The 144179-nt window shown below is 42.7% G+C and overlaps 1 protein-coding gene across 2 annotated transcripts; it reads left to right on the top strand.

Moving 5' to 3' along the window:
• The first annotated feature begins 40968 nt into the window (after window positions 1–40968).
• Window positions 40969–113597, top strand: fam83hb (family with sequence similarity 83 member Hb). 2 transcript variants are annotated; one of them, XM_083783461.1, is made up of 16 exons: window positions 40969–41325; window positions 61793–61974; window positions 64634–65008; window positions 76835–76999; window positions 77998–78122; window positions 80037–80416; window positions 82867–83104; window positions 90489–90971; window positions 101270–101537; window positions 101800–102228; window positions 104856–104977; window positions 105439–106238; window positions 106619–106875; window positions 108849–109088; window positions 109922–110173; window positions 111681–113597. In XM_083783461.1, the coding sequence occupies exons 2-16, from the start codon at window positions 61852–61854 to the stop codon at window positions 111699–111701; spliced, it is 4278 nt and encodes a 1425-aa protein (XP_083639587.1). In that variant the 5' UTR covers window positions 40969–41325; window positions 61793–61851; the 3' UTR covers window positions 111702–113597. The 2 variants fall into 2 exon arrangements, with proteins under 2 accessions (XP_083639587.1, XP_083639586.1); XM_083783460.1 differs by having other exon boundaries at window positions 80037–80397; window positions 82845–83104.
• Window positions 113598–144179: the final 30582 nt, after the last annotated feature.

A 144179-nucleotide genomic window follows, 5' to 3' on the forward strand; every position in this document is an offset into this window, starting at 1 on the left:
AAATGAAGGCAGGTGTAGAGTAGAGTGTAGACTAGTGAACTGAACATGTTCCAAATGGATTTCATTTTCCATCCTGAATGGCAGTAATACAATGAGAACTGAGAAGATCTCCACAAAGGTTTACTCATCAAAACTGATTATAAAACTGTAACCATCAAAGCATGCACTCAACATATAATGGTTATGTGACCATGGCATGTGCATAATATAAAATCTTATAAGTTGTATCTGATATTGATTAATATGGGGGGTGGGTTCAATGAATTGATTATTAATCGGCAGAGCTGTCGACTATTGTCAACATATTCCCCAATTTCCACTGAGATTATGGGGTGAATGAATGTGGCCAGACCCATCTTCTCTTTCTGTCATAGTGACATTGTCCTGCATCAGATCATGTCCAAAGAAGATTTTTTGAGTGGTGCAACCACTCCCTTACGGAGCTATGTGTGTGGCTGGCTGGGTCTGAGCACTATGTGTGTGTGTGTGGCTGGCTGGCTGGCTGGGTCTGAGCATACATAGACAGATAGATAGATAGATTATAGCAGTGACTGACTGAGACATCGAGCGTGCGTGCGCAACTGGTTTTGGCCCCCATCAAGTGACCTTTTGACCAATGCGGCCCTCGCCCCAAGTTGAGTTCGACACCCCTGCCTTAAATGGACACTTGACCCCTTTTGCAACCAGATCTTATTTAATGATGTTTGGGAGACAAGAAATACTTTACTGGGGTTTTTATATTGGTAATGTGTTTTTTTGTGTGTAATCATTTTAGGGGTGGGTTGCAGTTTGAGTTGTGTTTTGAACTTTAGGCCTAATTGCTTTTTACCCCCATATAACATGCAGCAGTCTCCAGTAGGAATCCCAATGGAGAGGTAGCGTAGCAATTATAGTATATTATTAACCAGCAGTTGTATGCACCACATTTCACAATTAAAGATTAGTCTGTTTCCCACTGCCTTTGATTATTTCTCTTTACACACGCGATTCTACTCCGAGTCTCTCTCGTGTGACTGAACTTCTCACCCTATCTCAATCTAAGGGAGATGCCAGCCACCCGTCGAAGAAAACTCATTTCGGCTGCTTGTATTCACGACCTTATTCTTTCGGTCATGACCCACACTTTAGACTTAATATATTAGTGCCCCTCACTTCACACAGGTGTGATTTTTTTAATACCATATGATGGGACCCTGGCTGAAATTCACCAGCAAGACCTAAGCCTAAACCCAAAACAAAATATAAGCTGGTCACCAGCTAAAACCAGCATAAACTGGTGACCAGCAAAACAATCAAAATACCAGCTAAGACCAGCATAAACTGGTGACCAGCATAAGCTGGTGACCAGCAAAACCATCAAAATACCAGCTAAAACCAGCATAAACTGGTGACCAGCTACCAGTTTAAACCAGCATGGACCAGCAAAACCTAGCTGGTCAGTCACCAGCTAAGACCAGCAAGATGGCGTCCAAAACACACTCTAAAGCTGGTCACCAGCTAAGACCAGCAAAAGGTGGTCACCAGCTAAGACCAGCAAGAAAGTTGCTGGTCCAGCTTATGCTGGTCATGTCTAAAATATATATTTTTGCCAAAAATATGTTTTTGACTGTCATTTACTTTTATAGATATGGTAAACCCTGTTTCTAAATAGGCTTTAGGCCTACACGTCAGCATGTTTAATAGTGTGTCTGCATGCGTGTCTTATGGGGCATGGCGTCCCCCCACTTCTAAAAGTACCACCACAACAATGCAGCAAATCAACCACGAAGGGACTCGAACCCTCAATCTTCTGATTCGAAGTCAGACGCCTTATCCATTAGGCCACGTGGTCGTCTGTAACAAACGATGTATTCCTTCATTCAGAATGTTAGTGGGATGAAAGGGCCGGCCCCCTCGGAGTCTTCGTTCTCTCCCCTCATCCAGAGCCATCTAATAGAAGAGTTACGATATTGAAGGGGCAGAAGCCGCGCTGTTCATGCAGCCTGAACTGGGACAAACTGTTTGAACAAGTTTGAAATACATTGTTTTCAACGAGGGCGGCGCAAATAAGAGCAATTTTAGGAGTGTATGCCAACTGTTTTAAAGTATTGCACAGTAACAACTACAATCTCTTTAATGTTTATGTTGTACGATTACTACAAAACAATCTGAAATAAAGGGAATGTAAGATAATTAAAGCTGGGCTGTTGCCTGAGTCCAATGAATTTCTGCCTACTTCCGGTTCAGGACTTGTCCCTATTTGTTGTCCCCAATCTCAATAGAAGTCTATGTAGAAGAGCCGCCATTGGACTGAAGCCCCATGGAGTGAACGGAGTTGTCGTAACTCTGTCTCCGCTCGCCCCCACTCTCCCTCCTCATTATGCGAGGATAGCCCCGCCCCCCTTCCCTTCAGCCCAGAACTGTCACGGTCGCCATTGTTGGCTAATGGCTGGCTGCTAGCCGGAGGAGCCGTGCTGAGAAGAACACTACTATCTATACCGGAATTAATTTACATGCACTTTGATAAAATAATCACGGTGTCAATATGCCCGGCCCCGAGTCCCCGACGACATCCCGATTTTTATGTATTTACGACATTGTGGGGACTGGATTTATACATTTGCCTCACTGCCTTGTTGTCACAACACACCAGTGTGAACGCGACGCCAGTGCATGGACAGCAGCAGGTAGGGTTTATGGCTTTATGCAGCCCTTTATTGACCAAGAAAAGCAACAAAACGCCTCTAAAAACATGTAACATTGCGTGTTTAAATTGCCTGATTTTTGTATTTGTATTTGTAATTATCTTTGACCAGGGACTGATGCCAATGGGATTAGCGCTTTAGCATGGCCAGTTTGGCCACAACAACACAGAGTAGACCTCACAACAGTCAATTCAAGTCGAATATAATGTCCCATGGATCATAATCACTGATCACTTATACTCATTTAGAACCCCAAAATGACTCGATATTATTTTAAATATATTTAGCTTGGTTTATTATGTAGCAGATTGAGGGCTGTTTAGCTCCGTTTCTGTAAACGTTATTATCAGCATCATCACTACAGTTGTTAGTGTAATGCTTAATTGGGTTTTGATTGATTGATTGAAATATTTATTAACAGTTTGTAGAATTTACAGTACATTTTAAGCACAAACTCAATACAAAGACTGTCAACTGTGAGTGGACGACCCAATTAAGCATTACACTTGTTTACAACAGGGTCCACATTGTTCAATTCATCAAAACATTTAAAGACATACAGACATTTAGAGACATACAAATAGACATTTCTATGTAGCTAAAGTACAGAACAGGAATTCATCATATGGGAAGCAAAAAAGGGAAAAGATACAATATACAGTGAGGGAAAATGGGGGGGGTGGGGGGGATTCAGGTTTTACAGAGGCCAGTTTCGAATTGCAGCCATCCGTAGGTGCCCTTTGAGAGCGGTTTTGAAGGAGTCAAGGGATTCACATGTCTTAATGACTGTTGGTAGGGCGTTCCACATTTTGGTGGCATAGGAGCGAAAATAATTTAGTCCCTTGTTTGTGCCGAATCTGGGTTGTACATGGTTTGTTGCACTCCCTCTGGTGTTGTGGGTGTGGACTTCGTTTACATTAAGGAAGTATTTAGACAGGTACATGGGTATCTTGGTGGTGTATCGAATCTTGTGGACCAGACCCATTGCAAGATGCTGTACTCTGTCGTCGACCCTAAGCCATCCCAGCCTGTCAAAGTGGGCAGGGGTGAGGTGGGTTCGGGGGGTGAGGCCAAGTAGGAGCCTGACCAGTTTGTTTTGGGAGGTCTGGAGCCTTGTTTTAAGGGCCTTTGAGGTGCTGTGGTACCAAGAGGTGGATGCATAGTCAAAGAAACCTTGTACGAGGGCTCCTGTTAAGGTCTTCAAGGTGTTTTTGCTGACCAGTGAGGAGATCCTGTAAAGGAATCTTGTTCTTTGATTGACTTTTTTGATTACGTTGGTGGCCATTTTATCACCGGAAAGATTGGCCTCCAGGATGGAACCTAGGTAGGTAATTTCATCTTTTCGTGTGATAATATTGTCACCCACTCTAACCAAGAAGCCATCTGCCTTGCTGAGTTTACTATTTGATCCGAAGAGGATGGATTCAGTTTTTCCCAGGTGTAAGGATAGTTTGTTATCAGCGAGCCAGGTGCAGATTCTACCGAGTTCAGAGCTGAGGGTCTTTTCAACCTGCAGTTTGTTCCTGTCCGAGACCAGCAGTGCTGAGTCATCTGCGAACAGGAACAAGTTGCAGTCACAAGCTGAAGTCATGCCGTTAACATAAATTAGGAACAGTAAAGGCCCAGTAAAGGCCCTAGTATGCTTCCTAGGGTCGTCCACTCACAGTTAACAGTCTTTGTGTTTGTGTTTAAAATGTACTGTAATACTGCAAACTGTTAATAAATATTTAAATCAATCAAAAATATCAAAACATACCTGCCGCCTTACCATGCGGGAGACTGGGGTTCGAATCCCGGGTGGTACATTAAGACATTTCCAAAACTAGATGATCTACAATAGGGTTGGGTGACGATACGAATACATCGTCAATCGCGAATATACAAATCCAATCGCCGAATATTTTTATTAGGCGATTTTTCAGGACGATTTAGCCCAATTAACCTGTAAAGTGAATGTGAATCAATTTGGGCCAGCAAGCGGCCGGGTGGAAATCCTCGCCTCCCGTTATAACGGTATGCTCCCACAGTCCCCGCACTCAGCAGTCAGAAGCATCGGGGAACGGCACTTACGGCAGCCGCCTGCCAGAGTAAAGGCTGGGAGCCGAGGGAGGCTGTAGCCTACATGTTGTTTTAGCTCCGGAGTCCAGACCCATGCAGTTTAATAATATACAGTCACAACAGAATGCACACTGCTGTCTCGTGTCTCATCACAATCCCAATGCTCCACCCGTGAAGTCGGGCGGAAAAAATAAAAAACAGGCTGCTAGTGTTAGTATAGGCTTATAGCTTAGCGTGTAGCTACTGATTCAACACACTGAACTTCATCTCCGCCTGTAATCCAAGTTATTTTTTTATTGACAACGTGAACAAACCCCGACACCAGCGCTGCAAAAATAGACAGATCTACAAGCTCTCAACGTGTAGCGAACGGTGCTGCAGAAACAGGCAGGACGCTGCGCCTTGAGAGCCTGTGGATCAGCAGCAGCATGTGGGCGCCCCTCTGAGCCTCAGACGCCGGTGCGGGGAGGCAAGACTTCTCCACTGTATAGGCTCGGGGATCATTCGTTAGCTTAGCGCTTAGCTTAGCGTGTAGCCCCTACTGGTGCAACCCACTGATTGAACTTCATCTCCGCCTGTAATCTAAGTTATTTTTATTGACAACGTGAACAAACCCCGACACCAGCGCTGCAAAAATAGACAGATCTACAAGCTCTCAACGTGTAGCGAACGGTGCTGCAGAAACAGGCAGGACGCTGCGCCTTGAGAGCCTGTGGATCAGCAGCAGCATGTGGGCGCCCCTCTGAGCCTCAGACACCGGTGCGGGGAGGCAAGACTTCTCCACTGTATAGGCTCGGGGATCATTCGTTAGCTTAGCGTGTAGCCCCTACTGGTGCAACCCACTGATTGAACTTCATCTCCGCCTGTAATCTAAGTTATTTTTATTGACAACGTGAACAAACCCCGACACCAGCGCTGCAAAAATAGACAGATCTACAAGCTCTCAACGTGTAGCGAACGGTGCTGCAGAAACAGGCAGGACGCTGCGCCTTGAGAGCCTGTGGATCAGCAGCAGCATGTGGGCGCCCCTCTGAGCCTCAGACACCGGTGCGGGGAGGCAAGACTTCTCCACTGTATAGGCTCGGGGATCATTCGTTAGCTTAGCGCTTAGCTTAGCGTGTAGCCCCTACTGGTGCAACCCACTGATTGAACTTCATCTCCGCCTGTAATCTAAGTTATTTTTATTGACAACGTGAACAAACCCCGACACCAGCGCTGCAAAAATAGACAGATCTACAAGCTCTCAACGCGTAGCGAACGGCACTGCAAACAGGCAGGACGCGATGCCTTGAGAGCCTGTGGAACAGCCCGGCCGCAGCCCGGCTCCGCTGCTCCGCTCCGAGCCTCCGATGGACCGGTGCGGGGAGGCAAGGGAGCAAGTTACCCTGGCTGCGCAGCAGAAACAGACTGATCTACAAGTTCTCAATGCCTAGCGAACGGAGCGGCAAAAACAGGCAGGACGCGGCGCCTTGAGAGCTTGTAGATCTGGCTTTTTTGCGACCTGCAGTGAGCTGTTCTCACTTTACTTGTATGACACGAATACATCGTCAATCGCCGATTTTTGGTCAGACGATTGGCGATTGAAAAAAATTGGCATATCGCCCAACCTTAATCTACAATCTGCACTGTATTATGACATAATTCTCATATCCCCTAAAGCACTGGTTCCCAAACACTGCGTTTGTTATGTTATTGATTATTGTTTACTAAATTAGTTTTTATTATTTCAAAACATTTTCTAAAAAAAACATTCCCAAAAATTGCTAAACCTTTCATGAATTAAACCAAAATGCAATGATTTTGTGCAATAACTTCATGAAGAAATAAAAGTCAAATCTTAGCATTACAGACCTCATTCAGGCTTGCTCTTTATGTGTTTGTTATTAGTATTAGTATTATTATTATTGTCCACTCATTGTTTGTATGTCCGTGACAAAAATGTCCACCACAAGCCAACATGTTGATGACCCCTGGTCCCAGGAGAATGTCTAATTTATATTTTGGGTCACAAGCTAAAACTTCTGGGAACCACTGTCCTACTAAGGTCTCAGAGGCACTTGCCCGGCGTGCCAAGTACAGGTCATGTCCTACTTGCCTGAAAAGTTTCACATTTTTGGGGGTGGGGGGGAGGGGGAAGGTGACAGTGAGTGAAGTGACCATTTAAGGACTTTTGAGTACATAAAAAAAAAAAAGAAGGAAGAGACCAAAACCATTACTGCATCAAAAGAAATCAACAAACTACTGTAAAAACTACTGACATTGGTCAAATTGTTACATTTTGGGCTAAATTGGGCTATTGAAAACAGCAGATCTACAAGCTAACAACCCCTCACATTTGCGAGGCGTTGTGAGCTTGTAGATCTGCTGTTTTCTCTATACAAATGATTATTTTGGGGGGTCCCAGCCTGAAAAGGTTGAGAACCACTGCACTAGGCTGTACAATAAAAACAAATGTAGGCCCTATAGGCTATCTCAATTTCTATTGCCGAATGCCTTCACACAGTAGCTAGCTATGAATGACTATGGGTTCACACTTGATTTTTTGGCAACAGTGAAAACAGCACGTCATAGGTAAACCATGCTCTTATTTTTATTTCACAGACCAGAAGGCAGAGCGCTCTGGCCACGTTCAGGTGTTTTATATTTTGTGTTGTGTTCATAGATGGTTGCGTCGCCTCTCTAAAGAGTGGCTAGCTGCGTGTCCCTACGTTCCTGCCTCTGATCTGTTCTGTCGCAGCTAGCCAGGTCCGGTGCTGGAGGCGGTATAATGGGATGTCAATAAGGAAGAGAGAATTTCAGAGCTGCCAAAACGGTCAAACAAAATTTGCTGAGGTTTCCGTTGTCTCCTATAGCAGATATATGCTTCTTTTGAAACATTTCACCCCCATCAAAAAAGCGCAGCACGGCCGTTTCCGAAGGTATGTACGTCTGTATAACATTTAGCCTGGGACAGATGGGAATGGACCCTATGTAAAGTGTAGTGTAAACAAACGTTACGTAGGGTTCCGAGGGGGGCTACCTGACAGCAGACTCCACCTGCCCCAAAGTTTTATGTATCTGCCAGGGGCAGGTGGGCACCCCTTAAGGCTCATACATAGTCTGGATTTTCGGTGGTGGGGTGACCACCGAACTACAACATGACGTCACGAGCCGCGGTGAAGAGCAAACCACTGCCACCGCTCCAGCCCTTCTCTCTGTTTTTACTCACCACCGCTCAACGTTATTTCAGCTCCGGTGGTCAGCTCACCACCGGAGCGGGGGTCACCTTACCACCGAAAATCCAGACTATGAATAGGCCTTTAGTGTCAACAACCTGAGGAACCCAGAGGACTAGGTAATAATTAACATCTCAGATAAAGTAATAGCTGTTTTTTGTTTTCTGAAACACTCAATCACTCATTTGATTTCTGGGGGTCAACATTTCTGCACAAACACAGCTGATATAATTTTTATATGAGCATTTACAACTCAATTTGACATTAATATAACATTACCCTCAGTTAAGTATTGAATTAAAGCTGCAATTAATATACAGGCCATTCAGAAAAAGTTAAATCCAACCAACTATGTTGAAAGAAACAGCGGAGATAGTTTTTAAATGAGATGGACATGTATATGATAGAAAACATTAAAAGTGGGTTTCATGTGGGGTAATCTAAACAGTAAACACAGCATCTTAACACTAGTGAAATAGTGAATTTCACATTTAAAGCAGCTATAAGCAATAATATGTCAAAAATGTAATTACTTTTCTTTTGTTTTTTGCAAGCAATGGGTAAAACGCTCCCAAAATATAATAGTCTCTGTGACACATCTAGGGGTCGCAATCTGCATTCAAAGGTCATTTCAACCGGGGGGTTTTCGACCAATGGACAAAGCTTCTAGGGAAATCTTTGAATGCAGATTGTGGCCCTTAGATGTGTCACAGAGACTAAATGTTTTTGGGAGTGTTTAACTCATTGCTGGCTGTCTGGAAAAAAAAATCATTAAAATGTTGACATAATTATTATTGCTTATACTTAGCAGCTTTAATGTAAACATACCACAGGACTAAGGTGAGGCAGTCAGCAGGTCACAGTGCTGTAGGGCAGGGGTCCTCAACTAGAAATGCTGATGGTCCACAAATCATTTTTGAATAAAACCATGGTCCAGTCTCATGCGCACGCAAATAAAATTGCGGGTCGCGGGCCACGTGGGCCCCATGGGGTGGGGCTGCCCCCCTCGCCCCCCTCCCCTAGAAACAACTATGCCTGTTTAGTACAGTCAAACCAAGCTATACAAACCAGGTCCCATCCCAACCAACAGTGGGGTGGCAGAGTATGAAAATATATTTTTTCACTTTGACAAATATTCATTATTCACACCTCCAAAAATCAAATTTTGTTCATTCAACTGAATGTGTGAATGTGTCACTGCTAGTGAGCCAGTCAGCGCAACATTGTCATCATGACATGCCGGCCCATAATACACACATTCAGAGTGTTAATTGCGTTTCTCGGCATTGATCAAATACAACTGAGAATTCAACTCGCGGTTGCGGTGACATTCTTTCTTCTCTTTATTATTTTTTCTTAATGTTTTTTGTGGCTTTCGCCTTTATTTGATATGTTTTATGGAGGGACAGACAGTAGGCTGACAGGAAATGGGGAGAGAGATGGGGGGTCACTCCCGCTGAGCCACGGCCCAGGCCTTTTCTCTTTATTCTATCATTTCTCCAGGGTCCGCAGAGAGGTGTGCCGCGGTCCGGTCGTGGACCGCGGCACACCTGCAGAAGCTTGGATACCTACTTGGATAGCTACTACCAGTGCTTTTTTTTACTTGCATGTGAATTCAGAAATATAAGATAGACGATTTACAATATGCTCAATATGGCACAACTCTCACATCCTAATAATTAACCCTATAACTGTAACCCAATTTAGCTATTTGGAAATAGCAGATCTACAAGCTCCCACTATTGTGATCTGCTATTTTCAAATAGCTGATGTACAGTATATAGGGTTTAAAGTGACTAGCAATATTTTATGCTATATTAAAAAAAACTGTTGCTATTGGATCCAGGACGTCAGGGTATAACTGGTATAACTAGCTCTCAATGATGACGTACTAACGATGTGGATTAAAGGACCCAATGCCAGAGTGTAATTGGTTTTCGATAGTGACGTAATGACGATATGTTTTAGTGTCGGGAGGATTAAAGGTAATGATTCTATGTATACATGTATGTAATCTGGCACCACTGCCGTATCAGGCACAAGTAGTCATTACGTCATTTGCTGGGACGGTGCATACGCATCGAATATGCTGGGACGGTGCATACGCATCAAAAGTGGCGCAAAGTAACCACAGTATACCGCTAATCAACTTACAAATTACATATACTGTACATATACACAGAGGCATTTAGTATTAATATTACTATAGTCCAACATTAAGTCAATTTAAAGCAATTGACAATTTAAAATACATAATTAAATAATTATACTGTATACGTGATAACATATTTTATTTGTTTATATACCTTTTTTTTAATCGGATATCGATGATTTATTTTTCTTTGAGAAACAAAAAAGGGATCCAGAATAATTCTAAATCGATAAAACTGTATTTCTTGTATAGATAGAAACGTGTACCATACTTCATAATACTACTTTTTTACATGCATAAAGTAGGTAGGTAGCAAATGGCTAAACCTAATAATTCAACATTTCAAACGTTCCTTCACAGAGAAGCTGAGATTTGACAGTTTGTAGCGGTCGACAGTACTTGCGCGCTCTGCTTGCAACAAGCAAGTAGGCACTCGACAGAGTGCAGTTCTAGTTGTATAGTGTGATTAAAGGGTCAATCAGTAAACAATGAAGGAAAGCTGTGTTTGGCGCTTAATCAAGGCAGGCTATTCTTATCATATTTTATACCTTTTCACCCACAGCGCCTGGAGCATCCTAGTGTCGCCAACGTCTCATCTTCTGTCTGAATGCCCCAGTGCCACTTGGTCACAAGCCGGGATCTAATCAGCCTTGGTCGGGTCGCCTGCCCTGGAGGACGGTGTCTGTTGCGAGACGCAGAAACATCCAATGATCCCAGATTTTACAACATTGACAGTCCAGGTTTGTGCATCAGTAGATGTTTTATTGTATCATGCAAGTAGAGCCATATGAAATCCGTTTTATTATTTTCCCAATTCCGTTTTATTTTTTCCCAAATTCCGTTTTTTCCGTTTTAATATTTCTGAATTCGTTTTTTTTGCTTTTTATGCAATTTCTTTACCGGGAAAAAAAAAAATTGTGATCGACCGATATGGTTTTTGGCCGATATTTCCGATTACCGATTAGTGGAGAATCAAAAAGCCCGATATAACCAATATTCATTTAAGTAAAACTTTTTTTTTTACAGTAACATAAATTCTAACACAATAATTCCTTTAAATGCATTGGAGAACATTTATTGCTTATAAAAAGTTAGTGCAAGAAGAACCAACATCGTTTTCAGTAACAACCCCCCCCCCCCCCTATCAAATGCAGCTTTAATTTAATTGAAGTGCAAACATGTACTGTAGCAGAATATGGAACATAGTGCTGTATGAGGTGCAGGCACAGGCTTAAAACATTATTTTTTTTAATCAGGGAAAAATAATCAGTTTATTTATCCAAATTGGTGATCTACAAGCCCACAGCACATTGCAGCATGACATGTTGAGAGCTTGTAGATCTGCTGCCCAAACTCCACAAAGCCATGTGACCTTGTTGTTTTTACTCCACCACTGAAATTTGCCACATCATTTTATAGCAATACAAACAATAGCCTTGTATGTCTCAAAACACTGGCCTACAGTTCAATTATTGTCAACTAAATAAATATGAATTAGAAATTAAGACAAATACTGACAATGCTACTGATTGGTTCATTCTTCATTGGCTTGCAGTTAGTTATTACAGCCAAAATGCAATAATAACAATAGGCTGGTCAGGATGGGGGGAAAAAAGTTGTCCTTTAGAAAACATTCAGAGTTGACTCGCATGCATGCACGCACCCACGCGCGCAGCCGCGCACACACACACACACACACACACACACACACACACACACACACACACACACACTGCTGTAAGTTTGCAGCGTTAGCATAGGAGCTAGCGTTGGCTAACGTAGCCTTGTAGGTCTACCACTTACACCTTCTGTCCCTCTCAGTGTGGATTTAATTTTTGTTAATGCAAGATGAAAACAGCAATGCTTCATGGTTACAAGGTTAGTATTACTCCTAGACCTGGTCCTCTCCTCCTCTCTCTCTTTACATGCAGTCTTTACTCCGTGTGTGTGGAACTGGGAGGGAGCCGAGGAGCAGGCAGAGAGAGAGCGCTGTGCTCTACTCTACTCCTCCTCGGTGTTACAGAGACACGCAGCTAAGCTATACATCTCCTTACAACCGTACTCTACCGGATTTTCAATGAGAGTAGAGTGGTTGTTGTACTTTTTTGCGCATTTATGACAAAATATAATAAACGGCCGTCTTCACTTGATTTCTGAACAAACCTGACCACTGAATCATGTTCTATTTTCTCCCGAAAACTGAATTTTAGCCCAGATTAGGGCCAATTCCGCAATATTCCGCGTTTTCTTCCAATTCCGTTTTTATTGGTCATTTCCGCGATTCCGTCCGCGATTCCGTTAACACGGATTCCATATGGCTCTACATGCAAGTAAGGACAAGGTATAGAGCACGGCAAAAAAAATCACTGGTAGCAGGTACTTTCAGGTTTCTGAAACGGGGTTCAAGTCCCTGCAGTGACGGCTTAATGTTGTACATGTGTCCTGCTTGTGTGTTTACATGGAATGTTATCATAATTCATAATAATACCTGAATGCACACATTTTTTTAACAGATTATTCTTTCACAGTACGCTTTGCACAATCCCAGGCGCGAACCATGGTCCTTTTGACCATGTCAGATTTATTTCCACAGTAGGCTTTGCACAATTCCAGACACGAACTCTGGACCTCTTGGTGATGTCAAATTAAATGGTATGCACTAGGGCTGACGCAAAATCGACGTTCGTTCGATAAGCACAGGGATCGATCTTGAAATAACAACTCGACTATTCTATTAAAATTGTGTTAACAACAAGGAAGTCAACTGAAAAAGTGAAGCTGCAGTCCCAGGAAAAATAAATCTAAAGTGTGGTTGCATTTTAAAATACCGTATTTGAATAAAGAGTTGTACACGAGAGTGAAATTAACCGCTGAGAACATTCCTAATTAAGAGAGTGTAGGCACAGCTCAATGGACATTAAATATAGGCTACCATGTTAAAAACATTACTTACACCCAAATGAAAATATAAACTTCACAGATTATAGATCACTTGGAATTATAACAATCGGTTGAGGATTGCCTGAGTATAGTTTTAGTGAAATCTCAACGACCATGTGGTCGGTGGGCAGGCGGTGTTTTACCTATACTTGTGAGGACCTGCTTGGATTCACATGGTGCGCACTGACACTGACAATTCCAAGATCTGCAATCTCATGCGCTGTGGACGCAACACTTGGAGCTTATACACGGAATGACAATAAACATTTCACAGAATAGCTATACCACTTTGAAATGAAACAATCGCTGTGCATAGGCCGAGTATAATGGCACAAATGAAACTAGATTTATTTCGGCGATGCGGATAACTGGTGTTGCCTGTTGTGAGGTGGTGAGGCCACGGTGAGTGGCGCGCAGAAATTAGGAGATCTCTAAACTCAACACGCTGTGTATATATAATAATATAAATGAGGCTGACTAAGGCCCGTGCAAGACTTTTATTATCGTTCACGACGTACCCTGTCAGACTATCCGATTAAAATTGCATAAATCCGTGACGTTTATTTCTAATAAAAAATGATTTTGCCATTAATTAAAATATCACTTATTTTTTTGTTTTGTTGTGATAATCCTCCCTACTATAGAGTGTGCTGGCCATATAAGGAGTTCCTCCCTGTCCCCAGTTAACCCCTGGGGGTCAAAAAACCTTAGGTTTCGTTTTTGACTCTCTATCCTGATTGGACGAAAGGCTGGGTCCCACAGCCAAAAACGAAACCTACGTTTTTTTTTTGTGAAATCACTGAATATACCTTTAATGATCGTTTTGTCTGTGCGCCGATGGGCGCTGGTGATGCTCCGCTTGTTTCAGCATGTAGGCCTACAGCATTTTGGTCAGCTTCTGTTGTTTTAAATGTGCCATATAAATAAAGTTTGATTTGATTTGATAGGCCCACTATTGGAGCAGGTGCTGGCAAATAACTAATTACTGTAATGCCAGTCAAGTTGCGCAAATGTCAGATCAATTAGCAGAGCGGAGCTGCTCTCACTCTGCACTGTCTGCAGCACAATGATGATCAGATCTCTTCTTAAAGTTTACTTATTATGTTTTACTTTCAACCATAAACCATTATGATTGACAAACCTTGAATTGAAATTCTTCATCGACCAACAGCGCATGCAGCATGACCATGAGGTAACTTAAAGATGGAGTGCCACCATTTTTTTCCACCCTAAAACATGATCATCAGGTATTATTACAATATAAGGGGAAAGAACTTTTTCCAAAAAGTGTACAGTATTTGTTAAAATCATGCTTTTATGTGGACACGCCCACCAGTTCATTAAGTATGCCTGGTCTGCCTGGTGGGTGGTGATGGGTGGTGATCCACCTGAACTGAAGCCGCACCCACAGCTGTAGTTGTATGATAAAGGGGGAGGGGGTAGGGGAGGGGCTGATAGTGTGGTGTCACTATATTACTGTTTACTTCATTGGCCCGTTTGACTGTCAAGGGTTCAGCCTCCAGGAAGAAACCCTAAATACAAAGTTAATACACCTGCACATAAAAACAACTCCAGGGTGTCTAATGAAGTAGTGTCACCTCATAGACACATGAAAAACTGGAAAAATACACTATGTGGGATTTCTCCATCGGCATCTCGGGGTACGCACTGCGCAAGCTTTTCCGACACACCAAAGGTCCAAAGCGCGGGGACATGCAAAGCGATGCGAAAATGCGATGGTCAGACATGCGCTGCTCCCGTGCTTGCGGTATATGGTTAGGTTAGGGATTGAGGTTTTGCATCGCTTTTTCCCATGAAAGTGCCTGTATACGCACACTCAGTCATTGTTAGGCACCTTCGTCTAGGGTGAAGGTAAACAACACAATGTGAGAGGAGACAGGGTTGAAAAAGAACTTTAGTTTATTGTTGTAGCTCTTTTCTTTGTCCACAGAGATACTAACTTTATGATCTATCAAATCAACCGTGGTTGATATTATTTCTGACATGTGTCAGCTGGCTTGAAGAGTTCATTCATGTTACCATTCGTTTACAATTGACAGAGAAGTTTGGATTATATCTTTATTTATTTGATTGAGAGGTAATTCCTGTTTCAGGCGCTGTTTAATAATATAGTTAAATAACATACCAATCCAATATGCGCTCCTTTCGCTATCGCTGTTTTATTTTAAGCCTAATTAATTGTGCGTCACTACTACTCGCCTCGTGCCTCGCACCCACAGGCTGCATGACTCTCTGAGTGAATCAATAAAATAAGGTGTGATGAAAGAAGGTTAGCCAATGGAATACAACCACCCTAACGACTACTATCTGTATCGAGTAGACCTCTAGGCGCATATTTATTCTACGTCCGAGCATAGACATGGTAACGCCCCTCCTGCCTCTGATTGGCCTACCGACACTGCCCGTCTTGCCCCCCACAGTGTCACCAGACTGTCCTCCGAGACGCAAGGTTACTCCTAGGTGGGAAATAGTACAAGAGCACGACAGTAACATTTTATTTTTGTAGAAGAGGCAAACTAATATCGTTTATGCCGTTTGCTTTGATTGAATGATTGATTGAACACATATTTTATGATTGAAATTAAAGTGTTATTGTTGAATATCGTGTATTAATCTAATTATAGTAAACTAATACTATTATACTAAAAAAAGATAAAGATCAAGATAAAAAATACTTTTTTACAGTACAATAATGTTTCAAGTTTACACTGTACACATGTAAAATAAACGGCATAATCAATATATTAGTTTGCCTCTTCTACAAAACATGAAAGTTACTGTCGTGCGTGCCAAGCTGTCATTCTCTTGTATTATATCGTACTTGTATTATTTATTTATTTCCCAAAACGGGGTAACCTCATGGCTATCCAGCATATAGCTATGCTATCAGGGCCGGCTGCAGGATGAAATGAGGGGTCAATTGAGATTTTTGAAGGGACAAAAAAGTTCTATTGTGTTGTTAAATCAAACAGGCAGTGCCTTGAGTTGTAGGACTCAGGTGGTCCTATGCAAGATTAGAATGATAGCGCTGCCCCGTGAGGCGGGATCCAGATTTCTATTTTATTTTTTTGCGATGAAAATGCTTCAATCTGGTGCACTTTGAGATTAAAATGACGAGGCTACACTTTACTGTGCTATTATTGCCAGTACAAAACAAAACATTGGATAGGGCAGGGGTTTCACACTCACTCCAGAGGGCCACAATGCATATAGTCAAACATAGCTGATCTACAAGCTAAAGACGTGTCGCAGTGCTATCCACCTCGGAGGAAAGTCTGGTAAAGTCTGACAGTATCGGTAGGCCAATCAGAGGCAGACGGGTTACCATGTCTATGCTCGGACGTAGATGCGCGACCTCTAGATCTACTGTACATGTGAACAGAAAAACTGCTACTTTTAGACACATTTTAGATTTGAGGCTTTTTTCTTTTGTATACTATTTAAATGACTGCAAAAGATTGGTGCTATGCTTTATACATACCCTGCAGTATATAACAATGCAATGTGACATAGCTCTGTTTACTCAACACTTTCCCCATTTTCAGCTGTTGGGGGAATGGGGAAAGTGCTTTGGCAATGTAAATGCATGTTTCCTCATGCCAATAAAACTCCATTGAATTGAATTGAATCATTCAACTAAACTTGAATAAGCTGTCATTACATTCATATTTTTAGTGAGGCCACCTCTTCAACCCATTCATTCCATCATCAAGGGTTGATCGGGTGTCAGTTTGTATCCTGGTATTGTTGACTATAGATCTCAGTTTGTATCCAGGTATTGTTCAGTGTGTGAGACTGACCGACCGGCGATTCAAACTCAGACAAGACAGAAGACTTTAGCCCTCATTTATCAATTGAGTGTAAAATCTGCCCCAAATTCGAGTGTAGGTTTCGTAGTACACCCACGTCGCCACAGCATTTATAAAGTGATCGCAAACAGCTGATCCTTCCTTAATTTCGTTCCAACGTTAATAAATGTGACGGCTGAAATCTATCTGGCACGCCCTATGAAATCAAGCCTCGTCCTTGTTTTTGCGACATGCACAACTGCAATACGACCAAACAACACATCGTAACCATAGTTACACAATAAAAAAAGCTAATAAAAAAGTTTCCCCTTGCTGCCCGCCTCACCCCCCCTCTCATATACACACACACACAGGCGCACGCACCCACACGCAACTTGCAAGCCCAACTGGTGTGTTATTGTATCTTAAATATATAAAGAACTTACACCTGCATTAATTAATGTCTTTCTCCTCTTGCCTCGCTTGCCTTTCTGGTTAGTAAACCACAGCATGCAAGCCACCTTTGTTTTAAATGGTCCCCCAAACCGTCCACACTTCACACCTAACAGCCGGGGATGCAGAGGAGGAGGCACGCCGCCGGCACCCACAGCATCCCGAGCGGGAAACGAGCCCAGGACCTTCTATCTGTGAGGCGACAGCACTACCAACTGTGCCACTGTGCCCCCACAATTAGCCTTATTACGGTATTACTGTATGATTATGACATGCTGGTGAAAGTTTGTGAAGAAAGGATAACACCGGCCCAGTAATGACTTTCTAATGTGCAGAGAGACACTCAGCGAAATCTATATTATTACCGTATATTTTATTGTTTAGTGTTGATTATCCGTTGATTATGATTGTGTGTTGTTAGTTGCAGTTTCACAGCTGAGACCAGGCGTGCCAGCTGCAGATATAAGGCTGTCTGCAGGGAGTTAAGGTCGGCAGACGTCACAGCTGCCAGCTTCAGTGGTCTTCTGTGTTTTATAGCTGTGGGAGAGAAGATAAGTTCTATAGCACTAACACGCTAGGAGGAGAGATCTAATGAATAGTTTTCTTTTAGCCAAACTATGAACTGACCGTCAGGCAAGAGCATCTCACTTTATCTCTGTGTGGCGGTGGATGAGGGGTAGAGTGGCCAGATGGCAACCGCAAGGTTGCCAGTTCGAACCCTGTGGGCTCCTCCCGAGTTAGTGTCGAAGTGTCTTTGAGCAAGACACTGAAGCCCTAATTGATCCCGATGTGCAGGTTGGTGCCTTGCATGGTTTCCGCTGCCATCGGTTTGTGAATGTAATGCACAAGGTATGTAAATATATAAATGCACCATTTACCATTTTACAGCACTGAAAATACATATTTCTATACCATTTCATATTGCATCTGAGTCAGGGTTTATCTGATCTTTTGAGAGTTTCAATTCTGCTAGACCTATAAGCATCTTGTGGTGGACATTTTTGTCCAAATTCCATTTTTGCCACAGACACAAAATGAGTGGATAATAGAAACAGGTCTGTAACTAACTGAGTGTTCAAATGGAACCAAATGGACACTATTACGAGTCCATTTGGTTCCATTTGAACACTCAGAGTTAAAGCAAATAAAACATTTGAGAACCACTCGTACTAGTTGGACTCCTATTATGCCATATAGTGTCGTAGTAAATAATGTCATACATGAAAACCTGGAGACGTCATTCAGTAATTGGGTCTTAAGATCAAAATAAGAACTTAAGTGTGAACCATTATGTGCTCTGCATTCCCTGATGAAGGCTTAACCGCCGAAACGTTGGATTGTGAAAGTGTTTGTTCAGTAACTGGACTCTGGAGTCTCCATGTCTCTCAAGCAACTGGAACTTGGATTCCACTTTTATCCAATCAGGATAGAGAACACAGTCAGGGTACAGATTAAACAAGTGGAATTGTAAGTGACGACACAAAGAAATGAGCAGACTAAATTGGATCAACACTAATGATATAAGCTCATAAATAGCCACTCTCTCCTGATTGGCTGAAATGTTGTCACCTATACAGTACCTGAAAATGTATTATCTGTTTATTAAGAACTGGAGAGACAGGGAGACCTCTGTTACTGAACAAACACTCTAGCAATGATTACTGTCACAATATACATGTAGTGATTTAACCTTTTAACAAAACACGTTTGTATTAACCAACAAATATCACTTTTAAAGGAGCATTCAGTGATTTGGACGATTTGGGGGAAAAAATGGACCGCCCCGGAAACAAGATGTGCATATGCACGCTCTACAGTGAGGGACACGCGGCAGGCCAACAGCACACACACCAAGGCCCGCCCCTGCTTGATCATGATTGGCGGAAGGCCCCTCTCTATCCTGATTGGATGAAGGCTGAAGGCCTAGCCAAAAACAAAACCTACGTTCTTTTTTTTTACTCTCTTATTCTCTTACTCATACTTATGCTGAGTATACTCAGTGAGTATATTAGTATAGTCGTCCCTAGTAACATTCCAACGTTCAGATATTTTGGGGGAATTTTCAGAATTTACTTTAGAGGGCCTAAAATACTTTGCTTTGAGAATCCACTCAACTATAGTGGGTTAAACCATGCAGGCCAACAGTGATTTAGGTATTCATCTCTGGACAGATCAGCTTGAGTTATATACAAATAAGGAGGATAAATAATGTATTCCTATTTTAGGGAAGGAACACAAATAGTAGCTGTAATTAGAGGCTACTGCAGCATCACTGTCTTGGGCAAGACTTCATTTTCAGGGCAGGGCGATTTCAGCACAATATTTATGCAGTCTTCGAGTTCAACGCAATACTTGTGCAATTTCCGCTTATAGTAAAGGACCTAGCTAAGATATGTATGCACTTAATTTAGGAGAGAATATTGCAACTATTCTTGGCTAATACTGTATGACCGCCGCAAAGAACTTGGGAACTGTAAACAATTCTCTATACGGGTCGAAATATGACCACACCCTTTTAAAAATGACCGCTAATTAGAACATGGCTCTATCTTCTAAAGTTCTAATCTAAACCGTTGGAGCTACAGATATTCTGAGGTGCTCAAAATGTTCAGAATGTACTCCCACCCCTAACCCTCTCACCCCCAATTCCAACCCTAACCTCAATCCTAGCTTTCCTCCCCAGCCACCTCAGAGCATGCACTCGGATCAGAGGCCTCTCTCTGGCACAGGGACAGGCAGGGACGGACCTGGACGGGGCCCACACACCTCTCCTCTATGTCTTCCCTCCTCCAACTCTTCTTCTCCTACCATCCAGGCCATCGGCTCCTCTACCATTACAACACTACTCCCATTCATAACCACATTTTCACATAATCACATACACTCCAACCACTACACCACAAGTTTACACCACAACAATCCTACCCCCCATTACAAACACATCAGGTAATTTCCGCAAGGAATAGGAACCTGGGAGACCTCATTCCAAATTTTCCACTTTACCTCCCAAGCCCCCACAGCCAAATACACTCCATTTCAAACCCCACAAATTCATCAACAACCCCCATAATCACACTTCCTCCCCCATCACGGACCCCCTGTCTCTGACCACCCCCAATATAGTCTACATCATCACCTGCACACAATGTCATAAACACTACATAGGACAAACCGGACACACACTCACGCCTCAAACAACACTTATATCACATCAAACGAGCAGACATACACACAACTCTGTACACACACTTTCAATCCCATCCTATCGCTAACCTCATCATTTCAGGTCTGGAATGTGGAGTCCGATGGACCGGTGGACAGCGGAAACTCATGGAGCATAGATGGATTTAAAAATTGCAAACTGTAACACCCACTGGTCTAAATGAAAGAAGTAGATTTTTATCCCTTTTCTGTTCATTTATCTGTCAAATAAATAAATGGTATCCAGGCCTTGCTGTCAACTTTTACTCTTTTATGGTTTTAGGTTGTTTTATTAATGTCCATTTTTATATTCATTTTACCATTGGGTTTTAGAGGATGGTTTCGGACCATGGTTTAGGTATGCGGTCTAGTCTAACTTGGACTCAGGGGGGTGAACGCCTCTGCCTTGCATAGTCCCCAGTGAATAGGCAGTTTGCCCTTCACTGGTAACCCTATTTTGGAATTATTTTTAAAATAATATATGAAGGTATTGTGGGCTGGGATTTTTACAAAAAAGCCCCCCTTTTAAATACATACACACATACATACATACCTACATACATACATTTCAGAAGTTGAAGCAGTTTTTAAGGACCCACTTTTAGGCCAGTGCAACAGAGCAAGCTTTTGCCTTTTTTTAAACCCTACCCATTTTAACCAAATACATACATACTATACATACTATACATACATGGACATTTCTATCTATTCTAAGAACTACCATGTACCACCATACAGTGGTATCTACTATGGCATTAGTTGTAAAAACCTTTTAATTTCAAAGAACCCCATATACATCCTCACTCATACTTGTTATACTTCCAGAATCCAGACCTGTAAGCCGGGTCCATAATGGAACCCCATCAAGGACCCTGAGGGTACCCACTACCCAGACAGACTACCCACTAGTGTCCACTAGTAACATAACATCTCATTCCAGTGATTTGAAATGGAACTGTTTTATCATCTCATTGGAAGTGACACGCACTCCTGCCACCTGTTGAGCCACAGCCCCCTCTAGTGGCCCATCTGTGAGTGACAAACTAATCCTCTGAATTCTGCCTATAACTAGAATCTATATAGGCAGAACTCAAAGGATTAGTTTGTCACTGTTTATCTTAGCCTCGGAGACCGCAGGCGTTTGGTTTTTACTGAATCTAGTTATATAACAGTATGAAGTGAAGAAAGTCTGTCTGGCTGAAGAGAGTTCTGGTTAATGAACTGTAAGGCCTCATTCACACCTAAAAGACACCGGTCTTGTCTGTGTCTTGTGTCTTGTCGGCCTTGGGGCGACCATTAAACACGGACAAGACACAAGACAAGACAGCTGTCTTAAATATTCGTATAAAATGACATCCTCTAGTTTTGGAACAGTGGAACTAGTTCTGTTTCATCCACTCATTTTAGTTGACAGTCACACGATTACTTACTAACTGCAATGCCTGCCTGAGTCCTGACTGTCACTACTGTCACCTGTTGAACCAAACAGCCCCCTCTAGTAGTCCATGTGTGACTAACTAACAGTTTGAAATTCAAGCCAAAGCCCAAAGGTTTACCAACAGGCACACAAACACAACGAGTCTCATTCAATTATTATATTTGCTTCATATTTGTCAGTTTTACACTGGTATCCAGGCTGTTCCAATGTGTGACACATGACCTGAGACACAGTATAAAAGGTTAACATTCACTGTCACTTCAAATGGTAAATGGTGCATTTATAATACTTTTATCCAAGGCGCTTAACAATTTTTGTGCATTACATTCACCCATTCACACACGCGTTCATACACCAATGGTGGAGGAAACCTTCAAGGCACCAAGCAAGCTGCAGATCGGGAGCAATTAGGGGTTCAGAGTTTTGCTCAAGAACACTTCGACACTAAGGTCACATTCTCACCTAATACTTCGGTAGACTCAATGCGTATGGTCAGAGAATTTGGGATTCTTGCATATTTAATTTGCTGCGGTTTGCCTTCACACTGTCATCCGCAGCAATTGGAAACGCAGCAGGGGGGAGTCGGGGGACCGTTATCAATGTGTTCCATTCATAAACTAGCCTACACAGTGAAATCTATGGTGATAAAATTATACTCATAACGTGCATGTGTCGTGCCGTCTGGGACTGGACCCCCCCCTCTCTCTCTCGCTCTCTCACTATACGCACGCAGCCACACACTGTTCTTTTGGGCATGGATGCACAGCACTGAGCGCACTGATATAACAGACAGCAGCGCAAAATGTTTACACGTTTATTGAGATGAAAGTTCCTACTCCCCACTAGTCCCCACACAGTGACAGCACTCCATGTTTATGGCACGCACAGACAGACAGACAGAATATTCTGTAGGCTATAATACTATTACACTGACTGCACTGAAGTGTTTATGTGTTTTCTTAAGCAATTGATTAATGTACTCGTCCTCATTTCGATCAGGGCTTCAGTCTCCTCATTCGACCACGTCTATCCACGGTAACGGGACATCTTTGCGCTGCGTAAAATATGCCTTCTCCGTCTCCAACTGTGTTCAGCTCCTCACCCGCCACATTGTTTGCTTCATTTCCTTTATTTACTGCGGATTGCATTCACACCTGCACCAAATCATAATCAAGTGCGTTTGGAAGCGAAGCGAAACCCCCGTTTTTGTATAATGCGGTTCTTTGATACGCATTACGATTCGAATGAGCCTTAACACCTGCCAAACGAAGTGCACTTTCTGAAAATGCGCAGCAGGATTCGTTTTAATCGCAGCAAAGTTCTCTGGTATGAATGTGACCTAACTCTGGGAGAGCCAACAGGGATCAAACCGTGGAACCGGAAAGCCGATCTACTGAGCCACTGTCGCCACAGTCAGAAACATATTTTTTGTGTTTCCGGTGCGCTGCTCAGCGGCTGCACTGCGACCCAGCGTGCCGTGTATGCCTTAATGTTTAATGTTTGTCCGTGTGCCTACGTAATGTCAGTCGTTATGTATGCAAAGATGTGGAAGATAAGGGCTTTAGAAATCGCTCTGCTGATTCTGTGGATTATACACTCCTGTGGAAGATGCCTGTCAGTCGAACTTCAGACTCAACATTTCGACAACACAAACAACTGGCGTGGGGCGTCGCCCCGACTCGCCTGTGTGTACAGCCGAGATGTGCTGCTGTCACTACGGCCGGAGCCTCGCACAACGAACAACAACAACCACGTCTGTTTGTCAGTGTTGAACAACATCCCCGAGGAGCTGATCCGACACAGAAGGAAAAGGAAACGAGGAAGAAAGGGCGGTATACGGAATCGACTACGGAGGAGATTCAAGCGCCCCCCGCTCCCCTCTATCGTTCTGGCCAACGTGCGTTCCTTACACCACAAAATCGGCACGATACGGACATATGCAAGGTACTGTAACGATTTTCGTGAGGCATCACTGTTTTGTTTCACTGAAAGCTGGTTAAAGCCATCCAAACCAGACTCACTGTATGAAGTCCCCGGATTCACGCTGGTGCGCCTAGACAGAGGTGGAGGAGGAGGATACGGCGGTGTATGCGTGTACATTAATGATCTCTGGTGTCGATCCTACTCAATCAAAGTGAGGATATGCGACGATCCCAATGTAGAGATCCTGGGCATGACGTTAAGACCTTTCTACCTACCCCGCGAATTTGGATGCGTTCTGCTGTTTGTTGTTTATGTGCCCCCAAAAGGGCCAGGAAGAGCTGCACAAGCAGCAAAGACCATTGCTGACTGTGTGCATGAGCTCCAACTGCAGTACCCGGACGCACCAGCAGTCGTGCTTGGAGACTTAAACCAGTGTTATCTGGACACTGTGCTGCCGGGATTTGAACAATATGTCAAGGATGCGACAAGGAAAAATAACATTTTGGACAAGTGCTATGTAAACATTCCGAATGCATATGTAGCCAAGATTAGGCCACCGATAGAGACCTCTGACCACAATGTTTTGTGCATGACCCCAGTCTATAAGTCCAAATTAAAAAGAGGGAAGCCAGAGAAGAAGGTAGTTATGGACAGATGACAACAAGGAACAACTTGCAGCATGCCTGGACTGGACTGATTGGGACACGTTCAGAGATGGTTCATTAGATGAAATTACCACAGTTACAAATGATTACATTAATTTTTGTGTACAGCTGGTTGTTCCTACAAAGGAGATAAAAATCTATCCAAACAACAAATCATATGTGACAAAAGATATTAAAAATGTAATAAATGAAAGGAAAACAGCTTTCATAAACAAAGATTTTGGCGCACTTAAAGTGGCAGATAAAAAGTTAAAAACGAAAATGAGGCAGGCAAAATTGGCACATAGACAGCGTCTGGAGGATGCGTTTAATGCCAACGATCACAAAAAGGCATGGGATACAATGAAATCTATGACAGGAATGTCAACCCCAACAAAACCTATTGTGACCGAAAATGAACTTGTCTTTTCCAATGACCTAAACACCTTTTTCGCCAGATTTGAATCATTGGACAATTCCGCAAAGTGTACTGAAATACTCAAGGCTGTAACACCTGCCCCCTCAGACAGAATTACCATCTCTGAAGAGGATGTAAGAAAAGTGTTTCAGTGTACTAACACAAGGAAAGCTAATGGGCCAGATGAATGCAGTGCTTTTCTCCTCAAACACTTTGCATCTGAGCTGGCTCCAGTGTGGCAACCAATATTCCAATCCTCTGTAGACACACACACAATTCCCCTGTCTTGGAAAACCTCACACATAAAACCACTACCCAAAATCCAATGTCCAAAAGAACATAAGGATTACAGACCCATAGCTCTCACTTCAGTGATTATGAAATCACTTGAAAGAATACTGTTACAACATCTTGTCAGTATAACTAAAGACAAATTCGACCCCAGTCAGTTTGCCTACAAAAAGGGTTGCGGTACAGAGGATGCGGTTGTCACACTGGTCCACTTAATTACAAAACACCTAGATAAGTCAAATAAGAATCATGCGAGAGTGCTATTCTTAGACTTTTCTTCAGCTTTCAACACAATACAGTCTGATATACTAGTGTCAAAAATGGTACAGTTGGAACTGAATCCATACTTAATTCACTGGTATGCTTCTTTTCTTACTAACAGAGTACAGAGGGTGAAAGTGAACACAACCCTCTCATCAGCATTAACTACTAATGTTGGTGCTCCACAGGGTTGTGTGAGCTCAGCTGTACTTTTCACCCTATATACTGACAGCTGTCGTATTGAGGAATGCCTGTCTGAATGTCGCACTGACACACCAGACCAATACATTCTAAAATACTCAGATGATACAGTTTTGATTTCTCTCCTAGATAGTTCCAGTGATCCTGGACTGCACCAACACAGAGTAAATAAGGTGGTTGAATGGAGTGATAACAACGCTCTCATCATTAACACAAAAAAGACTGAAGAGATTGTTTTTGGTGCACCACCAGAGATACACAGATCCCCCATTACTATTCATGGTGAACCGATCAACCAGGTATGTTCGTACAAATACCTAGGAGTAGTAATAGACCATCTATTGTCATGGAAAGATCAGATTGATTCAGTGTGTAAGAAAACAAAGCAAAGAATCTACTTCCTTCGCCGTCTAAGATCCTTCGGTGCTAGTAGACGGATTCTTCTTTTGTTTTTCACTTCTGTTATTATGAGTGTTCTTCAGTACTGTAGTACCACCTGGTACGGATGTTTGTCTGCAGCCCTAAAGTCACAACTGCTGCAACAACTGAACATTTGTTCAAAGATTGTTGGACAACAACTTCAGAAACTTTATACATCCACGTATGATAACAGCATCCTAAGGTTAGCAAGGAATATCACCTCTAATACTAAGCATGTGATGTATGGAGAATATAGGTTGCTACCTTCAGGAAGGAGATATGGTGTACCAGCATACAATAAGGTCAGACTAAAGAGGTCCTTTGTCCACCAGTCGACCTTGAGGCTTAATCAGGAGATGTAGTAGCCACAGGATAATCTAAGCGGTGGATATTGCTCATGTCTTTATGTATGTAAATTGTCTTGTTCTTTGTTGTTTGTATATGTGTTCTGCATACATGGCTGCTGTGTCGCAAGACAAATTTCAGTGTGAACTGACAATAAAGTATTATATCATATCATATCATATAGGCCACTTTTCCAACAGGGTTGAACCCGGTTCAGTTATTCTTTTCCTGCCTAATATTAAACCAGTTCAGAAACCTAAAAGTTGGTTCGGAACTGTAACCAAAAACATGGCCGCCTGTTTCGTGAAAGCACCAATACGAATTTCTCCAAGAATGTAGAAAGTAACGGACAATTTGTAGAACCAAACATTATTTAGGTGGAAAAGGGGCCTTATGTTGCGTTCACACGGGAAGACGCAACGAAGCAGTCTACCACTCATTGTCAATGGAAGCCAGTGACATGAAGATGCAAAGATACAGTCTACCATGCATTGTCAATGGAAGCCAGCGACATGACGATGCAAAGATACACTCTACCATTCATTGTCAATGGAAGCACAGTGACATGAAAATACAAAGATACAGTCTACCATTCATTGTCAATGGAAGCCAGTGACATGAAGATGCAAAGATACAGTCTATTATTCATTGTCTTTGCGTCTGCCCGTGTGAAGTCTGTGAATGCACTATTAAGGTGCATACAGACTTGGACATATACAAAGTCAATGCAAAGACGAGAAGTTGCACGAGCGCCGTGAACGGGCGCGGCGCGACCTGGCGCTGCACAAACAGGACGAACCGAGGCGAATGTTTAAGACAGCTGTCTTGTCTTGTGTCTTGTCCGTGTTTAATGGTCGCCCCAAGGCCGACAAGACACAAGACACAGACAAGACCGGTGTCTTTTAGGTGTGAATGAGGCCTTACAGTTCATTAACCAGAACTCTCTTCAGCCAGACAGACTTTCTTCACTTCAATCCCAGCTGCCCCAGAGGCTTGTTTTGGTAGAGCAGCTACAACGTGCTCATACATGCATGCACAGTGACATATGCACACAGTATAGGCCTATACGCTGCACATGCATGCTCGCACACACACACACACACACACACACACACACACACACACACACACACACACACACACACACACACACACACACACACACACACACACACACACACACACACACACACAGAGATACCTGTCCAGGCAGTCTAGCAGCTCCTGGACAGTTTTATGGTTTAGAAACAGTCGGTAATTCCCAGTAAACTAATGGTTCTCAAGCTTTACTACATTTACTTTGAGTACTGTATATTCTTATATATTAGTAGCCTATACTGAGATTCGCCAGACTAATACATTGGACTCGTTCAAGTCTGCACTGAAGAGACATTTTGTTCACTCAGGCTTTATTATTATTATTATTATTATTATTATTATTATTATTATTATTATTATTATTATTATTATTATTATTATTATTATTATTATTATTATTATTATTATATAGCCTACAGACCACGGCCATCTTACCATATAAGTTAATGCCCATGACAGCCCATTCTTCAGAAGAAATCCACTGTAGACATGTTATGAGTTACTTTCTGTCCTTAGATAACACTCAACTGCCCTGAGTACCTACTGCACATAATGCAGGAGGCAGCAGGAAGTTGCTTTACTGAAAACGAGTGCTTCCAAACTCTGATTTGCAAGATGGCCGCGGTCTGCAAAAATGTCAATTGTTGTGCCTTGGACACAACGTGTTTGTAAACCACTGCTGTGGACAGCGACTGTAAACTATAGTCTGTGTATTTACGTTTGAAGTTAAACTCATTCTTTTAAGATAATTCTGCATCTACCATTAGAGCAGAACATGGGAGTGAGAGGGAGCACGGCATCAATATGCACCTGTGTTCGCTAAATTAATGAGAAACAAACACCAAATGTAAAATTACTTTAAGCTTTTCGGAAAGCTATTGTAGAAAAGTACAGTATAGGACCGCACGCACACACACACACACACACACACACACACACACACACACACACACACACACACACACACACACACACACATTTTAAATGTTTATTTATGTCCATTGTCCACATAATGGGAAGTACAGGAATACCTTGTTACTGTACAAAGGACATAAACACTGCCAGTGCAGTTTGACAGTGGGAGAGCAGCCAGTTACAATGTGCATGGACGGCAAAGCATCGTTACATACAGTACAGCTGACATGTCGGACACAGGGCAGACATTATGGATAAAGGAAACAACGCCTCCTCCAAATTGAGCGGCTTCCAATAATGGCTGAAACTGAGCAATAATAACCTCGCTAACTGCTTGGCTCTCCTTTTGGAAAGGCCGGCCATTTGTAAGCCCCTCACAACCAACTTATGCACATGCCCTAGGCTGCCAAAGATAAAAACTAAAAGTTTACATCTGTAGCCTAGCTGTGAGATGGTCTGCAGTCTGCACTAGCTGCTGATACTTCAGTGTGTACACACACACACACACACACACACACACACACACACACACACACACACACACACACACACACACACACACACACACACACACACACACACACATTTCAATTTCTTTATTTGAGTCCACATTTATAAAATACATTATCAAGGGCACAAATATTTTCAGTTGCTTCTTGATATCCCACGCACTCGAAACATCACGTGTCTCAGTGCTTGAGTCCAAACAAGCCCTAAATGTACAGAATAGGCCTATATTTTGTTGTACTTTATTGAGTCAATCACATGTACAATTCCTTGTAACAAATACATTTCTTTTCACATTTGTTTCTCACATGTTTCATGTCACTGTTGTTAGCCGACTTTGACCCTTTTTTGTAATAATGTACAGAATATAGGCAACACATGAACTTAGTCACAGCCAACATTGGTCACTTCACACACACTTTTTAATATTCATAATTTATTGTTGAAATTGTGTTGCTTCTATTCTTGGCCAGGTATCAACTTTTTCTCTATTCTGTACCATCTCATTTTGAGTCATCAGAATCCCGTTTCAAACGGTACACCGCTAGAATCCTCAGTGTACAAATAGGCTATAGCAAAAACGGGTCCGGTTGGTTGTATAAGTTTGAGAGTTAAATGAACACAGAGGATTTAAGAGTGTCCTCTCACCTTAGTTGGTTTAAGTTGTTTAGAAGTCACATACCGTATAATTATATGGTGTGTGTGTGTGTGTGTGTGTGTGTGTGTGTGTGTGTGTGTGTGTGTGTGTGGGTGATTCATTATAATTGTATTAATTCATTCATTATAATTATATGGTGTGTGTGTATGTGATTCATTCCACAGATCTAAACACTGCTGAGAACTTACACACAATTTATGTTGTACACACTTCGCTAGCATACACACACACACACACACACACACACACACACACACACACACGCACGCATACACATTACTATACTGTGAGGACATCAACATTTGAATTTATCATTTTTACAGTTTCTTTCAATTTGAACCATAAACCTAAAAGCAGAACAGTTTTATGCTCACTGCAGGACATCGCTGCCAGACCATTGTGAACTTGTATATATGTTCTTGGTTGCACAAAGTCTAACTCTAACCCTAAATCTAATGTCGAAATGCTTTCTAAAACACTATCCCAAACAGATTCTTGTAAGCCCAACTCTAAAAACTACAACAGCCAGTGTTCTTGTGAGGACTCTAAAAACTACAACAACCATCGTTCTTGTGAGGACTCTAAAAACTACAACAACCATCATTCTTGTGCGAACTCTATAAACTACAACAACCAGTGTTCTTGTGAGGACTCTAAAAACTACAACAACCAGTGTTCTTGTGAGGACTCTAAAAACTACAACAGCCAGTGTTCTTGTGAGAACTCTATAAACTACAACAACCAGTGTTCTTGTGAGGACCAAGGGAAAAATGATCCTTGTATCGTCTATTTCTCACTAATTCTAATATACTGTTCTTATGTTCTCTGATTGGCCCTCGCAAGTATAGGTATGCAAGACACACACATGCACGCACGCACGCACGCACGCACGCACGCACGCACGCACGCACGCGCACACACACACACACGGGAACTGCCCATAGATCCGAAGTCCCGTTAGTCCGAAAATGCACTGCTCCCGTGCTTGCGGTTAGGTTTAGGTTTGCTCCCGTGCTTGCGGTTAGGTTTAGGTTAGGGTTAGAGATAGGGATAGTAATTTCAGAACAATGAACCTTCTGACTAATGACACGGCACCCACACACACACACCCACACGGCAGTGTAAAGATGACCCCGAGGCCTCCGGCTCCACACAGTCACCTTATACTCAGGTGTGACATTACACTGTGAGAGAGGCATGCTGGGAACGCCACAGAAATGCCTCTTTACAGTGCATTGGGAGAAGTAGTGGCACACACACACACATGCATACGTATGTAAAGAACTTTAGTTCTTTATTTGAATCTGCGAATTACAATACATTTTTACAGGGAAACAAATATAACGTGGGGTTGACAGTTCATGGACACCTAAGGCATCGTAGGCTACACACATAAAGAACAACTGTTCTGTGCTCTGCCTGTGTTTCATGGCCGCCCCAATGCTTTTCCAATGGAAGTCACGTGGTTTGACCAAACACTTGTGTTTGATTGGGTGGAGGGGGCAATCAAAACACATGAAACACAGGCAGAGCACAGAACATTTGTTCTTTATGTGTGTATGAAGCCGAAGGATACACCACATGGCACCTTCTCCTCCACACAGACACACTGCCAGTAATTGGCAAGTTGTTTGTCTTTGCTCTTTGTCATCACCTGATGAAAAGGCCGATCACGGCCCAAACGTCGTGTCCTGACTTAAATGGTGTTTTAACAAAAACAACAAACACTGTTGGAGCAAAGACTGTTTCTGTTTGCTCTTTGTCATGCCAACTATAGTTAGGCCACTCGTGGTCAGTTTGTCTACATGGCCCAGGCTTCCGAATATCAGTATGGCGAATCTACATCGATACCCAAGGTTTGTTATAATTCCAACTGGCACTTAGAATGTTAATCTTGGAAGGCCTGGTCCATGTGCTCCGTTCACCTGTCTGCTCCTCCTCAACGACCAACACTCTTCTGTTAACGGCCTGCCATAAAAGTGTGCCTTTTTTAATTCTCTCTGAGAATTCTCACCATGACACAAATTCCTTTCCATCCTGTTAACCCCATATGTAACTCTATATATATGTGTTAAGCACTTCAAAGTAAAAGCTCTATACACTTGAGTCACACTGTAAACATCCCATTAAGCCACAATAAAACCTCTCCGTATTATTGTGAAAGTGTTGCTAACTGAGCCGACTCCCGGTCCACTCAGCCACTCTACGTTTTGCTATAAACACACAGAGGATATATGTGCGGTGTGATCCGCTCCCTGCTCCGGGATTTGCCTGCCACCACCTGGACTGACTGGCTGAGACGTGTTTGCTTATATCTGTCTGCCAGGTGACTCAGAGAGAGAGAGAGAGAGAGAGAGGGAGGGAGAGGGAGAGAGAGAGGGAAGGTGAGAATGGAGGGGTGGAGGTTGGGTGTGGTCAGAAGCTCTAAGCACATTCCGCGTAGAGGCCGCACCCTCCATATCAGCCTCTGTACCTGTGTGTGTGTGTGTGTGTGTGTGCGTGCGTGGCTGCGTGTAGCATTGAGGTCCACAATATACACCATTGATAATAACTCTAAAGGGGAGGTGGGGACAGAGCTACACTTCCTGTCACAATGTGACAAAATATTCCGCCGTAGTCTGAAAACCCACCTTTTCACTTACCCTACCCCCTTAGATAGCATTTCTGTAGACTTAGATAGCATTTGATACAGATTTATAGCATGTTATGTAGACAGCACTATAATTGCATTTTATGTAGCCATAGCACGTCATAGTATGTATAGCATAGTATAGTATGTATAGTTTATATGTATAGTTTCATAGATATTCCACTGTTACGTTCTTAGCTTACGCATGTTTCATGATAAATGCTTTTTATGTGACTTTATGTGATGTATGATACTTTTTTGTTCTTGCTTAATGTCGCTCTGGATTAAGAGCGTCTGCTAAATGCCTGAAAGACAGAATTATAAGAGCATAGTTATTCCCTAGAATTGAAGGAAGAATGTAAATACCATTAATAACTCATTACTTCAATACAAATCTAGGAGAGCAGTCTGAAATGCACATTTTCTTGGCAGCACAATACGTGGAGTTGTCGTGGACTGAGTTGACAGCCGGTGGACAGAAGAGCCAGGTATATCTGTCTGAACGGGACAGACAGTGGACAGAAGAGATTCAGATTCAGATTCCTGTATTTGCCATTGTGTAAAACACATTTGTTTTGACATTTGCGTGTGTGCAGCAATTCCTTATTCCTTTTTTCACATAATAACAAATAAATACGAACAACACAATTGCAGCGACGTGCAAGTAAATATAAAGTCCAGAGTTATGGATCATAGTGCAAACACTGTCCGGTGTCATAGTGCCGCTGACACTCCCTAGGGGGCGGGGGTGGGAGGGAAACCAGAGTAATTTAGCTCAGGGGTTCTCAACCCGTGGGTAGCGACCCCTCTGGGGGTCGCCACATTATTTTGGGGGGTCCCAAATTATATTAAAAAAAACAACTGAATGGCTGGAAAATGGAAATGAAGAGTATATATAGTACACATACCTTCCCTGATGATTATCTGGTTTCAGTATTTATTTATGGTGTATAGAGCATCGAAGTCCTGACGTAACTCGCTCATCCCGACGATTCCCCTGGTTCACGGAAGTAATTTCTCTATGGAGAATAACATGGGGTGATCTTAATATCGTCTACAATAAGCGTTGTGGTCCAAAAATAAACAAGCTGTCTCGGTGTTATTGTCAGGGAGGTGTCTTTGTATCGTTTGCAACAGTCAGTCACTCATATCTAGCGAAAATCTAACTAATTCAGCAGCAGTAACATTAACGTTTTCTCTCAGTCAGTTGATTCTTCATATCCATATGAGTGAAGCGACCGGGGTGACATGTTTATTTTTCAAACACAGTTGTTATATGAGGCGATCTAAAATCGCTTCAATGGGGATTTCAATGCAACTAAACATATACATGAACCTGGGGACTGACGCCCTCTACTGAAAGTGACGTCAGACTTCGGTGCTCTATTGTCTCTATTATTAAGGTTATTATTAAGGTTATTGTAACAGTCAATTTATATTGGGGTCGGGAGGGGGTCCCGAGACACTGCCAAAGCATCTCCGGGGGTCACCGGCCAAAAACGTTGAGAACCCCTGATTTAGCTGAGGGGAAAAAGCTCAGTCTGTGGCGGACTTTTGAAGCCTTCAGCAGCCGCAACCTTCTCCCAGAGGGGAGCAGGGTGATGAGGCCGTGGCCAGGGTGGGAGGGGTCGGCCATGATCTCTCTCTGTATATCTCGTATCCCAGGTATCCCAGGTATATCTGGCTGAATGGGACAGACATGAGTGGACAGTAGAGCCAGGTATATCTGGTATCCCAGGTGAGACAGCCAGTGGGACAGCCAGTGGACAGTAGACCCAGGTATAGGTATCCAGGTGAGACAGCCAGTGGACAGTAGAGCCAGGTATAGGTATCCAGGTGAGACAGCCAGTGGACAGTAGAGCCAGGTATATCTGGTATCCCAGGTGGGACAGCCAGTGGACAGTAGAGCCAGGTATACTGTATCTGGTATCCCAGGTGAGACAGCCAGTGGACAGTAGAGCCAGGTATATCTGGCTGAACAAAGTCACTAAACTGCTGCATGTCACTGTTATCATGTCTCGAGTTGACATTCTGCACAATGAGTACTTTTACTTTTGGTACTTTAAGTACAGTTTCACTAGTTGGAAGAAACACACCATTGTGGAAGGTTTAAAGGTTTTATTGGATGAAAGAATGAAGTGATGAGGAGGAGAGTGATGATGAGGAGGAGAGCGGGGCGTGGGTTCCGGGGGGTTCGCCGACCCTGAAGTCTTTGGGGAAGGGGTCGTGTGGCGGTCAGCCCGCAGCACACGTGGGGGCGTGATCGCGTGGCGGTCAGCCCGCGGTACGCTTGGAGGCGTGATCCCCAAAAGGACTACGGGGGCGACTACTAGGCCAGGGAGTTGTGGGCCTGCTTGATGTCGTGGAGGGAGGAGCGGATGTAGGTCAGGTATGCTTGGGAAGACCATCTACCTAGCAAGCGGACGGTGTGGTCCTGGAGGCCTCGGCTGGCGGGTGAGGAGGCGGCGCCGATGCGGAAGGAGTGGCCGGAAAAGTTTTCCGCAGGGTAGCCTGAGATGGTGAGGATTTGGCGGAGGTGGAGGAGGAACCAGCCGCGGGTGGCGACGGTTCCGTGTTCGTCGATGAAGAGGGGGTCCGGGGGGAGAGCGTGCTGGGATTGTCTGAGGCGGACGTGGTTGGCCAGGGATTCGAAAGGACTGGTGGGAGAGTTGAGGCGGAAGAAGTAAATGGGGATTGGGCGATGCTGGGAGGTCTTGCTTCGTTTCAGTGTGAAGACCAGTGTGTCGTGGTCGTGGGAAGTTATGTCGGAGAGGCAGGGGTGGATTGCGGGGTCGAAGTTCCGGTTGGCGGCTGTGAACTCCGAGCAGCGGAGGAAGCCGTAGAAAGCGAGGAGGAACATGGATTCGAGGGTGGAGTTGAGGGTTTGGTTGGCGTAGCCGGATCTGATGGTATGGATGCAGGAGGCCAGGATCTCTATGGTGAGGGGGAGGCGCCGAGGAGGGAGCCGTGGTTCACCGCGCTGTAAGCCTTTGAGTTGGAGAAGGATTTGGGGGTGCTGAGTGAAGGGATGGGGTGAACCGGTTAGGAGTTTGGTGAAGAAACTGATCCCGCAGATGTAGACTCGGATTGTGGAGGAACGGGTGAAGAGGGCAGAGGCGCTGTGGCTGATGTAGGCGGAGAGGGAGAGGAGATGGAGGGAAGGGAAGGGTAGGTTGTGGCGGAGATGGAAGGACTGGAAGTTGATCCAAGCTGTCCGGTAGGATGAGAGGGTGGAGTCTGCTATGCTCAGCAGGACGGATTGCTGGGACTGGAGGATGAGGTGGTGGAGAGGATGCTCTAGGGGAAGGTGATGTCGGAAAATGGAGGTACTGGGACCGGAAGGGGATCGGAGTGTGGTCCTATAAGGCTCAGGTAGATTGTCGTGGAGGGCGGAGGATGGCGTGAGGGTATGGTGAAGGTGTGTTTCTCCGCCTCCTGAACATCAGTTGTTCCAACTCCATTTGATGCCAATACTTTTGTATACTTTTACTCAAGTACATTTTGTATTCCGGACTATTTGTAACGGAGTAGTTCTACAGTGCAGTATTCATACTTTTACTTAAGTAAAAACCGCTGATGTCAGAACAGGCCAGCTCCATATATAGAGATCTAATCTAATCTGGATTTGGGCCCTGTATACCGGGCTACCGAGGCTTTTTTTGTGCTGGTTCTGGACAACGGTGTGTCTGACCGACTCAAGGCACTGCACTCCCTGTGGTGGTGTGGAACGCGCGTGCCGAATTTGAAGTGGGTGGGGTGAACGGTTTCTGAGTTGCGTGGATAGGCGTACGTACGTGTATGTGTACGTGCATACACACACAGTCACACGCACGTATACAGAGACTTGGTGCATTTATAGATAGATATTATATATCTATCTATCAATATTATATTTGTTTTTCATTATTGTTTCAGTATGTTTGTTATTCACTTGTTGTCTCTGTATATATATGCAACATTAGAATTAGTTTTGTTATATGTATACGTGCTTTGGCAATGTGAGACATTATTATTTCATCATGCCAATAAAGCATTTTGAACTATACCAGACATGGTCTATATGAAAATAGCATGCGATCACATTAGCTTATCAACACAAAAGGTGGGTGGGGTCATTCACACAGCTGCATGCAAATCTCCCTTACACGCTGAGTTGTATAGATTTGCATGAATCGTGATGAACCTTCAAATAACCCAGCAGGGAGACCAAATACCGTGCTGTATTTACCTTAAAAATGAGTGAGTAGCCCTTTACATTTTAAATGACAGTCACTGTACCAAAAAATAGAAAGATACCTTAAAAAATGATTTGGAGGCAGATGAAATAAAGTTCTGAGAAATGTTTAGGTTTTAACCATTATTTAGTATAGGTATAAAGTCAATTTACATAGAGAATGTGCTACATGGTTCAGATGATAGTATTTACATTCATAATAATTTAGAGTTCAAATGGTTCCAAAATGGATCCGAACTGAACTGAACTGAACCCCCTCTTCACAGTAGCCTATTGTTCCAGGCTAAACCACGTCAGATTTGTTGATATAAAGTTAATTGGCTGGAGATGATTCATGTCCGCAATGTCAGATGACAAGACCAGGGTCGGCGGTCTCTCATTAGTCCAAACGCATTGATGATGAGGATGGCGTAGCGACGTAGAGTTCATCTTCCTTGGTTCAGTCATTGATGGCCATAAACCGTGAAAGCACGGCTGGCGTTGCTACAGTATGGCAACCTGTTGATAACTTCTTTCCCTGCACTAAGTTACTAGGCCACGGTCAAACTAGACTGATAACACGACAGCTGCATGTTGCATTAAAAAACAGCGCCTACAGTATCCTAACCTAATGACTGAGAAGATACAGTATGGAGACTGAACAAGATATTAAATGGGACAGATGAAAACATATTTTGGCCATAAACATGGATGACATGACATTAATGATGAGAACAACAAGGTGACAATATGAATGACCTATCTGGAACACGGTCGGGGCTAAAGTTCTGTCTGTGCTGACCAACAGAATATGATGGAGTAGCCAACTTGACATGACATGTAAACAACATATCAGAATTATCTAACAGCGTGCGTGCGAGAGAGATACTTGAATAAATTGCTCCTATATTTGTCTCACAGGTTTCATACCAAGTCAATGTAAATCATTGAAATACTGCTGTGAACGGTTTCAAAACCTTAATTGAATATACAGTATAGGCCTAACTATTTCTGACAATGCTTATAGTTTAGACCAGTCTTCCCTCTCAGTTGTAAACGTAACACCGCTATCTGATTAGTTATTCCAATGATTGAATTGTACATACATTGTTTTGTTTTGATCGTTTTGTTCCACTGTTGCTTTGGAGAGTATAAACGTACGATTCCTCGTGCCATTAAAGCTCAATTGAAATGGAAATAGTATTGAATTGAGAGTGTGTTTGTTTGCCTTCCTTTGAGTCACACACATGGGTGGTGGATTGACATAGGCTATACTCTACAGTACATAGAAATTGAAGAGGCGCGCCCTTAAGTGTGTGTGTGTGTTCATATACAAGTATGTGCGTGTGTGTGTGTGTGCGTGTGTGTGTGTGTGTGTGTGTGTGTGTGTGTGTGTGTGTGTGTGTGTGTGTGTGTGTGTGTGTGTGTGCGTGTGTGCGTGCACGCATGCATGCATGTTTCAACACAATGGACAGCTGACATAATGACAGTATATGTAATGAAAAACATGGTATACATAATTCTCCATACATTGTTCTCACATACCGGGTGTCAATCATGCATGCTTCCAACACACACTGGCCCGGCACTGGCATCAGTGTTTTACACCATGTTTTACACCACGCTAAACCGGTTTGTGTGTGTGTGTGTGTGTGTGTGTGTGTGTGTGTGTGTGTGTGTGTGTGTGTGTGTGTGTGTGCGTGCGTGCGTGCGTGCGTGCGTGCGTGCGTGCATGCGTGAGAGAGAGAGAGAGAGAGAGATTATGATCTGTACTTGCGGATGGTCTTCTAGTAAAAAGCTACTCAAATTAAACCGTGCACCAGGAATTGCTCTGAATAATTTTTAACCATGTTTACCAAACTTCTCCAACAAAACTATATATTATTTAAACCCCCCAAAAGAGAGCACAATTCCGACAACCCTGCAAGACCTATGGTTGTACACATTTTTAATTAATTGCTTAATTTAAAAGAAAATCTGTTCTTTTTTCATCTAAACATCATCATTGATTTTCATTGTTTAGTCCTGCACTGCCATTGGTCATGATATTTGCATATAAATACCCCCCCGAGAAGCAGAAATTCACGCAACTTCAAAATCTCTCGAGATTGTTTTCATGATTTTTATCCTATGACCTTTAACCCTAAATAAATAAAATGCCTCTAATCTATATATTATTTGTGATCATTAGAATGTCTAAAACATGTTTTATGTATTATTGTGAACGATATCCCCCCCAAATGTATTAATTTAGTATTATTATTTTAATAATTATTATAAATGTGCATAACATTTTCATAAAACATCTTCTTTCCCTCTATACTCTCCTCTACAAAATCCTAGTAGTACAGTTGTAGTAAGGTTGAAATCTCTTTTTTGCAGGTAGAAATATAACCGGGTCTTGCTGGGCTAAACCAGCAGCCCCACCACAAACTATGTAAACAAAGAACCACAGAATATCTGCTTCTCACCGTGGATAGACTACATCATAACTGTACCATGTTTGAAGTGACTGACTCAGCACGAAGCCAATGAGCATGCTACTCTCCACATGTGGGTGATTCATTGATTCCCTGCTTCAAGAGGGAACACATGCTATGGAGAGAGAGAGAGAGAGAGAGAGAGAGAGAGAGAGAGAGAGAGAGAGAGAGAGAGAGAGAGAGAGAGGGCTCCAAGAAGAGGCCCTTGTTCTTCTATGGAGGAAAAGTGACGGCATGGCAGCCTGGCTGGACCTGATGAAACACACGGCTATACACACAGTGCTATTTCATTGAGCACTGAATACACTCCCCACAATATCACGTTTCAAACGGTCATACGCTTTAACCCTCGCGTGACGTCGCATCACTGTTTTGGGTATACATGTCGTTTTAGGTGAACATTTTTCACAGATATATATATATTCAAAGACATAGTCATAGCAGATCTACAAGCGCTGCCTGTGATCTTATAAATCCCACCCCCTTTTCCCCTTATTCTGTGTATTATTATTTGTTCTCCATTTTTACCTTCTTATAGGCTATGATGATTTCCTGTTTTTCTTTATATACAGTAGTGTCACGTTATCAGTCTGTTGTATACTTTTATTATGTAGTCTTGTCCTAGTGTTTCCTGTTTTCCCTAGTTACTGTTCTGCCTGTCTTGTCTCACCTCCCTGTGATTACTAGTTTTCTCCACCTGTGTCCTGTTAGTCTCCCAGCCAATCCCAGTGTTGATTGTTGTTCTGTTGCACCTGTGTCTAGTCTTTATATAAACCTCCCTGTGTTCAGTGTTCCCTTGTCAGATTATAAATCATTGTTACTGTGTTTGTCCTGCTACACTTTACTGTGAGTTTATGTTAATAAATATATTGGACTGCATCAGTTTGCCTGCTTGGTTCTGCTTCTGGGTCCTCACCTGACACACCGTGACAAGTAGAAGTGTTTATTTGGACGTCTCTAAATGTTCTGGATGAATTGCAAAAGGTGGATCCTATTGTAAGTTCTTATTGCATTTACTATAAAAGCCTGCATCTCTGTGTGTTTGTCACGCCTCCATTTATGGTCAGGCCATGTGACATCACGCTTCCATATATGGTCATGCCTCGTGACACGTCACGCCACCACATGTGTCTGTCTCCATATATGAAGATCATGACACTGACCTCATCAAACCCTGGATAGCCATACATGCAGAAGACCAGGCCATCAATTAACTCTACATCTGGCCTCAAAACTCAAACCCTTAGATCTCCATATATGGAGCTGACCTGTTCTGACATTCCATATGTTGATCCATCCCCATCCGTCCTTCCTCTTCAATGTCTCCCTTTTGACTGATACCTGTTCATTTAAACTATAGACGGGCCCGCCCCAAAGTTATTAGTGCAGCCGGTGAAAACTAGAGTTCTCAACAGGCCCGGAAATTAAGGCCCGGCCCTACCTGGGCCCTCATCGTATGTCGATATGACCTCATCAAACCTGTACACCCTGTACACTCAAAACAGACTCCATATATGGCCAGTACAGAATTCAATTCATTCCATATGTTGATCTGACCCCCCATTCCAAAGCGCCAGCGCTCGCCCAGCAGTCTGCCGTCACCCATGGCGGATGCGTGCACACGACCTCAGGGCATGTTACTGGTAATAGTAGGCTAGTATAGGCATGTGGTACTTTAAGTACATTTTGAAACCAATACTTTTGAACTTTTACTCAAAAAAATGTTGATTACCTGTAACAGAGTATTTATTGCAGCAGATACTTATTAAGTAAAAACCTTGAGTTCTATCTCCAGTTTCCAACAGGTAGTCAGCGGCAGCCGCTTAGCATTATTATGACGACAGCCCTAGACGTCAAGTTCATTCAGTTTGACTTCTAACGGGTACAAATTATAATAAACTATTATCTTTTGAACCAAGCCACTCTCATGAATCTTCCAATGGCTGAGCAACAGGCAGGAGGAGGAGTTATAGAGCCAGACATGGAAAAAACGAAACTTCTTCCTCCTCCTCCAGTTCTCACACAACCAACCGGTACAACAGACGGATTGAGCCCGCGCTGCGAGCCGCACAGCACAGGCCCAGAGTGTGCGTCGCCTCGGTACATAGGACCGGAGGATCGGGGCTATATCTGGGGGCTGGAGTGGAAGTCCCGTCCCCCCTTACCGTCCCCCGTCCCTCCTCCTCCTCCTCCTCCATCCACCCACCACCACCACCAGGAATGTGACACACCGACAGCAGCGACCCATCCGCGGCCGAACATCAGCACACATTACCGGGGGAGAGAGAGAAAGAGAGACGGGATCCTCCCCTCTCCGTGGTCCATCGATACCTAACAGGACAGGACGGGACAAGTTGCTGCACAGTTGAAAGGTACTTAAAGGTAGAAAGTAGGAACATTATAGGTACAAACTAGTCTGTGGATTTATTGGAGAATATATTGTGCAGTCGACACACTTACCATGGTTTAAATACGAAATCATATTCGTTCTGTTCTGCGTGCTGTTCTTTTTCTACCTTAGTTGTTAGAACGGCATAAGAAAGTGACATTCCGTTGAGTTGACTCTCTGCTGACTAGATAGATATAGACTGTCTATAATATAACCTATACCTGCACTGGCGCTTTATGCTGGATTAACGTGTTATAAAACACAACAATGGCTTCACAGCTTCAGACTATATCCTGACAACAACTTGTTTTACTGGACGGAATTGCTGCAAAGACTTTATTATGATGATTGGCAGCAATGGCAGCTAGGGCTGATTGTTATACTCTGTAACTGTATTGTATAGGAGACATTTGGCAGCCACAGGTCAAACACAAAGACACTAAATATAGGAGCCTAATAGATTATTATTATTATTATTATTATTATTATTATTATTATTATTATTATTATCCATTTATACAATGTGTGGCCCGTGGGGGCCGTGGGGCTATTTGTATAACAGCTGCAAGCATTGAGTATACTCAATTGTCAATTGTATAGTAAGCCTATATTGATATTGGTCAATATATAATTTAAAAAAACAATTGATTGATTGATTGCCACCCTTTTGTTTACTTTTTGATCCATTTTGAACTTTTAAGTCCTAACAGTTTAAATAGTGATTGATTGATTGATTGAATACTTTATCAACAGTTAGATCCGTACAATAATGTAAACATGACGTAAGGTGTTTTCACGCTAACATCATGTCGTGATCTATTTATTAGCTTTTCATGTAAATGTCTAAAGAAAGACGCATTCATAATAACGCATTGCAAAAAGTACAAATGTCAGTACAAAACATCATCAGTCATTGTTGTGTAACAGTATATTTACACCAGTATGTTGGACTGTACGCTGGTTGAACTCCACGCTGTGACTTTAGAGCAAGGCATTTCCCTACAGTACAGTCCTCTGTAGACTTTGATCTGTTGGGCGTGTTCGTCATAATAACAACGATAACACCTACACTATGTACACACTACACACACACACACACACACACACACACGCACACGCACACGCACACGCACACGCACACACACACACACACACTCTCTCACACACACACACACACACACACACATACACAGCAAAGACGTGTAAAGTGAGTTAGTTTCATGAACATAGAGTCTCTGCACAGGCAGGAATAGTTCAGCATGTGATTGTTCTAACCTTGTTAGACTGAGAATAAAAGGATGCAATGTTTGTTAGGAGGGGGATTTCTATTACCGCGCATGTGTGCGTGTGTGTGTGCGCGCATGTGTGTGTGTGTGTGTGTGTGTGTGTGTGTGTGTGTGTGTGTGTGTGTGTGTGTGTGAGAGAGAGAGAGGGAGGAGAATGACAATGAATGAATGAGTTAATCTATTATGACAACAGTTTCGTGAGGGAACTTGAACGTGAAAACGAGAGCATCATCTTCAGTTGTTTTTGTTTTTTTAAATCACCATAAACAATCCGTCAGTTCTGAAAACAGGTTGGACCGTGTGTGTGCACACTATAGTCTACACACATTCCCCACATACAGTGATTAGCAGTCAGACAGAATGGTAAATAGTACATTTATATAGCACTTTTATCCAAAGCACTTTACATAGATTGTGCATTACATTCACCCATTCATTCACACACCGATGGCGGGGGAAACCATGCAAGGCACCAACCTGCACACCGGGAGCAATTAGGGGTTCAGAGTCTTGCTCAAGGACACTTCGACACTAACTCTGGGGGAGCCCACAGGGATCGAACCGGGAACCTTGCGGTTGCCACCCGACTGTTCTACCGGCCACTCTACCCCTGAGCAAGGGGGTGGGTAAGGGGTGGCGCAAGATATACCACATAGTCTTTTGAATACAATTAAATAAAAATCATATTTAGTCATCCGGAAATGTAGTCATCCGGAAAGTTAGTCTAGTTTTAGTTGACTAAATCTACAGTTGATTTTGTTTGATACAGTTTAATTTGGCGGGCCTCGTCGTAATGGCAGATACCTTGCATGGACAATGGCCGATCTACAAGCTGCGATTTTGTGAGCTTTTAGCTTTGTGAGCTTGTAGATCTGCTAATTTCAGAGCACATGAACCAAACATAAAATGACTTGTCTCTTTAGTTCTACTGGATCTCATTCTCTTCTCCACTAGTCCCTCCCTGACATTTTATTTGTTGGCGAAATTGTCAACATAAATATTTTTGTCATAGCTCGGTTTTCATGTCGTTTTGTCTGTGTGGTATAGTACACTAACATACGTGTACACTATACGGGGAAGGGGGTAAAATCCTGGTTACCGAACTGGTTGCCAGCTCGAACCCGGGCTCCACCAGAGTTAGTGTCGAAGTGTCCTTGAGCAAGACACCGAACCCCTAATTGCTCCTGATGTGCAGGTTGGTGCCTTGCATGGTTTCTGGCGCCATCGGTGTATGAATGTGTGTGTGTGAATGGGTGAATGTAATGCACTATAAAGTGCCTTGGATAAAGGCGCTATATGAATGCACCATTTACCATTTACATAGCCACAAAAAGAGAAGTAACACATGTAAATGAGCAATTTCACGATTATTTATTAGTGTAAGAAACAACCTTGTTTGAGACAAAAATGCATCACACGATGCTGCGTGGAAGCAGGCGACTTCCTGGACCTTACACACAAATAAAAGGCTGAAACTGGCCTGGAAAGACGGAAAATTCCTCCAAGTACAGATCTAGGGTCATGATTTACCAATTCACTGACTTATTTTGAAAAGCCAAACCGGATCCCGCATCGGCAGTGAGGGAATTTAGTAAATTCACACATTTTTTTTGGTTATATGTCTATTTTTGGCATTATTGATCGTACAGAGGGTAAAATTATCGTACAAAATAGGATAATTATCGTACTACATCTGGCACCAGTGCAACGCACTAGTGAGCTGTGATCTAACATATATAAATGACAGATAGGTGGCGCTGCTCTCACCTCACCGTCCTGTGAGGAAGTGACAGTTGGAGGTCCTGAACATGATCTGCTAGCTAGGCTATGGCCATGCAGCCGTTTACCCTCCCAAACCTGTTTCCTATAGGTGGCACCCCCCCCCCAACCACACACACCTACCCTGTCTGCATGCACAACACATCAACAACTGTAACCTTGAAGCGGACAGTTATGCCAGATCACTCAGTGATAAGTGTATGTTCAGTGAGGTGTGTGTAGGTGTGTGTGTGTGCGCGCACACATGTGTGTGTGTGTGAGAGAGAGAGAGACAGAGACAGAGAGAGAGAAAGAGAGAGAGAGAAAGTAGGCTATGTTCTTATACGAGGTATGTGTTGAAACCCTGAATCAGCTGAGTTGCTGTGTTTCCTCCCTTTCACACGTGTTGAGACAGATCATCATCGCAGGTTGATCTCTCTCTCTCTCTCTCTCTCTCTCTCTCTCTCTCTCTCTCTCTCTCTCTCGTCCGCACAGGCATCCAGAGAATGAGCTACTTTACACGCTCTCCGAGCGTGTAAAGAACCTGTCTGAATAATGTCCAGGTCATTACATGTGGATCTTTGAGTGCTTTGTGTGATTCTGAAGGTGTGTTGGATGATGACGTCCGTACGTCCGGGCCAGTGTGGCTGCCAGCATGCGTGCGTGCGTGCGGAGGACGTTCAAATATATTCACGTCAAGCACCCCCCTCCATTCTGAACGGGAACCCCTTTTGGTGTTTTAAGCACTATGTTATACTTTAGCTATTGGAAAATAGCAGATCTATAAGCTCATAGCGCGGCACCGAGTGCCACGCTACGAGCTTGTAGATCTGCTATTTTTTTTTTATCGTAAAAATGTGGCGCAAATCTTTGAATATAAGAGCGAATGTTTTTAACTCAAATATTTGCTTCTGAGGGGGTCCCTGGAACAACATATTTTCAGATGGGGGTCGGCGGCCAAATACAGATAATTCTGGGGGTCCTTGACATGAAATAGTTTGAGCACATGAGGTTTTTCAGAAAACTGTGAAGAGAGGAGAGTCCGCACACAGGTTTGCTCCAAGGTGTTTGCTTTTTATTCAATACACCATAAATAAGGCACAACGTTTCGGCCGTGAACGGCCTTCATCAGGTGACTCTCCTCTCTTCACTGTACTTACCTTAGTCCAGCACCAAACAGGAACTGGATGTGCGCTAGCCACCTACCTTTTTATACTAGTTTTTCAGAAAACTGTCACAATTTAGAAGACATTTGTAGAATCGTCCTCAGGTCGAAATGGGTCAATGCCTCCAAGTACAGATCTGGGGTCATGATTTACCAATTCACTGACTTATTTTGAAAAGCCGAACCGGATCCCGATTCGGCAGTGAGGTGATTTAGTAAATTCACACAGTTTTTTTGTGATATGGTGAAATGATCATATATTTCGTCCATTTTTGGCCCTGGAACATATTTCCAGATGGGGGTCCGCAGCCAAATAGGCTACAGATAATTTTGGGGGTCCTTGACATGAAATAGTTTGAGAACCACGGACATAGAAAACATAGGTATTTCAGAAAACTGTCAGGATTTAGAAGACATTTTTTTTAAAAGGCCTAAATGGGTTAAAGGCGGACTGCAAGTCCAATTGCTCGCCTGATTGGCTCAGACTGCAGATTGGCTAGAAGTGCTCACCTGTCCAAGCTGTGGTGGAGATCTTTCACGCTCAGAGCTACATGTGTACTTGTTGGGGGTCACAGGGTCACGGGGTCGATTGGCTGAGCAAAGTATAGGCCTATAGACATTACATATTGAGCATAATAGTTATATATGGATAGATAGTAATGGAACTTTTAAAGGCAGGAGGCAGCGGTGGCCGAACGGTTTGCGGAGTGGTCTTGATATCGGAAGGTTGCTAGTTCGTATCCCCGGACCGGCATGTTAAAAATTACCACCGCCGAAGTGCCCTTGGACAAGGCATTGAACCTCTACCATGAAATGTTCTATGAGCAGGGCCTGGCTGTAAACAAGTTCTTGAGCTTAGTCCAGTTACCCTGGGTAAACATGGTACCTTTCCTTTTCTTCCTGTGAGCAAAAAAAAAAACGCAACAAAATATCCCGACCGGGCGTCCGATCTCGCGAGGAAGAAAGAGATGTTTATCATCACAAAGAGAGAGAGAGAGAAAGAGAGAGAGAGAGAAACGAGATCTTCTATCATCACACGCCGCGCGGCGGCGGTAAAACACACCGCGGGGTTGCTATAACGACAAAACAAAGCAGCGTCCTGTGTCTGTTGTGTGTGCGTCTATATCCACCCTGCTGTAGGTTGGAAAGGAGACTGTCACTGCTTGTTGCTTCATCCTAGCATGATTCGACACACACACACACACACACACACACACACACACACACACACACACACACACACACACACACACACACACACACACACACACACACACACACACACACACACACACACACACACACACACACACACACACACACACACACACACTTTTAGATTTCTCCAGTTTAATCCTGAGTTTAAGTTTTGTTGTATTCAAGATCTGATTTTAGGCATGTTTAAGCCAACAGGAAAATCTGTGTTGAGGTTCTTAATCCACTGTTTTTCATTCAAACTTCTTTGTCCTACTGTCCAGTTGGGATTGTGTTGAAGTCCATCGCCTTTTAGAGCTCCAATGCCGTGAGCCATGAAATGTTGAACAAATCTTGTGGTTGTCTTTTTTGCATTGTTAATATTGTATCTGTGTTGTCCCAGCCTTGTAGCTATTGTTTTACCCGTTTCTCTGACATATTGTAAACCACATTTTTCACATGTGATTAAATAAATGCAGTTGCTGGTTCTGTCTGTTATTTGTTGTTTAATCTCCAACACGCATTTTGTAGTTCTATTTTTTACTAATTGTTTGGGTTTGAAGTATTCTGGTCCCTGGCGTGCTGGTGTGTTGATTCCTTTTAGCTTGCTGTGTACTAGATAGTCTTTAAGGTTTTTGTGTTTTCTGTAGGCCGATATAATTTTATAATCTTTTAGAAGATCAGGTCCCCCAGGCCTTATCTAGGGCACCATTTCCCTGGGGTGGGGGGGGGGGGTAATGGTCACAGGAAGGGTGTGAGCGAGTTAGGGGCGTGTAACGAACAATACGATATACATTTTAACAGCGAACATACGATGCGTATCACAATGGTTGACGATGCCGTACATCTGGACGATATTGGTTCATTCATGGCGATACGATTAATGACTCAATGCTTTGAAATCGATACGGTAACTATTTAAGCAAATACATGAAATAATAAATATGTGTGAGAGACGTGTGGTTAGTGGAGGTTTTACAAGGGAAACCTTTATTATGATGGATATAAATAAGTAAACACAGTGGTTCTCTGGCAAACACATTGCACAGACATTGTATTTGAACACATAAAGACACGACACACCGCAGCTTGACATGAACACAGAGAATACACACATTTATCAATAGGCCAAGTGTAGTGATATGGAAGTGTATAGTGATATGGAATGGATCAAAACCCTCTTTTTATTTCTGAGGGGCGGCGCCAGCCCCTCCTATTCAGTATTTAAGTCCGACGTCATTTTGTAGTGCTACGTTACGTCCGGGTCCAAGTGGCACCAGCTCCCGTCCGCATCCCATTGTAAATAGAATATCTAAACGCGTGAATCTTTTTAAATTGACGTTATTTTTCAGAAAGGAAGCCATAGAGGGTTAAAATGGGTCTTAATGCTTCCAACTCGAGTAGAATTATTAATGTTTTGTACAAGTGTCCATGACAACAAAAATATATGATGTGGAGACAATAAAGACTATTATTATCATTATTATTGAAGGTGGCAACAGTCCATTTGCTCGGTAAAATATTTCGGGGGATATTTACAATGTGTGCAGGCTTGAGTATGTTGAATCTAGTTTGCATTAATGAGGATTTAGTTGACACAATCAAATAAAATGGCGATAGTATTCCATGTGGGGCAGACGGCCTGTCACAGCCAGATTTTGGAGAGCAGCGCAGCTTTGTTGTTGCGAGGAAAGCGGTAAAATGAGACTTTCGTGGTTGTTTTCGTCTCAGATTTAGTCCGACGGAGCGTCACAGTATAACTCCATGGGGACTCCAAAAGCGACACAAAAGTAGGACCCGGAAGTATCTCAGGAGGGGGCGCTCACGTCACAGCTAAAATACTGAATACACAGGTTTAATGTTTGTCTTTAGTTCAATGTTTGTTTAATAAATGCCATTGACAATGAAGGGAAAACGTACGTCATCAACACAAACATGCCATTGACGATAAAGGGAATTTATTGTTTGTGTCGGCACCGTTTGTTTTACATCACCTTGTCACGATCACCTGTTCAACATGAGTTATTATCATCTTACAAGATGATAAGAGTGCCCCTCACTTAACACGTGATTCTTTCCTTCTTGAAAATTGCTAAATACCACGCAAAAGTACTTAGCATTGATACAATTGATTATTCGCATTGGGGGTGCATTACTTAGTTTAGACTAGTCATTGGTTAGACATGGGTTAAGGTTAGGTTTAGGTGTGCTGCCCCGTGGGAGGTTAGGGTTAAGGTGAGGGTTTGAGATAGGTTGTAGTTGTAGGACTAATGACTGGTCTAACCAAATGACTAGTCTAAACCAAAAACTGTCTAAACTAAGTACTGCACCCCTATTTTTCAATAGCTAAAGTGTAACATAATTAAAACACCAAAAGGGGTTCCCGCCCAGTATGGGTTAATGACTATTTCTATGCATTTGATGTATTACCATGTGTTGTTCTTGCTATACTGTATAAGTATATAGACTGTGAACTCACCTATATGCTTTCTCTGGCATAGGCAGCTCCTGGACATGAAACTAATTAATTAGAGCGACAGAGAGAGAGAGAGGAGTGTGTGTGTGTGTGTGTGTGTGTGTGTGTGTGTGTGTGTGTGTGTGTGTGTGTGTGTGTGTGTGTGTGTGTGTGTGTGTGTGTGTGTGTGTGTGTGTGTGTGTGTGTGTGTGTGTGTGTGTGTGTGTGTGTGTGTGTGTGTGTGTGTGTGCGTCAATTTAACAAAGGTGCAGATGATCAGAAATCAGCAGAGAGTGAGTGACGTTTGCGCTACTGTATGCCGAGTGGACTAGTCGGTCCCAGACTTTATTTTTCTCCCTGCAAATGAAAACGTCTGGGTTTCCGAGGCTACTGTATAAATCACTCTGGATTAAGAGCGTCTGATAAATGCCAACAACATTGTAAATTGAGTAAAGGCATAATGCTAATGCTGTGCTGCCACCGATCCTGTGATTTGAGGCCGGTGTGTGAACTTCCCGCTGTATAACTTCCAATACGGAATACACCATTGTTCAGTTCACTCTGCTTAACCCATTCAGGACGTTTTCATTTGAAACATTATGTTATACTTTAGCTATTGAAAAATAGCAGATCTACAAGCTCGTAGCGGGCCACCGAGTGCCGCGCTACGAGCTTGTAGGCCTAAATGGTCAGACCTGGGAGAGATGGCCACCGAAAAGGAAATCCTTTTGGCCGAAACCGAATATAGGAAACAGTTGGCCGAAAACCGAACACAGAATAGTCAAATATGATTAATATTATATATCTTTTTTGTTTTTTTGGTTTGTTTGTTTGTTTTGTCAATTTCTGTACCATTGCTGTCATGGCTGTAACTTAAAGCTACCTGATTATGGTAAAATACATAACAATACAAAACTTAACTTAAATAATAATCACTATTATGGTTCCATAAAACATTTATTCAGCACTTTTGAATGCATTCATTAATTGCATACATGAATTCCAGACTGACTGCTGAAACATTGTATTGTAACAATATCTGTGATATTTGGAAATATTTCCAGGCCGCAGAAGACTGTGACATGTTGGCGGTGAGCCAGCCGTTTACAGTATATCAACCTACTGTACAACATGGTTTAATATGTTGAAACCGTGCTTGTAGCCGCATTTTGCTCACGTCATCACAACAAAACATTATGTTACGTAGGTGTGACAGACAGTGGGTCGTGGACAGACAGTGGCCTTGTGGTTAGAGTGTCCGCCCCGAAACTGCGAGGTCGGGGGTTAGATCCCCTGCCAGGTCATACCAAAGACCCAATGTCTCCCCGCATCAAAGGGTTGGATCGGGGGTCAAATCAACTAATCAAATGATTCCTGAGCGCAGCACGGTTGCAGCTCACCGCTCCTTGGCTGCGGCTCACCGCTCCAAGAGATTGGTCAAATGCGGAGACCAAATTTCACTGCGGTAACGTGTGTGACAAATCGTATGACTTTGACTTTGATGGGTTCCCAAAGTGGGGTCCGGGTACTTGAGGGAGCTCTAGGGGGTACCTAGCTCAATTAGAGATAGTTGGGAACCAAATGGACCCTAACGGTTCCATTTGTACACACTCAGAGTTAAATTAACAGTGGTTTTACAATATAAATTGGGGTCCCAGCGATAGAAATGCCATTAAATCGGGGGTCTGTAGCATAATGCGTGTGAATGTCCACATGTCCATGAAATTAATATATATTATATATTTCGGAATCACTGCTAGAGCCGTAAAAATCCTCCCTTATCGGGGTCACTGTTTTCAAACGGGGGTCCGTGGCCTAATACATTTTTATTTGGGGGTCCTTGACACGAAAAAGTTTGGGGACCAGTGCCACTGACGTAGGTGTTTTGACTATTCAGTGATATTTTTTCGGCCTATTCGGGGTCAAAACAGAAAAGGCCGAAAATGCAGCCTATATTTTCTGAGGATGAATATTCCGTGCATCACTACCTTCTTTCTTGTATTTTTACACACACACAGTCTGTCTGTGGTAAATGGTGGATTTATATAGCGCCTTAATCCAAGGCTCTTTACATAGATTGTGCATTACATTCACCCATTCACACACACACACACACACACACACACACACACACACACACACACAACAGACGAAACCAGGCAAGGCACCAAACTGCACATCAGGAGCATTTTAGGGGTTCAGAGTTTTGCTCAAGGACACTTCAACACTAACTCTGGGGGAGCCCGGGTTCGAACTGGTGACCTTGCTGTTACCATCCAGCCACTCTACCCCTGACCCTCCGTCGCTATGGTGGAAAGACACACAGACCTTCTGTGGTAGAAAGACTGTGTGGATTTTAACCCATTCTGGGCGGGAAGGCAACTCCTTTTGGTGTTTTAAGCATTAAGCTATTGAAAAATCGCACTTCGATCTTCTAGATCTGCTATTTTTGAAAAATATCTTTGCTTCTGTTCCCTGGAACAAAATATTTTCAGATGGGGGTCGGCAGCCAATTACATACAGTATAATGTCCTTGACATGAAAAAGTTTGAGAACCACTGACATATAGAAACATGAGGTTTTTCAGAAAACTGTCAGGATTTAGAAGGCATTTGTAGAATCGTCCTCTCACCCCAGATGAGAGCTCACCCTGCAGCCGGTACGCACCGTCCTCCTGCTATACGTCGGAGAGATTCTCTCGCTGGGCTGAGCTGAGCTGAGCTGAAGGCTGTCCTTGCTTTGGTTGATTTGGTCTCAGATAATTGGAGAAGTATGCAGAGGGAATGTCGGAGATCTAACGAGCACGAAATTCCATCGTGTTATACAGACTTGGCGACATGATGAACTGTTTCCGTGCGTACAAGGAGCATGTGTTCCCAACGTGGCTGCCTATACACTGCCGCTGCAGAGTCTGCTGCTGCTGAGACTCTAAGAGAGTTTAGAATAGAAATGGAGGGGAGGCATACTTTGGTTAGACATAGCATTGGTTAGACATAGTATTGGTCTGACTGGATTGGTGAGGGGTGCGTTGAAACGACCGGATTAAGGTTGGTGAGGGACGCGTTAAGGGTTGGGAGAGGGTTAAGGTTATAGGTTTAGGTGTGCTGCCCCGTGGGATCTTATAGGGCTAGGGTGAGGGTTTGAGATATCGGACCAATGGTGCAGTATGTCTAACCAAAACCACACAGGCCCATACGTGGGACCCTGTTTCCACTTGTAAATGAAATAAACATGAAGGATTGTTTTACGCTCAATTCGTGGCTTGGCCGTGCTGCCGCGTGTCTTTTCACAGAAAATAGCAAGATCCAAACAAGCAGCCAAATATACGTCAGTCAGTGGTTCGTTAGTTACGTCGGGGGGGGATTCCCTGAAACCTTCGTGGAACTTTCCTTTCGCGGACAGAAACGGCAGCAGCAGCAGCGTGCCACAAGTCATAAAGTCTCTGAAGAACTGAGTCAGGGTTGAGGAAACAGGATGTCAGCCATATTACAGTGAATGCAGTGCCTGGTCCGAGGCCCTAGGCTGCTGGTGACTCACCACCACCACCACGGCCAGGCTGTGGCCACTGGTAGGCTGATTGCAGGGTGGGGTTGGGACACGACTGCTGCTTGGACCCTTTGCTATCGTTACCCAGGGTGCCCCCGGGGGCGTGCGTGCGTGTGTGTGTGTGTGTGTGTGTGTGTCTGTGTGTGTGACTGTTCTGCTGCGCAAGTGGAACACGTCATACTCGATCCTTGAGCTGCTACGGTATTATACGACCTTACCTTACACACACCCATTCAGCGCACGCACGCACGCACGCACGCACGCACGCACGCACGCACGCACGCACGCACACACACACACACACACACACACACACACACTGGGTCAGACAAACATGGACACTACACACACACACCCTGGCTGCTACTGGCTGGCTGGTACACTGTGTTACCCAACAAGCACATTAATGCTGGAAAGAAAAAAAAAACTTCACTCACATTCCCAGCTTTTATATGAGTCCCAAAATAGCTGCAAGATTCCCCCAAAGTCCTCTCTCTTGTTTTCTTAACATTTGTGACCAGATATGTCTCAGGGGATATGCCATTGGATTTTCTTCATATGATATGAAAGCAGGGAATCATAGCTTCAAATTGACATAGTGGTTGTTCAGTTTGACCCACCGGTTTTGGAGATATGGCTTATAGAGTAATCAATGTCTTGCAGAAAATAGCGAGTTGAGAAAACAGGCTTGAAAGGTTCACTTACATTGCACCTAGCTACATGTTTAAGCATTTATGTTGATTTCAGCTCTGACATTTGTTTCAGACATGCTGTAGCATGTGAAGAGGAGGAGGGGGGGTCCCTGGAACACCATATTTTCAGAGGGGGGTCGGCGGCCTATTACATATAGTTTTTGGGGACGGGGTCCTTGACGTGAAATAGTTTGAAAACTTTTTTTTTTCAGAAAACTGCCAGGATTTAGAAGACATTCGATTAGTAGAATCGTCCTCAGGTCGGGTTAATGACAAAGAGTGCTTTACTGAGCAGACCTACATTAATGACAAAGAGATGTGTGCCACACATCTAGGACTGAATGGACGAAGGTCACATGGTGTCATCTTACATGTTAACGTTTTTTGCTGTTTAGTCTCTGTCATTCATGCATGATCTTCAATCTGCCGGGCCTTGCTGTGTTGATTATTATGATTTAGTTTTAGTCGCAGTCCTTTGAACACGTTTTCAATTAGTTTTATTCATATGTATTGGTCATCTGAAAAATGTTTTAGTGTTAATCTAGTTTTAGATGTTTTAAAATGTATTTTTGGTGGACCTTGATGGTAATGTATGGCTGACTTGGTTGCATGCTGAAAATAGCAGATCGACAAGCTCACAACGTGTCGCGGTGAGACATGTTGTGAGCTTGTCGATCTGCTATTTTCAGCAATGCAACCAAACATAAAATTACTTGTCTTTTAGTTCTACTGGATATCTTCTCCCTAACATTTTAGTGTGTAGTTTGTATTGACACAATTGTCAATGGATTTAGTCTTCGTTTTAGTCATCATATCTTAGTTTTTATTTCGTTTTCCTCAGTGAAAAAAGGTAGTCGACGAACAGTTTTACTCGAGGAAATCAACACTGTTGCCTCGTTGTTGTGTGTCCACTCCTCACATTGTTAGTATGGAGATCATCCCAAATTCTGTTTCTTTGTTCGTGTTTACGGAGCACAGAGACTGTCACCATCACATAGCAGTGTTGTTTTCGTCGACTACTATGACGAAAAATGTTCGTCGACTGTCTTTTTTCACTGACAAAAACTAAATAAAAACTAAGCCATGATGACTAAAACTATGACTAAATATACTGTTAAGTAAGTCATTTTACACTCTGTTGCATGCTGAAAATAGCAGATCTACAAGCTCACAAATCTCACGCGCAGACGCACGCGATCTTTAGCAGCATTAGGGCTCAGATTGAAGTCAAGGAGCTTAATAAAACTTGAATCCGAGATCGCGGGTCGTATAGTCCCGAGTAGAACTGGAAATGGAGCACGCAGCGATAATGATAAAGGGAGAGAATGTGGTTTAACATGTACATCATTTACACCCATAACTGTAAACGGAATTATATCTCCACAACATAACTGCACACAACCGACATGCCTGTAGCTCTGTCTGCCTGTAATGCTGTTTATGGCTTTAAAGTCAATTTAGGTTGTCATGTAAACACGGTTGGCAAGTACAGCTGTGACAGCTGATTGGCAGCCAGTCTGATGTACGGTACAGTTACAGTACAGTTACAGTATGGTATGCTACGGTACAGTATGGTACAGTACAGCACAGATCGAAGGTGACATAGATTTCACCTGCAACTCCAACCTCAGTGCGTTTACTCAATGAGCGTCTGTCTGTCTGTCTGTCTGTCTGTCTCGGTGGTGGAAAGTAACTAAGTGCATTAACTCGAGTACTGGTACTTAAGTACAACCTTGAAGTATTTGTACTCTACTTGAGTATTTGCAGTAGCCAAAGCTTTTACTTTCACTCCACTACGTTTATTTAAAAACTTTAGTTACTTTCAAAGTGACTGGTAAATAATGTCTGTTTTGTAATAATAATCAAAGTTTAACTTTGTAGACTTTGATTAGTATTACAAAACAGACATTATCCAAATGAAAATAGCCGGTGAGCTTGTAGATCTGGCTATTTTCACAAGATTTTTGTATGTATTTTGAAAATGTATGAAATACGTACTTTCTACCTTTAGATAATTCTGAACTTTTACTTGTAACAGAGTAATTCTACATTGCAGGATCGAGTACCCTCTCTCTCTCTCTCTCTCTCTCTCTCTTTCTCTCTCTCTCTCTCTCCTGTGACTTGACGTGAACCTCCTGTTCCCATATTCTTCTCTCTCTCTCATGCAGCCTTCATATACATATTACTCTAAAAAAAACAAAAACAGATAGGATTTCACTTGACACCGAAATGCAAAAATGCTATTTTAATCTCCCCGGCTTAAGTGTCATTAAGCAGGGCGTGTGAGCCCTGTAGCGGGAGTGCCGAGTCAGAAATAAACTCCTAGCACGTGTGTGTGACACAAATGTATTAGTATTAATATTAATAACATTAATAATTCTCTAAACTACCCCCCCCCCCTGGCCAGCCGGGACGCCTGTCGCCTGATGGAGGGGAAAGGAACTGGTTGGAATAACGTGTTCCTTCCGCGCTACGTCCAACTAGGGAAACACTCCCCCCTGTCAGGTGAAAAGAAGCGGCTTGGACTCCTCATGCAGTGAAGGAAGCATGAGGTCAGTCCGTTGCTCTATAATGACACTACAGAGGAAGTGTAGCACCATTAGATATTTGACACTGGGTGAAGAAAGGGGTTACAAAATTGTGGAATAAAAATGTAGGGAAAAAAAATAACATTGATAATAATAAAACAAAATGTATGGAACTAATTTGCAATAATATAAAGTTCCTGATGTCTGGATCTGAATTATGTTGTGGTCTAATTTAGTTTGCTTGTTGGTGCTCCAATGTCTAAGGCATTTTCTTTTAGCTATTATTATTTCTTATTTAACCCATTTAGACCTGAGGACGATTCTACAAATGCCAGTTTATTTATTATTATTTGTTTAATAATTTTTATCCCACAATTTTGTAACCCATTTTTCACCCGTGTCAATGATCTAATGTGATCCTGGGCTCTACACACCCTCTGCCAACCTAGTCCCCATTATGTGGGGTACATGGGGAGAGCAACGGACTTGAACTCATGCTTCCTAGCATTACGTTATGCTTTAGCTATTGAAAAATAGCAGATCTACAAGCTCATAGCTAATTTTTTTAATGTTGAGGTCAGGCCTAAATGGGGTAAGACACCTAAAGGGGTTCCCGCCCAGTTCATGCGTTAATCACATTGAACTGTTAAACATCATGTGTCAGTGCTTTGTTCCTCTCAGTGCACGTATACGTGCACACATCCGCTGAGGTATAGCAGCAGCAGGTACGTGGCATATTGTCCCTGTGAAGGTGTGTTAAACCTCAAAGCTATAATCATTACACTTACTGCAACAATGGAGGCTTTATGTGAGGCTGATTATTATGGACGACGAGCCTGTGACCGTCTTATCTCATGTGTCTGTCCCCGAGAGATTTATGAATCCCACCACAGCTGTAGGATACACCCGTGACCCGTCCGATTGGCTATACCGGGCAAGCAGGCGTGGTTTTACTGAAGGTTAGGGTTAGGTTTAGGTATAGTTTACTGATGTTAAATTGCACGCATACTGTCCTACACACTGTGTGTGTGCGCACACAGAGACAGTGTAGGATAAGGGTCTGTAACAGAATGGAACACAAATGGAACCAAATGGAGTTAAATTGATTTTACAAGTGTGTGGGTAATGTGTAAATGTTGGTGTCCTTCCTTGCCATGACAAGATTCCCTACCATGCATTTGTAAGGCTATACTTTCATGTTATAGTGCTGTTTTTATTTATTAAAAAAATGTAATGGTGCGACTACATTTTGCACCAGTGCTACAGAGTAAAAAAAAGTAAATTTTGAGCCATGATTTACATGATCACTTTGGGACCACATTATTGTTTACTGTATTCCTGTGACTTTAAACAAAACTGTTTTCAAATGGGAAAAGAATCGTTTCAAGCAAGCAGTACAAAGTAAAGAAATAAGTGGCCATGACCTGAGGGCAAGTAGAAAATGACCTGTGCCCGACGGGCAAGTGCCTCTGAGACCTTAGTGTCAACCCCTGAATTCATACAGAGAAGGAGAAGTCGGCACACAGTCTTTGCTCCAGCAGTGTTTTTGTTTTATTTAATTCAGGACACGACGTTTCGGCCGTGAGCGGCCTTTGCCAGGTGATCTTTTGTCCAGCACCGGCGAGGAACTGGATGTGCGCAAGCCACCTGCTTTTTAAAATAGTTACAATTTAGTCATTTAGCAGAGGATCTTAATCCAGAGCGACTTACATAAAGCAAGAACACATGAACAAATCAAACAAACAGATCAAATACATAGAACTATCAAGTCATTAAGGATCATAAGCAAGCTAAGAAACTAATATCCTAACATCCGTCTAACAATGGAACGAATATCTATATCCATCCATCCATCTTCAACCGCTTATCCGTAGTCGGGTCTCGGGGGCAACAGCTCCACCAAAGTGATCCAGACTTCCCTCTCCAGAGCAACATTATATATAATGAAACTATACATATATACACTACGCTATGTCTACATAAAATGCTATCTTAAGTTGCATGAGTTGAGCCTTTGCATACGCCTGTAAGGCCGTCGAGGCTAGGGCAAGTGCTACGGGCCAAGATGGAGTCTGAAGAGGTGAGGTTTCAGACTACGGCGGAAGATTGGGAGTGAGTCTGCAGTTCTGATTGCAGTGGGAATTTCATTCCACACTTCTGGGAGCCAGAAGGGAGAAGAGTTTGAGGGACGTGTGAGCGTTGAGCTGTGTTTTTTAGTGACTATATTGTTCTGCCAGCTATTTTTTCTGTAAATAGAACAATTGGGATGTTCTCATTTGCGATATGGAGCAAGGTATTAACAGTTAAAATAACCCAGTGCAGCTGGGGTTTAACATTGAGCACTTCCGCATTTGGGGTTAGGGACATTTCTTTCGATTTGGACACCTTTATTTCATACAGAAGGATGGTCTTCCTGCTTTCTTTGTGGCACCTCCAACGGTGCCATGGCGGACTACTAATGTCAGGGGCGCCCTCTTCCCTGAGCCAAGCCTACAGTATAAGCTTGACCGCATACCAGAGAGAGAAATATTTGGTGTCCAAATCAAAAATAAATATGTTCTTCCGGGTGCTTCAAAACGCCAATGAGCAACTTCCATCGAAATGAATAGCAGGGGGGGGGGGGGGTGTATTATGATAATAACACCACTGGGACTGTGCTGACCAGTGCGGACGGGACATGGTTTTCAGAGCAATTATCGCTGAAAACCTAAAAAATAGGAGAAAGAAAAGCATTCCGGACGGTACCTGCTCTCCTGTGTCTATACTGTCTACTCCTCCTGCTGAAACCACCAGCTTGTTGTTCTGTTGTTCATCAATGTGTTGCTTTACTTGCTTATGACCGTTGGAGAAAAGTGCCCCCTCCGTTCTGAGGCTCTGAACCTCGACCGCCATCAGCGCAATGAGCACACCTGCAGCAAATCTTTCTTAATTGAGCGCGGTGCTGGTGCAGGCGTGCACAAGTGCGCAAATCTACAAGCTGTACAACACGTCGCCTGCGCCTGCGTTGTGAGCTTGTAGATCTGCTATTTTTGGTGTGCGATACCGCGGGCGCAACGAAGTTCAAGTAGTCTAGTGTAGTTGAAGTAGTAGAAGTGTCTGCTATTGTGTATTGTCTGTCTGTGTTTTTAAAACGTTTTAAAACTGCTCATTTTACTTTGATGACCAGTAACTTGGGGCTACAGTGCAGACTGGTATTCCCTAGTGTTTAAAATGAGATATTCTGCCCTTCAAAATTCCCATTTAAATGTAAATTTAGCAATGCAAGATGTTTAACAATAATTTAAAGGTATATTCAGTGATTTCACTTAATTCAAATATCACTTATTTTTTTGTTTTGTTGTGATAATCCTCCCTACTATAGAGTGTGCTGGCCATACAAGGAGTTCCTCCCTGTCCCCAGTTAACCCCTGGGGGTCAAAAAACCTTAGGTTTCGTTTTTGACTCTCTATCCTGATTGGACGAAAGGCTGGGTCCCACAGCCAAAAACGAAACCTACGGTTTTTTTAGTGAAATCACTGAATATACCTTTAACTCTTGAGAGTGTCACGGTCCGTGACATGTGTTATGTTTTTCTAGTGTTCCTTGTTCCTAGTTTGTGTGTTTTAGTGTGTACTTATGACTACTTATTTTGTAGTCTTGTTCCTGTGTTTCCTGTCTGCCTTGTTTGATGTCACCTGCCTTGTCTCACCTCCCTGTATTAGTGTAACCCTAGTCACCTGTGTTCTGTTTGGCTGTTAGCCTATCCTAGTGTTGTCAGTTGTGTTCACCTGTGTCCTGTTTTCCCCTGCCTTTATATACTCCCCATGTCTTTCAGTTCCTTTGTCAGATTGTTATTGTAAGTCTTGGTGTGTTCTGTTCCTTCGTGGTTGAATACATCTGTTATATTTGAGATCCTCTGCCTCTGCCTTGCTGTCTGCTCTTGGGTCCTACCCGCCTTGCCCTGCACACGTGACAGAGAGCCTTCAAGAGAATTCAGTAAAGTACGGCAGCCCTTTCTGTCACACGTTGACCGCCTTGTACACTCGTACCCCCGACTGAACCTGACTAGCCTGCCGACAATGAGTTGATTTGTATACTGATTGTATTGGAGGTTTTTTTTCCTCCCGCTCTCTCTTATTGCGTGCGCGCGTGCGTGTGTGCCTGCGTGCGTTTTTTGTGCTTCTTGTATTTGTTGCTCTGTTGTGGTCTCTCTCGGTTTAGATAGTGAAAAATCACTATCTAAACATCACACCTGTGTGAAATGAGGGGCGCTCTTGTCATTGTACATCAATGTATGTTAGCGGACATCTAGCCTGACCCAGAGCGAGACATTTCTCGTCTAGAGGGGCGGGTCGCGCCTCAGAAATGCGCGCACCCTGATTGGATCTCATCGATCTGTCCGTCACCCCCGGCCCCTCCTCTCCCCCCTAGTGCAGCGCTACGTCACATCATTTAGAGCGACGCCCACCCGGAAGGGTTGACTCCCACTTTTAGACTTGTTCAGCCCACGGCTTTTTCCAGGCTTTCATCTTTCGCGCAGACAAAATGAAAGCCTGGCTATCGAGGCTAGCGGACATCTGACATTGCTAAGGTACATGAGCTGGTCCCTTATTGGCCAAGCTCCCCCACCAACATGTGATTGGTTAGCCGCTTTTGCTCGTTTACATAATCATGTGATAATGATTATCTCATAATTCATACATCGTCATGCATTGTCTCATACTGGCCAATCAGAATGCCTGTTGCCTGTGATTGGTTGGCTGATTTGCTCGTTTACATGTGACGTAAGTTTTCCCTTCAATGTCAATGGCATTTCATGTTTTGATGTTTAATTTATGCCATATTTACCAGAATCCTGACGTCATTTCTCCGTTCATTGTCAATGGCAAATATTGAGACGGGCGGGGACAATATTTAGCGGACATTTGACCTGAATTCCCCTTTCATTATCAATGGCAAATCTTGAGACGTGTGGGGACAGAAGCTGTTTATAGGAGGGGCTAGCTGCCCTTAAAAATGTAATAAACAGAATGTTTAACAGTTAAAGATCTATAAGGGTCCAGTTGGCTGGGGACCACCTGGATCCCCCTCAAGGTTGAGTTTAACCCATGTTGGGGCGGGAACCCCTTTTGGTGTTTTAAGCATTATGTTACACTTTACTGCTATTGAAAAATAGCAGATCTACAACTCCAGTGCCGCGCTACGAGCTTGTAGGTCTGCTATTTTTTTTTTATCGTGAAAATGTGGCGCAAATCTTTGAATATATATTCTTTGAGAGCTAACGTTTTTAAGCTTCTGGGGGGGGGGGGGGGGGGGGGGTCAGCGGCCAATTACATATAATTCTGGAGGTTGACATGAAAAAGGTTGAGCACCACTGTCATAGAAACATAAAGGTTTTTCAGAAAACTGGAAGGACCATATGCTTTTGGTAAAGAATTACTTTATTGAATAAACAAATGACAACGTTTCGATCTTGATAGATCTTCGTCGTCAGGTCAGTATTCCAGTTTTTCCAGAAAACTGTCCTCAGGTCTAAATGGGTTAGTTAACCCATCCTGGACGGGAGGGAACCCCTTTTGGTGTTTTAACTAAGCATTATGTTATACTTTAGCTATTGAAAAATAGCAGATCTACAAGCTCGTAGCGCGCCACCCAATTTCCGGGGTCCTCGACGTGAAATATTGAGCACCACTGACATAGAAACATGAGGAATTTCAGAAAACTGTCATGATTTAGAAGATTCTTTTTTAAATGTGGATGTCAGGCCTAAATGGTGTTAAACCATGAGGATAGCTGCAGGGTCCATGTGCTTATTAAAAGGTTTCTGTCCCTTTTTGTTCCATATAGGTTGAAGACCACCCACCCCCCCCCCCCTCCTCCTCCTTCCCACCCCCACCCCTCCAGCCATGGCCCACCGCTCCCAGAGCTCGTCGGTGGGAGAGAACACTCTGTGTCCGAACTACATTCCTCCGCACTACAAGGAGGAATACCGTCTGGCCATCGACGCTCTGGTGGAACACGACTTACAGGTAGACGGACACGTCACTCACCACCACCACCACCACTGGCTGTTAAGCCCTAACCACACCAAAGGGTCACCATGTGACTCCTTGGGGTCCAAACGGTTGCAAGGAGTCAGCGCTAAAACCGCCTCGACACTTTGGTGTGGTTTGGGGCCGTTGCATTCCACGCCTTGAATCACTATAGGGTCACCGTGGGTCAACGTGCAACGAGACATATCACACCGCAGGGACAGCGCTAAAACCGCCTTGACCCTTTGGTGTGGTTAGGGCACAGTTAGCACAGTATATAAAAACAATGCAAAAGGGAAAATACGTAGAACAATTTTAATAAAACGGAAAGTGCAAGGGTCGACTTCTAAATTTAGATTTGAAAGCAATATACATTTTTATTTACGGATAACATGATGGCATAGTATAAAGAAAAAGGTCTAGCACGGGATTGAAAAGACACTTGATTATCTATAACATCATTATCAAGACAGTATTGTAAAGAATCGTTGCCATATCGGCTTCTATGTTATGTAAAAAAAAAAATCATAACTACAGTAACATTGAAAAGGTAATTATTACAATAATAATAATTTAAGTGATCTGACACACACATAAATTAAGAAAAGACAGTTGCTGACCAGTAACGTTTTTGTCGTATAGTGTAGTATCTGTATTGGAAGGAAAACTGACTATGACTGGTACAAGGGGAGTATGAAGATGTCTAGTGTTTGTCGACTAAAACTATGAAAAAAATATTCATCAACGTCACGGACGGAAGCCAAATAAGAACACTAAGCTATGATGACTAAAAACTATGACTAAACAATTACTAGACAATATACTGAAATGTTTTCAAAAAAACCAAACTAAAATGTCAGGAAGGGACTATAGTCACTAGTGGACAAGAGATCCATTAGTAGAACTAAAAGACACGTCATTTAATGTTTGGTAGCATGTTGAAAATAGCCGATCTACAAGCTCACAACGCGTCACAGTGAGACGCGTTGCACTGCACTGCACTGTGTAGATCGGCTATTTTCAGCATGCAACCAAAACTGTCAAATCTGCCATCAAGGCAACTTCATTTTTTTACTAAAACTGGGCTGGCTGTGTGCAGAAGAACTAACGAAATGATGTGTGGATGTCGGTCGGTCACAGTTATGGTCCAGCTTTCGGCCTACATTGACTTCCATTATAAAATTAAAGTTTCCAAAAGCAGAATATGTAGAAATCTCATGCTTTAATCCATTTAGACATAAAACATATCAGTATTCTGAAAAACCTCTGTTTCTATGTCAGTGGTTCTCAAACATTTTCATGTCAAGGACCCCCAAAAATATATGTAATTGGCCGCCGACCCCCATCTGAAAATATGTTGTTCCAGGGACCTACCCAGAAGCAAAGATTTGAGTTAAAAACGTTCGCTCTGAAAGAATATATATATTCCAAAGTTGCGCCACATTTTCACGATGTTTCAAAAATAGCAGATCTACAAGCTCGTAGTGCGGCACTCGGTGCTGCGCTACAAGCTTGTAGACCTGCTATGTCTGTCTGTCTGTCTGTCTCCCAACCTGTGGGCCAAATAATTGTTCCCAAACATTTTTTGCTCAAGAGCCAAAAGAGACATTGTATGGGACACAAATGAGACACAAACTAGAGAAAACAGCCGATCTACGAGGTCACAGTGCTCAAAGTATTTTCCCCTCTATTTAATGTATTTTGGGGTAGTGGGTATTGCCTGGTAGATGTATCACGATACGATATATCGAGTACAAATAATGACCATTCCAAATAATGACCATTATGGCTGGGTATTGCCAACAACCCTCACAATAATATAGAGTCCTAGACCACCGATTGCCCATGTTTTGACAAATATATTGTCAGAATTGTTTTACGTTTTCCAAACCCAATTTGAAAAATGAGTGTATCAAATTCAAACCGAACTGTCAGACAGAAAGTGCATGTGATGTTTGTGTGTTTTAAAGCCGCGTCACACACAACATATCCTGCCATATCGATATGGTATACGATACAATTATCACATCAGCGAGGGAATACCCTACGATTATAATTTATTGCCATTATGGGTTCATTGAACCTTGAACACGTATTTTGGGCAGCGTTGTTTTCGTCGAACAATACTATGACGAAAAATGTTCGTCGACTACCTTTTGTTCACTGACAACAACTACGTGAAACTAAATAAAAACTAAGCCATGGTGACTAAAACTATGACTAAATATACTGTTGATTTTGTCAACAAATTAAAAAAACTAGACTAAAATGTTAGGAAGGGGCTAGTGGACAAGAGATCCAGTATTCATTGGATAAGTCATTTTACACTTGGTTGCGTGCTAAGCAGATTACAAAGCACGACGCGTTGTGAGCTTGTATACATGGGCCATTTTCAGCGAGTGTAAAATCAGCCATTACAACTAAATCAACCGTAGATTTAGTCGACTAAAATCCTATGATATTTAGTCGACTAAAAACTAGACTAACACTAAAAACACTCCGTAAAAATGTGACTTAAAAAAAAGTAAATGAAAACTATGATGACTAAAAAAATAAAGATTTGCTGCCTAAAAACAAAACACTGATTTTGGGTTGTCCCCCCCTACTATGAGTTAGTCTAATTAACATATTTTGGGTCCCCCCCCCCCCCCCCCAGGGCTACTATGAGTTCCTCCAGAGCGCCGACCAGGTGGAGTTCCTGTGCCGTCCGGAGATCGAGCACATCAAGGCCACGCTGCAGACCCCCCACCAGTCCTCCTCCGTCGGGGTGGCGGGGGGGGTCCCAGAGCTGACCTACCCCCACCACCAACACCACCAGGAGGTCAGGGGGACGGGGGACGACGACGGCTCCTCGGACACCTACTGGCCCATGCACTCGGACATCGCCGCCCCGGGCCTGGACCTGGGCTGGCCGCTGCAGCAGCACAGCTTCATCGGCCCCACGGAGGTCACCACGCTGGTCAACCCCTCGGACCCCGACATGCCCAGCGTCAAGATGACCGCCCGGCGCCTCATCAAGGAGGCGCAGCACGTGAGTTCATATATAGTCCATTAAGTTAGTCGCTTAGTTGCAGTGGTTTCCTCAAAGGTGTGTGTGTGTGGGGGTGGGGGACCCATTGGTTCCATTTGTACACACTCAGAGTTACATTTATTTGACAAGGACAATGCTCATTAATCAAGTCAGTTTTCAGTCAGTCAGTTTTCAGTTTCACATCCATGTGAATGGGCCAGAGTTAGCCTGAAGCTAATTTACATCTGTAGTCCCTTAGCAGGCTCTTAAAAATGGTGATAAAACTATCCATACAAAAAACACATATAGAATACAATAAAGACTGGGTCCGTTTCCCAAAAATATGAACCCCATAGGCAAATCGTGTTAATATATTACATACATGTTTTCTAGGAGTATTAAGGTCTGCTGAATCCAAATCTGCTGTATGTATAACTCAAAAATGGCCGCCCGCTGAGCCCTCAAAATGGACCATTTAAAGATGGCGGCCACCACTGTGATGAAACATAATAAAAGTATATATGTTTGACTAAATAAGGTAGAAAATAGACTGAAATGTAATTTCTTATGTTTTCATATATGGGGAATACATTGACATATTCATATTTAAGATCAATTGTGAAGGAACTACTTTTATATCATTTATATTGTGAAAATTGGCCTCTTTTTTATTATTTGTTATGATGAATAATTGCTTCAAGCCTTAATTTGTGTTTATTTTTTTTAAGATTTATTTATTGATAATGCAGATATTTACAACAATGAATTACAGAATCATGTTTTTTTTTTTTTTTTTTAAACAAGACAAGACAAACTCAAAAAAGAAAAGACAAAAACCAGTAAAAACACCCCCCCCCCCCCCCCAACCCCAGAAAGGAAAACTACACAGCTCTCATTACTCTGTATAGTACACAACACCTCTTGACCGCAACAACTCGGATAAATACATGAAAATAACAATATAAATAAAAACTAAAACTAAATCAACCCAGAGGAGATATTGAAGGTAGAACCTCAAAGAACCTGCCCCATTGGCCCAGGCCGTAGCGTAACGGTCTGGGCACCGGACTGGTGATCCAGTCGCGGTGTGCCGCGGGTTCGACTCCCGAACCCGACACGGCCTTTACCGCATGTCATCCCCCCATCTCTCTCCCGTTTCCTGTCAGCCTACTATCTGTCCCTTAAAAAAATCAATAAAAGGCGTAAGCCGCAAAAAATATCTTAAAAGAACCTGCCCCATATCTTTTCAAAAGTAGCAGGCCTTCTTCTTACATTGTACAGTATCTTTTCAGGGGTACAGTATGATGAAAGCTCATTCAGCCAGTGTCTCTGTGAAGGTGATTTTTCAGATTTCCAATTAACCAAGATGATTTTCTTCGCAGCTGTACTGGCGAGTAACACAAAGTATGCTTTGTTGAAATTTGTGTTGATCAATGTAACGTCACCCAGTAACCAAATTCTTGGATCATGTGGTATTTCAACCTCTATGATATCAGAGACAGTAGACAAGATGAACTTCCAATAATCAATTAAAAGTGGGCAGTTCCATAACTATGTAATAGGCAGCCTTCTGTTATCTTACATCTTTGGCACATAGGGGAAATGCTTCTATCAATCTTGTGTAACCTGAGCGGAGTAAAGTAAGTTCTGTGAAAAATGTTAAATTGCATCTGTCTGTTTGGTAGAAACCAGAACCCTCTGAGCTCTTTCTAAAATTATCTCCCAATCCACATAATCATAGGTGCATCCCAAGTCTGTCTCCCATTTATGTTTAATGTTCAATGTATTGTAAATTGGTAAATTATTGTTTAGAATACCATATATGGAGGAAGTTAATCCTTTAGTTGAGGTGATAAGAGTACAAAACATGTGATCCTCCAGGGGGGATTTTTCCGGAATATTCAGGAAATCTATAGATTTTGCTTAAATCCAATGTCTAATTTGAAGATATTTAAAGTTTAATTTGTGTTTCTGACTTGTATTTGCATGCAGCAGACAAATGGACTTAGTCCCGGTCATCCTCAGTGTTCTGGCAGGTGTTGCCAAGTTTCTTGCATGCACGCTTCAATGCACTCCATGGGGTGTATTAAGCAGGTCAAATAATATTACATATAATATTACAGTTTTAAGAGGTGGAGGCGTTGGCAATGTCATCTTACAATTATGGGCATGGTAAGAAGCGCTTTCGGCACCCCGTGGCGTGCGCAAAACGGCCTGGAATTAGTCATGGGAGTGTTTAAGGAGTGTTTAAGACGTACCCAATCAACATGTCTGTACTATTCGCTTTACCAGTCAGCTGATGTCACATACGGAATGCGCCCTTTGCTGTGGAGTGGTATTACATTTCTGCAGGCTGGCACCATAGACATGACATGACTTTGTCACATTTGGGTTAATTATTCCTATTGCACTGCATGCTGTCACCTTTATGCCTCAAAAGAACAGATCCAAGGGGCACGGTGGCACAGTTGGTAGTGCTGTCGCCTCACAGCTAGAAGGTCCTGGGTTCGATTCCCGCTCGGGGCGCTGTGGGTGCTGGCGGCGTGTTTCCTCCTCCGCGTCATCAGTGCCCATACCCGAGGCGGTGTTGGCGAAAGGGCCTTTCTGTGTGGAGTTTGCATGTTCTCCCGTGTCCCCTAGGGTAGGTACCCTCACAAAAACATGCAGTAATCCTGGTCTCTAAACTGCCAGCCGGGGCACCTGATGGAGGGGAATGGAACTGGTTGGAATAACGTGTTCCTTCCACACGCTACGTCTAACCAGGGAAACTCCCCCCTGTCAGGTGTAAAGGAGCAACTTGGACACTCAGGCATGAAGGAAGCAGGAGTTCAAGTCCGTTGCTCTCCCCAGGTTGGCTAAACTACAACTACAACTTTACAGAGAAATAAGCCCAAAGTTGCTTTTAATAAACAGAGAACACTCCAGCAGCGCCCAGAGCCGCTCAAGTGTAAAATCAAACAGTGCTTTTTGCATTTAAGAGTGTTTTTAGGTCAAGGGGCTTATTAGCAAATTGTGCAAAGCGAAAATAATTAACATATGGAGTTATGGACACTCCCCCGATGCTAAAATATGCAGGAACGTCGTATGCCATATGTGTGTTCCACACGGCTTCCATAATACGAAAGGGCGCAGAGCGAGGCCAAATTCTGTATTACCGCATGGGTTTAGTAATATTATTTGACCTGCTTAATAGACCTGCATGTGTCCTTTCCTGCAGCCACAGCGTCGACTGAGACGCCCCTTTGTGCAACTGCATGACGTGATCTCCCTGCATGCTTTTGGCATTGGTGGCAGGGAAAGCAGCCGTGGCACCAACTGACCATTCAGGACTCAAAGATCTTAAAGATCTATAAGGGTCCATTTGGTTACTCTCTATTATTTAGCTGGGGACCACCTGGAACCCCCTCAAGGACCACTGGTGGTCCCTGGACCACTGGTTGAAAACTATCGCTATAGTGTATCCTGATTCCTGAAGTACTGGAATAGGCTGAGACCAAGGGGTCGATTTAGGACTTCTATTTTACTTACTTCTATATTACTAATCTAATTACAGTATTATGATCTGGGGGCGTGTAGTATGTCATATTGCAATTTTGGGCATGTTAAGAAGCGCTTTTGACACCCCGCGGAGTGCGCAAAACGGCCTTGAATTAGTCATGGGTGTGTTTAAGGCGTGTTTGAGACGTACCCAATCAACATGTCCGTACTATTCTCTTTACCAGTCAGCTGATGTCACATACGGAATGCGCACTTTGGGGATCGTGGTATGACATTTCTTCAGGCTGGCACCATAGAAGACATGACATGCCTTTGTCACATTTGGGTTAATTATTCCTATTGCACTGCATGCTGTCACCTTTATGCCTCAAAAGAACAGACCCACCTTTCAGATCGGAATGGAATTGCGAGTAGATAGCAGCATATTGGCAAATTGACAATCCATGCGTAATTAATTAATTCGATAACGATAGAACCATGTACCATACAGCGAATGAAAGCAAGATTCCTAAGGAATATGGAGATTTTTACATTTAATAAAACGGTTGAGAAATGAGAGAACCATGAGTGTTTATAGGCTAATATCAACGTTTTTTTATGAAAGACCAAACGGGCTGTGAACTTGAAGAGCTCAATCACCATCCCGACACGGAAGAAATATAGCCTAGTGCATGCATGTATATGCACTGTTGCACTTGCACACAGTAGCCTACACACGCTCTTTATTTGTTTCTATTGAAAAACACCAGTAAAATAACGTTTATTATATTTTATTTCATTTAAGTCACGACGAAGGAATGAGTTGAATGCGTGCTGCGTAATGCTGTGGCCCCGATGGTATGGTCTTCGCTGAGTTCGCTCGTAGCATTTTATTGAAGAAGACTTGAATCGGGTGTGATACAGCATACGAAAGCACATTTCCCACGGATTATGGAGATGTTTTTATTTATTTTTAAGGTTGAGAAATGAAAGAATTATGGCCGTTTCTAATCTCAACATTTTTTTTAAAAAGACGCAAAACTGCCATGTCTCATAGAAACAAGTAAATAGGTCTATAAATATAAGCGCATATAACAGGGGTCTGTAACCTATTTTAAATGAAGTGCCATGTTTTTATTTTCTAAATAGTGAGTCTGCCATATCCAGATTAATTTGAATGACACCACATTAAAATAAAAAAACATATTTTGATTGTCCACAAATATAAAGTTCTTCCTTCTTTTTAAATATGTTCTTGCACATTGTTATAATGATCATTATATATCCCCCTGCAGTCAGAGTTCATAGTTTTAATGAATGAATGTGATGCATTGTGAGCTGGTATAGATCTGCTATTTTCAAAAGTAATCTTTTTATTTAATTTTTGGATTAGCTGTCCTTAGTTGGGCAAATGCATTCATCTGGGGATCCTTGACATGGGAATGTGCTGTGTGAGGATCACTGGTTTAAACAACATTAGGAGAAAAGCCCAAATAACCACTTTAGAAACAAGAAAAACAACCACACAGAAGCAACTTCACAGAAAAATAAGCCGCTTATATTAAACAGACATGGCAACACTATACCAGCTTCCCAGAGCCGCTCAAGTGTCAAATCAAACAGTGCTTTTTGCGTTTATGAGGTGGTCAGACCCACGTCTAATCGTTATGCGCTGAGTGTCTTTAGGTCAAGGGGCTTAATAGCAAATTGCGCAAAGCGAAAATAATTAACATATGGACACTCCCACAATGCTAAAATATTCAGGACCGCGGTAAGCCATAATGTGTGTGTGCGTTCAACACGGGTCAGTGCGTTCAACACGGGCCGATATGCCTTTCATAATACGAATGTGCGCAGAGCGAGGCCAATTTATGTATTTCCATTGGTAAAACGCACCTTCAAAATCTACCCACAAGTCTCACACAGGAAGATGTTGAGTTAATTGTTTTTTAATGCAGCATCAAAAAATGTGTCTGACAGAGTGGTAACCAATTCAGTCCCCCCCACCCCACCCACTTTGTTCTTATGCAAAGCAGGAGGGATGCCTGAAATAAATGTGGCCTTTTGGCAGTTGAGTAACTGGTAGAACATGGTCAATACCCGAAGGTCGTGAATGTATCTTAAATCTTATAAAGTTAATTGAAGCTAATATATTAGCATGTGTTTGCCACTAGCTATGAGTTCGGTTGTGTCATATCCCTAATATGTATGGCATGGTGTAGTACAGTTGAGTATGCTGAGCTGTGTATCGGACGGTTATTCTCTTGAAACCACATGGTTTCATGGAAATCATCCACCCACATTTCTTATCTCTTTACACAACTAACAGTAATAAAACAGGGGAGTGATCTGCCACTCAGTCACACATCATTATGATATCAGATTATTATATCTAATTGTGAAAGTACAACAGAGGTTAAGGTTGTGTGTGTGTGTGTGTGTGTGTGTGTGTGTGTGTGTGTGTGTGTGTGTGTGTGTGTGTGTGTGTGTGTGTGTGTGTGTGTGTGTGTGTGTGTGTGTGTGTGTGTGTGTGTGTGTGTGTGTGTGTGTGTGTGTGTGTGTGTGCTATGTAATATATTTCAGTATAGTGGTGGCCGCCTTCTTTAAATTGTCCATTGTGAGGGCTTAGCATCCATTTTTGAGTTATACATACAGCTTTGGATCCAGCAGCCCTTAACAGTTTGACTGCGGAAAACGATTTATCAGACTTTTAATCAACCCCCCTTCACTGCCGAGATTGTTGTATTACCTTTAGAGCATACGCTGAATTATTTGGGCTTTTAATCCGCGAAAATCGAGCGAAAAAAGCTACCCCCGTTTGTTATGAACGGCTGGACCACCCGCCATCTTGGTACACCCGGAAGACGCAGCACAGGACCCTCCTCCATGAGGCGTTGAACCCCATTCGTTTACATTGGCCTCAATTTCCCAGAAGCCCTAGCAGCCCACAGCATGTGACGATTTCCGTTTCCTCATCAAAACAGATGCATCTACACTCTTTCTCTGCGGCGAAGACGGATTTTCTTTTTAATTATTACATTGCGGCGGATTAAACACATAAAACAAAAGTCGCGTATCTCCGATATGGCAGCGACATTAACCTGGAGTAATCCATTCAAAGCACGGAAACTGTTAATACCCCTAGAATAAAGAGTATGTAATACATTAACACGATTTGCCTTCAGCACTTTAAATAAGCACATTTTCTGAAATCAAGCCTACACAAAAACATTGTACAGGGGACAGAACGACATGACACCGTACAGATTTGATTTGTTTTTAGCCACCTTCTTAAGGTTGATTTTGAAGGTCAGATATTTGGAGGTCTCTCTTACTTCTGTAGGGAGACTGTTCCAGTGATGGGAGGCTCTAACAGAGAAGACTGTTTTACCAAACACACTACACATTGGGTTCTCAGAGATAGAAATGGCCTTAAATGGGGGGTCCGTAGCCTAATTCATGTCAAACTGGGGGCCCTTGGAATTAAACTGGTTGAGAATCACTGCTAGAGCCGTACAAAATATTCTCTCATGGGGGTCCCTGGAATATCTCTTCAAATGTGGGGTCTGCGGCCTAATTAGTGTCAATGTGGGGGTCCTTGACATGATTAGTGCTGCTGCAACATTCTTTTTTCTCAAATGTGAATATTTTCCTCGACAATAAGTAGCCCTTCGCTAAACCACGCCCCAAAAGCCATTGTCTAATGCCAATCCAAATAGTTATAGCAATCGTTGCGTGGCTGTGTTGTTGAAACACATACACATCTTAAAGGGACACTTCACGCCTTTTGCAACCGGATCATATTTTAATGATGTTTGGGAGACAAGAAACACTTTCCTGGGGTAATTTATGTGGGTAATTTATTTTACGGTAGATAGTATTAAATTTAGTATTTCCAAGTGTTCATGATGTCATGGACACTGGGCTCACTTCCTTCCTGGACTAAAATTCCCATAATGCTTTGGTGCACACTACTCCTCCACCATTCGTGCTCAAGTTTTAGAAACGAGATCACGTATAGGGTCTGAATCTAGATCGCAATATTTCTCGATTAATTGTGCCACACCGAGTGTTGATGTTGTCGACCAAAAACTAGGACGAATTATTTTTTCGTCGACTTCCCTTTTTTTCACTGATAGAAAATTAGGTAAAGACAAAAGGAAAACTAAGCTATGATGACTAAAACTAAGACAAAATCTATTGACAAAGGATTTTTTTTTGTTTGGTTGCGCTCGGGTGTTGCGCTCTGAAAATAGTAGATCTACAAGCTCATGCTTCATTTCTTAATAATAATAATATATATGCAACGCTTATAGATTATTTGTTTAATCCATTTAGGCCTGACGTGAAAATTTAAATAATGTCTTCTAAATCCTATGTTTCTATGTCAGTGGTGCTTAACCTTTTTCATGTCAAGGACCCCTAGAATTATCTGTAATTGGCCGCCGACCCCCATCTGAAAATATGTTGTTCCAGGGACCCCCCCAGAAGCGAAGATTTGAGTTAAAAAACGCTCTGAACGAATTAATATTCAAAGATTTGCGCCACATTTTCAAGATTTTTCAAAAAAGTGCCGCGCTACGAGCTTGTAGATCTGCTATTTTTCAATAGCTAAAGTATAACGTAATGCTTAAAACACCAAAAGGGGTTCCCGCCCCATACTGTGACCGTTGCTGCCCTAAGTGAGTGTGAGAGGGAAGGGCGGGAGGAAGGGAGGGGGAGGAGGGATATTTTAAAACCTGCATGTCAGGTTCTCTGTGGTTCTCACCCGTAGCAGAGGAGCAGACGTGAGAGAATGGCGTTTCAAAAGACTGACAAATGTCACGTTTTATTGCCGTCTGAATATTAGTCACGTCAGGGAAAAACTAATTGGACGACACCAAGTCAATATTATGGTTTCTTCTACGTACAGTAAGTAGCCTATTAAAGGAGCTGTAAGTCTTTTTTTATTTATTTATTAAAACAAGAAAGTGGGGACGCTGTGGGCGTGTTCTCTCCCATATTATATTACCCGAGGTGGGGTTGGCGAAAGGGAGTTTGCACGTGTCCCCTAGGGTAGGTACCCTCACATGTTCTCCCGTGCCCCCTAGGGTAGGTACCCTCACATGTTCTCCCCGTGTCCCCTAGGGTAGGTACCCTCACATGTTCTCCCCGTGCCCCCTAGGGTAGGTACCTTCACATGTTCTCCCCGTGCCCCCTAGGGTAGGTACCCTCACATGTTCTCCCCGTGTCCCCTAGGGTAGGTACCCTCACATGTTCTCCCCGTGTCCCCTAGGGTAGTTACCCTCACATGTTCTCCCCGTGCCCCCTAGGGTAGGTACCCTCACATGTTCTCCCCGTGTCCCCTAGGGTAGGTACCCTCACATGTTCTCCCCGTGCCCCCTAGGGTAGGTACCCTCACATGTTCTCCCCGTGCCCCCTAGGGTAGGTACCCTCACATGTTCTCCCCGTGTCCCCGAGGGTAGGTACCCTCACATGCAGGTCTCCCCGTGTCCCCTAGGGTAGGTACCCTCACAAAAACACATGCAGTAAATCTGGTCTCTAAACTGCCTCCCCCGGGCCAGGGGGGCGCCTGAAGGAAGGGGAAAAGGAACTGGTCGGAATAACGTGTTCCTTCCACGGACTATACGTCCAACCGGGGAAACACTCCCCCCTGCCAGGTGAAAAGAAGCGTGCTTGGACTTCTCATGTATAGAAGGAAGCATGAGGCCAGTCTGTTGCTCTCCCCAGGTTGGCAGGTTAGATTAGAGGAACCACCGAGATGGAAGAGAGACGTGTGATTTCTCTCTCTCTCTGCCCGCCAGCGTTAATGACTCTGTTGTGTTTTAACTTGTACAAGGACGCCTGAGAGAGATAGAGAGATAGAGAGAGAGAGAGAGAGAGAGAGAGAGAGAGAGAGAGAGAGAGAGAGAGAGAGACAGAGACAGAGACCCAGACAGAGCAGTAAATAATTGACTATACAGTTAGTGGCAATACAATGAACACTTATTCACAGCCAGTACAGCTGCTGCTGTGTGGATTGCTGTTTAGTTTACACTATGTACATGCAGTAAATAGATTGTCCGACATGCACCAGAGCTTGTGAACGTCCTTCCGGCCGGTGGAGCTAAAAGGTCTGACCCATTCATACTGTATTAGGCTATACCACCCACAAATCACATAGAATCACAGAATCACCCATTACAGAACCAGATACCACAGTATCATGGTACCACCCAGTGTTGTTTTTGATTTGGCTCATTTTGATTTTAGTTTTAGTCATAGTCTCTGACTACATCATGAGATTTTAGTCGACTAAAATGTGTTTTGGCGGGCCTTGATGCCGTCGTAATGACTGCAACGCGGTTGTGAGCTTGTAGATCTGCTTTTCAGCATGCAACCATGTGTTAAATGACTTATACTGGATCTCTTGTCCACTAGTCCCTTCTTAACATTTAGTCTAGTTTTCATGTGTTATTTTGTTGAAATTGGCTTTGGGCTTATCGAGCCTGTTATCAGCGGCCCATGACGTCGTGAGGCGATCAAGAAGTAAATGTAATCACCCACAAACATGTCGGTCTAAAAGTGTGTTGATACCAGCGCTGTCCGGTGAAACAAAAATTTTCAAGTACGGTACACGTATTAACCAGTCAACAGTTTCTTTAATAATATCGTATTGGTAAAAAAGCAGCGGAAGAAAGCTCCGGGGGGTTTCAGCCCCTTTCCCTGCCTGCCCCCCTTCTACCTGTACCTTCAAGCCCGTTCTTGTCCCCTCCTCTTCATGGACATTATGGGACGTCATGAGCCGTCCCTTGAGGGGGAAGTATACTGTCACAGTCACAGACTTTGCCTGTCTAGCTCTTGTTTTTCTATGTTATGTTCTACTTGTTTTGATTCTATGTTCTGTTTATCTAGCTGTTGCATGTCTATGTTCTTGTTCTAGTTGTTTTGGTTCTATGTTCTTGTCTTCCCCATGTGTTTCTCATGTGTAATCAGCCCTCCTGTGTATATTAGTCTTGTTCCCCAGTCAGTCCTTGTCGGTTCATTGTTTAGTGTCACTCTGTATTTGTGATTTCTGTTCTGTTCACCTGTTTAAATAAAATACCCAACCATGGGTTTTGATCACTACTCCTGCCTGGCTGTCCTGCATTTGGGTCCTCACCACCACCACCACCAGATCGTGACACCTACTGTACCAATATTGTAATGTTTTACAAATGTTAAATCAATAAGTTCTTCATGATTATTGTAAATATATACAATGAATTGAATAGTTAATATAAATACAAGGTAATGCATGCAGAAGACATTATAATGCTCAACATATTTGTATTTCTTTGTTTGTTGTTGCTGCTGCTGCATAATTGTAGCCTACTTGTATGTAGCCTTTTTCAAGCATCACTTTATTAATAGGCGACTATGTGTTATACATAGGGGGGGGGGGGGGGGGTTGAAAAATGAAGTGCCCCCTTTTGAAAAAGGTATGCCCCCCTGCTGATTTGTGCCTGGAGACGGCACTGCTGTGGTGATGCGGTGGTGGTCTCAAAGTGGGGTTCGGGGACCCCCCCAGGGGTCCTTGAGGGAGTTCCAATTGGGGTCCACTCCGCCGCACTCCCCAGCCAAATGATAGTTTGGAACCAAATGGACCCTTATGGGTCTGTAACTCTGAGAGTGTATAGATGCAATACATTTGTACACTCTCAGAGTTAAATTAACATTGATTTTGCAATACAAATTGGCGGTCTCAGAGATAGAAATGCCATTAAATGGGGGTCCGTATAGACTAATGCATGTCAAACTGGGGGTCCTTGACATTTAAATGGTTCGAGAATCACTGCTAGAGCCGTAAAACTCTTCACATGGGGGTCCCTGGCATATCTCTTCAAATGGGGGTCCGCGGGGCTAATAAGTGTCAATTTGACATAAAAAAGTTTTGAAACCACTGGTTTACATGACACACATGTTTACATCATGTGTGTCAGGGTTGTTTTCGTCGACTATAAAACTAAGACGAAACATGATCGTCGACTACCTTTTTTCACTGACGAAGACTAAATGGAAACTAAATAAAAACTAAGCTATGATGACTAAAACTAAGACTAAATATACAGACAATTTCGTCAACAAATAAAAAGTAGACTAAAATGTTAGAAAGGGACTAGTGGACAATAGATCCAGTATAAGTCATTTTACACGCGTTTGTGAGCTTGTAGATCTGCTATTTTCAGCAAGTGAAAAAAACAGTCGTTACGACGGCATTAAGGCCTGCCAAAATACAGCTAAATCAACTGTAGATTTAGTCGATTAAAATCTTATGACATTTTGTCGACTAAAGTAAAAATGTGTTGCCAAAAACAACACTGATGTGTGTGTGTGTGTGTGTGTCCTCAGGTCATCGCCATAGTGATGGACATGTTTACGGACGTGGACATCTTCTCGGACCTCCTGGACGCCGCGGCGCGCCACGTGCCCGTCTACGTTCTATTGGACGAGCAGAACGCCCATCATTTCATCGCCATGGCAGCCAACTGCAGGGTCAACCTGGACTTGGTTCATGTGAGATGTAGCTTCTTTTTTTTCCCTTTCAGTTTTTTCTTATAATATTCAATCCCTTTATAATAACTGATACACAGCGCCGTCTCCTAAACATTACTAGTATTTTGTGTAATGTATTCACCAAATAGTCATCAAGGATCATGAGCAAGCTAAGCACCTAACATCTGTCTAACAGTAGAATATCTGTACAATGAAAATATGAGTATATTTAGATTGATTGATTGATTGATTGATTGTTTCTTGATTTTCCTGTCCTGCACACAATGTGTCCAACGCTCACATTTCACAATTGCATTTACAGCATGTTTACATTACATAATGCATTACATTACAACCCAGAGTTGTACAGAGTAGGCTACTACAAATCAAATCTGCCACAACAAAAGTCCCTTTTCGTAGTAATTTAAATCTAGGAAATCCCCCACAGATAATAAACGTCTTATTAACCAAAATATCCCTTATGTCGCCATATTTAGAGCAATAAAACAATACACTATAGAGTGATATGTCTACATGTCTTTGCATGCGCCTGTAAGGTCGTCGGGGCTAGGGCAAGTGCTACGGGCTAAGGTGGAGTCTGAAGAGGTGAGGTTTTCAGACTACCGCAGAAGATTGGGAGTGAGTCTGCGGTTCTGACTGCAATGGGAAGGTTCATTCCATATAGTTTTTTTTAGTTTTCATTTAGTTTCCATTTAGTTTTCGTCAGTGGAAAAAGGTAGTCGACGAACATTTTTCGTCATAGTTTTTAGTTGACGAAAGGCCAACATCAGAGTTTTGTTATTATATACTCTGTGCAGGCAGCAACCGGGAGCCAATGCTGAATATTGTTTAAGTTTCTGTATGCGACGTGTGTTTTTTACAGATGATGAGTGTTTAAGTTCCCGCGTGCAACGTGTGTTTTTTACAGATGATGAGTGTTTAAGTTCCCGCGTGCGACGTGTGTTTTTTACAGATGATGAGTGTTTAAGTTCCCGCGTGCGACGTGTGTTTTTTTACAGATGATGCGCGTCAGGACGGTGGCAGGAATCACGTACTTCTGTCGGACGGGGAAGTCGTTCAAGGGACAGGTGAAAGACCGCTTCCTGCTGAGTGACTGCCGAGCCGTGCTGAGTGGAAACTACAGGTGAGGAAACTACTGACTGGCTGACTGGCTGGCTGACTGACTGACTGGCTGACTGGCTGACTGGCTGACTGACTGGCTGACTGACTGGCTGACTGACTGACTGGCTGACTGACTGACTGACTGACTGACTGACTGTAGCGCCGTGCTGACTTGGAAACTACAGGTGAGGAAACTACAGACTGACTGACTGTGGCTCAGGAGGTAGAGCAGGTCGTCCAATGATCCGTGCGTCGGCGGTTCAAATCCCGGCTCCTCCTCCTGTCCACATGTCGAAGTCTCCTTGGGCAAGAAGACACTGAACCCTACATATTGCCTCCAATGAGTCGGTTAGTGTGAGCTCGCCACCATCGGTGGGTGAATGTGGGAAGTGAGGACGCTGGCGTCGACAGTTCGCCGCTTCGCCTGCCAATGTATGAATGATTGAAGACCATTGTAAAGCGCTTTGAGCACTTGTAAAAGCGCTATACAAATGCAATTAATTAAAAATGCAATTCATTTGGTGGAAACTATACAGGTGAGAAACCCACCGCCAGAGTCCTGCAGCACATGCCTTGCCGTCAAACCGTGATCTAAATGCAAACCAGGTCCACCCCTACTTTTTTCCTAGAGGGTTGGTTACTTGTGAGCTTGTAAATCGGCTATTTTCGCCAAAGAGATTTGGTATAGAGTAGACTAGAGTCTGCACATGAATAACGTTTGGCGAAAATAGCCGATCTGTAAGCTCAGCGCGGGGACTGAGCTCGTAGATGGGCTATTTTCACAGAATATTCACCTATCACATGAGATGTTTTTTTGATAAACCCTCTTGTAAACGAGTGTAATGCTTAATTGGGTCTTCCACTCACAGTTAACAGTCTTTGTAGTTTGTATTGAGTTTGTGCTTGAAATGTAGTGTAATTCTGCAAACTGTTAATAAATATCAATCAATCAATGTCGAGAAAAGCGACACCAGGGTTCATGTGGTTAGCCCATCTAGGACGGAAAGCCATTTGTTGGGTTATTTTTGCTATGTACAGTATATAGCAACAAAATACAGTAACAGTAACCATTTTGTAATTTTTTAATCCATATTTTAAGTTTTTCAGAAAACCCAGGTCAGGATTTAGACGATTTTTTTTTATGCAATACACCAGTGGTTCCCAAAGTGGGGTCCGGGGACCCCTAGGGGTCCTTGAAGGAGTTCCAGGGGGTCCTCAGCTAAATGATAGAACCAAATGGACCCTTATGGGTCTGTAACTCTGAGCGTGTACAAATGGAACCGCGTGTACAAATGGAACCAAATGGTTCCATTTGTACACTCTCAGAGTTAAATTAACTTTGATTTTACAATATACATTGGGGTCCCAGAGATAGAAATGGGGGTCCGTAGACTGCGATAAACTGCGATAAACAAGTGTCATTTAACGACATGCAGTGTTGATGTCATCGACTAAAACCAAGACGAAAAATGTTTGTCGTCTACCTTTTTTCACTGACGAAAACTAAATGAATACTTAGCTATGGTGACTAAAACTAAGACTAAATATATTGTCGATTTTGTCAACAAATAAAAACTATAGACTAAAATGTTAGGAAGGGACTAGTGGACAAGAGATCCAGTATAAGTCATTTTACACTTGGCTGCATGCTGAAAATAGCAGATCTACAAGCTGTAGATCGGCTATTTTCAAGTGTACTTGCATTATGACGGCATCAAGGCCCGCCAAAACACATTTTAAGTCGACTAAATCACCTGTAGATTTAGTCGACTAAAGTCTTACGATATTTAGTCGACTAAAACTAGACTAACACTAAAACATTCCGGGTGACTAAAATTTGAGTAAAAATTATACAATGAAAGCCATTCAAGAGACTATGACTAAAACTAAAACCACAACGACACGCCATCTCTCTCTCTCTCTCTCTCTCTCTCAGCTTCATGTGGTCGTACGAGAAGATCCACCGCTGCATCGCCCACCTCTTCCTGGGCGAGCTGGTGGCCTCCTTCGACGAGGAGTTCCGCATCCTGTTCGCCCAGTCGGAGCCTCTGAGCGTGTCTGAGCACGCCCTGGCGCCGCTGGGCGGCGTGGGCTCCGAGAGCAGCAGCACCAGCAGCTACCTGAGCGGAGTGACCGGCCTGAAGAGGACCCAGTCTCTGAGGGCGCCCCGGGGCTTCCTGCCCTCGCCCTCGCCGTACGGCAGGGGGGTGGGAGGGGTGGAGCTCCCCTCGGCGGCGCTGCCCGGCTTCCGTCGCAACGAGCTGTTCCGACACTCCAGCATGGACATGCAGGGTGGCGTCGGGCCGGGGAACGCGGGTAGGTGGCGGCGACTTTGTCTTAATTACTTGCGCAAGCAGAGCGCGCAAGTAATAATTTTGCCCGGTCTTCGTTCACCGTGACAGCCAACCCGCCATTTGATGTGTATGCAAAAAAAACAGCAAATCCGTGCCTGGTTTGCTGGGACCAGGTTACATAAATGACCATATGTCTTACGTCATCATTTAGAGCTAGTCATACGTATACTATATACATGTTCAGTAAAATAAAATAGCAAATTGTGCCTGATCTGCTGGGACCAGAGTATGTGGTGTGTATATGTATGACTAGCTCTCAATGATGACGTAAGAAATATGGTAATTTGTGTAATCTGGTCCCAGCAAACCAGGCACAAATCTGCTGTTTTATTTGCATATGCATCAAATGGCGGGTTGGCTGTCACGGTTTTTGGCGCAAAGTAACCACAGTATACCGCTAATCAACTTACAACTGCATACTCTATATAGTACATGTATATGTGTATGTCTTACGTCATCATTTAGAGCTAGTCATACATATACTATATACATAATCAGTAAAAATAAAATAGCAAATTGTGCCTGATCTGCTGGGACCAGAGTACGTGGTGTGTGTATATGTATGACTAGCTCTCAATGATGACGTTAGAAATATGGTCATTTGTGTAATCTGGTCCCAGCAAACCAGGCACAAATCTGCTGTTTTATTTGCATACGCATCAAATGGCGGGTTGGCTGTCACGGTTTTTGGCGCAAAGTAACCACAGTATACCGCTAATCAACTTACAACTACATACTCTATATAGTATATGTATATGTATACGTATGTTCTACGTCATCATTTAGAGTTAGTCATACGTATACTATATACATGATCAGTAAAATAAAATAGCAAATTGTGCCTGATCTGCTGGGACCAGAGTATGTGGTGTGTATATGTATGACTAGCTCTCAATGATGACGTAAGAAATATGGTCATTTATGTAATCTGGTCCCAGCAAACCAGGCACAAATCTGCTGTTTTATTTGCATACGCATCAAATGGCGGGTTGGCTGGCACGGTTTTTGGCGCAAAGTAACCACAGTATACCGCTAATCAACTTACAACTACATACTCTATATAGTATACATACGTATGTCCTACGTCATCATTTAGAGTTAGTCATACGTATACTATATACATAATCAGTCAAATAAAATAGCAAATTGTGCCTGATCTGCTGGGACCAGAGTACGTGGTGTGTATATGTATGACTAGCTCTCAATGATGACGTAAGAAATATGGTCATTTATGTAATCTGGTCCCAGCAAACCAGGCACAAATCGACTGTTTTATTTGCATACGCATCAAATGGCGGGTTGGCTGGCACGGTTTTTGGCGCAAAGTAACCACAGTATACCGCTAATCAACTTACAACTACATACTCTATATAGTATATGTATATGTATACGTATGTCTTATGTCATCATTTAGAGCTAGTCATACGTATACTATACATAATCAGTAAAATAAAATAGTAATTTGTGCTTTTGCTGGGACCATACATATACACACCAGAGTACATGGTGTGTATATGTATGACTAGCTCTAAATGATGAAAATTGAAGTTAGAGACACATATTACTCTGATCATGATTTAGTATTAATATCACTATAGTCCAAGATGAAATACATTTAAAACAATTGACAATTTACAATAAATAATAAAATAATTATACTATATAATATATATTTAATTCAGTACCTTTTTTCATAAGATATCAATGATTTATTTTTATTTGAAAAACTAAAAAGGGATCTAGAATATATCTACATTGATAAAACTGTATTTCTTATATAGATAGAAACTTGAACCATACTTAATAATACTAGGTGTTTATATGCATAAAGTAGGTAGGTAGCAAATAGTTACACCTAATAATTATACATTCCAAACGTTCCTTCACAGATATACTGAGATTTGACAGTTTACAGCGGTCGAAAGTACTTGCACTAGTTGGCCATTTATGGCCTACTAGTGTGCAACAAGCAAGTATGCACTCGACAGAGTGCAGTTCTAGTTAGGTCTGCTTTGTAGGTCTGCTATTTTTCAATAGCTAAAGTATAACATCCTACTATGAATGCGCCACGTCTCTGCGTGTGTGCGTGCGCGTGTGTACGGTTGTGATGCACGTAACTCGACAACTGTTTGCCCCACCGACTTCATATTCGACACACGCGTTCCACACCGCCCCAGGGAGTGCAGTGTCCGGACTCGAGTCGGTCGGACCCACAACAAACTCACGCGCCTGTTTAACAGCTATTAACAACTGGATGGCTCAAAACTTTCTGCAGCTTAACCCCAGTAAAACAGAGATTCTCATCATCAGCCCTGATAGTATTGCCAATTCTATTCGGCTATCCCTGGGCCCTTTGTCTTCTAATAAGTAGGCCTACTAACAACTAAAAGGTGTGTGTTACCGTTAAAACAGGGACCCCGGGCATCACCATAGGGAAGTACTCCCAGCAGCAGTTCCGCCTGCAGCAGTCGTTCCTGGAGCAGGGGCGCTCCATCGTGTCACGCCAGATGGAGATGACCCAGAGCGCCAGCAACAACTTCAAGAGGCACAGCTACGCCGAGGGCACCCAGGAGAACTACTCCTCGTCCAGGCACTTCATGAAGAGCCGCGTGCTGACCAACCTGGAGGAGACCTCCACGGACTTCCACAGGTCGGTATAGATAGATATAGATGTTATACTTCAGCTATTGAAAAACGCAAGTTATGTATATAACTATGGTTCTATGAATACCGGATGACCGCCAGAGGGCGGTGTTTTCAACACCTGGATATCATCGCGCGCATGCGCAGAGGTCGAATATTAATACCAAAAATGTCACTCGTGACCCCCTGTGGGCGTACCGATATAGGCGCCCAGTTCACAGGGTTCATCCTCATGAAATCTTTTCGTCAGGATTCCGAGTGACAATGAACTCTGGCGGTCATCCGGTATTCATAGAACCATAGTTATATACATAACTTGCGTTCTATTTCATACCTACTGACCGCCAGAGGGCGGTGTTTTCAACACCTGGATGACTCATACCAACATGGTCACGAGGAATCTGCGCTTACCGAGGTCGGTTTGCAGATCTAATGGACAGCCAAACAGCCGTCACCACAGGGTGAGGGAGAGTCCGGTTGGCTGACTCTTGGCAAAAGCCCAAAACAGATGGAGCCCATTTGGCCGCACTGCAGCACAGATGTCCACCCCCTGGTCTGGCATGTCAAAATGCCTCTGGGGAGACCTTGAGGCCTACTCAAGAAATCTACCTCAACGCAACAATCAAAGTACCTCTAAGTGTTGCGTTTGTCTCTGCTGAATCAAGACACAGCCCTTCCTGTGCCCTTCATCACAGACAAAGAACAACAAAACAGCCATCACAGCTATGCCGTGCCACGGAGCCCGGACAGGGCACAATAGGCAGGTACTAGAATGCTCCATGCCTGGCTGTGGAGCAAACTAAAAGTGATAGGCTAGCCAACGTACAAGGCAGAAAGTCCTTGACGACATAAGAGGGATTGGCGAATGGTAAACCCAGACCCATCGGCATCCCAGTCTCAGGCACTGGGCAGGGCATGAAGACAACCTACTCACTTCCGTAGGGTCGCAGTGAGGGCAAATGGTACTTCCAGATAGCCATTTGAGAACGGCCCGATCCAAGGGCTGGGGACAAAGTCCACCCAAACCTGGTAGAGTGGTACCTCGTACCAGATGGTAGGGGGGGCGATTACTCGCCCCGTCAGCGTGGCTGATGGCATAACCACAATAAAGTGTGACAGGCGCTGTCCAGAGAAAGCGCAACCTTTATTAGAGCCATCATAGCCAATGAAGAGCCGTTCTGACCACCAAATGCACATGGTAGGTCTAACATAATAGGCTCTCCGTACTGGGCACAACAGTTCTCAATCACAACTCCTGGTGGAGAGGTTAAGGCTGCCAATATCGCAGGCAGGTATCATGAAAACAGAGCAGCACAGTGGTGCTTTGTCTCAACTAGACCACAGTTTACTCGTGTTGGCGTGCAACGCCCTGGTGCAGGATGCACCAGAATCAAGTAGGGTTCGGACAATAGGCATGATTGTCAGTGGTCAATTTACGCAGTCGAAGGTGACCCGGGTGAGAATGCACCCTCTCCCTAAACTGTGACAGGGGATTCTGTCTCTGTGGGGAGGCCAAAGCACTTCATCGAGAAGCTGCAGTAGATGATTCGGCTGCAGTGGTAACCAGAACGAACCTCTAGTCGCGTATAGCCCACCCAATATGAAAAACGAATTGAGGCGGAAACATGGAAACTCATACTTCCTTACCGGTATGGTGGCACCATACTACTGTGCGACTGCCTCTGCCTATCCTGTGAAGAATACACTGCACCAAAAGTGGCAGTGTAGAGAAGACTTACAAGAAGTCGCCTGGCCAGGGGTGGGCCAGAGTGTCCTGCCCTAACGGTCAGTGCCGGGAATGGAGAGCTACAGTTGGCCATGCGCCAAGCGCTCAAGGCCAAAGATCCTGCCCTGCCGTACATATGCCCAGTGATACGAAACATCATCGGATCCAAGAGGCTTAAATGGGAAGCATGTCAGCCACCTGGACTGTATACCCAACAAGAGCATTGCTATGAAACCAGCAAGATGAGGCAAGACCTCCTGCAGAGACTGACTGGATCGAGCGACCCCTTAGTGGGTCGGAAGATAGACTGTTGACATATTATGTTACGAACAAAGTCTAAACATTCCAAGGGCCAAGTCCACTGCACACTGGCCCAGTACATCACAGACACTGGCTGGGGGTGGTAGGCAGTAGAGCGAAGCACGCTCTTACTTAAATGCCTGTACATAACTGAAACAGTAACCCAACCGTATCCACGGTGGTAGGCAGAATTCTGGGGTCTGAGGAACAGAAATTATAGACAGGACATGTAAAAGGGGTGCAATGAAAGCAGCCCTAGAGAAGCAACTGTCTATGTCGCTTCGGTGTGCCCAACAACCAGAGGGACTGGCTGGCAGCACTGTACTCGTCCAAGACGAGACAGGTCAGTGGAAGCTGTCCGGCAGCCCCCCATTAACTCTAAGAGAGAGGCCATGATTGCAGACCATTCTCAATCTGGCACCGCCTGGAGCACATCCACTGTGCCCAGCATACATGACCAGAGGCAGCTGGTAGGTCTGAGATCGAGGATCAGGCGAAAACCACCACCGTCCTCAGTCACACTATGAGTCAAGGAGAAACCTTCAGTTGAACCAAACTGCTTGTTCACCGTGCACTATGCTGCAAGGTCTGTTGGGTAGCAGGCCCAAACATCCGGCCTGGAAGACAGGCAGGGTGTTAAGTGTCCCACTGTACTTCCCTGGAAGTGGGGCCTGTTAGAATGCTGAGTCTATAATCGATGTGCAAGCTAGCTCAGCTGTACAGTTGCACATACGCGACATGTGTCCCCTGCATTTACCCATCCTATTGCTACTAGGAGCAATGAGCAGCGCTCGGGGAGCAATTAGGGGCTCAGACCGCGACACACATGGACACATTGCTGGCCGGATCTGGCATTGAACCCTGGACATCCAGGGGCTCTAGGTCGCCAGGCGGGCTCACTAACCCGCCATGGCAGCCCCTCGGGGCCACACTAGGCCCCAACATCATCAGGGTAGTTAGTTACCACGTAAGCTAACGCCTAGAACAAGCATCATCCATAGGTGCCGTGCCATCCAGGCCAGAGGGCCAGGATGAGGTGACCATTAAGAAACCGTTTAAAACGTCCCAGTCCAGCTGCCGTGGCATGGATCTAGTTGGCAGACCAGTGACTATACACTGCGTGCGGCCATGGGCAATAGCCATACTAGCTCAAAGGCTTCATCTAGTGAGAGAAGCAATGCCGGCATTAGGTCCAGGGTTAGGGACCCTGTCTCGGTCACCCACAGAAGGCAATCTAAAAGGTCAGTGCTACTCGTCACAGACCATGAGTAGCGGCTCTGCAAACAGCAGTGAAAAGAGCAGCACCCATTTATCAACCCATTAAGACAGGAACAAGTCTGGGTTGCCGCTGCTATGTAAGTATATAACCACATGTATACTCTTCTCAATTCTTCAAATAGACATTTGAAATCATTCAGAGACTTAGGTCAGGATTCTGAAGGTGTTTACAGCATCGGCCCTAGATGGGTTAAGAAGTTCTCAACCTGAGCAACTTAGTGGCCAACAGTACCACCTTGAAATTTCCCCTAGTTGAGAGAGCATCATCTCACAAGGGCTCAACGCTAGCATCGCCGTGGGAGGCAAATCAGCCACCACCACGGCCAACACAGTTGACATATGTGCCAGCAGTATGCAGCCAAAACATCAATGTCTTCAAAATGGCCGTTTCCCTCGCGACCAGACTACGGATAAGCGGTTGGAGATGGATGGAAGAATGAACCACAGCCATAGCCTGTGTCCAGCACCCAAGTCGAAACACGACTACAAGCGCAAGTAATGGACCTCCTCTGTGGGACCAGAGAGGACCAGCATGCTGCACTAATCCCTGAACGGCAGCAGAGCGAGACACTAAATACTACTGGTTATGTAGTTGTAGCGAAAGAGCGAGAATCACTCAAGCTACAGTGTCAATAGTGCCCTAGTATAGTGGCAAAGCCAAACACTTGGACTGTCATATACAACCATTTTAATACCAAGCATATTAGTAATATCTGAACAGCAGCAGTGATGTACACTCAAGCTATGACAGCAAGCAGTATACTGCACATGTCGAAGCAGTAGTGAGTACCAGGTACACAATGCCGTGGTTATACGAAGATCTAGCCCTCGGCAGTTCGCTATGGGGCGCGTCCAACTTGGGCGCGGGCAACAGAAGTACCCTCACATTCTATTAAGTATATAAGAGAATGGGCCTGGCAGCATAGCGAAACACACTCTGTGCTTATACTAGATGAAGCGGTGGAGCGAGACACACTCAGTGCTTATACTAGTCAATGGCACATCGTGACAGTAGTTCCCACGCTGAACCACGACAGCAGGCAGCGGAGCGAGGGACACTCTCTTAATGCCTATATGGGCACTACGGTAGTCTTCATGCTGAGACACAGTGGCAGGCCGCAGAGCGTAAAGCACTCTCAAAGCCTATATTAATGCCAAATAGTGCAGGGCAATTAATAATAATTAAGTTAACTCAGCGCTTTGCGTTGAACGAGTTAACCGGATACCACAAAGTATTCACACCAGCAGCCTTCACGCTGTTATACGGTGGGAGGCAGCAGAGCGAAACACACTCAATGCCAGTGATAACACAGTCAAGCATCTGTACACAGTAGTACAAAGTAAGTATTCACACCGTAGCAGCCCTCGCTGAAATACGGTGGCAGGCCGCAGAGCTAAAGCACTCTCAAGGCCTATATTAATGCCCAATAGTGCAAGCAATTAATAAGAATTAAGTTAACTCAGCACTTGGTGTTGAATGAGTTAACTGGATACCACAAAGTATTCACTATTCACACCAGCAGCCTTCACGCTGTTATACGGTGGGAGGCAGCAGAGCGAAACACACTCAATGCCAGTGATAACGCCGCCAAGCATCTGTACACAGTATGCCATTAGTACTATACCGACATGGCGAAGAGCAGGGATCACTCAAGCCTGTGTCAAGTGCACAATATGACAGTGGCGGGGCGGAACATGCCCTCGGTGCTAGTGAAAAACAACATCAGTACACAGTATGTCAACAATACTATGTATGGCGAAGGCCACTCAAGCCAGTTTCAAGCACACAGTATGACAGCAGTGGAGCGAAACACACCCCCAGTGCCAGTGATGATGCAGCAAAAGAGCATGGGTCACTCAAGCTACAGTATCAAGTACACTACATATGTACTAGTCAATGTATTCTGTTGTCTTGTCAGGGCAGTCGCTGCCAAGGCAGCTAATGAGGACTAGTCCAAATAGGAATAAGCACAGCATTATATGCCTATTGATTATCAGTACATGTTATACGAAACGCGTACGTTTGATCACTCTCATCAGAGGTAAATAAAAATCATGCAAAGGACATACAATGAGTGCTGGCATTTTCTTCACCTCAACTTATCAGTACATGTTACCAATACTATGCAGACGTAGTTTGATAACCACGCAATGGTAAAGCGATAGAAGCTTGAACCATTACATTAGTAATTATACTGCCAAGCACAAACGGGTATTACCCGAAAAGCAGCTGAGCGCATCACACTCAAGCTATGAGATACAAGCACTATGTGTATCTCAGATAGCAGTATACACTTAAATTAAGCTGGGACGTTAAGCACGCCGCACACAGTGACAACATTGTCATATTCCTGCTTGATATAACGAGCAAAACAAACTAGCAAGTCAGCACTGAGCTGCGTTTACAACTTGACATGCATTTTGAAAAAGTTTGTTCCTTAACCAGAAATCGTCTGGGGAGGAGTGCTCATTAACGTCACGACCACACAAACCTCTTCTTGGTAGGTATCGTTGCAAGTGCAACCAAGCGCCACATATATGTGGTAGATTGCACGTTCTGGGACAGAGCGAAACACACTCTTCTTGCAGAAAACACGTGGAGAGGAGTGGTCATTCAATATGATTAGCGTCGCGGCAGTCGCTCTATCGAGGCGAAGCACACCTACGAGCCCATAGTTACCGACGCCATAAAACGTTGTTGTTGCACATTTAGCATCGTGCGGCCATTCAACATGAGTATTGATTAATAGTCAATAAGCGCCGCCGCGGTCGCTGTCGAGGCGAAGCACACCTCTCTCTGCGAGCCGCCACAACAACAGCACCACGAAACATTAAGTTAGCTCTTGGTTAGTGAACACACAACAACGCACGGGGGGGAACCCCAGTCATGAAAACAATGAAAACAAACCACGCGTCTCTGGAGGGCACAAGGCAGCTCCTAACCGTGTTGGTTTCGAGACACAAAAGCGTAGCTGTTTCAGTTTCAACGACATGCACTTTTCGAGGCGAAACTGCTATTCCTTAATGCATTTAGTCGGGAGGATGGACGGCCACTGCCGCCACCGACAATTCAACAAATCATACAAGTTGGATTTCAGCGAGAAAACACTGTCACCAACCCAATGTAACGCCAAACAGCAAAGCGAAGATAACGCAAGGCTGTAGTAGGCACGCCCGCCGGGCAAGTAAAGTAACACAACTTACCTGTAGAAAACAAAGTCCAACATAATAGTTGGACCAGGGAGCCCGGCGGGGAATTATCGCCGCCGGCCATGCAGCCTCTGGAGGACGCAAGGTAGCTCCAACTGAACGGTTTGAGGCTCCGTAGGCATGGCCAGCGTCGAGAGCCCCCACATGCAGCCTCGAAGGACTAGCAGGAGCTCAAAAATAAATCGACCTGCGCTCAAAAGCGAAAAGATGAAAGAGGATGAACCCTGTGAACTGGGCGCCTATATCGGTACGCCCACAGGGGGTCACGAGTGACATTTTTGGTATTAATATTCGACCTCTGCGCATGCGCGCGATGATATCCAGGTGTTGAAAACACCGCCCTCTGGCGGTCAGTAGGTATGAAATAGAATAGCAGATCTGCAAGCCGAGCTTGTACTGTAGGTCTACTATTTTTTTAAATGTCTTGAAAATGTGGCGCAAATCTTTGAATATATATTCTTTGAGAGTGAACGTTTTTAACTCAAATCTTCGCTTCTGGGGGAGGGGGTCCCTGGAACAAAATATTTTCAGATGGGGGGGTCCGCGGCCAAATACAGATAATTCCGGGGGTCCTTGACATGAAATAGTTTGAGAACCACTGAAAAAGAAACATGTGGTTTTTCCAAAAAACTGTATTTAGAAGACTTTTATTTATTTTTTAATCGGCCTCAGGTCTTGAAATGTTTATTTTTTAAATGTCACTAAAACCACCATGCTTTTTAATTGCACTTTGAGCAAAGAGCACTTTATGAGCATGATACAAAGTCTCAGTCTAAGGAGTTTTACTTCTAGTTTCTATACGGTGAGCGAGTCTTTTTCTGTCAAAGTTTCCACTAAAAACGACCACCCCATGTTCTTCCTCCCTTCATTTCCACAGGGAGCAGTCCCAGAGCAACTATTTCTACCAGGAGGGTGGAGGGGGAGGGGGTCCCGGTTCTGCCCACGGGGGGCATTACGACAGGCTGAGGGGGCAGGAGGGCCCAGGAGGAGGAGGAGGGCCCGGCTCTGGCCACGGGGGGCATTACGACAGGCTGAGGGGGCAGGAGGGCCCAGGAGGAGGAGGGCCCGGCTCTGGCCACGGGGGGCATTACGACAGGCTGAGGGGGCTGGAGGGCCCAGGAGGAGGAGGGCCCGGCTCTGGCCACGGGGGGCATTACGACAGGCTGCGAGGCCGCACTCCTCACCACCTCGCCATAGACCAGTACTCGGACTCCAGCTTCCCCTCGGAGCCGGACGCCGCTCACCCGCCACACTACGGCGGCCGAGACTACCTTTCCTCCGACGACCTGCAGGGCGGGGACGCAGCAGGCCCCAACGCCCCGCCGGCCGCGGGAAGGTACGACGGAGGCTCGTCACACAGGTGCGGTCCGTCAACCATGACACATTTAACCCTGGAACACTAACACTTAGTAGCTATAGGGTTGGTAGCTTGAACACCCTAGAAGCCTAGAACCCTAAACACAGGTATAGGGGCCGACAACCATTACACATTAAGGTCGTTTCAGACGGGCAGCCATAGGCGGAGCTTGAAGTTGACGCTGGGGGGTGCGACTGCTTGGCCAACGACACCCGCGCGCACGCTGTGCCTTTATTTTATTATTTTAGCGTTTTTACAATGCCCTAACCCCTAAAAATGAGTTATTTAGGTAGTACAGCAGCTCACACACATGCACTACAGCCATACAGCGAGTCATCATATCATGATAAGAGAGATGATTACAAACTACAGTCAGAAGCCAGAAGGTATTAAAGTTTAAAAAAAAAAAAAACTTTTTTTTTTTCTTTTTTTTTTCAGGGGGTGCAGTGCACCCCCTGAACCCCCCCAAGCTCCGCCCATGCGGGCAGCGAGTGACGCAGGCGTTGTCGTCTGTATCAGCGACTGCAGCTCTGCTCATGAGGGACGCATAGCGTGAACAAAAGCTCACCACAGTCCAGGTCCAGTCAGCCGCGGGGCATGTGCACGAAACGAGCATGCGCGCGACAATTGCGTGCGACACATAAATACGCTTGCATATAAATCGCTCCTCAACTTCTCAAAATAAACGCATGCCTCTCATGGGCGCGTCAGTCGCGTCTGAAAAGATATTTAAATGACAACTTTAGTTTATTTCAACCAAGGTTCATGTTTTAGGTTGTTATTAGACAAAGTAAAAGTGTAAAAAAAGAAATTGCTGCTTTCTTTCGTTTTAGCAATTTTTGTTATTTTTTCACGGGGGGGGGGGCATTCGAACATGGGGCTAAATACGTCCTTTTTTACAATATTTTAGGGCGATTTATTTATTAATATTTACTATAGTCCTACTAGACCCCAGGAAATTACATCTGGCCACAAAAGATCACAGGATCTACTGAATGTGAAGGTAGAGGTACTAGGGGGGAAGCCACACTGTGTGGCTCATAGGCTCAATATGTCAGTTTGTCACATTCAATAGATCCCGTGATCTTTTGTGTCCAGATATAATTTCTTGGGGTCTAGTATCTATAACGATTATGATGATTATGACTAGGGATGTGAATTATCGATTAATGCATTCATAGTTTTGATAAGCTTATCGATCGATCAATCGGTTAGTTGATTTGTAAAACAATCTGAGAATCTTCATTTCCCTCAATGTCTAACATGCAAATCTGCATTCAGCTGATAATATACAGAAATAATACAAAAGGCATATTATATTCCTTAATCAAATATTTATTTGACCATTGACGATTCAGGGCCAGGCAATGGCATCTTTGTGTGTGCGTTCCTCGGCCACACGCACGGTATTACATTCACAGAAAACCACCCAGTGTTTTTCGATTAATTACGATTAGTTATTAACTAGGGATGCACCGAAAGGGAAATTCTTGGCCGAAACCGAATACCGAATATAGGAAACAGTTGGCCGAAAACCGAATACCGAATAGCCGAATACATCTTCGTTGTAAAGCTACCTGATTATGGCAAAAGACATGATTATGGATTTTCATAATCGATTCATCGGGCGATTATTTAAACGATTAATCGGATTATGGCACCTTTTTGCAATTACCTTTAAAAAAATGCTTCAAGTTATTGTAGGCATGTTGTAACTAACAATAAAGACAATAAAAATGAATACTCCTTCAAAATTAATATTTTACCCCCTTTTTAATACAATTTGATTTCATTGCCATTCCTTGTACTTGTAATTATACTGTAATCTGTAATGTTGACTGTGTATAGCTGACTGTCTTTCTTCCCATTTCTATCTCTGGGACCCCAATTTATTTTTATTTCTATTGTAAAAATCTATGTAAATTTTTTTTTTTTTTTTTTTCACTTAATTTTTATTGAAGGAAAAAAACATACACAACTGACAAGACAATACGGAAAGAAAAAAGACAAAAAGTAAACGAAAATAAGGCTGCATTTCTCATATTACAAAAAACTTTCACTGAAATCCAATTGCACTATCGCTAGGCTGAGAGAAGAAATTCCACTTTTCCCACTTTTTATAGAATTTATCCTCTTGTAGTCTAAGTATGAATGTTAGTTTTTCCATAGAATACAGTTCCTCAATAATGTCCATCCATTGATCTTTCGTTGGTGGGTCCTGCTGGCACCAGCGTCGTGTGATTGCTTTTTTACTTGCTGCTAAGAGGATCTTGATTAAATATTTATCATGTGTTAGAAACTCTTCAGGGATATTTCCCAACAGTAGAAAAGAAACAGACAGAGGTATTTCAAAACACAAAATGGTCTCCAAGGTGGAATGGATGTCCTGCCAGTATTTCTGAATTTTAGGACAAGACCAGAAAATATGAGCGTGGCCCGCTCCCTTGTGGCCACACTGTCTCCAGCAAGGCTGATCTGTTTTCAGTTGTCTCGATTTAATTTTGGGGGTAATAAAAAATCTCATTAGGTTCTTCCAACAGAATTCTCTCCACATTCTTGAATTGGTGGATGTAATTTGTGTATTGCACATGTTTGCCCATTCTTCTGATGTGATGGTAATCTCCAACTCTTTTTCCCAATTAGTTTTAATGTACTCTGTGGAGTTAACCCTAGCTGAAACCAGGGCATTATAAATGCTGGATACTACTCTTTTGGACTCATGCTTATATGCCTGAATAAAAACCTGTATGAGATCGTTTGAGGCCACCGGCTCGGATGCTCTCACCTCCCCCATGAAGTACTCTCGTATTTGGAGGTATCTAAAAAAGTCCTTGTTATCTATGCACATACACATATCTTTCAATTGTTCAAAGTTCAATAACACATTGCCTTTCATGGCAGTACTGTAAGAGGAGAAACCATACCGAGCCCATCGCCTGAAAGTTTGATCATACACACCAGGCTTAAAATCTGGATCGTAAGCGGGCCACCTCAACACCCTGATTGTCCTCTCCATTTTGAACTGTTTCACGACTTTGAACCAAGTATTTAAAGTAAATATTGTGAATGGGTCTAAAATGTCATAGTATGACTTAGCCTGGTCTTTGTTCCCAATTAAAGACTGAATAGGGATGTTGATTGATTTAATTTCCAAAGCTTTCCATTTTGCCTCGCATTTATCATCACACCAACATATTAAAGGTCTTAATTGTGACGCATAATAGTAATCCCTCAAATTTGGAAGGGATAGTCCCCCTCTTTCTTTAGGGAGTTGTAAAGTTTGGAATCTGATTCTCGGTTTTTTTCCGTTCCAGATAAATCTAGATATCATTTTGTCCCATTCACAAAACTGTTTGGCAGGCACCTCCACTGGTAGAGACTGAAAGAAATATAATATCCTAGGTATAACATTCATCTTGACTGCTTCTATTCTAGAACTTAAGTCCAAGGGTGACAGAGACCATCTCTCAATATCTTTTTTAATTTGTGTGATTATGGGTTGATAATTTGCTTCATAGAGTTTAGATAGGTCCTTAGTCAACCTTATTCCCAGATATTTAATTGATTTAGAGTTCCAATTGAAAGGGTAAAGCTCTTTTGTTTCCTTTGAGGGCTTATAATTATAAGAGAGTATCTGAGTTTTATCCACATTGAGTTCATAGCCTGAGAACCGACCATACATTTCCAAGGAGCTCATTAATTTGGGGAGGCATCTATCCGGATTTTTTAAATAAATTAACAAATCATCTGCATATAAAGCCAGCTTCTGCTCCTCATCATTTATAGGGATTCCTTGTATTTGAGGGTCTTCTCTGATTGCCTGGGCCAGGGGTTCTATAAAAATGGCGAACAGTCCTGGACTGCAGACGCAGCCTTGACGGACGCCACGTGACAGAGTGAATTGGTTCGATAGGTGTCCATTTATTTTAACTCTTGCTGTGGGTTTTGTGTACAAAGTTTTGAAACACTTAATTGATTCTTCAGTAAAGCCAAATTTTTTAAGTATCAGGAACAGGAAGTCCCACGAAACAGTGTCGTATGCTTTAAAAGCATCGAGGCTTACTAAAATAGAGCTTATTTTATGTTGTTTTATGTGGTTCATGACATGTAAAGTCCGCCTTATATTGTCTTGTGTTTGGCGGCCACGTATGAAGCCAGTCTGGCAAGTTTCGATGATCTCGGACAGAAAGGTGTTCATGCGTTGGGCCATGATTGAGGCATATAATTTATAATCAACATTCAGAATAGATATTGGCCTATATGAGCCACATAGGGCCTTATCTTTGCCCTCCTTAGGAATCACTGTTATAATTGCTTCGCTCCATGAGGGAGGGATTACTCCCTCCTTAAGAGTAAAATTAAAAGATGTCAGGAGTAAAGGCAAGATCTCAATCCGAAAGGTTTTAAACCATTCTGCTGGTAGGCCATCACTGCCTGGAGATGTATTTGTTTTGAGATTAGAAATTGCCTTATCTATTTCCTCTATTGTTATTTTGGCAGTCATGATTTTGTTTTCGCCTTCTCCAATACAGGGGAGGTCTAAGGAATCCAGGAAAGATGTTGCTGCTTCCTTATTCACTTGAAATGGTTGCGTATACAGATTTTTATAATATGTCTCAAAGGCTCCCTCGATATCATCCAAATTACTATAAGTTTCTCCTGTTTGAGGATCTTTAATTTTATGGATTGCGTTATGAGTCTGTTGTTTACGTAGCCGCCTGGCCAATATTTTCGTAGCCTTTGGGCCTGATTCATAAAAAGTTTGTTTAATAAATCTGCATTTTTTCTCATAGTCATTCTTATAGACATCGTCAATTTCCTTTCTAATACCCTTAATCTGATGTAGTAACTGATTATCTTGCTTGTCCTTATGTTGTTGTTCCAATTGTTTTAATTTTGTGGTTAATTGTTGATGTTTGTAATCCTTTGCCTTCTTCAAAGTTGAAGCAATGGCAATCATCTTTCCTCTAAGTACTGCTTTAGCAGCATCCCATAGCATCACTGGGTTCACCTCACCATTATCATTGTCCTGTATATAAGTTTTAATATCGGATTTGATGCTCTCCGTGAGTAATTTGTTATTTAGAATACCTGTATTGAGTCTCCATAGCGTATTTCTTGGTCTGCTGTCCAGATGTAAAGTCAAATAAACAGCAGCATGGTCAGATATATCAGTTGAACCCAATGAGCAATCTCTTATTCTATGTCTGTCACCCTTGAACATGAAAATATAGTCAATTCTCCTGTGTACAGAATGAGGCACTGAAAAGTGTGTGTAGTCTCTCTCGGACGGATGGAATTCTCGCCACACATCAAACATACCTGATTCCTCCAGTAGAGCATTTATTGTTCTTGTTTGTGGAGATGTAGTTACCGTTTTATTTGTTGTGTCCAATTTACTAAGTATATTATTTGCATCTGTTGCACAAATCAATATTCCTTCTGACTCTGTTATTATCAAATCGAAAATATGTTTAAAAAAAAGCTTATTACTCCCTGGAGGGGCATAGATATTCAGTAAAGTTACTACACAGCCCTCAAGTTTACATTTCACCATGACATATCGTCCTTCTTTGTCATTATATTCTTTAATAATTTCTACAATTAAAGAGTTTGGGATTAATACAGCCACACCACGCCTATTTTCCGATTTAAAAGAGCTGTAGAAAGTATTTCTAAACCCAAACTTTTTCAGTTTCTCATGTTCCGTCCGAGAGAGATGTGTTTCCTGTAAAAATATTATTTGTGCCTTTTCACGTTTCATCTTACTGATGACTTTGCTCCGTTTAACTGGATTATTCAGCCCGTTTACATTGAGGGATATCACCTTAAAATTTCTATTAGCCATTGTACATTGTTTTCACAGTAATAATGATGTATACAGCCCACAAAAAACACATAAAAGCAACAAAAAAACCATATAGAAAAACACATAAAACACGACGCGCCAGGTGGCTTCCAAGAAAGGAAAAAGGCTCTTGCCACCTCATGTTGTATCCCGATGGGAGGGTGGGGGGGAAAAAACTACACTCAAAGTGAAGGCCCCCGCTGTAGGCCTATGTGGAAAAAAAAACTAAGCTAAAATCCACACAAGCTGTGTCCACTATGACATGCCTGCTCAAAACTCCTTCGGTATATATATGATCTACAGGAGTCAGTTTAAATCTGACGAGAAAAATAATGATTATATATACGGGAAAAAAGGCCACGGAAAAAATTATAAAAAATAAAATGACCAAATCCAATGATCCAGATATGAGACGATATACTAAGCCTAGAGAATCCTTTGCATTCCAGCACTTAACTCCAATTATTGGTCACTCAGTTCACGAGTGGACAGAAACAGAATATATAGGCTAAAAGAAAAAAAAGTTCTGACCGAGTTCAGACAAGACTGTTCCGTAAATGTCTCTATGCTCCAGCCTTTACTCAGACTAAGCCCGCTCGCCTAGACCCACAAAACAAAAGAAAAAGCCTATAATCAAAAACATAGGCTTAGCAGGAGGGAGGGTGAGATAGCCAAACATCTTCTCGATGTTTAAATTATGTTAGTTTCCTTCTATACTCCCCTCCTCAACGATAACCTAAACCTGCCTCGTCCCAACAGCTTATTCAACGGTGCGTTAATCAAAAGGTTTATCATCCGCCGCGCGTGCAAGCCACGCGTAATTGAAAACAATTAGGTGTGGTAAGAAAAAAAGGGAGAAAACCGTAGAGAAAAGAAAAAAGCCTATATACATGCATATACATAACCAGGCCATACATACGAATATATATAGCCCATATATATACATACACTAAATAAAAAGCCAAATCTTACGTCTACCTCTGTCAGCAATGGAAAATATAACCAATAAACTAAACCACTCAGTAAAACCTCTATGAAAAAATTAAAGAAAAGAGACTCAGCCCAAGGTCCCTCCTAGAAAGTAAGGAAAAATAAAAAAAACAAAAGTCTCAGCAACCACATGGGAAATCTATGCTAAAATACCCTAAGTGCGCTCTGGATTCATTCGGTACTTATCTTTCTTCTCTTATTTAGTTTGGCCGGATTGGCCCCACTGGAAAGCTTTAAGTTTTTCTTTTGCTCGTTGAACTGCTTCGTTGCGGCCCGGTTTCCCCCCAGTGCGTTGCCACGGCATTCTCCGCTGTAGGCGAGCTGTCATCTCCTCTGCGGGGGAGCTGGCCACTGGTTGTCTCGGTTCCTCCACGGCGATTCCTCTCTTCACGAGCTCCTCCGTGGCTTCTTTTGCGCTGCCGTATGTGCGTTTGCCTTCGACCCATTTGATGCAAATCATGGCGCCCGGTGATTGGAACTTTATTCCCTTTTTCAGCAAAGCCGCTTTGATTCCGCGATATTCACGTCTCTTCTGCATCACCGCATTCGGGTAGTCATGGTCAAAATTAAGGCGTTTATCTGCGACTTCAATCTTCGTTTGCCATGCTTTCCTGAGGATCATCTCCTTGGTACTGAACTGAAGAAAGTTTATCACGATGGATCTCGGTGGGAACTCTGGACCTCGCTTTTGGGCTAGGGATCTGTGAGCCCTCTGAATCTGTAGGTCGGTGTCTGGTGGGAGGGAGAGTTCTGAAATCAGCAACTTGCCAATAAACTCCTGGACAGTACTGTCTTTTTCACTGTCCTCTACTACGTTATAGACACGCATGTTGTTCCTCCTTGATCTTCCTTCTAATTCAACCAGGGATTCTTGCAGAACTCGCTGTTGTTCCAGAGACCAGAGCAGAGCTTCTTTTACTTCGCCGTTCCACCTTTCCGTCTCTTCGATGCGGGCCTCTGCCTCGGCGACTCTTGCGTCTTGCTTCTGGGCTTCTTTCGCGGTGTCCTCAAATCTCTTCGTTACATCTTGTCTGAGGTCTTTAAGGTCTGCCATCAGTTCTTTTTTTAAATCTTCTTTAAAAGAGGATAGCTCACTGGTCAAGTCCTTTTTAAAGTCTCTTATTTCTTTGGTGATGTTTTCAAGGGCCTTCTGGAGTAAGTCACCTGTTGCTCCCTCGTTGCCAGCAGCGTGTCCTGCTTCGTCCATTTCGTTGAATTCGGTGGTTTTTTCCCGTATATTTTTCACTGTATGACTCCTTGTTTGTCTCCTCTCGTTCATTCCAAAAAAAAAAATTGTAATTAAAACATTTAAATTCGATTTAGAGAGATTTATGCATTTTACCGGAGAGAGCTGAAAAGTCAAGCGGCCATGTGTTTAGCCACTCCTACCGGAAGTCATCTATGTAAATTTTGAGAGTGTATTTGGTTCCATTTTTGCACTCTGTTACAGACCCCCACTTGGTTTACTTCTTAACTATCTATAATTTAGCTGGAACTCCCACTATGAGAACCACTGTCCTACACAGTGTGTGGGCACGCACACGCACACACACACACACACACACACACACACACACACACACACACACACACACACACAATAGCATTCTAGCTGATAGGGGAAAACGTTCTTATTTAGCAGCCATATTAGCATGTTCTCTAGGCTCTAGTATCACATATTGCCAAAGTTAAACAGCACTGAACAACTGATCATTGTTAAGCAAAACGTTCACGGACGTTCTGCTTCTGCTTTTGCCCTGCCTGTGCCCACTTCAATGAGCTGCTGAGATTACACACAGGTGGAACAAATTTGAGGAGCTAACGAGCAAGCTACTGCTAGTGTTCGTCATAGCCTGCCTGCAAGCTCACAGATTCAGACATTGGGGAGCATTTTTTGTCTTACGACAAAAGAATAGACAGTGGCGGTGCTCACAAATACCATGTTTTGGGACCTGTTTTGGGCATTTTGCAACCTGTTGATGAGCTCGCAGATTTCGCGGAGCGCATCGCAGCCACAGCACAGAGCAACTTGACGCTCTGTGTGTGTGTGTGTGTGTGTGTGTGGGAGACTGAAGTTGGGAGAGAGAGAGAGGTAGATGCGGAGCGCTCTGGTTACGTTCAAGACAATCGCGTGTTGTGTTTATACCGACCAGGTGTTTTGACTATTCGGTGATATATTTTCGGCCTATTTGAGCCGAAACCGAATAGGCCGAAAATACATTTTTAGCCATTTTCGGCCGAATATTTTCGGTGGCCGAATTTTCGGTGCATCCCTATTATTAACTGTTATGTTTAACCAACTAATTTCTTAACACGGATTAATCAATTAACTATTAACACTTTGAGGGCGTTACGTTATTGAATCCATGTTGTAGCCACGCTTAATACGCTAAACCCGCTATTTGTTTAATGTGTTTAATTCGCCATTTTTTAAAATAATTAAAAAGCAAGAGCGGATTTGTCGCGGACCTGGTGACGAGGCCGTCGCGTTATGATGACGAAACCAGAAATCAAGCCATGCTCTGGGCTGCTAGGGTTTCTGGGAAAATGAGTTCAATGCAAGTGAACAAGCGGTTTGTTTGGACTACAACATGCTGTGGAGGATGTCTTTGTTTCGCATTGTCATGGAGGCAGGTTTTTCTCTTCAACAAAAAACCATGGGACTATTTTCCGACGGATAGCGGGGAACAGGGGTTACGCAGTAGAACTGTTAACATCCCTAATTCACCCTTTGTCAAGTCCCGCCCATGGTCATGTGCCCCTCTTCGAACCCATTGGTTGCTGTTTTGTGGTTGGACAAAAATCCTTTCTCTCCATCCACTACCATTGAAATAATGTGTTTTTCAGTTGATTCGTATTGATATTCTGTGCGTTCAATTCAACTTATTTTAAACTTGGTGTCAGTAAAAAAAAGGAACATCCACAGATGCAGCATGGTGACTGTTTGACATGTTTCCAAGAATGATGTTATAGCAAATTCTACCACAGGTCTTTTTGAGGAAGCAATCTGATTGGTTTAAACAGCCTTCTAGCCGTGGGTTAAACCAGCACTGTTCACTGTTCAAAACAACGAATTCAGCCGCTCTGTTCTCCCAGAGCGCTAGCAAACTCGGTGGCTAGGCTAGCTAGTTTCTTGGGACATTTGTGGTCGTAGTGACTAGTGACTACATCTGTCATTAAAAAAAAATCTTTCAGCGATTGTCTTAGTTTTAAGGGTAACTGTGGTAGAATTGCAATATTACACTCAAGGGTGTGGGTTAACGTGATTATTGCCACTTCAGTGATGCTTGCGGAACTCGACTACGTCTCGTTCCAAGGCGGAAAAACAAGGCAGACAGAGCCTGCTGGTTAGTCAGTCAGGGACCAATCAGAAGTCTGACAAAGGGTCTGTTATGACAAAACAATTGAGATTATGAAATAACTGCGACAACTATACCGTAATAATTGTGACCCCTGTCCGCAGGAGGCCCACCGTGGGCCAGGCCTATGCCTGCCAGAGCTCCCCCACGCAGCCCCACGCTCCCGACAACAAGCACCTGTTTGCCGAGCACCACCCGGGAGGGGGGGCTGCGGAGGAGCGGGACGCGGACCCCGACCTCCGCCAGGGCCTCCGGAGCTGGAGGATAAACTCCTACCTCAGCGCCTACGAGGAGGGGGGAGAAGGAGGAGGAGGGGGGGAAGAGGGCCTCCCGCTGCCCATGGGACACTCCGACGCCTTCGACGAGCCCCCGGTAACTAATCACTATAGGGCATTAAGCAACTAGTCGACTAGTAAATCCACTTTTATTCCACAAATTATTATTATTTTTGAGCGGTGCAACCACTCCAAGGAACAGCAATGTCTGTGTTCACCTACGTACCTATGTGGCCATGAGCACGTTCACCTATGTACCTACTGTATGTGGCCATGAGCACCAGTATATGACTATTAGTACCAGTAGGGGCGCTGTTTTCCAACTTTCCAACCACTGTCCCTTCCGTCCGTCTCAGCAGCAGAACTCCGGCATGGACTCCTCAGCGCCTCGCTTCGGCACCAGGGAGCAACAACAACAAGACGCGTACACCTCCTCCAAACCGCTACCGGCCATCTTGAGGCCGCGCTACGGCAAGCCGGTCCTTCCCGAGAAAGACTCGACTGTTGCCGCTCGAACGACGACGACCAACAGGTGGGACGGCGGCGGGACTTCCTTGGGCGCCGACTTCAAGTCGTCCATCCTGGAGAAGGAACGTCTGGAGCGGGAGAAGGAGTGGGAGCGAGGAGGAGGAGTCAGGGAGCTGGGCGTCGACGTGGACTTTAGGGAGTCTCCACCTCCGCCGGGGGAGCACGCTCTCGCCAAGCATGAATCGTTCCGCACGCGCATCAACCCCATGCTGCAGCGCAGCTCCCGGCTGCGCAGCTCGCTCATCTTCTCCTCTTCCAAGGTATGCTGTGACCCACTCTGACCTGAGGTCAGATTCTAAAGATGTCTTCTACATCCCTGACAGTTTACCATTCTGACCTGAGATCAGATTCTAAAAATGTCTTCTACATCCCTGACAGTTTACCATTCTGACCTGAGATCAGATTCTAAAAATGTCTTCTACATCCTGACAGTTTTCTGAAAAAGCTATGTTCCTATGTCAGTGGTTCTTCGGTTTTTCAAAAATAGCAGACCTACAAGCTCATAGCTATGAGCTTGTAGATCTGCTATTTTTCAATAGCTAAAGCCTAACATAATGCTAACACCAAAAGGGGTTCCCGCCCCAAAATGGGTTAAGAGAGAGATTCTACTAAATGTCTTCTAAATCCTGACAGTTTTCTGAAAAACCTTTCTATGTCAGTGGTTCTCAAAGATTGTCATGTCAAGGACCCTCGAAAATAGATGTAACTGGCCACCGACCCCCATCTGAAAATATGTTGTTCCAGGGACCCTCCTCCCAGAAGTAAAGATTTGAGTTAAAAATGTTCACTCTGAAAGTATATATATTCAAAGATTTGCACTACATTTTCAAGATTTTTCAAAAATAGCAGATCTACAAGCTCATAGCGCACCACCGAGTGGCGGACCCCCATCTGATTTTTTTTGTTCCAGGGACTCCCCAGAAGCAAAGATTTGAGTTAAAAACGTTCGATGTGAAAGAATATATATCGTTAGCCTCATAGGATAAATGCATAAGTCATTTTTTATGATTTTCGGATAATAAGGAAAAACACATTTTCTCGCAAGTATGTAAGAGTTTTTAATGCAGATTTTTACAATGGTTTCCTGAGGGGTTAACAAAATGTTTTTTACAAAAAGATAAACATGAGAGTCATTCCATAACAAAAAAAAGTGACTTAGGCCATTTTCAAGAAAATAATCTGTGACTTAGGCATTTTTTAATACATGTCTACTAAACACCTGGGGGTCTATTAGAGTGATGTTAACTCCATACTAAACACCTGGGGGTCTATTAGAGTAATGTTAACTCCATACTAAACACCTGGGGGTCTATTAGAGTAATGTTAACTCCATACTAAACACCTGGGGGTCTGTTAGAGTGATGTTAACTCCATACTAAACACCTGGGGGTCTATTAGAGTAATGTTAACTCCATACTAAACACCTGGGGGTCTATTAGAGTAATGTTAACTCCATACTAAACACCTGGGGGTCTATTAGAGTGATGTTAACTCCATACTAAACACCTGGGGGTCTATTAGAGTAACGTTAACTCCATACTAAACACCTGGGGGTCTATTAGAGTGATGTTAACTCCATACTAAACACCTGGGGGTCTATTAGAGTGATGTTAACTCCATACTAAACACCTGGGGGTCTATTAGAGTGATGTTACCATACTAAACACCTGGGGGTCTATTAGAGTAATGTTAACTCCATACTAAACACCTGGGGGTCTATTAGAGTAATGTTAACTCCATACTAAACACCTGGGGGTCTATTAGAGTGATGTTAACTCCATACTAAACACCTGGGGGTCTATTAGAGTAATGTTAACTCCATACTAAACACCTGGGGGTCTATTAGAGTGATGTTAACTCCATACTAAACACCTGGGGGTCTATTAGAGTGATGTTAACTCCATACTAAACACCTGGGGGTCTATTAGAGTGATGTTACCATACTAAACACCTGGGGGTCTATTAGAGTAATGTTAACTCCATACTAAACACCTGGGGGTCTATTAGAGTAATGTTAACTCCATACTAAACACCTGGGGGTCTATTAGAGTGATGTTAATTATTCAAATATCTGTGCCACATTTTCACGATTTTTCTAAAATAGCAGATCTACAAGTTAGCATTCTTTAATATTATTTTATTGGTAAAAAGGTCAACTGCCTTCCGTCTGTTAAGTACTGTATTTGAAGGCCCTAGTAAAAGATACTGGTTCTGTTCAGACTTGATTGTCTCCTATCTTTCCACAAAATAATAGAAAATGCTCGATAGTGGGCTCGATAAGAACCCGGCTCGATAAGCCTGAGGTGCTTGTCATCAATAATAATTGATGAGCTCCACCCCTAATCGTGATACAGTGAACGCACATTATATGATTTGCAATTCTACACGTTAATTTTACCTCTGTAGAAAATGATGGTTTTGTTGGCCAAAAGTAAGATGGTCTGAGATTCCTTTGTCTGTTAGTTTTTGTTACCTTGTTTTAAGCATTATGTTATACTTTAGCTATTGAAAAATATAGCCGTGCTACGAGCTTGTAGATCTGCTATTTTTGACAGATCGTTAAAATGTGGCGCAAATCTTTGAACTAAAATATTTGATTCTGGGGGGGGGTCCCTGGAACAACATATTTTGAGATGAGGGGTCTGTGGCCAAATAGAGGTAATTCTGGGGGTCCTTGACATGAAAAAGGTTGAGCACCATTGACATATAAACATAGGTTTTTCAGAAAAGAATTTGGATTTAGAAGCCTTTTTTTTTTATCGACCTCGGTCTAAAATGGGTTAAGTAACTTCAGAAATAATCATACAAACCGCATGAAAAAATATTGTTTATCATTACGTACCTCTTGAAAGAATATGGTGGTATATATATTCTCCCCTCCTCCAAGGTGGAGACTCACAGCGGCGGCCTGGGTCTGAAGACCGCTACGGAGGAGGACGAGGAGATGGACCCCATGAGGACCTCTTCCATCGTGGCTCAGATCCTGGAGAAGAGGAGGTCCATGTCCAGGTTGTTATAGTGACCTCAAACTAACTGAAATAGTTTAGTTTTAACTACAATATTATATGTTATACTGTACTAACCAGGGGACGTGCAGAGAGTGTTAGAGACGCAGGGGCTGACATTTTTTGGCTTGTAGATCAGCTATTTCCGCGGCACAACCCAGCACTCTTTAGCTAGTGGAGATGTGGCGTCACGACATGGATTTCTAAACAAATTTGCAAAATGCTGCGTTCCAAGTTCAAGAGACTTCAGAAAAAAAAGCTATTCTCCTGAATGCTGCCTCCCGGCATGGAAAGGAAAGGAGTAGCATTTTTATTTCTTTCACCATGTAGTAAACGCTATACATTCGTGGTCTGCGTGGCATGTTGTTTTTACAGACGGGTAAAAGGGCAGGGGCTGAAGCCCCCTTTGATGTCTATGTGTGCACGTCCCCGGTACTAACTATTCTAACCTGACTCCGCGTCCAGGGAGCCGTTCGAGTGGAAGAAGAAGGCGGACGAGATGGAGAAGGAGCGGAGCAGAGAGAAGGAGCTGGAACAGGACAAGGAGCGAAGGAGACGAGCCTCGCTGAAGGAAGAAGAACTCGAAAAGCCCAAAGTGGAGCCTCCGATTCCGAAGCCCAGCAGGGAAGTGTGGTCCACCGCCGCCACCGCTGCGACGACGAGCGCGTCTTCTACGGAACAACAACAACAACTGCCGCCGCCGGCACAACCTCTGAACATGAACGACCCCGCCAGCCGGCTGCAGTACTTCAAAGACCTCGCCGCCAAGCGGAAGGCCTCCAAGATGGCCGCCGAGGAGACGACGACGACGACGCTGATAGCCGAACCGGCCGAAAAAAAGGCAGACGTTTCTGACAAGCCTCCTCCGCCTCCTCCGACGGCGAAAGCGGCAGCTCCCCCCCCACCGCCCCCCAGCAGGATCCCCTCCGTGTCCGCGGCGGACCCGCCCCCGCAGCAGGCGGAGCCCGAACCGAAGAAGCCCGACGTCTCCTCCAAGCCGCCGCCGCAGCACGCGGAGCCCGTCGTCCGCAAGCCTTCGCTGATCACCGCCGCGGCCAACAAGCCGCCCGCCGTGTTCGCCAAGCCCGCGCTCGTGCAGCTGAGGCTGCCGTCGTCGGAGACTACGACCAGGAAGGAGGAGAGCAACGTGGCGTTGGAGCAGCAGCAGGCGCCGAAGAAAGAGCCGTCGTCTTCGCTGGGCTTCAAGTCCCTGAAGCCGCTCCCCTCGCCCAAGATCTTCAAGAGGGACCCGCTGAAGCTCAAAGGCATGGATTTATACGTTTATTTATGTCAATAATGTATGTCATTTTAGTCAACGGATTAGAAACTATAGACTAAAATGTTAAGAAGGGACTAGCGGCCAAAGATCCAGTATAAGTCATTTTTACACTTGGTTGCATGTAGTGTAAAATCAGCCATTACGACACCATCAAGGTCCGCCGAAATACATTTTAGTCGACTAAATGAACTGCAGATTTACTAGAACTAATACATTCCAGGTAACAAAAATATGACTGAAAACTAAATGAAGTTTCATTCCAAAGACTATACGACTAAAACTAAAAATTGGAATTTGCTGCCAAAAACAACACTGACTCGTAGTATTTTATCGCTGCTGTACTAATCCATGTGCTCCAAACCAAAGGGCTGGGCGGCTCTCGGCGCTCCTGCGGCGAGGAGATACTGATGGCCGCGGATGCGGCCGCCACGGACGCCGAGAAGAGCGAGATGAAGAAGGGCCGCTCGCACAGCTCCTCCTCCTTCTCCTTGACGCGCAGCGAGGCCAAGGACGGCCTCCAGAAGAACATGGGCTCCAGCAGCTCCATCAACACGCTGGGCCTGGAGGGCAAGGCCGAGGGCAAGCCGCTCGACTTCCTCAAGAAGCAGACACAGCGCCTGAAGGTAGGGGGGTGTTTGTTGATCGTCGATCGATTAGACGCCGTGAAGACATTCTTCAATTGAACTTAACAGTTAAAGGGTAAGACCACTTTTTTAGAGGTTTGGGTTGTTTTCTTACCTTATTATGGGCAAACTATTACATTCCATTAGTTATTTCGCTCTGTTGTGTTGTTTATTAGCAATTTAAGAAATAAAAAATAGTCTGATTCTGAAAGTTTATGACATCAGGTAAAATATATATATATATATATATATATTTTTTTTTAATGTCAACTTTGTCTTATTTTGACTAATTTGTGTAGAAAGAAGATCCGATAGCCGATAGGTATGCCTACGCCGACCGAATCACTGCTGTAACAAAACGATCTGATTGGACCAAAACTGTACACCACTTCCTTATTGGAAACGACGGGGATGTAAACAAATGGATTTGATCTCGTCCGCTTGTCACTAAAAACAATGGACGTGTTTGAGGGAGACACATTAGAAGACAGGGGGCGGCGGTGGTGGAGGTGGCTCAGGGGTAGAGTGCCTGGATGGTAACCGTAAGGTTGCCAGTTCGAACTCGGGCTCCCCCAGAGTTACTGTCGAAGTGTCCTTGAGCAAGACACTGAACCCCTAATTGCTCCCGATGTGCTAGTTGGTGCCTTGCATGGTTTCCGCTGCCATCGGTGTATGAATGTGTGTGTGAATGGGTGAATGGGTGAATGTAATGCACAATCTCTGTAAAGCGCCTTGGATAAAGGCGCTATATAAATGCACCATTTACCATTTACCAAGACACTTTAGAAGAAGTGTGTAAAGTGTCTGTGTCTGGGATTGCTCATATGCGAGGGTGCATCTCAAACAGCGTGGAGACTTCTGTTTACAAACGAAACCTCACAAGACGGCCCGCGAGAGTTGGGAACGCCGTAGTACTGCTAAAGTCTATCTTCGACTAAAATAGTAACTTTATAAATCTATCTTAAAAGACAAAAATAAATAATGAGTTTACCTGGTGTCATAAACTGTCAGAATCAGCTTTTGTTGAGTTGGTTTATGTGCTAAAAGAGTGACTGATTGACAATGGAAGTCAATGAGCGACTATTTTTATTTTTACCCAAACCTCTTAAAAAGTGGTCGTTTAGAAAATTTAGAACACTTTCCTGGGGGTCTTTATGTGTGTAATGTGGTTTTAGATATTTTAGATTTAAGCAGTGAGCCCAGTGTCTCTGATGTCATGGACACTGGGCTCACTTCCTTCCTGGACTACAATAATGCTTTGGTGCACTGCTCCTCCTTGTGGATAGGGGGAGGGCTGTCTTACTGAGACAACATGTAGTCCAGGAAGTAAGTGAGTGGGCTCACTGCTAAAATCTAAACTATGTAAAACCACTACACACATAAAGACCCCCAGGAAAGTGTTCTAAATCTTCTAAACGTCATTAACATATAGTTTTGCAAAAAAGAGTGAAGTTCCCCTTTAACAGTTAACAATTCATCGAAAGTTCTGCGGTTCTGTTATGTATTGTGCTGTCTGCGCGTGCACGTGGTCGAGGAACGCACATGTGGGCCGGTTAAACCCCCCCCACACACCTTGGTAGCCACATAAACGTCTCTGCTTTTGCATGTGATGTGACAGACAAGACAAGTGCATGTTTCATTTCATTGTATTCCTCATACAAAGATGCCATTGCCTGGCCCTGTATCGCAAATGGTCAAATCAATATTTGCCTTTTGTATTCTTTCTGTATATCTGCAAAATGTAGATTTGTTTGTTTTACATCACCATTACATCACCTAATCAACATGAGTTAGAGTTTAATATATTAGCGCCCCTCACTTTTCTATTTTGGTGTTAGACATTATTGAGGGAAATTAAGATTCTCAGATCAAATAAAATGAAACGCAGCTTATCAACGAAATGGTTAATCGCTCGACAAGGTTATCAATTATCAATTAACGAATGAACGGATAATTCCCGTTCCTGCCTGAAGGGCTTCCTGGGACCCAAGGAGAAGAAGTCTGCCCCCAGTGGAGATGACGTGAAGTCCATGAGCACCGTGAGGGAGATCGCCGAGGACTCGGGCAGAGCGGCCGCCGCCGCCCACGACCAGACTGCCGTGTCCAATCACAGGCCGGCGACCACGACATCAGGGGGCGGGGTCTCGGCGTCTCGTTACCAGACGGGCGGCGGCTCCATCATGTTCAGCAGCAACCTCAGGGACGACACCAAGGTAGGGAGGTTAAGGGTTAATCCACAGTTTTCAGTTTCTACGTCAATCGTTCTCAAACATTTTCATGTCAATGACCCCCCCCAAAATTATATGTAATTGGCCGCCGACCCCCATCTGAAAATATGTCGTCGTCGTCGTCCCCCCCCCCCCCCAGAAGCAAAGATTTGAGTTTAAAAACTCTGAAAGAATATAAAAGATTACATTTTCACGATTCACAATGCATTTCTCATATAAAATATGCCATTTTTGGTTAAATGAATGGTTAAATGGTTAAATAAACATTTGTTAAGGAATATAATATTCCTTTTGTATTCTTTCTATCAGCAAAGTGTCTAATTTTATGTTAGACATTGACGGAAATTAAGATTCTCCGATTTTTTTCCTTTTAACCCATTCTGGGCGGGAACCCCTTTTGGTGTTTTAAGCATTATGTTATACTTTAGCTATTGAAAAATAGAAGATCTACAAGCTCATAGCGCGGCACTGAGTGCAGCGCTATATGAGCTTGTAGATCTGCTATTTTTGAAAAATCGTGCCTCAAAACTTTGAATATATATTCTTTCAGAGCGAATGTTTTTAACTCAAATCTTTGCTTCTGGGAGGTCCCTGGAACAAGATATTTTCAGATAGGGATTGGCGGCCAAATGCAGATAATTTTTGGGGTCCATGACATTTGAGAACCACTGACATAGAAACAGGTTTTTCATAAAACTGTCAGGATTTAGAAGACATTTATAGAATCGTCCTCAGGTCTAAAAATGTGCTAAAACAGTGCTTTATCAACTAATCGGCATCGCGCTTATCAAAACGTATCAACTCTCAATCACCCACAGGTGATCCTGGGCCAGATCTCTGCCAACAGCCAGAAGAACCGTCTGGAGCGAGGAGGAGGAGGAGAGGAGGCCGGAGGAGACCACCGAGACGGCATCGACGGAGGAGGAGAGAAGGGTCTGGACCGGCAGAACTCCCTGAAGAATAAGAGCCGCTTCCTGCAGAGACCCCAGACCAACCCCCAGGAGAGGGAGGGTCTCCTCAAGAGGATAGAGAGCATGAGGAAGGAGAAGAAGGTGTACAGCCGCTTCGAGGTATACAGGTCTCAGCGTCCCAAAGCATTCAGGGGATGGGGGGGGGGGGGGGGGGGGGGGGGGTTGCTAAGTAAAGGGATTTCCAGATATTTAACCTTTATTTAAACCAGTAAAAACACATTGAGACTGCGTCTCTTTTACAAGAACTGGCCACAAGCTCGTAGGGGTCTCTCGTAATCTTATTTATGTTGATATGCTGATTTCAAGAGCAACATTTCACATAATTTCACACAATAGAATGACCAATCCACTGTCTCCAGTACAGCGACCAGTAAGACTCCCTAAAGGGGCGAGTCTTGAGTGTACAGGGTTTGATGAGGTCAGTTCAACATTTGGAATGAATTCTGTATTGGCCATATGTGGACCGTGTCACGAGGCGTGACGGACGGACGGATGGGCTGACTGACAGGTTTTCATAGATGGTAAACTGCGACCTACAGTCGCAATAAGCAGTTGAGACGAAGAAGTCCATAATTTATTCCATAATTTATTATTATTATTTATTTTATTTATTCCATAATTATCCCTTATCCATAAATGTATACATTATGGATAATGATTGTGGTAGCAGTGTTGATTTCGTCGACTAAAACTAAGACGAAAAATGTTCGTCGACTACCATTTTTCCACTGACGAAAGCTAAATGGAAACTAAATGAAAACTAAGCTATGATGACTAAAACTGAGACTAAATATACTGACAATTTCATCAACAAATAAAAACTAGACTAAAATGTTAGGAAGGGACTAGTGGACAAGAGATCCAGTATAAGTCATTTATACTGGATTTATACTAATTTAGTCAATCAGTTGCATGCTGAAAATTTGCTATTTTCAGCAAGTGAAAAAAAACAGTCGTTATGACGACATCAAGGCCCACTAAAATACATTTTAGTCAACTAAATCAACTGTGGACTAAAATCTTATGATATTTAGTCGACTAAAACTAGGCTAACACTAAAACATTCCGGGTGACTAAATGAAAACTATTCAAGAGACTATGACCAAAAACTAAGATCAAAATTTGCTGCCAAAAACAACACTGTGTGGTACTACTTTGTCTCAACGGCTCATTATTGGCCTATACACACAATATACGCAGCAGTGTAGCTGCTTTGTGAACCCGCCATCATAAAAATGAAAGCGCGCAGCGCTAACAGACGTCACGGTAAATGTCGTAAACGGCTCTTTGAACGTTAACGTGACACACAGAGCAGGTCAGAAACATATCCAGTACAGGTGTAATTGATTTATACTGCACACACGCACGCACACACACACACACACACACACACACACACACACACACACACACACACACACACACACACACATTCACACACACTGTGTAATTAGAGTCACATGGCAAGGTTTTCCTCTTGTTTGCTGGGTACAATAAGTACAGTGACTATAACCCCATGGTTAGCAGGGGTGGGGTGGGGGGGGCATGGTGAAAGATCTTGACTCACTCAACTGGTATCCTCTGTGTGTTGTTATTCTCTCAACAGATGGGGAACAGCCTGGGATAACCCAAGACTGGAAAGGGGACCAAGGTGTACCAGGGGACTCGTGTGTGTGTGTGCGTGTGTGTGCGTGCGCGTGCGTGTGTGTGCGTGTAATGATGAAAATAAAAAGACAACGCCCATTTCTCCTGACGTGCCAACAAAGGACATACTGAACTGAACGAATGAACAAACGCTTCCAGCCTTCCTGGATAGTTTCACACAAACTGAACCGTTAACTTGACTTTTTTTTTTACCAAAACGCTGTGGAACATTTTCAACGCGGTGGATGTCATGTCATGTCATGGAGTGAGAGTGATGAGCGCACTGCGTGCCAACCACCAAAGCCCTGATATTGTCCTGCTAGAGGATGAACTGCATACGATAATGGTAAATGGTGCATAGCGCCTTTATCCAAGGCGCTTTACATAGATTGTGAGTTACATTCACCCATTCACACACACATTCATACACCGTTACCAGGGAAGGCACCAACCTGCACATCGTTGAGCAATCAGAGGGGCTCCGAGTCGTGCTCAAGGACACTTCGACACTGACTCTGGGGGAGCCCACAGGGTTTCGAACCGGGTACCTTGCGGTTCCCATCCGGCCCTGAGTCACTTAGCTGCCGCCCCTGCACTGCTGCACTCTGTGTTATATTTCAACAAGAGTTGAATTAAGGAGCGGATCGGACTCGTCAACCAGCGATGGCAGGCCGATCCTTCACCGACAACGTTGCCTTTCGTATATGGATCTGCATGTTAGTGATAAAATTAAAAAGAGGAACTGGAAGTTCAAGGATGATTCATAGCCGTGCGTCGATCAACCAATGCACCGAAAGAAAGCCGATCTACAAGCTCTATGGGCATTGCAGCTCAACACGCTGTGAGCTTATAGATCGGCTGCCTGACAGGCGCACATGAAACTGCGTGTAGTACTAGGAAATCGACTTTTTAAAGGTCAAGTCAGTCAACAAACAAGTCTGTACATAACCTGCACATCTCATGCCTAGTACTGGTGCTCTCTCTCTCTCTCTCTCTGTGTGTGTGTGTGTGTGTGTGTGTGTGTGTGTGTGTGTGTGTGTGTGTGTGTGTGTGTGTGTGTGTGTGTGTGTGTGTGTGTGTGTGTGCGTGTGTGTGTGTGTGTGCGTGTGCGTGTGCGTGCGTGCGTGTGCGCGTGTCTTGGAGAGTGTGGAAACTTGCGTAGAAGTTGCTCATGTTGAAAGTATGCCTCTGCGGTGCTGTGGGGCTCCTGCTGTGCCAACGGCCCGGTTCACCAAAAAAGGCAGGAGTATACTATTCTTAACCCATTCTGGGCGGGAACCCCTTTTGGTGTTTTAAGCATGATGTTATACTTTAGCTATTTATTTATTTTAATCGTGAAAATATGGCGCAAATCTTTCAATATATATTCATTCACAGTGAACGTTTTTAACTCAAAGAATTGCTTCTAGGTCCCTGGAAGAACATATTTTCAGATGGGGATCGGCGGCCAAATACAGACAATTCTGTGGGTCCTTGACTACTAATTGCAACTAATTGCAAAATGACTTATACTGGATCTCTTGTCCACTAGTCCCTTCCTAACATTTTAGTCTAGTTTTTATTTGTTGATGAAATTGTCAGTATATTTAGTCTCAGTTTTAGTCATCATAGCTTAGTTTTCATTTAGTTTCCACTGACATATGTTTTTAAGAAAACTGTAGAAGAATTTTAGAATCGGCCTCAGGTCTAAATGGGTGGATCAGTCGCAACCAGAGAGAGCAGAGCAGAGAGGAGAGAAGGAGGGAAATCATGAAAAGAGGAAATTATAAGAAAAGTATCAGTCCGGAAATGAACGGGGGAAGAGGGAAATAAGGAAGAGAGAATAAGGAAGGCTATACTACTGTATGTTTTAGAGTTTTACGCCGTCATAATGGCTGATTTTACACTTGCTGAAAATAGCTGATCTACAAGCTCACAACGTGTGTGTGTGTGTGTGTGTGTGTGTGTGTGTGTGTGTGTGTGCGTGTGCGTGTGCGTGTGTGCGCACGTGTGAGAGAGAGAGAGCGAGCCTGTGATGAACTTTTACCCGTGGTGTGTTTAAGGTGTGGCCCGTTGGTTCCTCACAGCACTGTCGAGTATGCAAAACAAACAATCCTATCTTTTTTTCAGGGAGGGGCTAAAATACAGACCTGCTGAGACACACGGAGCAGCAAGAGATCCAACCGAAAATCACAAGCGCTGCACCTTATTATGCCATTAACATAAGGTTTTTTTCTGAAAATTGTTAGGCCTTTTTTAGTTTTTTTTTTTGCCTCAGGTCTAAATGGGTTAACCCATTAACACCCCAGAGACCAGATTCTACGATAGTATATATATTTTTTGGCTTTTTCTGCCTTTATTGATAGGATGAAAGTATAGTCTGACAGGAAAGGGGGAGAGAGATGTGGTGTGGAAGACACACGGCAAAGGCCGTCGGGATCTGGAGTCGAACCCGCGGCACGCCGTCAGGCTGGCTCGGCAGCCTAGGTGCCCAGACGGTTGAGCTATAACCGTCTGGGCCATCCCGACAGACCCAGAAACAAAGATTTTAACTTGCAGATCTGCTATTTCTGATACGGCCAAAGTATAAAATAACAAATGGGTTCGAGTGGTTACAAAAGTGTAAAAGTGACACAGATGCTGTCCAGGTCTCGATGGGCTTATCTACAGTATATGCACAAACACCTGGCCTTATTTGAGGACGGTATTTATTTCTACAGACGGTGCACCCACCCATCAACGCCTCTCTCCCTCCCTTCCTTCCTGACACACACACACACACGTTAGATCACTCGTCTGGTGGCCTAGCTCTCAGGCGAGATATAGGAAGTGAGAAAGGACAGTTCGTCGCACAGAGAATTGGAACTGGGCCATTTTAATATATCCTATATATAATAATATATCCTCCTCCTCCTTACATAAGTGGCTGAAATGAAAATGGGACCAACACCCCGAGCAGGATTGTTTAAAGCTGTCTGTAAACCACCATTAATTAAAAAAAACAAAAACACCAAAGAAAAGACCAAAGTCGATGTCGAGCGAGCATTATTATTATTGTTATTATAAACTCTAGCCTGGGTATCAAACTGTTGAAACTGTTTTATGACTGTATGCTGTACTGTACATTGAAAGGTTTGAGGCTTAACACTAGGAAGGCTGAAAAAAAATCACTCCTACTCAGTCTGACTATATCGGCCCATTCGACCGCTCTCCCCCTTTATCCCCCCACCCCCGCACCACTCGTTCACACCTCTTCAGCTGGAGAAGTCATTGTTGCCTACACGCACTCACTTTTATTTATTTTTTCTTCCCTCTCTTATGAATACATTATTATACACCCAATGAAAATGTACACTTCACGGATTATATAGGCCATTTGGAATTAGAACAATCGGTAGAAAATTGGCCGAGAATAGCACAATAGCACATTAATTATTGCCTAAATGTAGGCTACGGACTTTTCTGAAAATGGTTAATCTGCAAGCTGCCCGACATTTCAACTTGATATGTTTCGTAGAGAGGGCATAGGCCTACACAAGCCAGAATTCCGTAGTTTACATGGTATTTTGAATTTTTTAAAATGAGCAAAAAATAAGCGAGTTATGTAAAGAGGGGTGGAGGGGAAAAGGCGATTATTTGGCACAATCAATCAAATATATATTAATTACATCGCGTAGCCTATAATGTTTCCCCCTCTATATAAAAATGACAATATATAACTCTAATGTCGTATTTCGTCATGTATGTGAACTATAGGCTGCTTGAAATACTGTTGGTCAAAGTAACTAGTTGGGCAGGCTAAATATAATAGTAGGCTATAAGCCCGTTTTCAGCTAAATGCGGAAATGTCCAGGCTAAAAAACTTATCGAACGGGAGTCGGGTTAATATTTATTTACTCGTCATTGTCATGTTCACTCCAAATAAGCAAGTATTATGTAATAAATAAATTAATTTCGTGGCTTTTTGTTCTCTTTTCTCCAGGCGCATACCCGCATCGAGATGAGCTCTGCGACAGCCGTGCTGTGCTGTTTTCAATTAAATTACTTGCAGTATAATATTAATAAATACTACATCCTATATACATTGCTTGTCTGTCTAATCATTCAAATGTTTTTCTATATGCATATTGCATAGTTTATGTAAGCCTGAATTAAAGTCTGATTACTGAGGCTTTTTCCCCCGTCTCTCTCACAAACAACGAAGCCTATAAATATTGTCACCTTTATGCAAGTTCGTTTGATATTGTTTAATTCGATAACGATAGCGAATATGCAGCTATCCGTATAGGTGCCCTTTGTGTCAGTGTGCGCCTGCCCAACCCCTGGCCTCTGTAGAACCTGAATCCCCCCCCCCACCTCATTTCCCCTCACTGTATTTTACATTCCTGCTGTTGTCACCACGCGGTAAATAATGAATACTTTGTGTTAATTCAACCATGTTTATTTTTTCTTATTGTTCACAATATCAGAAAGCATGAAAGAAAGTAAATATAAAGCGAAATAAAATCAGGGAAAACACAAATCCAGTTTCTGTTGCTATACTTAGAGACACTTGACACATGTCATTGTAATTGTTCCCGTACATGTGCCACATGCCCGTTTGCCACATTTGTGGCAGCTGGATAGCGTCTTGTTTCCACATCTGTCAAGCTGACACTGCCGTCGCTTCTTGGGCGTGTCTGGTGTCTGTGGACCATCCTGTCTCCTCTTGGCAGTTTGCTGGTTCTGTGGTGTGGTAGGCAGCGGCTGCAGTGCGCTGCGCTGCTGGCGCCGAGGGGTGCGTGGTGGCATGACTGAGTCCTTTTCACCCATGTGTTCCTCGCGGAGCTGTAGTGCCAAGTCCTGTAGGAACTCTCTCCTGGTGAGCTGCGGTTTGTTCAAGCACTGTTTGTACAACACATAGGCATTGATGGCAGCCAGGTCCAGAATGTTGTAAAAGACAGCCATTGGCCAACGCCTGGTGCCAAGTCTGACGCTGTAGTTTCGTGCCATCTGATCCAAAATGTCCACTCCCCATTTCGTGTCATTATAGTCCGTTACAGACTCTGGTTTCGCTTTGGGGTCTTTACCAATCACGATCGAACGGTGCATGGTGCTTAGAATGCAAACGTTTTTGTTTGCTTTGCTTTGGTAAATCGTCAGTGTGGCACCATCACTTGTCATCAGTTGTGTGTGGAACAGCTGTTCTTTTCCACGTGCGGATGGAGGCAACTCTCGCCTCTGTCTGTTCACAGTTCCAAGTATCGTTGTGTTGTTTGCTAGGAGAGACTGCCCCAACTTCATCGAAGTGAAAAAGTTATCCATTGTGATGTTTCGGCCTCTGTCGAGGAATGGTGCTACCAGCCTCTGGACCACGTCTTGAGAGAGCGGCACGCCATCACTATATATACAAATGACAGGGAGAAGGTGTAATGGTTATTACAACGCAAAAATATATACATAATAGGCTTTGATGTAAAGACATTTTAAATGATTATTGATTATTAGAAAAGGAAAATAAATCACCTGCTGCGGTACTGGCCCTTTCCAAGGTATGGAAATCCATTCAGGAAGTATTTGCTGTCCAGGTCGGCAGCAATCCAGAACTTAATTCCAAACTTGTCTGGTTTATTGGCCATGTATTGCGTAAATCCACATCTTGCCTTGGATGGGAAGAGTTGCTCATCGACCGTGATGTTTCCTCCAGGCACATAGCAAGATATGCAGTTATCTGTGAACTGATTCCAAATGTCCGTTATTGCAGCAAACTTGTCTGTTTCTTTGCGTGCTTCTCTGGTGTCCTTGTCGTCAAATCGCAGGTATCGCATTATGGATTTGAAACGGTCACGAGACATTGTTTCGCTCACCGTCTCATTCCCCCATGCCCCTTTCGCCCACAGTTGATTCAATGGATAACCAGATGTCGACATCGCACGAATGAAAAACACGCTGATGAATGCTTTCAGTTCAGTAACAGACAGATCCCATTCTTGATTCTGTCCATCACTGCGGGCAAACTTCACTGTGCAGTCTTTGACGTTTTCCAACATGTCGGGGTCAAACATACACAAAAAACTGCTCAACTCGTCGTGGATTCTGACCTTGGCAAAGGCAGTAGGACCTGGCCTGGCTGTGAAGATATTACGCTTTGGCAGTCTGCCGCGGCCAGCACCGGGTTGCATCGAAGACCATATTGTTCCATCTTTACTTGTCTCAGTAGTAGTCTCGGGCTGGGATGTTTGAGGTAAATCCTCTGTGTCATCTGCCTCGCTAGATTCGCTATCTGATGAATCTGAAGCTGGCGGGTAGTACTCTTCAGCCTGTTCCTCTCCTCCGACATTGTCATCTTCGCTGTCTATGTCGCCAAAAGCCGTCTGCCCGAGCAGAATGCTGGCTGCCTCCTCTGCTGTGTAGCGTCTTTCCCTCGGCTTATTTCTTCGAATCATGATCGTGAAATGACCTGTCCACACATTGCATGTGCCTTTATACACATTTTTTGCATCGAAGTTGTATAGGCTAATTTAAATGTCAATTGATTTTGATTGGGCTATATGACGACAGAATTCCAATGCATTGATAGAGGGCGTGGTGACAACAGCATGCAGGATGCATACTTCTCAACTTCTCAATATTTGCCTATATTTTACAGAACATAACTTAACATTAAATGCAGTCTATTAGTATTGACTATGCATAGTATATAACTTATAACGTAAGCCTAAAACGAAAAATAAAACCTGCACTCTCAAAGGGAACTATTTGGTCACATTCGATCATAAAAACATTTAGGCCTACATGGGACGAATATTTGGGCCTAAGCAGTTTTGTGTGTGTGTGTGTGTGTGTGTGTGTGCACCTGCACCTACAGTATATATATATATATATATATATACAAATAGACACTTCTATGTTGCTAAAGAACAGAACAGGAATTCATCATATAGGAAGCAAAAAGGGATAGTGTTAAAACTACACTTTTGGGGTGGAATTAACTCTAGGCTGAGTTTGGTAACACTGGCGTGATCAACTCTTTCAAATGACTCCAACACTGAACCCAATTTAAATCTGAAGGTGTTAAAATGACACTTTGGGAGTTGAAATCAACTCTGCAATGTTTAACCCTGGAATTTTAACTCATGTTCTGTTCTTTAGCCACATAGAAGTGTCTATTTGTATGTCTCTAAATGTTTTGATGAATTGAACAATGTGGACCCTGTTGTAAACAAGTGTAATGCTTCATTGGGTTAATATAGTATGTTTTTGAACGAATATTTGGGCCTAAGCAGTTTTTTGTGTGTGTGTGTGACCAGTGTTAGTCGACTCGGAATTGCAGCCATCCGTAGGTGCCCTTTGTGTCAGTGTGCGCCTGCCCAACCCCCCCAACCCCTGATGTGTGGCACCTATACGGATGGCTGCAATTCGAAGTGGCCTCTGTAAAACCTGAATCCCCCCCCCCCACCCCATTTCCCGAGTCGACGAGCAACACTGGTCACACACACACACAAAAAACTGCTTAGGCCCAAATATTCGTTCAAAAACATACTATATTAACCCAATGAAGCATTACACTTGTTTACAACAGGGTCCACATTGTTCAATTCATCAAAACATTTAGAGACATACCAATAGACAAATAGGGAAATATATATATATATATATATATATATATATATATAGCTTGTCCCATGTAGGCCTAAATGTAGGCCCCCCCCCCCACCCCATTTCCCCTCACTGTATATGTATCTTTTCCCTTTTTGAATCCACGACGAGTTGAGCAGTTTTTTGTGTATGTTTGACCCCGACATGTTGGAAAACGTCAAAGACTGCACAGTGAAGTTTGCTGCAATAACGGACATTTGGAATCAGTTCACAGATAACTGCATATCTTGCTACCGCGTGGTGACAACAGCAGGAATGTGTGGTGCATATATATGTGCATGACACCAATTCTCAACTTCTCAGACAATATTTATGTTTAAATGTAGGCCCCCCCCCCACCCCATTTCCCCTCACTGTATATGTATCTTTTCCCTTTTTGCTTCCTATATGATGAATTCCTGTTCTGTTATAGCGCATCATTATATCAAAACCAGGCCTATACTGAATGTATTACTTTTGTTTAAATCAACTGAACTAGACCAATAAAATAGTAGGCTAGTATTTATGTTTTTCGTTAATAATAATACATGCTGAGGGAATGTGCTCCGTTCATTGGCTCTATATAGGCCGTGCGAGACAGGATTATTTTAAATAAATATGTCTCTGCTCTGACAGAATGCGGCGGCATGCTTAAAATAAGAGACATTGTTTCTCTCACCGTCTCATTCCCCCATGCCCCTTTCGCCCACAGTTGATTCAATGGATAACCAGATGTCGACATCGCACGAATGAAAAACACGCTGATGAATGCTTTCAGTTCAGTAACAGACAGATCCCATTCTTGATTCTGTCCATCACTGCGGGCAAACTTCACTGTGCAGTCTTTGACGTTTTCCAACATGTCGGGGTCAAACATACACAAAAAACTGCTCAACTCGTCGTGGATTCTGACTTTGGCAAAAGCAGTAGGACCTGGCCTGGCATTTCCCCTCACTGTATATGTATCTTTATTCTTTTCCCTTTTTGCTTCCTATATGAATTCCTGTTCTACTGGCTGGTAGCCTATGTCTTGTATAGGGCCTTGTATATCTTTTTATTTTAAGCATGCCGCCGCATTCTGTCAGAGCAGAGACATATTTATTTAAAATAATCCTGTCTCGCACGGCCTATATAGAGCCAATGAACGGAGCACATTCCCTCAGCATGTATTATTATTAACGAAAAACATAAATACTAGCCTACTATTTTATTGGTCTAGTTCAGTTGATTTAAACAAAAGTAATACATTCAGTATAGGCCTGGTTTTGATATAATGATGCGCTATAACAGAACAGGAATTCATCATATAGGAAGCAAAAAGGGAAAAGATACATATACAGTGAGGGGAAATGGGGTGGGGGGGGGGCCTACATTTAAACATAAATATTGTCTGAGAAGTTGAGAATTGGTGTCATGCACATATATATGCACCACACATTCCTGCTGTTGTCACCACGCGGTAGCAAGATATGCAGTTATCTGTGAACTGATTCCAAATGTCCGTTATTGCAGCAAACTTCACTGTGCAGTCTTTGACGTTTTCCAACATGTCGGGGTCAAACATACACAAAAAACTGCTCAACTCGTCGTGGATTCAAAAAGGGAAAAGATACATATACAGTGAGGGGAAATGGGGTGGGGGGGGGGCCTACATTTAGGCCTACATGGGACAAGCTATATATATATATATATATATATATATATATATATTTCCCTATTTGTCTATTGGTATGTCTCTAAATGTTTTGATGAATTGAACAATGTGGACCCTGTTGTAAACAAGTGTAATGCTTCATTGGGTTAATATAGTATGTTTTTGAACGAATATTTGGGCCTAAGCAGTTTTTTGTGTGTGTGTGTGACCAGTGTTGCTCGTCGACTCGGGAAATGGGGTGGGGGGGGGGGATTCAGGTTTTACAGAGGCCACTTCGAATTGCAGCCATCCGTATAGGTGCCACACATCAGGGGTTGGGGGGGTTGGGCAGGCGCACACTGACACAAAGGGCACCTACGGATGGCTGCAATTCCGAGTCGACTAACACTGGTCACACACACACACAAAAAACTGCTTAGGCCCAAATATTCGTTCAAAAACATACTATATTAACCCAATGAAGCATTACACTTGTTTACAACAGGGTCCACATTGTTCAATTCATCAAAACATTTAGAGACATACAAATAGACACTTCTATGTGGCTAAAGAACAGAACATGAGTTAAAATTCCAGGGTTAAACATTGCAGAGTTGATTTCAACTCCCAAAGTGTCATTTTAACACCTTCAGATTTAAATTGGGTTCAGTGTTGGAGTCATTTGAAAGAGTTGATCACGCCAGTGTTACCAAACTCAGCCTAGAGTTAATTCCACCCCAAAAGTGTAGTTTTAACACTATCCCTTTTTGCTTCCTATATGATGAATTCCTGTTCTGTTCTTTAGCAACATAGAAGTGTCTATTTGTATATATATATATATATATATATACTGTAGGTGCAGGTGCACACACACACACACACACACACACACAAAACTGCTTAGGCCCAAATATTCGTCCCATGTAGGCCTAAATGTTTTTATGATCGAATGTGACCAAATAGTTCCCTTTGAGAGTGCAGGTTTTATTTTTCGTTTTAGGCTTACGTTATAAGTTATATACTATGCATAGTCAATACTAATAGACTGCATTTAATGTTAAGTTATGTTCTGTAAAATATAGGCAAATATTGAGAAGTTGAGAAGTATGCATCCTGCATGCTGTTGTCACCACGCCCTCTATCAATGCATTGGAATTCTGTCGTCATATAGCCCAATCAAAATCAATTGACATTTAAATTAGCCTATACAACTTCGATGCAAAAAATGTGTATAAAGGCACATGCAATGTGTGGACAGGTCATTTCACGATCATGATTCGAAGAAATAAGCCGAGGGAAAGACGCTACACAGCAGAGGAGGCAGCCAGCATTCTGCTCGGGCAGACGGCTTTTGGCGACATAGACAGCGAAGATGACAATGTCGGAGGAGAGGAACAGGCTGAAGAGTACTACCCGCCAGCTTCAGATTCATCAGATAGCGAATCTAGCGAGGCAGATGACACAGAGGATTTACCTCAAACATCCCAGCCCGAGACTACTACTGAGACAAGTAAAGATGGAACAATATGGTCTTCGATGCAACCCGGTGCTGGCCGCGGCAGACTGCCAAAGCGTAATATCTTCACAGCCAGGCCAGGTCCTACTGCCTTTGCCAAGGTCAGAATCCACGACGAGTTGAGCAGTTTTTTGTGTATGTTTGACCCCGACATGTTGGAAAACGTCAAAGACTGCACAGTGAAGTTTGCCCGCAGTGATGGACAGAATCAAGAATGGGATCTGTCTGTTACTGAACTGAAAGCATTCATCAGCGTGTTTTTCATTCGTGCGATGTCGACATCTGGTTATCCATTGAATCAACTGTGGGCGAAAGGGGCATGGGGGAATGAGACGGTGAGCGAAACAATGTCTCGTGACCGTTTCAAATCCATAATGCGATACCTGCGATTTGACGACAAGGACACCAGAGAAGCACGCAAAGAAACAGACAAGTTTGCTGCAATAACGGACATTTGGAATCAGTTCACAGATAACTGCATATCTTGCTATGTGCCTGGAGGAAACATCACGGTCGATGAGCAACTCTTCCCATCCAAGGCAAGATGTGGATTTACGCAATACATGGCCAATAAACCAGACAAGTTTGGAATTAAGTTCTGGATTGCTGCCGACCTGGACAGCAAATACTTCCTGAATGGATTTCCATACCTTGGAAAGGGCCAGTACCGCAGCAGGTGATTTATTTTCCTTTTCTAATAATCAATAATCATTTAAAATGTCTTTACATCAAAGCCTATTATGTATATATTTTTGCGTTGTAATAACCATTACACCTTCTCCCTGTCATTTGTATATATAGTGATGGCGTGCCGCTCTCTCAAGACGTGGTCCAGAGGCTGGTAGCACCATTCCTCGACAGAGGCCGAAACATCACAATGGATAACTTTTTCACTTCGATGAAGTTGGGGCAGTCTCTCCTAGCAAACAACACAACGATACTTGGAACTGTGAACAGACAGAGGCGAGAGTTGCCTCCATCCGCACGTGGAAAAGAACAGCTGTTCCACACACAACTGATGACAAGTGATGGTGCCACACTGACGATTTACCAAAGCAAAGCAAACAAAAACGTTTGCATTCTAAGCACCATGCACCGTTCGATCGTGATTGGTAAAGACCCCAAAGCGAAACCAGAGTCTGTAACGGACTATAATGACACGAAATGGGGAGTGGACATTTTGGATCAGATGGCACGAAACTACAGCGTCAGACTTGGCACCAGGCGTTGGCCAATGGCTGTCTTTTACAACATTCTGGACCTGGCTGCCATCAATGCCTATGTGTTGTACAAACAGTGCTTGAACAAACCGCAGCTCACCAGGAGAGAGTTCCTACAGGACTTGGCACTACAGCTCCGCGAGGAACACATGGGTGAAAAGGACTCAGTCATGCCACCACGCACCCCTCGGCGCCAGCAGCGCAGCGCACTGCAGCCGCTGCCTACCACACCACAGAACCAGCAAACTGCCAAGAGGAGACAGGATGGTCCACAGACACCAGACACGCCCAAGAAGCGACGGCAGTGTCAGCTTGACAGATGTGGAAACAAGACGCTATCCAGCTGCCACAAATGTGGCAAACGGGCATGTGGCACATGTACGGGAACAATTACAATGACATGTGTCAAGTGTCTCTAAGTATAGCAACAGAAACTGGATTTGTGTTTTCCCTGATTTTATTTCGCTTTATATTTACTTTCTTTCATGCTTTCTGATATTGTGAACAATAAGAAAAAATAAACATGGTTGAATTAACACAAAGTATTCATTATTTACCGCGTGGTGACAACAGCAGGAATGTAAAATACAGTGAGGGGAAATGAGGTGGGGGGGGGGATTCAGGTTCTACAGAGGCCAGGGGTTGGGCAGGCGCACACTGACACAAAGGGCACCTATACGGATAGCTGCATATTCGCTATCGTTATCGAATTAAACAATATCAAACGAACTTGCATAAAGGTGACAATATTTATAGGCTTCGTTGTTTGTGAGAGAGACGGGGGAAAAAGCCTCAGTAATCAGACTTTAATTCAGGCTTACATAAACTATGCAATATGCATATAGAAAAACATTTGAATGATTAGACAGACAAGCAATGTATATAGGATGTAGTATTTATTAATATTATACTGCAAGTAATTTAATTGAAAACAGCACAGCACGGCTGTCGCAGAGCTCATCTCGATGCGGGTATGCGCCTGGAGAAAAGAGAACAAAAAGCCACGAAATTAATTTATTTATTACATAATACTTGCTTATTTGGAGTGAACATGACAATGACGAGTAAATAAATATTAACCCGACTCCCGTTCGATAAGTTTTTTAGCCTGGACATTTCCGCATTTAGCTGAAAACGGGCTTATAGCCTACTATTATATTTAGCCTGCCCAACTAGTTACTTTGACCAACAGTATTTCAAGCAGCCTATAGTTCACATACATGACGAAATACGACATTAGAGTTATATATTGTCATTTTTATATAGAGGGGGAAACATTATAGGCTACGCGATGTAATTAATATATATTTGATTGATTGTGCCAAATAATCGCCTTTTCCCCTCCACCCCTCTTTACATAACTCGCTTATTTTTTGCTCATTTTAAAAAATTCAAAATACCATGTAAACTACGGAATTCTGGCTTGTGTAGGCCTATGCCCTCTCTACGAAACATATCAAGTTGAAATGTCGGGCAGCTTGCAGATTAACCATTTTCAGAAAAGTCCGTAGCCTACATTTAGGCAATAATTAATGTGCTATTGTGCTATTCTCGGCCAATTTTCTACCGATTGTTCTAATTCCAAATGGCCTATATAATCCGTGAAGTGTACATTTTCATTGGGTGTATAATAATGTATTCATAAGAGAGGGAAGAAAAAATAAATAAAAGTGAGTGCGTGTAGGCAACAATGACTTCTCCAGCTGAAGAGGTGTGAACGAGTGGTGCGGGGGTGGGGGGATAAAGGGGGAGAGCGGTCGAATGGGCCGATATAGTCAGACTGAGTAAGAGATATATGCCTAAAATCATATTTAGAAAAAGTTTCAAATGGGGAAAAAAACAGAGATGATTTCAATCGAATATTTAGACAAAGTCATGAAAGGGGAACTTTCTCTGGACTCCATGGGCTGAGAAAATAAACATTGAAATCTCAAATTCGGTCAGAACGGCTGCTCAGACTTCCTAGTGTTAAATGAGCCGTGTGTGTGTGTGTGTGTGTGTGTGTGTGTGTGTGTGTGTGTGTGCGTGCATGTGTGTGTGTGTGTGTGTGTGTGCGTGCGTGTGTGTGCATGTGTGCGTGCATGCGTGTGTGTGCGTGTGTGTATATTTTAGGGATAAAGGGATTATATTGTACATATTTATATACATAATAAAGTGCTGGAGGACATTAAACCAGACAGGTGATGATCAGTCCTGCCTCCTGGTGGCGTTAATCTGCAATGACCGTGTCAGTATGGATGTAGTATTGGCAGTAAAAAAACAAAACCAAATAAGGTCTGTTTTTAATTGTTTTTCTCCTTTAAATGGTTAGATTGTTTTCTTGTCAAACGTTGGACTGTATTGGAGTCTATGACATCATGCTGTAATGAGGAAAAAAAAGTGTCTTATATTAAATCTTTATCGAATCAACGTTGATGTGGTGCAGTGTGGTTTTTGGCAGCGAATTTAGATTCTAGTTTTAGTCATACTCTCTTGAATAGTTTATTTAGGTTTAGTCACATTTTAGTCATCTGGAATGTGACTAAAATGTGAGTTGACTAAATGTCTATTGGCTAAAACTATTAAATGACAAAAATGTATTTTGGCGGGCCTTGATGCCGTCGTAATGACTGTTATTACACCTGCTTAAAATAGCAGATCTACAAGCTCACAATGCGTCACACTGCGACGCGTTGTGAGCTTGTAGATCTGCCATTTTCAGCATGCCACCAAGTGTAAAATGACTTATACTGGATACTGGAATTGTCAATATATTTAGTCTTAGTTTTAGTCATCATTGCCTAGTTTTTATTTAGTTTTCCTTAGTGGAAAAAGGTAGTCAGCAAACATTTCTCGTCTTAGTTTTAGTCGACGGAAAAACTGATGTGGTGTCGACTGACTGGCAGGCTGTACGTGTGCTGCCTGTGAACCAGAGCCATAAAGTAAGACAGAGTTACGACAACTCTGTTCACTTCATGGGGCTTCAATCCAATGGAGGCTCTCCTACATAGACTTCTATTGGTGAAGAGCATGGCGAACAGTGACAAAGTCCTGGACCGGAAGTTGGCAGAATGCACTGGACTCAGGCAACAGCCCAGCTTTAATGATCTTAAATCCCTTCATCTTTGTAATAGTACAACATAAACATTACAGACACTTTAGTTGTCACTGTACAATACTTTAAAACAGTTGTCATGTTGGCACACATGGCTAAAAGTGCTGATATTTGCGCCGCCCTTGTTGAAAACAATGTATTTCCAACTCCAGCTTGTCCCTCTCCAGGCTGCATGAACAGTGCTCGAGCGCTCAATTTTCTGCCCCCTCAATGTCATAACTCTGTATAACTCTATGGCTCTGCTGTGAATGAAACCCAATGAACAACTTCATTATCCAACGATGTATTATTATATTTATTTGTAGTTCAATTTAGAGCCACGGCAACAGACACACACAGTATGAACATCCTTTTAGAAATATAGATAGTGAAGAAATAACTATATTGAATACATACTGTATAGGCTTACTTTATACTAACTCGAATCATTTTAAATTATCAACATCTCACATCAGCATATTATAAATAGAACATATTTTGATACCGTCGTTTACATTGTGTTTAACAACATTACAGCAAGTAACATTTAGAACAAAACCATTAACAGATGGTAAATGTAAATAGCAAATGTAAATAGTCATGGACACATACAGCAATAAGTGAAAATAAAAGACAAAAACACATGGCTTTGTGTTGAATAGAACCGGGAGTTAATAATGAACTAAGACCGCCGTAGCATTCCACAACAAATGGAACGATAATTCAAAACCAAGCGGTCAAGGAGACGTTAATAAATCAAACTAAATCCGGCCGCCAAACATCTTACGCATGTAGCGAGAACGCAGCGTCAGTGGTGCCTCAAACAGTCTTAAACAGTGCGGTCTCAAACTATTAAATTTCAAGGACCCCCCTCGACTCTGGCGGCATTACAAGTAGAAACCAAATGGACCCGTCAAGAGTCACAGGCCCGTGAGGGTCAATTTAGAGCCGCCTTGGGGAACCTTTGAGTGTGTTTTAATTTGCCCTGGACGACACACTTTGGCTAATCTATACCTCACTGAAGGTCAACGGTACAAATGAGTTTGAACTCTCGTTGATCTCGATCTCTCCTGACTGAGTCTCCGCCGTCTCCGGAGTCTCTGGAGGATTCTTCTGGTTCCTGGCCATTTCCAGCTCTTTCTCCAGGCGGCCCAGCTGAGCCCTCTTCAGCTGCTCTGTAGCGATTTACATAAAAAAAACAAGCAGGAGATTTGTAGTGAGCAGACCTGGAGCAGACCTGGAGCCGACACCTGCGTCTAACAGGATCTTATAGCTCTGGTCCATAGCTTGAATGCCGTTGCATTTATGTTACTGTCGACTTCCGGGGCTCGCATAAACGCCTCTCCTCTCTGTAGCGAAAATGAAAATAATGTTTTACCTACTCACCAATACAAAGATGGGTTGTGTCATTAGAAAGCCTACTTTCCTTAGTGGACGCACTTTGAGCTCCCCCCATAAATACACTTTTTGGCCAAAAAGGGATAGATTTTTTCACCCAAAGGGAAAATCTTCTCTATGAGGGTTTTCTCTTGGCAATATCGGTAGAAGGCACAGTGGAGTAATTAAAATAAAATATTTTTCTGTGAAAACAAAATCCCTTTCTGGCCAAAAAAGTGATTTTTTTCAGTGTGGTACTTTCCTCAGTGCGTCCACTAAGGAAAGTAGGCTTTCTAATGACACAACCCGTCGTTGTATTGGTGAGTATAGAGCGTCGCAGTCCCGCCCCCTCGAGAGACCCGGAAAAGAAATCCCCGCTCATTTTCCTCATAGACTTTTCTTCTTTGTAATTATTTGTTTGGTCCAAAATATTGTGTGTGTTGGCTTTGTACGACTCTTAAAAGGTCTTTAAATAAATACTTTTTTTGAAAAGCCTATGGAGAAAATGAATGGAGAATCATTTCCTGGGCCACTCGTCGTTCTGAAAGGGGGAGGGACTGCGATGCTCTATAGGTAAAACATTATTGTGTATTTTCGCTACAGAGGAGAGGCCGGAAGGGCAGGAAGCCAATCCGTTCCATAGCCTTAATGCAACGGCAGCAAGATCAGTAAGGCTATGGACCAGAGCTAAAAGGAGCATAACTCTGGGAGGAGCCCCGGGATCGAACTGGGAACCTTCCGGTTGCCAAGCAGCCACAGACAGATTTAATAACGTGTCGCTATTTCAGAAATGTCCTTAAAGGGATCACCGCAAAGTATAAAATAGGACGTTTAATTTATGTGAAAATAATAATCATTAAAAAGATGAAACATGGCCAGCTCTCTGCATGCCCGACAGCAGCAGATAGTTTGAATGTACACATACACAAAGTACATGTGAAGGTATACTCCGTTTACCTGCTGCCAGAAGTTGACTTTTGGTATTCTCAGAGCTCTCTACTTCAGCTGGGAGGTTCTGAGGCATCTGGACAGAGAGGGAACACACATCATCATCAGGGCTCACATATTGGCTGCTATTTCTTACAGGTATAATGAAAGAACAGGCACATAGGCAGAGAAGAATCTGGCCCAAGTGCAAGTTTTCTGTATCCGACATAGTGGAGTGGTTCTCAACCTTTTAATTTTAAGGGCAAGAAGACGTATTTTTCTGTTCCAGTTCCAGTTCCGAACCAACTTTTAGAGATCTGAACAGATCGAACCCTGGTCAACCCTGGTGTTAAAAAGTGTCCTCAGTTACTCCTCATCCTCACTGCCAGCGACGCCAACGATGAAATCTCATTAGAATAAATGTTGTTCGACCAGTGTTGTTTTTGGCAGAACATTTTGTTTTTTATTTAGTTTTAGTCACAGTATAGTCACCTGGAATGTTTTAGTGTTAGTCTTAGTTTAAGGCGACTAAATATCACTAAATCTACAGTTGATTTAGTCGAACAAATGTCTTTGTTGGCCTTATTGTTATTGATGCCGTCGTAGTTTTTTTCACTTGCTGAAAATAGCAGATCTACAAGCCCACACCGGCTTTAAGTCATTTTATAAGTGTAAAATGACTTAAATACTGGATCTCCTGTCAACTAGTCCCTTCCTAACATTTTAGTCTAGTTTTTATTTGTTGATGAAATTGTCAGTATATTTTAGTCTTAGTTTTAGTCACCATAGCTTAGTTTTCATTTAGTTTCCATTTAGTTTTCGTCAGTGGAAAAAGGTAGTCGACGAACATGTTTAGACGAAATCAACACTGTTTTCAGCGACGTCGTCCACCCCTCCTCCTATATTCGCTCACAGAGTCTCTGATTGAGGTTTCACCGCTCCCAGATGCTTTTATTGGTTATTTGATTGGTTCGCAACGCGGTAACAGGACAACTCATCCCTTTTCCGTCTTCTGGAACTTTCCCCCAGTGAAGGGTGGGAGAGGCTGGACGGCAGACGGCTGGGATTTAAACTTCTCTAACTATACATTTTCACGACAGCAGACAGTGTACAAATGTGTACATAATGAGAACCACTCTAGACAGTGGTTCCCAAAGTGGGGTCCGGGGACTCCACCTTGAGGGAGTTCCAGGGGGGGAACCAAATGTCTGTAACTCAGAGTTTGGTTCCATTTGTACACTCTCTCAGAGTTAAATTAAGTTTGATTTTACAATATGTATATTGGGGTGCCAGAGATAGGAATGCCGTTAAAAAGGGGGCCGTAGCCTAATTCAGGTCAAACTGGGGGGGGGGCCTAAATAATATATTAGAAGCTTTTTTTTAATTAGAATTAATCAATGTCACCATGGTCCACTTGCTGGACCATGGTGGACCAATAATAATAATAATCAAAAGGGCACATTTGTCCAGACGGAAAAAGGGCAGGGGGTGCCCCCTAGTGTCTATCTGTGCACGCCACTGAGAGACACTTACAAAGACAGATTGCAGATTCTTGTGCTGCTCGATCAGCTGCTGAAGCTGGTTCTCAAACTTCAACCTGAGAAACAGAGCGAAAAGGTTACTTTAGACACATGGTTTACTGTCTGTAGGGTAACCAGATGTCCCCCCCTTTGTGTGGGACGTACAGTCCCTCATTCCAAAGACTTTTCAGCCGTCCCACAAATTGTGACGCCCTGCCCCAGCTAACATGTCCACCTGGGCCCAATTGGGTTTTGACATGGGCTATGGGCTTGGGTTGCAAGTGGGCCGTGCACCCAGTATTCACAAAGGGCCCACCCGTGTTAGCCCATATGGGCTTATGTGGGTTTCTAACTGGGTCTTAGGTGGTATCCAAATGGGCCATTTTATTTCAGAACCATGTGTGCCACCTGTGTTTGCCTATATGGGTTTGAACTGGGATCTGATTGGGCCTTAAGTGGGTACCAGCTGGGCAAATTATCAGGCCACACTTGTGTCCGCCCTCATTGTCTTCCGTCCTGTTTCTGTTGTCACCTGCTGTCGATTGTTCATTCCTACGGATAGGATGCAGTGCGCCACATTGGCGGTGTTTCCAGTTTTCTGTAGTAGTTTCTTCAAGTGTTCAAACTTTATGACTGGATAGCACTCGATCTGTAGAGTCCTACATTACTATCTCCTACGATCAAGGGTTAGGGTTAGGGAACTGTAGCATGCCGTTTTTCATCATTTTTGAGGACGAAAATCACTCCGACACCATGGACTATAGCCCATGGTCTGGAAGTGATTTTGTCTTTTTTTTAAATCCTCGTTTTTCATCGTTTTTGACCGTGGATTATAGCCGGGTTAGGGTTAGGGTTAGGTTCCACGGGCTAATAAAGTGTAAATTCGGGGGTCCTTGACAAGAACAGGTTTGGGAACCACTGTTGTAGAGGGTCTATACTATATAAGTTAGTGACTTTGACAGTGTACAAATGGAACCGGTTTTCAGCAGGTCAAATGAGGTACAGAAAAACGTATGACTCCCAGGCTGATCTCACTGGGGGAAAACTGTATGAGTTTATTTGTTTAAGAACTAACAATCAATTGAAAAATATATTCTGGATGTGACGCTTACAAGCCGAATTAGTACAGTTGGTAGAGCATTAGACTGAAGATCTAAAGGTCCCTGGTTCAATCCAGGCTTTTGGCAGTTGAAATGAGGTAGGCCTACAGAAAATCCTATGACTCTTATGTGTAGATTTTGAAGGTGCGTTTTACCAATGGAAATACATAAATTGGCCTCGCTCTGCGCACATTCGTATTATGAAAGTCATATCGGCCCGTGTTGAACGCACTGGCCCGTGTTGAACGCACACACATTATGGCTTACCGCGTTCCTGAATATTTTAGCATTGTGGGAGTGTCCATATGTTAATTATTTTCGCTTTGCGCAATTTGCTATTAAGCCCCTTGACCTAAAGACACTCAGCGCATAACGATTAGACGTGGGTCTGACCACCTCATAAACGCAAAAAGCACTGTTTGATTTGACACTTGAGCGGCTCTGGGAGGCTGGTAGAGTGTTGCCATGTCTGTTTATTATAAGCGGCTTATTTTTCTGTAAAGTTGCTTTCTGTGTGGTTGCTTTTCTTGTTTCTAAAGTGGTTATTTGGGCTTTTCTCCTAATGTTGTTTAAACCAGTGATCCTCACACAGCACATTCCCATGTCAAGGATCCCCAGATGAATGCATTTGCCCAACTAAGGACGGCTAATCCAAAAATTAAATAAAAAGATTACTTTTGAAAATAGCAGATCTATACCAGCTCACAATGCATCACATTCATTCATTAAAACTATGAACTCTGACTGCAGGGGGATATATAATGATCATTATAACAATGTGCAAGAACATATTTAAAAAGAAGGAAGAACTTTATATGTGTGGACAATCAAAATATGTTTTTTTATTTTAATGTGGTGTCATTCAAATTAATCTGGATATGGCAGACTCACTATTTAGAAAATAAAAACATGGCACTTCATTTAAAATAGGTTACAGACCCCTGTTATATGCGCTTCTTTTGGGATTATTTTTATAGACCTATTTAGTTGTTTCTATGGGACATGGCAACAGCTGCTCTCTGCTGCGCAAAGAGAGAGGCTTTCTTTGGTAAAAATGTTGAGATTAGAAACGGCCATAATTCTTTCATTTCTCAACCTTAAAAATAAATAAAAACATCTCCATAATCCGTGGGAAGTTTGCTTTCATATGCTGTATCACACCCGATTCAAGTCTTCTTCAATAAAATGCTACGAGCGAACTCAGCGAAGACCATACCATCGGGGCCACAGCATTACGCAGCACGCATTCAACTCATTCCTTCGTCGTGACTTGAATGAAATAAAATATAATAAACGTTATTTTACTGGTGTTTTTCAATAGAAACAAATAAAGAGCGTGTGTAGGCTACTGTGTGCAAGTGCAACAGTGCATATACATGCATGCACTAGGCTATATTTCTTCCGTGTCGGGATGGTGATTGAGCTCTTCAAGTTCACAGCCCGTTTGTCTTTCATAAAAAAACGTTGATATTAGCCTATAAACACTCATGGTTCTCTCATTTCTCAACCGTTTTATTAAATGTAAAAATCTCCATATTCCTTAGGAATCTTGCTTTCATTCGCTGTATGGTACATGGTTCTATCGTTATCGAATTAAACAATATCAAACGAACTTGCATGTTCGGGGGTTAGACGATTCTGGGAACATTACGCATGGATTGCCAATTTGCCAATATGCTGCTATCTACTCGCAGTTCCATTCCGATCTGAAAGGTATAGGTGGGTCTGTTCTTTTGAGGCATAAAGGTGATAGCATGCAGTGCAATAGGAATAATTAACCCAAATGTGACAAAGTCATGTCATGTCTTCTATGGTGCCAGCCTGAAGAAATGTAATACCACAATCCCCAAAGTGCGCATTCCGTATGTGACATCAGCTGACTGGTAAATAGAATAGTACGGACATGTTGATTGGGTACGTCTCAAACACGCCTTAAACACACCCATGACTAATTCAAGGCCGTTTTGCGCACTCCGCGGGGTGTCAAAAGCGCTTCTTAACATGCCCAAAATTGCAATATGACATACCACACGCCCCCAGATTAGTAATATAGAAGTAAGTAAAATAGAAGTCCTAAATCAACCCCTTAGGCTGATCTCACTGGGTGAAAAACTTTATGAGTTTTTTTGTTTAAGAAGTAACAAGTAACAGTCAATGTAAAAATAAATACTGGATGTGTTACTTGCAAGCTGTAATAGCTCAGTTGGGAGAGCGTTAGACTGTAGATCTGAAGGTTCCTGGTTCAAACCTGTGATTCGGCAGTTGAAATGAGGTACAGTCATACTATAGTTCATGGGTTTGGAAGGCATACATGTGTACTTCATGATTTGGAGGATTAAAAAATATCAGCCAAAATCCAACTCCAAACTCTAACTCACAGGCAAAGGAGGACTGTTGTTGCAGATAGCAATAGGTAACTGACTTAGGGTGCTATCGTCATTGTCTGGAGATTGAAGGTTCAAACCCCACTCAACTATTTACTGTGAAGTTTTCCTTTCCACACTGACATCAAGTGGCCTGGAAATTCCAGCTGAACTGTGTGCCGCTAAGTGGCCCAGCGGATAAATCACAAGTTATCTGTAGAGTACCTTGTGGAATTGTGCTAGTTCAAACCCAACACACTCAGTAGGAAGGTGCTGGTTTTTCATTCTGATTGACAGATTTCTTGGCCAATCAGATCGGTCTGCCTTCAGCCAATCCTAGGGCTCCTTACATTGTCTCCTCCAATCAAATGGTCGCAGACCCGGACCACTTCCTTGTTTATAACTGGATGAAATACTCTGACCTGTTTTAGATTTATAGTGATTCTTCAACTTCATTTTCTTCATTTTCACAGTTTTTGACGTTTTATTAATATAATTGATCATTCTAGATCACTGCTAGATCTGTAACAATCTTCTCTCATGGGGTTAGGGTTAGGGTTAGGGGTTAGGGTTAGGGTTAGGGTTAGATTCAGGTTCCACAGGTTAATAAAGTGTAAATGGGGGGTCCTTGACAAGAAAAGGTTTGGGAACCACTGTTGTAGAGGGACTATAGAATAGATCGATGTTGATAGTATTAAGTTAGTTACTTTGACAGTGTACAAATGGAACCGGTTTTCAGCAGGTCAAATGAGGTACAGAAAACCGTATGACTCCCAGGCTGATCTCACTGGGGGAAAACTGTATGAGTTTATTTGTTTAAGAACTAACAATCAATTGAAAAATATATTCTGGATGTGACACTTACAAGCCAAATTAGCGCAGTTGGTAGAGCATTAGACTGAAGATCTAAAGGTCCCTGGTTCAATCCAGGCTTTCGGCAGTTGAAATGAGGTACAGAAAATCCTATGACTCTTAGGCTGATCTCACTGGGTGAAAAACTTTATGAGTTTTTTTGTTTAAGAAGTAACAAGTAACAGTCAATGTAAAAATAAATACTGGATGTGTTACTTTCAAGCCGTAATAGCTCAGCTGGGAGAGCGTTAGGCTGTAGATCTCAAGGTTCCTGGTTCAAACCTGAGATTCGGCAGTTGAAATGAGGTACAGACAACCGTATGACCCTCAAGCTTATCTCACTGTGGGATGAACTGTATGAGTTTATGTTTAAGAACTAACAATACATTGAAAAATACATTCTGGATTTGTCACTTACAAGCAAACAAACAAAAAAGCACTTTTCTTTCCACACTTACATCAAATAGCACAAAAAAGCTGTGTAGTAGTATCCAGCAGTTAGCTCAGTGTGATGAGAGGCTGTCCTTGGGAGCCACAGGTCCAGGGTTCAAATCCCACATTAGTCATAACTGTGACACTTTGCTTTGCACACTGATTTCAAGAAGGACAACTTTAAAGCAGCCCAGAAATTCACCATGTTTGTGTGCCTGCCGAGATAGCTCAGTTGGAAGAGCATTAGACTGAAGATCTAAACGTCCCTAGTTCAATCCTGGGTTTCTGCAGTTGAATCAGATCGGTCTGCCTTCAGCCAATCCTAGGGCTCCTTACATTGTCTCCTCCAATCAAATGGTCGCAGACCCGGACCACTTCCTTGTTTATAACTGGATGAAATACTCTGACCTGTTTTAGATTTATAGTGATTCTTCACCTTCATTTTCTTCATTTTCACAGTTTTTGACGTTTTATTAATATAATTGATCATTCTAGATCACTGCTAGATCTGTAACAATCTTCTCTTATGGGGTTAGGGTTAGGGTTAGGGTTAGGTTCAGGTTCCACAGGTTAATAAAGTGTAAATGTGGGGGTCCTTGACAAGAAAAGGTTTGGGAACCACTGTTGTAGAGGGACTATAGAATAGATAGATGTTGATATTATTAAGTTAGTTACTTTGACAGTGTACAAATGGAACCAGTTTTCAGCAGGTCAAATGAGGTACAGAAAACCGTATGACTCCCAGGCTGATCTCACTGGGGGAAAACTGTATGAGTTTTTGTTTAAGAACTAACAATACTATACTATACTATAGCACGCAGTTTTTCATCATTTTTGAGGATTAAAAAAAAATGAAATGGGTTATAGCCCATCGTTTTTTGAAATTTTGAAAAATAAAAATTACCTCGTTTTTCATCATTTTTGAACATGGGCTATAGCCCATACCGTACGACATACTATAGCAAGCCGTTTTTCATCATTTTTGAGGATTTGAAAAAAATGAAAAAAAAACATGGGTTATAGCCCATCGTTTTTTTAAATTTTGAAAAAAGAAAATAATCCTCGTTTTTCATCTTTTTTGAACATGGGCTATAGCCCATACCGTACAGCATACTATAGCACGCCGTTTTTCATCATTTTTGAGGATTAAAAAAAATATGAAAAAAAAAAAAAAACATGGGTTATAGCCCATCGTTTTTTGAAATTTTGAAAAAACAAATTACCTCGGTTTTCATCATTTTTGAACATGGGCTATAGCCCATACCGTACGGCATACTATAGCACGCCATTTTTCATCATTTTTGAGGATTAAAAAAAAACAAAAAAAAACATGGGTTATAGCCCATCGTTTTTTGAAATTTTGAAAAATAAAAATTACCTCGTTTTTCATCATTTTTGAACATGGGCTATAGCCCATACCGTACGGCATACTATAGCACGCCGTTTTTCATCATTTTTGAGGATTTGAAAAAAATGAAAAAAAATGAAAAAAACATGGGTTATAGCCCATCGTTTTTTGAAATTTTGAAGAAAAAAAAATGACCTCGATTTTCATCATTTTTGACCATGGGCTATAGCCCATACCGTACGGCATACTATAGCACGCCGTTTTTCATCATTTTTGAGGATTTCAGGAGACTTGAACCCGGAATGTTCTGCTTATAAACCCCAGGTTTATCTACGGTGCCACACTGGCATGTGAGGTACAATCGGTAACTTATATTTAACCATCCGTTTAGAATTTAGATGGACAGTGAAAATGTTCTTCAGGAGACTAGAACCCTGAATGTTCTGTTTATAAGCGTCTAAAACAAGTCTAAAAATAGACGTGTTTTAGACGTCTACTTTTAGACGTTTTTTATCCCATTTTTAGACGCACGTCTAATAGCCGGCTATTGCTCAGTGGGATGGTAAAAGAATGATGAAAAACGAGGATTAAAAAATAATCAAAAAATCAAAAAAAACAATGGGCTATAATCCATCGTTTTTTTTTTCTTTTTCATTTCTTTCAAATCCTCAAAAATGATGAAAAACGGCATGCTATAGTATGCCGTACGGTATGGGCTATAGCCCATGGTCAAAAATGATGAAAAACGAGGATAATTTTTTTTCATCATTTTTGACCATGGGCTATAGCCCATACCGTACGGCATACTATAGCACGCCGTTTTTCATAATTTTTGAGGATTTGAAAAAAATGAAAAAAAAAAAAAAAACCATGGGTTATAGCCCATCGTTTTTTGAAATTTTGAAAAAAAAAAATTACCTCGGTTTTCATCATTTTTGAACATGGGCTATAGCCCATACCGTACGGCATACTATAGCACGCCATTTTTCATCATTTTTGAGGATTTAAAAAAATGAAAAAATAAATAAAAACATGGGTTATAGCCCATCGTTTTTTGAAATTTTGAAATAAAAATGACCTCGTTTTTCATCATTTTTGAACATGGGCTATAGCCCATACCGTACGGCATACTATAGCACGCCGTTTTTCATCATTTTTGAGGATTTGAAAAAAATGAAAAAAAATGAAAAAACATGGGTTATAGCCCATCGTTTTTTGAAATTTTGAAGAAAAAGAAATGACCTCGTTTTTCATCATTTTTGAACATGGGCTATAGCCCATACCGTACGGCATACTATAGCACGCCGTTTTTCATCATTTTTTAGGATTTGAAAAAAATGAAAAAAAAAACGTATAGCCCATCGTTTTTTGAAATTTTGAAAAAAGAAGATTAACCTCGTTTTTCATCATTTTTGACCATGGGCTATAGCCCATACCGTACGGCATACTATAGCACGCCGTTTTTCATCATTTTTGAGGATTTGAAAAAAAAAAAAAAAAAAAAAAAAACATCGTTTTTTGAAATTTTGAAATAAAAATGACCTCGTTTTTCATCATTTTTTAACATGGGCTATAGCCCATACCGTACGGCATACTATAGCACGCCGTTTTTCATCATTTTTGAGAATTAAAAAAAAAAAAAAAAAAAAACATGGGTTATAGCCCATCGTTTTTTGAAATTTTGAAATATAAAAATTACCTCGTTTTTCATCATTTTTGAACATGGGCTATAGCCCATACCGTACGGCATACTATAGCACGCCGTTTTTCATCATTTTTGAGGATTTGAAAAAAATGAAAAAAAATGAAAAAACATGGGTTATAGCCCATCGTTTTTTGAAATTTTGAAGAAAAAAAAATGACCTCGTTTTTCATCATTTTTGAACATGGGCTATAGCCCATACCGTACGGCATACTATAGCACGCCGTTTTTCATCATTTTTTAGGATTTGAAAAAAATGAAAAAAAAAACGTATAGCCCATCGTTTTTTGAAATTTTGAAAAAAGAAGATTAACCTCGTTTTTCATCATTTTTGACCATGGGCTATAGCCCATACCGTACGGCATACTATAGCACGCCGTTTTTCATCATTTTTGAGGATTTGAAAAAAAAAAAAAAAAACAAAAAAAACATCGTTTTTTGAAATTTTGAAATAAAAATGACCTCGTTTTTCATCATTTTTTAACATGGGCTATAGCCCATACCGTACGGCATACTATAGCACGCCGTTTTTCATCATTTTTGAGAATTTAAAAAAAAAAAAAAAAAAAACATGGGTTATAGCCCATCGTTTTTTGAAATTTTGAAATATAAAAATTACCTCGTTTTTCATCATTTTTGAACATGGGCTATAGCCCATACCGTACGGCATACTATAGCACGCCGTTTTTCATCATTTTATAGGATTTGAAAAAAATGAAAAAAAAAACTTATAGCCCATCGTTTTTTGAAATTTTGAAAAAAAAGATTAACCTCGTTTTTCATCATTTTTGAGGATTTGAAAAAAAGGAAAAAAATGAAAAACATGGGTTATAGCCCATCGTTTTTTGAAATTTTGAAATATAAAAATTACCTCGTTTTTCATCATTTTTGAACATGGGCTATAGCCCATACCGTACGGCATACTATAGCACGCCGTTTTTCATCATTTTATAGGATTTGAAAAAAATGAAAAAAAAAACTTATAGCCCATCGTTTTTTGAAATTTTGAAAAAAAAGATTAACCTCGTTTTTCATCATTTTTGAGGATTTGAAAAAAAGGAAAAAAATGAAAAACATGGGTTATAGCCCATCGTTTTTTGAAAATTTGAAAAAATAAATTAACCTAGTTTTTCATCATTTTTGAACTTGGGCTATAGCCCATACCGTATGGCATACTATAGCACGCCGTTTTTCATCATTTTTGAGGATTTGAAAAAAATGAAAAAAAATGAAAAACATGGGTTATAGCCCATCGTTTTTTGAAATTTTGATTTTCTTTTTTGAACCTCGTTTTTCATAATTTTTGATCATGGGCTATAGCCCATACCGTACGGCATACTATAGCACGCCGTTTTTCATCATTTTTGAGTATTTGAAAAAAAATGAAAAAATGAAAAAAGATGGGTTATAGCCCATCGTTTTTTTAATTTTTTTATTGTATAGCAAGTGGCTCACAGCCTCAGCCTGATGACCTCAAAAGTCTCATATCTCCCCTGAGCCATAGGCAGTTGCTTTGGCTTAGTGGTTAAGATGTTGGCCTTCATTGCAGTTGACCTGTGTTCGATTCCTGGGTGTTACACTCTGATGAACGTGATTCTATGTTCAACTCTTGATTCTTTCAACTTCAAGGCTAACATACAAAAGATTGCTTCAACAGTACAAAGAGGCAGATGTTACTGAGTGATGGTGTAGTAGGGGTTATTCCGCACAGAGAGTTCATTTTCAAATCCCACTCTTCCTAAAGTTTAATGCTAGTTATTGAGCTTCATTTACTGCTATTCTAGCAGTGGCTCACAGCCTCAGCCTGATTACCTCAAAACTCTAATTGTCGTAGTGGTTAAGATGTTGGCTTTCCACGTGGGAGACCAGGGTCCGATTCCCGGCTGTTACACTATCATACAAAAGAAGACCTCAACAGCGCTAAGAAACATCTGATTAATATGATTCTGTGTTATTTAAACTTTACTAACTGAAGGCTAACGAACAAAAGATCACTTCAAAATTACCAGGAGACTTTGCCTGAGAGTGTCTCACTGATGGTGTAATGGTCTAATCATCAGGCTTTCAGTACAGACATTCCATGTTCAAGTCCTGTTCCTCCTACAGCTCAATGCTGCAGTAATTTGAACTTTTCAAGGCTTGAATAAAAAATAAAAACTCAAAAGCACCAGGAGACATCTGCTGAATGCCCAAAGGTGCCTTGGCGTAATGGTGTGGAGCGCTTGACCCGTTGCCTCTGCTACAGGCAGTTGGCAGGTTCAAGTCCCATGTCATGACATCAAGGTGCTGGAGGACCTTTGGGAGAGTGTGCTCTCTCCCCCTGTTTCCTGTGATGTAACAGTTGGGGCTTATGTCTGAAAGAACCCTTTCCAGCTAACCTTTTACCATGAAAATGTCCAATTTAACATACTCTTACCACCTCCAGTGTGCCCTTTTCCAACTGGCCTGGAAGCCAGACATAAAAGAGGGACTTTCCAACCAAGTTTTGGGCCACCAATCAGTATGCAAATACACAGACTATTCTTTCTGTCAGATGATGGGCCAAATTGCTATTTTATTTTTAAACGTTTGACCTAATTCTTATCTGTAAAATTTTAGGTGGACAGGGTTCTTTCAAACATAACGCCCAACTGCTACTTTTCAGGAAACAGGGGGAGAGAGCACCGTCTCCCGATGGTCCTTCCCAGTACCTTGCATGGGACTTGAACCTGCCAGAGGCAGGAGGTAGCAGAGGCAACCGATCAAGCACACCACACCATTGAGCTAAGGCACCTTGGGGCAATCAGCAGATGTATCCTGTCTCCTGGTGCTTTGAGTTTTTATTTTTTATTCTAGCCTTGAAAAGTTCAAATTACTGCAGCATTGGTTGAGTATTAGTTTTGAACCAGTAACCTTTGGATTATGAACCTCAGATTTATCTTTTGAGCCACATCGGCATGTAAGGTACAATCGGGAACTTATATTTAACCAGCCGTTTAGAATTTAGATGGACAGTGAAAATGTTCTTCAGGAGACTAGAACCCTGAATGTTCTGTTTATAAACGTCTAAAACAAGTCTAAAAATAGACGTGTTTTAGACGTCTATTTTTAGACGTGTTTTAGACGTCTATTTTTAGACGTGTTTTAGACGTCTATTTTTAGACGTTTTTTATCCCATTTTTAGACGCTCGTCTAATAGCCCATACCGTACGGCATACTATAGCACACCGTTTTTCATCATTTTTGAGGATTTGAAAAAAAAAAAAAAAAAAAAAAAACATGGGTTATAGCCCATCGTTTTTTGAAATTTTGAAAAAAAGAAATAACCTCGTTTTTCATCATTTTTGAACATGGGCTATAGCCCATACCGTACGGCATACTATAGCACGCCGTTTTTCATCATTTTTGAGGATTTGAAAACAAAAACAAAAAAAAACATGGGTTATACATCGTTTTTTGAAATTTTGAAAAATAAAAATGACCTCGTTTTTCATCATTTTTGAACATGGGCTATATAGCCCATACCGTACGGCATACTATAGCATGCCGTTTTTCATCATTTTTAAGGATTTGAAAAAAAAAAAAAAAAAAAAAAAAACATGGGTTATAGCCCATCGTTTTTTTAAATTTTGAAAAAAAGAATTAACCTCGTTTTTCATCATTTTTGAACATGGGCTATAGCCCATACCGTATGGCATACTATAGCACGCCGTTTTTCATCCTTTTTGAGGATTTGAAAAAAATGAAAAAAAAAAAAAAAACATGGGTTATAGCCCATCGTTTTTTGAAATTTTGAAGAAAAAAAAATGACCTCGTTTTTCATCATTTTTTAACATGGGCTATAGCCCATACCGTACGGCATACTATAGCACGCCGTTTTTCATCATTTTTGAGGATTTGAAAAAAAAAACCATGGGTTATAGCCCATCGTTTTTTGAAATTTTGAAAAAAAAAAAAAACCTTGTTTTTCATCATTTTTGAACATGGGCTATAGCCTATACCGTACGGCATACTATAGCATGCCGTTTTTCATCATTTTTAAGGATTTGAAAAAAATGAAAAAAACAAAAAAAACATGGGTTATAGCCCATCGTTTTTTGAAATTTTGAAAAAAAGAATTAACCTCGTTTTTCATCATTTTTGAACATGGGCTATAGCCCATACCGTATGGCATACTATAGCACGCCGTTTTTCATCCTTTTTGAGGATTTGAAAAAAAAAAAAAAAAAAAAAAAAACATGGGTTATAGCCCATCGTTTTTTGAAATTTTGAAGAAAAAAAAATGACCTCGTTTTTCATCATTTTTGAACATGGGCTATAGCCCATACCGTACGGCATACTATAGCACGCCGTTTTTCATCATTTTTGAGGATTTAAAAAAAATGAAAAAAAAAAAAAACATGGGTTATAGCCCAACGTTTTTTGAAATTTTGAAAAAAAGATTAACCTTGTTTTTCATCATTTTTGAACATGGGCTATAGCCCATACCGTACGGCATACTATAGCACGCCGTTTTTCATCATTTTTGAGGATTTGAAAACAAAAACAAAAAAAACATGGGTTATACATCGTTTTTTGAAATTTTGAAAAATAAAAATTACCTCGTTTTTCATCATTTTTGAACATGGGCTATATAGCCCATACCGTACGGCATACTATAGCATGCCGTTTTTCATCATTTTTGAGGATTTGAAAAAAATGAAAAAAAAAAAAACATGGGTTATAGCCCATCGTTTTTGGAAATTTAAAAAAAAAAAGAATAACCTTGTTTTTCATCATTTTTGAACATGGGCTATAGCCCATACCGTACGGCATACTATAGCACGCCGTTCTTCATCATTTTTGAGGATTTGAAAAAAAAAAAAAACATGGGTTATAGCCCATCGTTTTTTGAAATTTTGAAGAAAAAAAAATGACCTCGTTTTTCATCATTTTTGAACATGGGCTATAGCCCATACCGTACGGCATACTATAGCACGCCGTTTTTCATCATTTTTGAGGATTTGAAAAAAATGAAAAAAAAAAAAAACATGGGTTATAGCCCAACGTTTTTTGAAATTTTGAAAAAAAGATTAACCTTGTTTTTCATCATTTTTGAACATGGGCTATAGCCCATACCGTACGGCATACTATAGCACGCCGTTTTTCATCATTTTTGAGGATTTGAAAACAAAAACAAAAAAAAACATGGGTTATACATCGTTTTTTGAAATTTTGAAAAATAAAAATGACCTCGTTTTTCATCATTTTTGAACATGGGCTATATAGCCCATACCGTACGGCATACTATAGCATGCCGTTTTTCATCATTTTTAAGGATTTGAAAAAAATGAAAAAAAAAAAAAAAACATGGGTTATAGCCCATCGTTTTTTGAAATTTTGAAAAAAATAATTAACCTCGTTTTTCATCATTTTTGAACATGGGCTATAGCCCATACCGTATGGCATACTATAGCACGCCGTTTTTCATCCTTTTTGAGGATTTGAAAAAAATGAAAAAAAAAAAAAAAACATGGGTTATAGCCCATCGTTTTTTTAAATTTTGAAGAAAAAAAAATGACCTCGTTTTTCATCATTTTTTAACATGGGCTATAGCCCATACCGTACGGCATACTATAGCACGCCGTTTTTCATCATTTTTGAGGATTTGAAAAAAAAAACCATGGGTTATAGCCCATCGTTTTTTGAAATTTTGAAAAAAAAAAAAAACCTTGTTTTTCATCATTTTTGAACATGGGCTATAGCCTATACCGTACGGCATACTATAGCATGCCGTTTTTCATCATTTTTAAGGATTTGAAAAAAATGAAAAAAACAAAAAAA

Source organism: Protomyctophum parallelum (assembly GCF_964188405.1).
Source record: "Protomyctophum parallelum genome assembly, chromosome: 1".
Classification (NCBI taxonomy): domain Eukaryota; kingdom Metazoa; phylum Chordata; class Actinopteri; order Myctophiformes; family Myctophidae; genus Protomyctophum; species Protomyctophum parallelum.

What these genes read in the sequence shown, in the direction of transcription:
- fam83hb (XM_083783460.1), top strand. Translation starts at nt 61,852, where the DNA reads ATGGCCCACCGCTCCCAGAGCTCGTCGGTGGGAGAGAACACTCTGTGT. An exon ending in TCATCAAGGAGGCGCAGCAC is followed by an intron (nt 65,009 to 76,834) that starts GTGAGTTCATAT and finishes GTGTGTCCTCAG; the next exon opens with GTCATCGCCATAGTGATGGA. An exon ending in GACGGAGGCTCGTCACACAG is followed by an intron (nt 90,972 to 101,269) that starts GTGCGGTCCGTC and finishes CCCTGTCCGCAG; the next exon opens with GAGGCCCACCGTGGGCCAGG.